The following is a 129,470-nucleotide window of genomic DNA, read 5'->3' as shown; positions in this document are numbered from 1 at the left end:
AGAAACTACAAATTTATTCCCCAAAGCAGGTAGACGGTGTTGTTGCAACCTAGAATTAATGTTGCAATATTTGTATGTTGAATAGCCTATTTGAAACGATGGACAATGTTGTGCATGCAAAGTTTGCAACTGATCCAGGGCCAGAAAGGACCAGAAGAGATTATTGAGGAAGAGATTCAATTATTATTTCGCAGAGATTTACCACAGTCGAGCTAAATATGTGTTATAAACGAGTCGATTGACTTTCAAAAAGATAAAGCTTATCTTTAAAACTGCCTAAACATTGTCTCAAGAATTGCAGTCAGTATTCTGTTCATCACCTGAAATCCTCTATCTTTGCAAATGCAAGCTCCCCTTAGTTAAGTGCAAGTTGAAGTAAGATTTGCACTATCAAGCCAATCGATAACATGCAAGCAAATTATGGATAATGTTTTCCTTTGTGAATCGTGAGTATCAGGCACGTAAACGTGGTTGATCTTATTACTTGGGTATAGTTTTTTTGTCTCTTCCGAAACCACATTCATCTGAGGTTTGCCAAGCTGTGTCCCAAGTTCTAAACAAACTACATCCAGTAGCGGCCTGGCAGGTGGGGGCCGAGGGGGCCAGGCCATTTTTATAGGGGCGCCAACGCTTGTATAGGGCGCCGAAAACTCAAAAAAAGTTTGATACGACCGACTTGTCTGGTTATTAGGTCTCTAGGAGGCCAGCAAAGATAAAGAAAAAGCCATAAAACTCAAAACTTTATTGGGGCATACGCCCCCATAACCCCCAGAACATTCTCACTTCAAGGGCACGTCTTTGTGCCCCTTCAGTACTGTATTGTCCAGACAAAACATTTGTACTGCTCCCAGGGGCGAAAAGATTAATCAATGTTTTAGAGGATTGTCGGGAAACTTACGTAGTTAAATTCTTTTGTGTGGAGAACACAGCACTCATAGTGCACACAAACTGTGTTTAGGGTTTCGGGGACAGTCTGTGTTTAGGGTGTTAGAAAATTTTCTTTCTGCAAGAAGCCTCTTTTATTCAGAGTTATACCAAGGGCCTCCGACAACCTCTAACCGGGCCTTCCCAATGTTGGTTTTTTAGTCAAATAAAGCTATTAACTCGAGCCACCCCTGTACTGCCAATATTCTCAGGAAAAAGACAATAGTGTTAGTTATGGAGGGCGCCATTTTGATGTTGGCGCCCCAGGCGAAAAGGTCCAGGCCGCCACTGACTACATCCCTTTAATGTTCTACACAACTTCCAGAATTTGTTTTACCCATAGCTGTAATAGAATGCAGTCTCATGTCCTTTGTTTGGCGTCCTCTTTCTTAAAACTGGAAAAGATATGCGATGAATGCTTAAGGCTTACTGGCTACCTTAGTCGGATACAATAAGGTCACACCAGTAGCACTACAGAGGGGGCTTTGGGGGCTCAGCCCCCTTGTTTAAATGGCAAAATACTTTTCTGGCCCAACCCCCTCCCTTAGAAAGCGAGCACATATTTGGCGTGACAAATTCTGTGTTGACAGCCCTTTATCATGCTAAAGATTATCTGTGAATAGGCAATTTCCGCGAGACAGTGAATAGTTTGAATGATTTCCCACACATAAGAGAGAATCTTTAAAACAAATGCAAGTGTATTGGATTTGGTCATGGGCGTGGTCTTGGGTATGGCTTTTGGATGTTATCTACAGCATAGTACCCATTTCCAACTTTTCAGGACGGCACAACTGAGTCACACTGCTTGTAAAAACTAGCAGTAAAAAACCTTAATGTATGCTATGATGCTACCAACTGCCCTTTTCAGGGACTCCGATGTGTTCTGGTGTCCAAACTTTTGATTTAGCAAGTTCCAAATGCTACTTGCGCTTGATATAAGTGAGAACCTAAATGTTTCTGTCCTGAACTAAGGTACACGGATTATCAAATTGTTACCGAAAGATTTCTATACATTGCTCCGTATGCATTGCAACATTCATCCGACAGAAAAACAAATTGGTAAATTGGAAACTAAAGCATGGAAAAATTTAATAAATCAAAAAATAATTAAAACCATTGAAAGTGACTTGTGTCAAAATATTAAAACCAAAATGAGATTCATCAAAAAATCTTCATTCGGACTAAAATCGCAACATAACATAATATTTAAACACAATAAAGGTGCAAAACTGCAAAAAACTAAAATTAAACATGACCGAATTAAAGACAAATTACAAGGGAAAGCATACCGAAGGTGTAGAGAACAGAGCACCTGCAGGAATGCCGCTGTTTCCAAAAATCGATTTGCCAAAAATTGGTAGCTTACAAGGAAATAATCCAAAGCTACTTAGTAACATAAACAGATGTGTGGAACAATTTTTTAATTTCTTAAATAAAAAACCAAAATAAACAAAGAGCCTCACTGCACTCGTGGTAAGTAGTAATTGCTCTCAAATGGAGAAGTAGTATAACTTTTATTACTTTTATTATTATTATTATTATCACCAACTTAATTTTGACTCAAATCAAACTAAATCCATCTTGATGAAACTCATGAACATTTCTATCCGCTGCACCTACTATATCTTCTGTCGTCGAAACAAACCATGGCTAAGCCCCGAACTAATTGACTTTTAAATATTGTAATGCAGATAAGCCAATTATATGATGCCTGTAAAAGCGAGTCGTATAATTGTAAATTTAAAATGTATTCAATGAAAATGAGATGTTTAAAAAATTTTTATTATAATTAATGTTATTATTATTATTATGATTATTTATATTTTTGCTATAATAATAATTATTATTATTATCATTTGGCTTAATAATAATCACCCTCAACTTAGGTATGCTTCTTGACAATTATTTTATTGAATACGGGACGGGAATGATGAAGGCCAGGTATCTCTTTCAAGTATAATTGACATACCGACAACGAGCAAAAATCCTTGTGACATTCGGTGTTTATTATGTTATATTTTGTAATGTTTTATGTTTAAGCAGGGCTTATTCTAATGTGCAGTGATAAACATTTGTGCTGTGATAAATCGTAATTGTGCAGTGAAAAACTCAAATAAGTGATAAATTAAAAAAAGAGATTTGATTTTGAAAATTAAAATTGCAGGCATTGCTTCTACCAGACACCTAAGCTTATAAAAGAGCATTACAATATTAAAAACGAGAACACAACAGGTACAATTATTATAATCTATGAAATCTCTGTAAAATGTTATCGAATCCAGTATCTAGAAGCTATCGAGTTTGTTTTGTTCTTCATCTTCTCCTTTGAGGTCTTTGTTCTCGAAAACTTGTTAAAACATAGACCACTTTTTCTCGTCGAGACCTTTTTTAAAGTTTTGAAGGTAGAGCTGGTGTTTCACATATTCACATACTTTCACATACAGTTAGTTCGATAAGTATGGTCATAAAAATTTTCAAAAGGCAGCACCAAAATTTTGAAAAATTTTGAAAATCTGCAGCGATAAAAATTCCTTCATATAAAGCCTGATTTTTAGCACTTGGTTTTTAAAGCGGGTGCAAAACCTACAGGAGGGCCTAGTATCGATTTTGTCCGAATATTATTGCTTCATGTTAAGAAATGTCTGAACTGAGCTTAAAATGCGATAGATGTTTCCTGATTAAGGGGGCTGCAGCCAAAGCCCCTATGTTTCCTACTGTTATGTGTTTAGGAAAGCTTAAACAAACACTTGATAACAAAATCAATAAAAAATCAATGAATTGGTTACTTATTCTAAGCTTAGTTCCATATAAAAATTCTGCGTTTTTTTCACTTACCTTAAAAATATGATATGTTTCAATAGCTTTCTAATAGATTTCATGTGCATAGGCCGAGGTTTCTCCCAACCAATTATTACAAGAGCTAGCATTTTCTATGCCAGCTGTTCTAGCTTTTTTCAAATTTTCGGAACTCGCATGTTATACGTTTGACCAACTGACTGAGCCGCCCGGGATCAATTTCAAGGAGAGTTAAAACTTGTTTCGTTCATAAGATTGGTGAGATAAACCTAATCAATGTTACAAATTGAATTTGCTATGGCAGTGAAGAATGTGCCCGCACCTTCAGCCGATTGTGTGAAGATGACTTAACTATAAAATTTATAGCTTTTAAAAAATATTCCATGGAGGCGAACAAATTTGCGTTTAAGTGGGGGTGGGAGGGTGTGAATACTAATGGGGAATAAATTGCTTAAATACATAAGTAAGAAAATTAAAATCATTTTTCGAATAGGACTGAAACTTCGTGTAGAAAGAGATAGGGACTGGAACTCGCTTAGAAGTATATAGAGACTAAAATTTCAAAAATTGCATTCAGTTCATATTTTGGGTTGGATTAACTATATCCAACGTGTGTCATTATTTTCATAAATGACTAAATTACCGTGAAATAGGTACCATTTTTGGCACTTACCAATGTTTCGGGAAAAAAATATTCGTGCCCTTTTTATTCGTTTTGACCCCCCCCCCCCTGTTCAAACCTGCGTCCGGCGGCCGTGTACAGGCATTGCTTCTAAAATCTAGCCTCCGCCCAAATTTGTAATACGTGTATCCTGTTGAAAGGGATAGGGACCGTCACAACAAAATCCAAGTTTACTAAAAGCCACTGGCGGTTTTAGCGACTGCGGGGCCCAGGGCCAAAAACAACTGCGGGGCCCTTGTTCTTTACAATTTCCATCTTTTTATATAATAATGATAATAACATTTATTTTTACACGATTCAACCCTTCAGCTACCTTAATACAATATCAATTAAGTATAAATACATTTGTCCAATTAAAAAAAAGATATAATTTCAATCTAAAATGCTGTTCTTCCAGGGGGTCGTGTTTAAATAGACGAATCTGTCAGCTCTTCAAGTACTCCTTTGATTGTTTTTTAAAGCGACAAATAATCGGGAGTTCTCTAATATCAATTGGAACGTCGTTCCAGGCTTTAAGAGCAGAGTAATTAAAACTTTTCTTCACATGCTCTGTATTTGTTCTAGGAATATTCAGATCCCTACAGTACCTTGTTGCATAGTTTGATTGCGAGGATCTTTGCTGAAACTTATCCCTAAGGCTTCTGGGCTTAATTTCTTCATAATCTTATACGTCATGACCGATCGATCGAGTCGAATGAGATTTTCAACGCTCAACCAGTCTTCCAACCAGTCTGTCCAGTTTTCCTTTAATTTGGCGCTTTCAATTATTGACCGAGCGCGGTCCTGCAGACGTTGGAGGGTATCAAGTTTAGTTTTGGGAGGCTGCCCCAAATAACGTTAGCATACCGTAGGTGACTTTCGACAGTGGCGTAGTAGACGCTGCAAAGTTCTTTTTGGGGAATTATACTTTCTAACATATTTAGTGACCTAAGTACACCACAAACTTTTCTTTTTATAACTTTGTATTTCTCGTCCCAATTTAGGTTTTCATCTACAATTACTCCTAGAGATTTAGTCTTCGTGACACGCTTAATATCAGCGCCGTTCAGTTTGAGCGCGCTCGAGGTGTTTGATGCATTTACTTTACGAGAATGACCTATTATCATATATTCAGTCTTTTCAGAGTTAGGACGTAACTTATTTATTCTCATCCACTCCGAGAGGTTTAGTAATTCCTGCTGTGCCTCGAAGACCAGCTCTTCGACATCATTCGATATGATCGTGACATTTGTATCATGAGCATAGATACTAGCTTGTGAATATTTCAAACATTGCTCAAGGTCATTCAGGTATACTATGAAAAGGAGAGGGTCTAAGCAGGAGCCCTGAGGTATACCACAAATTATCTCGCTTGTCATTGATCTCTGACCGCTAACTGAACAAAATTGTTTCCGCTGATCTAAGTAGGATTGAAACCAATTCCCAGCTGTGTTTCTTATACCGTATCTACCCAACTTTCTTAACATTATTGAGTGGTCAACAGTATCGAATGCTTTTCTTAGGTCAAGAAAGATAGTCAAGTTCAATTTTTAGGAATCGATATTTTCATACCAGTTATCGGTACTGCATATTAATTAAAGATGTTATTGTTGAGCACAGTTTACGAAAAGCCGATTGATTCTTGGTGATAACATTATTTTCAAGAAGAAAGTCAAATAACTGATCGTGAACTATCCTCTCCAGAATTCTAGGAAAAATTGAAATAACTGAAATTGGCCTAAAATTGTTTACATCTTTTTTGGAACCCGATTTAAATATACGACTTACTCTTGCAAGTTTCCAAATGTCTGAGAATTTACCGTTTGTTAGGGATGAATTGAATATCATCGACAAAGGCTTTGACAAAAGGTCTGCCACGTCTTTGACAACCGTTATGGGTACCTTGTCTGGACCGGCTGCTTTTCCATTTTTTAGCTGTTTGATTGCATTCAGTATAAAAGCATCATAGATTGTTTTCAATTCCATTTCTTTTTGTACTGGTTTGATATTCTAAAGACAATCGTCACCTGGCTTAGAAATAATTTTGTCAGCCAAATTTGGACCAACTGAAACAAAATGCTTGTTTAGTGCCTCTAGAATATCCTTCTCTCGAGTGAGACATTTACCATTCACTTCAACACTGAAAAGTTTTACTGAATGCTGATTTTTGTCTAATACTTTGTTTATGGTATTCCACATTTTCTTTGGATTTTCTACATTTTCATTGATTAGGTCGTGAGAATAATCTGTTATTGCACTGCGCATCTCTCTTGTTACTTGATTACGCAATCTTTTATAAGCAGACCACTTTTTAGGTGATTTCTCAGCTTCTTGTTTTAGTATATCCCTTTTTATCATTAGATTTTAGAGAGAAACAGAAAGCCAAGGAGCAAATTGGCTACGAACCCTCTTCTTTCTTACTGGTGCATGAAGATTTAGGATTGATTCGAAAATCTCCTGAAACGTGGCTGCCATACCAACAGGATCATTATCAAGTGGACTAAGGATATTTGCCCAGACAATCTTGTCTAGGTCCTTACGGAATAGCATTTTATCATATTTTCATTCCTGATTTAAATCGCACTTCCACGTCTCTGTAATCATTAGTGAGCTTCTCCCCTTTGACATTTCTTAAATTAGAGTCTCCGACTATTAATACCTTGAAATTAATACTTTTGGCCATCATAAGCTTGGGGTCTGGCGCCTGGGGCCATGTCCCCCCTAGACCCTCCTTGAAACCGCCACTGCTAAAGGCTGAAATAACCTATACTCACTTTTTTTATAAGAAAAAGGTTATAAGAAACGGCTCAATTTTTCGAAAGTTGAGAAACAACCCTACCCAAATTGAAAAAAGCTAAGCAACTTTTATAATTTGCCGTTCTAATTTTCCGAGTTGACACTTAAAACAGTCTTGACATTGAACATCGCTATATATTGCAACAATACACTTGACATGTAGTTGGATGTCATTCTCAGTGAATTGCACACTCAAGAAGTTTCCATTTAAAAATTTGTTTTGACTTCAACTTAACATTGATGAAGTTCAATGAGCTAAATGTTTACAGATCTCAACAGAGTTAGTCATTCTAGGAAAACAAAACTCCTTGATCACTTTGTTAGTTCATCTCTAAATGTGAGTGAACTATTTACTTTACCTTGGAAGCACGTTTAAAAAATTCATTACCTAAGAAATTCAAGAAACATGTAAGAAACCTTTGACAGCAAAATAGCAAGAAAATTTAAGAAACTGCCTACCAGCACTGGACCTTGGATTCTTATTAAAAAATGAAAATACGTGTATGCATTTAAATGGATTCAGTTAAATGAACGGTCCAGTTAAATAAAAAAATTATCTGTTTACACTCATCCGTTAAAATGAATCAGTTTTTTAAGCGTCCTCTTATTTCATCATGGACTCTGATGAGGAATGTGCTGTTGCTGCTGCTATAACTGCAATTGTTTATTAAAAACGAAAACGTGTGCGCAAAAAATTGTTGTAGACATTAAGAAGACATTATTAAAAGACCTCGTTTATTTTAGTAGGAATTTCTTTATGAGCATTTAGCAAATTACTACCAAACGAATGAATTTGTTGTGGTAATTCAATAAAACGCCATAGGCAACCTCAGATGGCAAAAATCATCAAATAGAGGGGTCTAATTCGAGAATTTACGGTAGCAGTGGAGACTTATTCGAGGGGGGGGGGGGCTTATTTACAATTTGCAGTTCTAGGGTGGGGGCTTATTCAAGGGGGCTTTTTCGAGGGGGGGGGGAAATTCGAGGATTTACTGTATTTGGACACCCAATTTTGCATTTATACTGGTGCTGCGCTATCCCGCGAGATCGATTCCAATATCCGCAACAACAGAATCACGAGGTGAGACACGCCCCGTGGAGAGACAGTTGCGGAAGTATTGACATTAGATACCGAGGTGTGAGGTTTGTATAATATTTTAAAATAAATTCACGAATTTAAAAATATCCTTAATTATGTTTTTACCAGTTAAAAAAACCTCAAAGGATGCTGTTTTCAGGTTGTTGCATAAATCATATTGGCCTAAGCATTTACTTAATAGGCTGCTTAGACTTGGCATTTTAGCCTAGGCGCAGTAATTGATATGCAAAACTGTTTAAAAGTGCTATTTCACGGCTCTTTATCCAGTAGTCCTCAAAATTCCTGATAAAGTTTTTACTCTGCCTGTAATGCTAAAAATATTTGTATTAAATGACCCCTATTCCCATGTTTTTTAGGGTCTCTGTCATTGAAACATTAAGATATACGAATTTAACTAGATTTTCTTATTATAGAGTTAACACTTGGCTTATTTGCTATAAATACTCCTTATATAAGCAGCCAGGACCACAAGAAACTTCAACTGTTGCTAGGCACATTTTAAAGAAAAATTCCATTTCAATATATCTGATACTTGAACGTTTTGTTGCCCCCACCAGCCTCAGACCTGCAAAAGCTAAAAATTTTTAAATATTTTTGAAAATTTTTAAAATAAATATTTTTAAACGAAAAGCAGGAAGATTTTGCCAGAAACATTGCCATAGGAAACATTTAAAAGGCAAAAATATATGCAGGAAGTTTTATCAAAATGATTGTTTTCTTGGTTAATAGGAAGCATCAATTTTACCTAGAAGTTCGAATAAATGTATACTGCCTTTGAGGGGTCAAGCCTTTAACTGCAAAGTAATTGGTGCAAACAGAATTTTCTCTGTGCCACAACTATATATTGGTTTAAATGCTGCCCTCATCATCACAAATTTTGTATCAGAAATTGATGTTTTGAAGTTCAATAGGTTGTGTCATGTGTCATGTTTTCTATATGATGAGTTTTCTGACATTTTTTGCCCTTTTCCCTCAATTTCCAAGTCTACTCAATTAGAGTATGTCACGCTTTGATTGTTGGGGTTGGAGACATGTCAATGCAAAGTTTGTATAATGGGGACTAGGCAACATAGAGGTTATATTTACTTTCCACTTCTTAAAGATCTTTTTCAGTCTTCAAAGCATCCAAAAATGTTTATTTTTTCATCTCTTTGCCTTTGTGCTTGCAAATATTAGGAGCATAATGTTTTAATAATCTCTTACTTCAGGTTGCATTGCAAAAAAAGCAATGGATCTCTCCAAGATTGCTCAGAACCTCATTTTCAGCGTTTCAGGAGCAAAGGTAGGCTATGAATGGCATTTCATGTATGCATTAGGTGAAAAAATATACATCACCATGTAACTGAGTGAATATCATTAAAAATGTGTTTGCAGTCAGATAAAGACAATGGAGATTTCTAAGGAGGTGCAAGAGGCAGACAGAGCCCCTCTTGTCAACATTTTTCTGGATCTTGAAGGTGGGGGGGGGGAGGATGTTGCTCAGCCCCCTAAACAATAGTTGCATATATCTTGCTTTCAAAAAATTTCCTCATCTTCTTCTTAAATCTCTAGATATGCTTTTTTGCAAGATCTTGACACAGGATTAATCAAATTGTTAACTGTGATGTGACACAACTTGTTAATTCTCTTATCTCTGGCACCTTTTTGAATAGTGTATGTTCCTTTGAAAAAATATTGCCATATTGATAAATCATGATTTTCATGGTCTCCCAAAGCTAAATTGCAAATAAATGTTTGTGTCACTATTTATGTCTTAAAAAACATTGGTTGTGAGAATCTTTCCTGAACAGCATTGGCTTGCTTAAGCACAAGAAAACTGCACCCTTTTATAAACTGTCCCTTGTTAAAGTTTTTAGAAATCACCTCGCAATAAAGATAAAATCTAGATGACTTAGACAGGCAACCTAATTTCTTTCCCTAGTGGGAGGCATCTTTTCTTCATCGTTGGTCATGTGAATTGAATTTTATTTGAAAATGAAATAATTTGTTTTTTCTTGAAACAGTAAAAGTAGGACAATTGGAACTGAAGTTGTGTGGATTAGAAATTGTGTACTTCACAAACAGCATGAGGACAATAGCCCTGTGTTACAAACCACACTTTATTCATGGGAGATAGCTGGTAAATTTGGCAGGGGTACCATAAAAAACTGGCATGGTGTGGGATTTCATGCTTAAAAGCGATCTTGAAATTGACTAGGGGCAAAGAATTTCAGCTTGTATAGGATGTGGGGGGGGGGTGGGAAAATGTCTGGATCGTTCAATTTGTTCAAAGGGGACCCCCATCTCAGGAATTCTTTCACTTGGGATGATTTTCACCCTTTCTTGTTACACAAGGGGGTGTAAGACAGGGGCCTAGGGGCTGTCAGAATCAACATAAAATCAGGGAAAGGTGCAACAATGACCAAGCACAAGTTTTGGAATCATAGTAGGCCTGTTTCCAGGATGTGTCTACATTTGTATGTACATGAAAAGTTCATCAGAAAAGCAAACCATCCAAATTATGAAGCTTACTCTTATGCTCGAATTGATATTTTTTTCAGTGCTATTTATTTTTGTTTTTCTTTGCTCATGTGTAATTTTTTCTAGTTCTGGCTATAAAACCTTTCTCTTCCGAACATATATACATGCTAGAGCTAGATTAAATAATTCTCTGACCAATCTTAAAGGACCATTCAATATTTATTTCAGAATGGATTTTTGTGGAGATATGTTTTTAAAAATGGCTTTGAAAAAGGCAAACATTTTACAATCATTCTAAAAGCTTTTCTGTTTGACACTCCTCAAAGTATAAAACGTCCGAAAAAGGTCCCAAAAGAATAAGATGGAAAATACATACCCAGTTATGGAGGGAAATAGGCCAATCAGAAAAACATGAACACATTACGCGGTTCACATTTTAAAAGATGTTTCTATAATTATAATACTCTGTCCTACACTAGGAGATTATATATAAAAATTAGCAGATTAGACGGGAAGGAGTTTTGTTTGCTGTATGAGTTGCTGATGCTGGTTATTTTCATATTTCTTTTGTTTATGTGGTAGACAAACGCATCGTGTCTTCAATAACTCCGCAGTTTGTGTATTTTGAAAAATCTAAAATGTAGATGAAATATAAATCCAACAGTAGATTAAGAAAACGATTAAAATTGATTCCATCTTTATTTTCTTGCAGAATGTTCCATTATCTTCATTGTGGGAGAATAATTCTGTTGTGATAGTCTTTTTAAGAAGATTTGGATGAAAATTATGCCGGCTATGGGCAACCGAGGTGAGCGAAATAAAGCCTCAACTCGACGCCCATGGCATAGGGCTTGCAGGTATTGGCCTGGAAAAGCTTGGTGTTGAAGAATTTGTCAGCGGAGGTTTCTTCAAAGGAGGTTTGATCTATAACAGAAATTGTTTCTATACACGTAACTATTTAGATTTAATGGAAACTATGTATCCAGGGTTTTATAAAAAAGTACAACAGGAAGACAGAACCGTGAAGTGATGGTTTATACCAACTTTGGTGGTTTAGCTCTCTAAGCTTAATAGGCAAGGGATGTCTTGGCCAATCACGGATCGCGTATGTTTAACGAACATAACTAGCTTAATCTCACGTTGAAAGCACTGAACAATTTTCTCTGATCCCTCCATTGTGGCAATGACAAAACAATGGTCACGAAATGAGCCGAGTACCACCCACATCTCCCAGATTATGGGATGTTACAGACAATTTTCCACAGGGCAATACCAGATTTCACACAATGTGGCATACGCACTTTTATAAGCTTAAGTATTTTAGATTTTCTTTTGAAGTTCTTTCAAAAAGTGGTTTTGCCTGTTGTTTAGTCATCAGAGCTTCTGAGTCGCGAAGCATCTCTGTTAGAGACTCTAGCTAAAAGCGTTTTTAAATCGATACCTGTGCTGCTAGGAGTGGAAACAAAAGCTGCAGATATGTACATACAACGTACTGTACATTTTGAACTTGTAATAAAGATGTATTGTAATAAGATATTACAAGATCAGAACAATAAATATAGGTACAAATTACTTTCTACGATGATTTTGTTTGTTTTAAGTACAATGTGAGACAATTTTTCCAACAAAAATCCTAGTCACATATAAGCAGTGGTGGATACTGGGGAAAATATGGGGGACAAGCCTATTGTTTTGATAAAATGACATCCCATTTACCCATTGTTTTAAAACAAGAACCATTGTCTCCGAAAATATTGGGGGGGGGGGGGGCGCCAAGGCATAATTGTGTTATCTGACTTTTCAGATTTGAAAGAAGGAGGAAAAGTGGTTTTTATCATTATATTACTGGTCACATACGAATGCTTGCATTTTTTATGTTGCTTTTTAAAAAAGCAGAGTAAAGTAATTTTATTGCATGCCGTATTTTGCCTGTGAGCGAGCACTTTGAAATTATCGAATCTGGCACTCAAATTTAAATGTGTGGCGAGTTTAAATTTTGTGCAAATCAGAATTCTTTTTGTGCAAGTCAGAATTATTTTTGTGCGAATCGCTTGAATTTTGTGCGAGTGGTTTTTCTTTACGCGTGAATCGGTTTATTTTAATGTCAATCAGTTTTGTTTGTATGCGAATCTGTTTAAGTTTAAGTGTGTGGCACTTATGGGCCACCATAGTTGACAGTTTTACCAAAAGTTTCGATTTGTTCCAGATCTATACGTGGACGAAGGCAAACAGCTTTTCAAGGCGCAACAGTTTAAACGGTAAATTAACAAAATTTTATTATTCATGATTAATTAACGTAAAGTACCGAACTCATGATTAAATAAAGTTGATTATATGTTTACTTATTAGCTTTATATTTGACATAAAAGGTTTTTTAACTCTCTGTTTTCTTGTACACCTGATACATATTGCTGATCCCGACTGATTGTACTTATTTTATTGTAGTTATAACATGCTGTCTGTTGCTGGGGCGCTGCTTGCGTCAGAGACACGGCGGGCAAATGCAAAGGTAGGTTTTGTTGTTTCCAACGTAAATTGTTGGTGACGCTAACCCCATTGACATTAACGCTAACCCCGTATTTAAGGGTCTTTCAGTTGGGGGCCTTTTCAGAAATGTGTCGGATTTAATAATTCTTAGTTAAGTCTCATTTCTTTCTTTTTTGCTTTTGATACTGTCCGTACTTTGTCTCTTTCTCTCTCGAATTGTAATACATGAAAGACGGGGTGCTTCTGTTTATATAACGTCGCGCAAATTTTCAGAGACTGGGGAATAAACACCCAAATGATCGTGCCGGAACTCATTTATTCTTATAAAATGTCAGCCATAACGTGCTTGCTTTTGTCTGGGACTAAGGGTGGTTGCTCGATAGGTTTCGAGGCAGGGCCTATTTTATGGAAGTTTTCCAAGACCACACTTTAAGAAAAGATGGCTGTGTATGAAGCATGGAATTTCAAAATATCGACTGTTGCCGTAGAAAGCGTTTTTCTTTATTCGTGTAAAACAAAAATATTCAACATAACACGATTACAAATATGTTTCTATTATAACCTATTCTTTATGGACTCCGATAGTAACAGTAGTTAAAGGTTAACATTGCTAGAAGCTCTATAATTCATACTTATTTTAATATTGAAGGACACGCCAAAAAATTTAAAACGCGGGGGGTTCTAATAAGAGCAGGTGGCTATAAGATTTTGAAAAATTAATAATTGGTGGCTGTTTGGCCGCCATTTTAGTTACTGTCGTTAGATTCAGGGGTCTTTTACAAGCTCTGATTGGCTTTTACACCATTTGAGAGCAAAAAGCTGATTGGCTGTAACATTTTTCGCTCTTGTTGGACCAGAGTAATCTGGACCAAGGAACTTGTGCTACGATTCATGGATGTTTTGTACTGTTCTGTTATGTTATAAAGACTCAAAACTCTATCAACAGAAAAACATAACAAAAATAAAGCTAAATTGAAAAAACCCATTCCACAATTTTGAATTTCCAAGACCACATTTTGGATTTCCAAGACCACAAAATGTGGGGAAAACCGCACTAAAATTGGCCCTGTTTCGAGGTACGGGGACGTCCCATTATTTAAGGGTACCTTTTTCTTGAAAAGTGCAGATTATTGGTATCAGTTTTTAAAATATGTGTGGAATTATGGCTACCATTTGAAGAAACATGCCGAATTATAGGTACCATTTGAAGAAACATGCAGAATTATGGGTACCATTTTGGAAAACGTTGCAAATTTGTTTGGTGATTTTTTATTATGTTTTGAAATGTTATTTGCCTAAATCATTGGTATAGTTTTCATCGTGTTTGCAGAATTATGGGAATTTTTTTCAGACATGTGCGGAATTATGGGTACTAAAAAGCTGCTTATAAATTTTACTTTGAGCAACGTACAGCATTATTTTATAAATATCTGTGCCTTCCTTAGAGCAACGCAATGGGAATAACAGGAAACATGAAAGGAGATGGAATGCAGCTTGGTGGGACCCTTGTTGTTGAAAAGGGTGGGGAAAAAGTTCTCTTGGTTCACAAGCAAAAGAATCCAGGTGATCACACAAATACTGCCGACGTCCTCAAGGCACTGGGGATAAGTTCAGCTGGAGAAGGTGCTGGTGATGGCGGAGCAGAAGGAGCAGTTGGTGGAGTGACCGATACCAAGCAAGAAGTTGGTGAAAGTGTCGAAAATAAAACTGAAGAAACAGCATCGGAGAAGGGTAGCGGTGAAGGGGAGGCGGCAGAAGAAAAAACTACTGGAGAATCAGAAGGGAAAACGGAAGCATCAGGGGAGTCTCAAAAAGCACAACCTGTAGAAGAAACGCCAACTGAAACCAAAGCGGAAGGGCCAGCAGAAACGCCAGCAGAAACGCCAGCAGAAACGCCAGCAGAAACGCCAGCAGAAACGCCAGCAGAAACGCCAGCAACAGTAGTGTCAGCTGAGGAATCTGGAGTTATAGAAGAACCACAAAAGCCCCAAGTGGTGGAGGCTGTTTCAGAACCAGAATCAAAAACAGACCAGGAACCAGAAAAGACAGAGGAGCCAGTTAACGATGCTCCAGCTGATGTGGAGGTAAACACTGCAGAAGATCCACCCAACGAGGATACGAAAGCACCAGGAGAGGGCTCACAAGCTGGGACGGATGACAAGGAAGAAGTTGGAGAGAAAGAAAGTGAAACAAAAGATAATGACGCACCTGGCAATAAAGTGGAAGAGGCAGAAAGCACCAAAGAAGACGGAGAAGATGCAAAGGAAAAGCCAGAATAATAATGCGTGACGAAGGTTTCGGTATTTTGTGATTACAGAATTGTAGGTGTCCCACAGCCGCGTGTCGTAGTTAAAATGTCAGTATCGTTTTGTAAGAGGTAGTTTGTAATGCACAGCTTGCAGGATAATCAGTAGAGTTTCAACCAGAGGGCTCGAGATTCTGGTTGAATTCAATCCCTTGACGTTCTGTTGAACAAAGTACATAGATTGGCGAACTCTCAAATTTTCTGCTTGCGAACAGCAAGTTGTTATTTTTGGTGAATTTTGCAGTTAATTGTGAATGGGGTTTCTATGTCTAAGAGAAAAGCCATGTATGGGATTCAGTCAGTGCAATGCAATGTCTCATGGATCGTCGTTCTTTGCAGTATGCGTCATTGATCCCATTTTAAAGTCCTTTGATCCCATTTGGAAGTTTTCTAATATAGAATATCAGGCTGTTGTTTACATTGTCAGTAGCTTTTTGCATGCCTGACATCAAGCCCGCGTACCTTTCAATAATCTCCCATCCCATCCTTGTATTATGTGTCCCATTTTATTTTTGACTCAAGACAGCAAGAATGAAACGTCAGCCTCAGGGAAAGCTTTAAACAGAATTCGCCTTGCGAAAATTGAAAATTCATTCATTTCAGATTAGCAATCTGCTCCATGATATATACCAAGGGCAAATCACTCTTGCAAATTGCAAACCAGATGTCTGCGAAAATAAAAGGATTTTAAGATAAAACAATAGAATTTCTACCAAAGGTATACGAGACACTCTTGGTGCGATTAGTCCCTCGGATAAAGTTATCTTTTGATTAGAAACTCCTGCAATTTCATATTAATAAATTGTACTTTAAGCCATCAAATTTAGATTTTGAAATGAATATGTATTTGACTATCTTGATAATGAATTTAAAATATACATTTATATTCTATGGCGTACTCAGAAATATGTAAAACAGTTGATAAAATCGCAAATACAATTTTGATTTGATCTAAACATTTCTTTAGTAACTATTATGAGTGTTTATCTTAAAGATTTAAGGCCGGGATGAAATCACAGTGCGATAACATGCAGCCATTTTTCTGATCGTATATTGTTTTGATTTTGAATACCGAATATAAAATGTACTATTTCTCCATAAAATATACTCATTTGCAACACCAAATCATCTTGGTTGTATCATAAAGTGTATTTTTGATGAACGAAGGCAATTTTAAGATAGTAATTCCCCCTTTTCTAATCAAACAGCAAAAAATTGCTTGATAACTCAAAGCTGTCACAATGATAAGTCAAAAGACAAGTCTTGGTAAATAAATTCATTCACCAAAGCTCAATTTTTCTTAGCAAAAAAAGTCTCCACTCAAGATAAACACTCCGAACCATTGAATGAATGCTGTAGACGTCTAAATACACTATTGGTTAATTGTAGATTGCCCTATACTGAGGTCCCTTTTTTCCAACCATGCTTACAATTGTTACAATTTTGTCCAAACTAATAATTATCTAGCTGAGAATTGCTCTTTTGTCAATGTATTGTTCAGATATGATGATCAATGTTAAACATAATTTTATTATTGCTTTATACTTCTATAATTTGCCTGAAATTTAATATGCTGTTTATGACTCGAAAGTTTATGACGTTTAAGCATAAATACGAAACATCGTTTTGCTTTAAACTGAATTAAATCTGCTTTCAAAGCGTTGCTTAGCAATTTGTATTTTGTAAAAATCATTTTCATTGTTTCTAAAGCTCTGTATATTACTGTTATGAAGCATTAGTTTAAAACATGGCTTTATGCGTAACTAATTGCCGAATTCCTTCAGTACATGAAGTCAGAGAACAATGAATTTTTTTTTACTCTACTGAATCTCAGCCTGTACAGGGCCTTTTCTAGCACACTAACTAGGAGGGGGGGGGGGGGGCAATTGCTCCTCCAGCCCTAGTGACTTTCCATTGTTTTTAACAATTGCTGTTGTCCTCCTCTTTTGTATAAACATAGGCTTGCCCCTGCAGCCAATTTTGCCCTTCGAATCACTGATCTATAAAAAAGACTGGATAGAGCTTCCTATTGACTTGAAATACCAAAGTTTCAAGCCCGTTCAATTTCAAAAGGAAGAGGGCCCCAAACAATAGCGGGAAGCCATTCCTCAAAACCAATACTTCAACGATATGAATAAGCAAGAGCTGCAATGCTCTGTGTATGATTGCTGAAAGAGAACAGGCTAGAGCAGCTGAAAACATTGCTAGGGGCGACAGAGAAGGTCGTCTCCTCGCATGGGCTGTTTTGGGGCCCTCTTCTCGGATGGCGACACTCTGGTCACATTAGAAGCTCGATCCATTTTTTTTATAGATCAGTGCTTCGAATGGGTTTTGAGCCTATAGCATACCCTGGTTACCAGGTCCTCAGTGAAAGAGATTGCCCTGATACCTGGGATACCTGAAGCATCTCCATCTATCCTATGTGCTTGAACGTTCAGAGGCAGTAGCATCGTTGGAAGAATAGAATGATGGTGGGGGACGGTAAATGAAAAAGATAAGTACAGGGCGTTACCATCTTCAAAAGATGCGATATCTGCCAATCCCAAGGGCGGGGTCAAAAACAATTTCCCGGGGGTTACACCCCCAGACCACCATTATTTGCTCCTGTCAGAATTTTTCTGGATCCTCGCCTGTAACCTTCGGATTGTAGCCAATAGACTTGAAAAGAATTCGATTCCTAGGGCTGATAGAAAATACCCTATCGCCATTATCTGAATATTGCTGCGCCATTTTTACTGGTTTCCCCTATCAGAATGTTAGAAATTCTATGTTATCTGTAAATTATTCCAAATTTTCTACAACTTCAGCTCCCGACTTTTTATTTGGTTGTCGAGTCAAGAGAATATGTATATTCTGATATATATAAATGGTTTTATATTGCTGACTTATGAATCACGGGAATCTTTTGGGAAAAACCTTTTTGTGCTTATCTGCGTAATGTTTATTGTGTAACTTGCGATAATTCTTATATTTTTATTCTTTTGTATCAGATGTTTCTTTTATTCTAAGGTAAATTGTTATTTTCTTTAGGTATGGTAATTCTTTAGGTATCGATTCGAAGACCATGACATTTGACTCACAGTACTAGTAATTTTGGTCCTCCAGCCAAGCTTCTTTATGAGTTGCTGGCCCGGTGCATCGAAACTGCTGCCAGAAAGCGACGTTCTAAATACTCAAAATCCGTTGAAAAAGGGGTTAGATTGATCAAATCGATTTGGATTTTCATTCTTGCAAAAAGGCACCCGTTACAAAAAATGCTGCTTGAGAAAGTTGTTTTTCCAAAAATTCATCACAAAATATCTGCTACTGTTGTGTTGTTTGCGACACCGAAATGTTTCCGCAGTTCGATTTTCTAATGTGTGACTCATTGGCGCGACTTATTTTCTAATTGTGTGACTTTCTCTGCTTTGCGTGCGATTTATTTTATTTCTTGTGACTGGAACTAAAAAATGTGTGTCGAGTTTGATTTTTGTGCTGGTCTCTTTTCTTTCTGGGTAACACACTTGAATTTTTTGCGAATCAGTTTTCTTTTCTGCGACTCGCTTGCGAATAAGATTTCTTTCTGTGTGACTCGCTTGAATTATGTGCGAGTTGTTTTTCTTTCCGGGTGAATCGATTTGTTTCAATGCGAATCTCTTTTGTTTGTATGCGAATCAGTTTGATTTTAGTGAGTGGCATTTATGGACCGCCGTAATGCTGGGCCGTTTCGCCCTACAAGCCTGCATTAAAAAATACTGTATGCTCTACAAGACTTTCATACTATTTGAAGCTCTTGAAATAAAGTTATTATTTTTCCATTTTAATCTAATTGACGTAGGCCTTTCCATCCTTCTTTGTTATGAAAATACCATCTCTATGGAAAATACCCAGTTGCCACGAAAGGTGCAACATTAAATGCCAAGGGACACCTGGGTACCCACAATGCATCTCGGTACTCAATAAATGCAATGTGCACGGATTAGTCCAGAGAGGAGTGGATTGGAGTCATCAAGGACAGGAACGGAGGGGAAAGACCTGGGGAGCGGCTATTTGACATCCTGACAAGAGCTGGAGACAGGCTTTTACCATCAATATGCCGTCTACCACTGAAGCTGCAGAAGAAGCCAAGGTTAATTCAAGTGAGCCAACTGGTGGTGAGGTTTTAGGTGAGAAGTTAAGCACGTTGCCTGGTCACTGATGTAGGCCGGTCAGTTTTGAATTGAATTATTTTGCCAGTTTTTTTATTTCTCCAGTATGTATCCAGAGATGCTGTTTGAGCTCTTTAACAATAGTAGCACATCCATCTCGGGTACAGTTGTTTCTATTACTTGCAAGCAAGCGAATAAATGTTTTTTCCTCTCAAGCCATTACATGCGGCCTACCGTTTAGCGGCGTGGTCATCCAAGTTGCACGTGCTTGCAAACTCTTGTTTCGAAAGTTTCGGTTTCTGTTTCACTTATTGGTTGAACGTAAGTATTTCCTAAAATACAAAAGAGTCAATGCACAAAGTCAGCTGGATTAAGAAGTTTATGTATACTCTGGTTAAAAAGGATACCTCTCCTTTTTAAACAATGGGTATGGGATAAAACAAAGAGCCTCTAAAAGGGCACTATGAGTGAGAAATAACTGTATGAAAAGTTATGCCTTCTGAACTGTTAAATATAAAGTTTAGCACTGCTGGACACCTTTCACATATTGCCAGTTGTGATATACGTTTATATGTAATTGGCAACAGGATTCTCTGCAAATATATTTATATGTTAAAATTTCTGTTTACCTGTCTTGTCACAAAGTGCTTGATTCCATATAGGCAGAGCTGTAAATGCTATCTGGTGTGTAAAACAGGAGGGTGATGATGACTATGATGATGATGACTACTAGAACAAGGAATAGTTTGATGTCATTAAATATGGAAATGAAATTATGAATTATAAAGTGCTTTTTTCTCTTGCCTCTGCTGCATATTTGTTAATTATGTGACATTTAATAATCTACAATAAAATCTAAGAGGCATTTTATTCAGCTTGTGCAGCATAATTACAAAAACCGTTTTTTAACAAGCTGCTTCTATAAGTAACGGACTGCTCTTAGTACATATTTACATTTTGAAACTTTTAGCAACAAAAGTGAGTGGAACTGTCAAGTGGTTCAATGTAAAAAATGGATATGGCTTCATAAACAGGTATTTTCATCTGCTAGTTCTTCTATTGATCTGCATCGCCATATATTTACATAAAGCCCACCTTACACATTACATATTGTATATAAATGTGTAAACAAGTAAAGTTTACTGGAAACTGAGACAATTGAATAGACAGTAAGATAAAAGAATATGATGAAACAGCTTGCTTTGACTGTCTCGCAAGAGCCTGAGATAACGGTAAAATATCAAAGAAAATAAGAATACAAGGAGTAAAAGAAAACCAAACTGTTATAAGGGAAATTATCTCAAAGATATATACAATTTAAAACAGAAGTTATATAAGGTGTTCACAAAATTATGTCTCTTTCTTCTCCAAGCTAAAAAGAAATGTTATGTCTTTCAAGCAACCAGTAATGTCTTTCAGAAGCTCCTGATGCCCTTCCTCAGAAAATTGTAAAGTCAGTCATCATCTGAGAGTACTGGGGTCCTAAGTTAAAATTGCTAACTATATGCCTTGTTTATCAAACGCCTAACCCTGAACCTAAAACTTTATCTGTCAAAAGAACCCCCTTCTCTTACATTTTATGGAACATCCAAGAAACTAGCAAATTTTGTATGATATTTACTGGAAAAAATAGGAAAATATCATAATTAGATCTCATCAAGATAAAGAGGTTACCCAGATACCTCCCCCGTTCTAAAGAGGTATCTATTTGCTCTTTCTCTGGTGTTGACTGTCCTACAAGAGCAACATAGAAAACCGTTAAATTAAAAGCAACTGAATAGGATATATGCTGAAAAGGAAAGACCAAGACAGTGGCTGGAAAGGAAGTAACAAGGATTTATATATATATATATATATATGTTATCAAAAAATAATTTATATATATACCTAAAATTCGTACTTAAAATTTTGATAATAATTATTTCTATTATGATTTTTTTTAGAAATGACACTAAGGAAGACATCTTCATTCATCAGGTAGTTTTCACTTTCACATGTGTATGCATATGATTTCATATGGTCTTTTGTTTCTTGCCAAGTAAAATGCAATTTGCTGACCAAATTTTACAGTCACATTGACAACAAATTCAAGAAGATCGTGATTACAATCTGTTTTTTTATAAGAAATTGTTTCTTGGAAACTTGTGTGCTGTTTATGTTGACCCACAAAGCTCTAATATTATAGGTCTTCAGATGACCAAGAGAGATTGTCTGAAGACAATACTAGATATTGGGCAGAATAATATATTGACCATATGGCAATGAAGATTTAACTTCTTCATTTCATATATTTTTATAGATTCAGAAGACAGCCCAGTGCTAATGTAATTTTATCCCCCTGCTCATGTGTATTGTTCATTGGCTACACCAGGATAACAGGCTTTGATTGTTGTCCTGAAACATTGCACTTCCTTTTTATAGGATCAAATTACAGTCTACCTCTATGACAGTTCAAAGTCTTTAGTTCACAGTTGATTGGGTGTTACTCAACACTTGGTTATTTTTGGTTTTTTCAAAAGGTTCTAGCAGTAAAGCTCCGTTTGCAATTGATCATTGTTAAGCTGTCATACGTACTGGGTGAAGCCCATCATTGCCTCCCCCTGTTCATGACAGCAATATGTACAATTTTATCTTGTCGTTTCGAGCCATCTCATGATGTTCTGTCATGCCTTATGTTGGTTTAAATCAAGATAAAATGACATTCACCCAGTTTTTGCATCAAAGATTGTTTGTAGAACAGTTTTGATTTTTTAGTAATTTTCTGTAAAAAAACCTTAATATTTAGATAAATTTTTGTTAATGAAAATTTTAAATCTTCATATTAAACAGACTTCTATTAAGAAGAATAATCCTAAGAAGTACTTGCGAAGTGTTGGTGATGGTGAAGTTGTTGAATTTGATGTTGTTCAAGGAGCCAAGGTAAGCAGAGACTCTTTGGCAGGCACAGACTCTTTAGCTAAGAGCAGATGCCATTTTCATGACTGTTTCAAGGCAGTTTTAGGCTAGTGTAGGAAACGGAAAGATTGTATCAGAGTTTTAAGAAACAGGCAAAATACCTCTAATTTTAACCAATTGAAATACAAAGATGTGCCAGAAGCAAAAATGCTGCATAGGCTGGACCATCTCTTAAGTAAGGTGATGGATTCCTGCTTTCAAAGTAATGATATCAATATATTACTTTGATATTGAGCAAGCAGTGGTAGTTGCCTGATAAGCCCACCAAGTGTAGAAAAGGTGGTACCAGCTAAGAACTGTCATGTTTTGTTATATACACCGAAGCTTAGAATTTTGTGTAGTTTTGTACACAAGGCAGAAATGTTTATTAAATACATCATTAAATATGCAGGTTTTTAATCATTCAGGGTTAAGTATAAGTATGGATATCCCTTGTGGTTTTTTTTGCCATGTAGTTGACTGTGATGATATATCTTTTATTGGTGAAACTTTAGGAGTTCATGATGCCCAATTATATACGCTAATCTGAGTCAACTATCAGAAATCAGAAAGCTGTCTTATAATATTTAAAAATATATAGAATGTAAATTTTTTTCTGGTCAGCTCTAAATGTTTTTCTTTTTCATTCAGGGGTTTGAAGCATCTAATGTCACTGGCCCAGATGGGGCCCCTGTCCAAGGAAGCAAGTATGCCCGTAAGTTGAATTGAAACAGTTTCTTTGTAAAAAAAATCCAGATGCACAACAATGTAAGAATTTGCTGAAGGGTTAATATCAAGATGCAAGCAAGTGATTTTCTTTGCTTGCCCTATCCAGTTTTGACAATTATTAATGTAAGTTAATTGCCAAGATGTTTAAGACTTTCTTACACAGGCCTTAATCTTATTTAAAATTATTCTAAAGTAAACCTGCATAAGTGAATTTTATTTTGGTCTAATTTCTGATGAACCTTACCATGAAGCATCAAACAAGCTGCTTTTTATTAAGCATTTATTTGATATTTTAAAAACCCTTATAATTAGCATTATGCTAGAAAATCTAGACAAAGTGGAATTTTCTTGTTCTTTTCACCAACCCCCTTATATGGGATCAAACACTGTATATATGACAAGCTAAAAAACAGTTATTTTTGTAAATTTAAATTACATCTGTATGATGCAGCTTCTGTTTTGTTGATAAACAGCAAATCGTAACCCGCGGTACCCTGGTTTCTTCCGTGGACGTGGATATGGCAGAGGTTATTACCGTGGAGGGAGAGGGGGCTACTACAGACGTGGACGTGGCCGTTTTGGGCGTGGGGGAGGGCGCTTCAGACGTAGTTCTGAGGATGACCATGAAGAAAGGTCTGAGAATGAGGTAGAAGTTGAAGAGGAAAAGGAAAGAGGAGAAATTGAAGAAACAGAAGATAGAGGAAGGGGCCGCAGATATAGGTAAGTTGACAATTGTGTCAATTGAAGGACAAAGGACATTCCTAACAAGAGTAACACTTGAAGAAGTATATATAATTTTTTTATAGTGGAAGCTTTTCATTTCTAATAATTACAGGTTACAACCAAAATGCCTAATGAACAAGCCTGATAATAGCTTGTCTGGTCTGGCAAACGATGGAGCAAATTTATAAGTCAAGTAGTGGAAGCAAAGTTCATGATGAGTATTCTTTTGATCTAACATTACTAAGAAATATTGGCGTTCATCTCGACCAGTTTGAATAAAATAGTTGTCATTATAAAACTGTCTGTTGTGATAATTTGACCTAGCCATGATAATCTGGACCTTAACTTGACCTTTGCTTATATTTTAGTTGTCTTCATAGTTCACTTTGAACAGTCATCTAATGAAAACTCATTTTGTGCAAGTTTGTAGCCATTCGAGTGGATGAAATAACCTGACTCTAGGCCCCCAATCAAAAATTCTTAGCTGCTTTCACGCTCTAGGCCAAACTTAGGGCAGGAAAAGGAAAAAGTGATCAACATATAGCAATTCCGATATTTAAATTGAATTAAAATCGACTTCAAAGCAAACATGACAATACAAAGAAGTATTTAGATAATTTCTTGAAGTTTTAATGAACAATAATGACCGATTCAATGTTTTGCTTTACTCTAGGGGTGGAAGAGGGAGAGGCAGACCAAGATACAACAACTACTACAACAGGCCCTACCGTGGACGCCGGCGACAGTCCCCTCGTGCGGAAGAATCTGCAAGTGAAGAGAGGGAGGAAAGCAAAGAACACGAAGGTGAAGAGAGGTCAAGGGCCAGAGGCCCCAGAAGGGGTAGAGGCCGTGGTAGAGGTTACAGAGGACATGAGCGAGTCTACAGAAGACAGGAAAGGTACAGGGGTTTGGCACTTTAGAACCGAGACAGAATCTGAGATGATTACTTGGAATGCTAAATGACTTTAACAGCCGAGTTTAACAGCTCATGATTGCTGATCAATTCTCTTTACTTAAATGATTCATTAATTAATTTTTGTTCCATTTGTGTTTGATAGAGGAAAAAGTCTAGTACAAGGTTTTTTCTTGCCTCATTTTAGCATAGCAGTGATTGGATTACTTTTTTTATTGCAGGAACCAAAATTCAGAGAATGAGGAGAAGACCTCAGAAGGAGAAAAAGAGCAGAGAAGTGAGGTTGGTTGAGTGTTTCTCGCTTGAACTAAAATATATTAATGCCTGGCCTACATCACTATAAATAAGCATCCTCTTTATTTGTTTTGTCACTAAGGGGTTCATTCTTTCCTATCAGTCTTTCTAAAAAATGTCGTCTGATTGTTTATATAATGTTGTTAGAATTAGTTTTATTGTATAAGTATAATCCTTATGATATACAAGTGGTTGTGATGTACTTTGATGGGGTTTTTTGTGTAAGGAATTTTAGAAATAAACGAATGGAGAATCTTTACGCTTTTTGGCGTGTAGTTTTAAAACGCATCTTTATAAATTTTATGACCAATGGAATTCGAAAAGCAAAGTTAGAAATATTTTTCGCTGTGACTTTTAAGTTATGTGCTCGTCTGCTTCAGGATGAAGGAAAGCCTCGTAACCAGAGACGTCGCAGAAACAGAAATATAAGGAAGAGGCAGCCAAAAGATGGCCAGAAAGGGGAGCAGGAGAAAGGAGAAGAAGTTGCAGCTCAAGAGCACGTCAACGGAGAGATCGAAGCTGGAGCAAACTGAACTTGAGATTTAGCCAAAAGTTCACAGAAACTATGCTTGCAAAAACGTTTACATCATCATTGATTATCATCAGTTAGTTTTGGACTTATCAATTTGTTTCTAGCATTGTATTTTGCCGAGGCAAGAAACAGCCGCCTTTATCATCACTTTCAACGGTTCATCATAGAATAATACGCTGCATGGAATACTTCCCTTTAAGGAACAAAGAGCGACTTAAATTCAGTTCTTTATTGCATGTAGAAACTGAAGCAATGTCGAATAGGACTTTGGCCAGTAGTGGCAAATCACCTGTAGGAAAGGCTGTTTCTTTCTTTTGCCAGCTTACAAGTATATTGAGAGCAATGTTGTAGTTGACGCAATTATGATTCGGTCTTGAGAAGCAGAGATTTTGTTGGGTAGTGAATTACATCACCGTATTGGGTTAAGTTTGTAGCTGTAAACCTCAGTTTGATTGCAATATTCCATCTTGTAAGGCAGCTGTTATCAGGAATTATCGTGTGCATGGTCATCTTAAACAAGTATTCCAAATGATATATTACACCATCAGACATACAGGCCGCCTTTTGGTGTTTTTCTTGTATTCTCTTCCTCCGGGTTGAAACGGACTGCAGAAAATTGAAGATGTTAAACAAAATCTATCCAGTCGCCCTCAGCATAGCGGAATTTCGTTTTCGTCCAATCAGATCCCGCCAATGTTGCATGGTTTGTCTACATTTGTCTCGAAAACATACTTAGCTATGGAGGGAAACCACTACTGGAATTTTGGGCTGTCGCCCTCACGATTTAAGAACGTTTATTTTCGTAGAATATTGTCTTCGTTGTTTTGTTTGTTTGGAAAGGGAGAGGAAGCCTATGTGATCGGACTGTGAAATGAAGAGAAAATACGGTAAGAAATAACCAGTCTTGGGTCCGAGCCTGATCTCAGGATAACCAGTCTTTAGATACCGTGTAAAATGTGTATCGTTTTTATGCAAGTCGATTAACTATGTGACGGGGGAATGTTTTAATTTTTCTAGTAGGTGTTCACATGCGAAATTAAGCAGCACGGCATTATGTTCCTTTTTAAATTCGATGTTTGTTGCGACCACTTACCAGGGGAAACGTAGGGGAATTTAATGTAATTGTAGAGTTACCCTACACTTATTTAATCAGAATGAAGTCTATAAGAATACTGAGATTCCGATTTGCTGAAAATTTAGAATAGTTAAAGAGTAATGAAGGCTCAAGCTTCATTAAGAATTCACTTTTTGCCTTATTTGGTGAGTTGATGAAATAGACGGAATTAAGATGATGCTTTATGTTTTTGTTCTTTATTTATTGTACTGTTCTTGTTTGGTTTTGTGATGACGTAATACATCAACAAAGATTTTAATTTTTCTTTGAACTCCAAACGAATTTACACTTTTTGTTGCTTACGAGTTAAGAACAATTTAAGAGGTTTATACTCTGAGGAGTGTCGGACGAAAAGTACTTTAGCTTGATATGTTTCCGCTCCTCCTTGATATGTTTCCGCTATTTTCAAACACATATTGGTGTAAAATCAGACTTTCTTTCTATCGAATTTGAAAATGGCTTTGAAAAAAGAAAATATTTTACAACATATTTGCTAAAAGCTTATTCATCTGACACTCCTCAGAGTATGAAACGTCAGAATAAGGGTCTGAAACAACACGATGAAAAATGTATACCCAGTTGTGGATCGAAATTGACCAATCAGTAAAACGCAAGCACAAGATCCGTATAGTTGACCAATCAGTTCCGCGTGCCTAAAGGAAAATTACCACTGGAGTCGAAGAGAGAAAACGGACTTCTTCTGTGTACAGTACACAATGGCGGCTTTTTCTATCGATTTTTTTACAGTGGTATGGATTATTTATATGCTATAGCAGAGAAGTTTCTCGTAAAACGTTCAGCGTGCAACAGGGACTATTTTGTATATCCTAATCGTGTAACACGGTAAAAGGATATCTCGAGATACCCTGGAAGCCAGAGCTACACAAGGAAGGTGCAATTAGAAGAGAGAAGCGGAGGAACGCCCAGAGCTACAAAGGGAAAAAGGAAAGGATAAGGAAAACTGTGGAAGAAAAGTGGAGAAGCTGCGAGGGAGAATAAGAAAAGCTGCTTCGTTTCCTTTTCTCTTCTCCCCCGCCTATTTTCCGCAGCTCCACCTTTTCAAACAACGCAATAGCCTCTGTGGAGGCGAGTGTGTATTGATAAACATTATCAAGGACTGCAAAATTTCATACAATGAAATAACGACTTTGTACAAGAATAAAACTTAAGTGCGATGTTTCGAGCACAACTCTTTATCAGGTAAAAAGAATAGGAGGAGTTAAGGTACATTTTGTCACATTTAAGCACATTATATGTTCTTAGATAAAGATAAACCCTTTTAAAGTTGCTCAATTTATTCAATAATAGATTGTTTCTGTTGGTCCATCAGGGTTCCCGTTAATTGCCAAAGAATATGGCATTTTCTTTTTTTGGCCTTCTTTCTATTAAATACAGAGCTTTCTATATGATATGCATGCAAATCGAATCCTAAAGGGGAGTCAAAGATTGCACGGAGAAATTCTGGTAAATAAATAAACCACCCCTCCCTCCACCATACTAGCCCACAGCAACTGCTAGATAGCTGCATCAAAGCTCAGGAAAGCAATTTCACTTAGCTTTTTTCGCTCACTGCTTAACAAGAGACGTAGAATAAATGCAATTTTTGCGTCCTATTTACCAATGATGATCGATTCAACACTCGTCAAAATAAAAGCAACACTCGTCAACATTCGACACTAGCTGACTTAATCAGTTCCTTGTCTGATTCATTAAGACAATGTAAAAAACGAGATATTCAGCGAGAAAAGACAACACTGGCAAAATTAAGATGTTATTCGATGATACGCATACAATGCCTTTGCATACATAGGCTGTCATGGTACATACTACAGTGCACTGGGTTATCGAATCTATATACAGTTAGCAAAAGGAATGCCTCCGGTCTGAAGGACATCCATTACAGAACAACGTGAAACGTGAAGAGCCAAGGTAATTGTATAGTTGTGTGCAAGATACAAAAAACCAATCAAGAAATTCAATTTTCGTCTGAAAAAATAATTAGGCAACTTGGTTGAAAGAATAACGATGGAAGTGATTCAAGGTTTTGGAAGGCCAGAGCAGACTTAAATCCAAGAAATATCTGTCTATGCAGATTTGAAACCATGCTTACAAGTTGTGCCACAGACATTGTCAAAATTAGTAACTAATAAACTAACATGAATCCTTATTCATTTGCTATAGTCAATGCATAACAATGTTTGAAGTTTTGCTTCTACTTGGAGTCGGTTATCCTTGCGTCTGCTTTTCACGTTTCTTCTCTGCCAACACAATACCCACGTGTTCAAGTTGCTTGTGCAGATTTTCTTTACGATTTTCAATGAAACTTTCGCGTTTTTTCTGAGCAAGTAGATCCCTCTCTTCCAACTCTTTGCGTTTTTGTTCCGCAATCTCTTTCTCCTGTTGGTCTCTGGTCATCTTCGCTTCTTGTATTTTTCTAAAGTTGTCTTGTTGTTTCTCGACAATTTTCTGTATTTGCTTCTCTCGAATTTCTTCGGAGACCTGAAACAAAAACATTAATACTTTGCTTCACTTTTACCTATAGGGGCATTCTTTGGATCTTTCTTTTATTTGAACCACGCGCGAAATTGCTTCAAGAATAGAAAAGAACATTTGAACTCCAACAAGACTTTTGGGTAAAATTCAAAGAATGGCAAAGAGGCCTCAGCCAACTACCAATCAACAACTGGCCAATCAGTGTGCTTGATTTCACTCGCACACCTATTGATTGGCTTATATTGATTAAAAAAATACCTAGGAGAGATTCAAAAAAGGCTTCTAGATGATTAGATCAGTTTTACAAGGCAAAGTGAAAGCGGGAAATAACTTACCATAGTCTTAGCAAGTTTTTGTTCAGCGTCCTTTACTTTTGCAGCAATATTTTCATCGTGTATTTTTCTTGCCTCTTCCAGTCTTTTGTTGTTGGCCGCCGCCTTCTTGGACTTCTCTTGATTCTGTGCTGCCAACAGCTCCTCGCTAGACTTAATCTTCTTTTCATACTGGTCTTTGATGGCCTTCTGTCTTTGCTCATCAGACTCTTGTTTTACTTTCTGTGCAATCTGTATCTTTTCATCGTGTTCCTTTCTCTTTTGTACAACTTCTAGCTCAAGACTCTATAAGAAAAATTAAAAGTTCGGCACATGTTGAAAACAACCAAACCAGTGGAGTGGAAATTTACAGCGCAGAGTAGAGAAAGAAGTTTTTGAACTTTCATTTTTGGTTCATTTGTTTGAAGCCAAGTTTTGATAAATTTTTAGCTATATCGTTGTCATATGACACGGAGAAATCTTATTTATCGATATACATTGACATGGTAAAAGGTTTCTTCAGGTACGTCAGAGGTCACGATACCAGGTGACCTCTGTAAAGTCGTGCTTGCTTTGCCATCGATTTTGTTGCTTTTAACTGGTGAATAAGGCGGTGAGTACTTACTCTCCTTCGTTCCTCTGCTAGCTTACATCGTATTGTTGCGGGTGCTGGTTTGACAGGGGACATTGGAATGTTTGGTGGGCTCTTCAAAGCTGGCTTGATGATTATGTCCAGTCGGACTGGGTAGTTGGAATCACCTACGAATAATGTAAATTATCTTACTTTTATTTGCTAAAGAGCGCTATTTTTCTCACAAATAGGACTGAGCGCAAAGTTTTCCACCGATCACTAAATGGTACACTTCTCCGGTGTAAGGACAGGTGTAGAACATATGTATACAATGCCAGGTGGCAACTAACCAATAAAATGATAAGTTTTGAAGAAAGGTACAAATCGAGAAATTTTCCAGTCATTGGAAGGTGCTTTTAACTAACATTTGAAAAGTTACTTTTCATTGTCACGTCATTCCGATAAAGAACTAAAAATTTGCTCATAAAGGACCAAGTGCCATTCATGATGTCGCTTTAAGGTTGGATTAGGATGCTATAAAAGAGCTGTAACATGTTTGATGATTCAGGTCTGACAAATAATTTGTTTTAATTTGGAATGAGGGCAAAACAAATGGAGAGTGAACTAAATTGGAGAGTAAAAATTTGTTTCCTTGAATTTTATAAAAAAGGAAGCAAATCAAATTTTCATATAACTGATTCAATCCAAAAAAGGAAATATCAAAGACAGATAGCGCAAAGGAGACTCAAGGTGCTTTTCCTGCACCTGTTGCAAGGAGGCTTCACCTTGGTTCACCCACACCGGTCACCACTGCCTTTTTACATGATTGACACCGATAAATGAAATGTTTGGAAATTAACAAAAAACAATGAACTTACGTCAAGTGACTTCTTAAAACATTATGAAAATATTATCACAGAGTCAATCGCAATGAGAAATTGCAATTACAATGCATGTTTCATACTAAAGCCCAATCTCCAGTGATAATCCGTATTGCTTTGTCAAACTTTACCTTCAAACGTCGGGAGGTCAACAAAAACATTTTTCGCGTGAAGCATTTCGCAGCGAAATTTTGCAAGACTTTCTCTCACTGGAGATTGGGCTAAAAGTATCAATTTCCAATACCAAGCTGTCAAAAAATAACAAAGAAGATTTTTCTGAAAGGAATAGCAGCATTTTGTCCGGTTATGTTGATGAGAAATCAAATGCTAAACTAGTAACCGAGAGGATCAGAGAAAGCATTCAAAAGAGTTAGAGGGGAGAGGCAGATATTAGAGTGACTATCAATGCTCACCAGGGTCGACATCGTTCTCGGATAGGCTTCTGTCAAGCCTCTTTTCGTTCGAGTCAACTAAGTATTCGTCAGCTGCACTGTAAGAGCAGTGTCTTGGTTTTCTTGGCATCTCCTCGTTATCAGCCATTGTTGTTACTCTAGCAAGGGACAAAATTTCTCATTTTTAAGGCAAAAACACATTGGCTATCCTGTAAAAAGCATATTAAATTCAAGACTGCCAGCAGTCAATTGGAGATAGGCTTTCATTATTCATGGTAAGATCGTGAATTATGTCTAAATCATCTTAAAATAACTGAAATTTATCAAAATTATATCGGCTCAGCCTGGCTTATGTTTGTTGAGTATCCATCACGGAGCTTCATCGTTGATGTATTTGATTGGTTGCAACGGCCTGACAGTAGCTGCACAGGCGCTTTGCCTAGGTCAATTCCACAATAAAATATTGTTCTGCAGGAAATCGTTTAAGATTCATTATTGTATAAAATCAATCGATTTCTGTCAAGTATTAATGAAATTCACACTCGAACAGGAGCTTTTACACCGTGCTTTTGTTAAACTATAGTTTCCCGGGACTTGTACCGCTTTGAACTGTATGATTATATTCAATTCTTTGAAAAGGCAAGTGCGAGCTTGAAATAGAAATGTAAAGAGAATCCAATTAGAATTTCTGTCTTGTTTTAATCACTCGTTTTTCGGAAATTTCTAATGAGACAAACAATTGCTTTCAAAGAAAATTCGATTCGCTATACCTAGATTTGTCAGGAGAATATTTTAGAACTATTAACGATTCTGATAGAATATTATGTAATTTTGAATAGAAAAATAATAGAATACATCCCCAAGGCATTTTATTTTACAATCAAAACACCCGAGTTTAACAACGGAACATTGATTTGAAGCTTCCAGCTATCTTGATGTCCACAATTTCATGCTATGTTTTGTTTCGTTGTAGGCTGATATGAGTAGCAAAGGCGCTGTAATTATTTGTGTAGTTGTTACTCCCGGTTTCCTCCTTGGTTAGTTGACTGCCTAAAAGTTCATCAAGAATGCTTGGAATTGTTCACTGTAGCTAAATAATTTCAGAGGGCGATACTTCAGTTTACAGTAATGACTCGAGGCTCTTCAACACACACTAAAAATGAAACGCACACTGCATGCTTAGCATTCGTTTGAAAAAGTAACATTCTAATATTCCCTGGACTTTGATTATCGTTGGGGATTCATCGCTAATTTCTAACCATGTATTTTTGAAGCAAAAGTATAAAAAATAGCAAGAAACATACCTTTTTCCTTCCTCACTCACGATTAGCGGCAGCAAAATGTTTTTCAACTGGTCTTCTGCTGACGTGATACTTTTCGCGCCTTCGAACAGTAACTATTGTTTTGATTCTTTACCACGTGACACACAAAGCCAAATATGGCTTGAAGACGTGAAAGATCACATTATCATCCATGCATATGAATTAGAATATTTCAAAAGGTGCAGGATTGAACACCACCAAAGCATGAATGCATGAATCGATTTTAATGCCTCTGCGTCAAAGGGCGCAAATTTGCGCAGGACACTGCGGGTCTGCTATTGTTAACTTATAAGGCTTATAACGCCCTTATCTTTTCTCGATGCATTATTTACATACAGAAGTCAATAAACACAGTTGTTTTTTATCTGTGTTAGCCTTTTCTCTTTTAAACGGAGCTTTACTTTGACGTGAGCCTAACGAAACGCTGACGAAATCAGTCAATGGCCTTGCTATTAATTGCATTAAAGTGGCAATGACCTTGAAATGTTTTACATTTTAAAGACCTCAACTGATAAAACACAACTTTTCAATAATTATTGCATTGAGGAGCATCTTTGACTTCCAGCTCAAGAACCAGTTCCTGTAGCTTCCCATTTCTCCCAATCTACCAATGACTGGTATCAGAATGTATGTACAATCACGACCAAAATTGGAACACCCAACGCTTTGCGCTGTGCTTTTCTATTTTTCATTTGTTTTCCCGAATACAACTACTTCCGTCCCCCTTTCTCTCTAAAACAATGTTGAAAGTATAGAAACATATCATACAAGACACACGAAAAAGCGTACTCCACAACTCCTTCCTTTTTTCTATAGTAAATCGATATTGTTTTCAGGGGGAGAGGGGGTGGCTGAACCTTTCTTTGAAAAGTGACGTCAGTGTTCCAAGACTTCTGGGAGTGATTGTGCCTTCGATATCCATTAATATATTCAGTACCAAGCCATTTCATACGACTTTGTAATTTTTATGAACTCTATGCCTCTCGAACATTATTTGGCAAAGTCTTCAACCTTTTTCTCCTGACAAACGGATCGTCTTGTACCGTAGTTTGCAGACAATACATTTTTTGAAGAAGAGAGTGTTCTTTGTTTCCCAAGGCAGTTAGTTGATCTCACCAAGCTGTTTAATAAAACCCCATTAAAATGACAAAAATTGAATTTAAGTATACATTAAGTGCCAAAAATTTCGATAGGATTTATTAAGGGTAAAGCAGGGCAATCGAAAATTAATCTCACCGAATTTTTTGGAACCTAAATTTTTTCTACCGAAATTTTAAAACGCTAGAAAAGTCTTGTTTTACACCGATATATTTGAAAAAAGGAATTTTTTTCCTTGATGTTGTTTGAGTATCACTATACATCCACAACATATCAATTTTCAGCACACCAACAAATAAGATGTCCAGCTTATCTTCTCCTTCTTCTCTTTCGCTTTCTACATTCAAGAAATCAGAGCTTTCTATGGGCTGAACTAATGCTTCTACTGGCTGTTCATATATTCTCCCAATTATTTCTTTTTAACGTTCCAGCGGTTTCAGTTAGGACGCCTAAATTTTTAACTCACTATTGGTCAGAATTTCTAATACCCTCATATTAATCTTCCTCCATTGGTTATAAAAATAAAATAAAAAAAATCTACTCTAAATATGAGTTTATAAACATTCTTGCTTGCTCTTCAGTTCCATTACTGGACAAATATCAAAGTAATCGATTTTTGTAACTTTTATGATTGCATTGAAAATTATTTTAGATTGAAAATAGAAATAACAGAAAGAATTTCATTTCTTTCACCAAAATTTTTTCTTCCCACCGAAATTTTTCAAGTTCATCGAAATTTACACCGAAATATAAAAAATATGATGGACTTTTCTCACCGCAAATAAATCCACCAACTTTTTTGGCACTGTTCTTTGTACTTAGTGAATGCTCTCCTGTAAAATTACTACACCCAACAGTAGTAAATTTCGTAAAGATATGCTGTACAGCCCAGGGGCCTAAGATCATTGCAAAGACGCACGCAGATGAAATCAATCATGCTTTCAAAAGGCGTGGTCCGAACTAATATCCTATGGATTCACCCCCAACCAACCCCACCTTTCGATTCTTATTTCGCCAATTTTTTTACTCTTTAATTCTGCCACCCTCACAAGCCTTTGGAAGTTTTAGATCTCACAGGTATTTCTTGTCATGATACACCAAGCCCGAATGACGTCGTTAACTTTGCACGCTTCATTTCTTTTGCGCGAGGAAGTTCTTTTCACGTACAATCATTTTTGTTTGCGTTGTTTAATGTTTGAAAGCATACTACGTTGTAAAAGCTTATCAAATTTTAGCTACAGGCATCGCTATATCACTGTTCATTGCGCTGCCCTGTTGAATCCAAATTATCTGATCAGGATTCTTCAACAAAGTTGCCTTTTTCCGCAAAGTTTATACTTATACTTACATACATATCTACTCTTACAAAAGTAATTGTAGTCCACACAGAATATCTTCAAAGGCCTCTGGGTAAAGACATTTGTGGGGCGTTTCAGGTTGATTTTTACGGTTGGTAGTAAAATCGCATTTTTACCTGAACAGTACACCTCTGCTCTCCAGCACAGTAGTTCACAGTTTACGTAATCTCATCGCAGGAACTTGCATTAGACACGAAATCCTCTTCCTGTAACCTGAGTACAAACAAAATATACTCGGAGTTAAAGTCATATGCTAATATGATAAAACCTGCTATTAACATGCCGTTGCTTGCCAAAGACGACGCACTGACTTGGAAGGACCTATGAATAATTCGAAATATGGAGGGACACAGACAGGCACCGCACACCAGCCTAAAAATGAAGGGGCTGAAAAGAGCGTGACTTAAGTTTTTAGGCCAGGCCCTTTAGCACTTCGGGAAACGCCCTTTTAGAAGATACTTGCTTCTGTCCAATGATAATTTTTACACAGTCCGATTCAGAGAAGAAATCAATTACCACAAATATATATATATATAAAGTTAGAAAATACAACATATCATTATACAAAATCAAACACAGAAAATGTACAGAAAAGGGTTCCCAGTCAAATAAACCTGCTACTCTGCGCTTCAGTAAACTTTCTAAATATTTTCTTACCCATAATATAAAAAAGTGGAGGGTTATAGCCCCTGCTAGCCTAATGGCTGCGCGGTGCCTGGACACAGAAATTTGTGAACACCGTAACGGGGCCTCCCAATATTTTTGCGTGATGCGTTATTGGCTATGTTATGACCGGGCAGAACGGACAACAGAAACAGACGTGTCTCTAGTGCATATTCCAATTCTCTAATCTTCGAACAATCACGGTCTTCCAATTTATTGATAAACGTGACATGTCATCACATGACGAGCACAAGCAATACGTCATTAACTAGCATTGCCTAATGACACCATTAGAAAACTCATGATTCTACAGATGTGTCTTCGAACATGACATCACAAGCACACATGCACACGCTACAAACCTTCCCCTCCCTCGATGAAGAGCAAGCCTAATGAGAAACATAATCACCATACCTTAAAGGGGGATTAACAACCTGACGTAATCTTGGGGGGCGTACATAAACTTGATTTCTTATTTCCCCAGGGTTTTCGTCCATGTCATCATCAGTATCCTGCTCTACGATTTCACAATCTGGTGTTTCAGAAACTGGACAAATGTCCTTACCCTCATCATTAAAAGACAAAGGACAAGGTTTCAACTGATTATGATGAACAACCATGGCTTTTCCGTGCTGCGACTCCACCTTATAATTAACACCCATTTTAACAAGAACCTTATATGGGCCTACCCACTTCCTCCCAAATTTCCACTTTTTTGGTCGCCGCAACCACACATATGACCCTAATTCAAAGGGCTTCCACTCTTTACTTCTCCGATCAGCATACAGAGCCTGCCTTTTCTTAGCTGCATATAAATTTTTCTGTGCTATCTCAGTAGAATTCCTTATGGCTTGTCTAACCTCACGAGCATACTCTGGATGACTCCGGGGATTTTGCAAAGGCACTCCTAAATCCACCTCTATGGGCATCCTTGGCTCTCGTCCGAAAACTAATTCATAGGGGGAATACCCGGTTGTTTCATGCCGGCTGGTATTATACGCATAAACAGCCTGATCAACATACAAGTCCCAATTTTCAGGATGTTCACTCACGAAAGAAGACAAAATTTCCTGCAATGTCCTATTTTGCCTTTCCACTTGCCCATCCCCTTGTGGATGATATGCAGTCGTACGGGATTTCTTTATTCCCATAATTTGACAAATTTCGTGCATTAAGTTGCTCTCGAAATTTTGTCCCTGATCAGAATGCAATATATCGGGGGGACCGAAACGAGAAAACAACTTTGAGACTAAAAGCCTAGCTACCGTTTGTGCTTTTTGATCTTTAGTTGCAAATGCTTCGTACCATTTAGTAAAATGATCTCCGACAACCAACAAATGTTTATTACCCCTTGATGTCTCTGGAAGTGGGCCCATATAATCAATAGCCCAAAATACGAAGGGTTCACCTACCAAAATGGGCGTAAGTGGAGCTTTCCCTTGGTTAGGTAACAGTTTACTTTGCATACATTCTGAACAAGATGTGATATAGTTTTTCACGCACTCTTGCATTTTTGGCCAAAAGAAGCGTTGCTTAACACGACATAAAGTACGTGTAATTCCCATATGACCCCCAGACGGCCCGGAATGAAGGCTATGTAAAATTTGGCCTACGACAGATTGTGGAACGACAAACACACGTCGGGGCACTTTTTGACCTGTCGAAATAGCTCTAACAAGCAAGCCGTCTGAAAGAAATAACTCATCCCACCCCTGTCACCAATTTGTTATGACCGGGCAGAACGGACAACAGAAACAGACGTGTCTCTAGTGCATATTCCAATTCTCTAATCTTCGAACAATCACGGTCTTCCAATTTATTGATAAACGTGACATGTCATCACATGACGAGCACAAGCAATACGTCATTAACTAGCATTGCCTAATGACACCATTAGAAAACTCATGATTCTACAGATGTGTCTTCGAACATGACATCACATGCACACATGCACACGCTACAGCTATATTTTCGTGCGTGAAATTGTAAAATCTCGTTTTTTATGCTGCGTTTGTGAATTAAGATTGCTACATGAAGTGTGAAACATGAGTTATCCTTAAGTTATGTCGTGAAAAGGCTTTAACTATTCGTGCATTCGTGAATGAAATTTTGAATGATAATTTAAAAAATTGCCGCAATTTGGTGCATAATAAACCAATAATAGTTGAATCTCAAATTACTATTCAACATTTGAAAGTTGTGTTGTAGTCCCTCAAACAGGGCTCTGATGAGCAATAGCTGATATTACATTTATTGTTTGCGTGAGCGTGAAAATCCAATTTAACCGTGCGTTAATGCGTGAAAAGTCAAAAAATTGTACGTGAATGCATGAATCACAACAAAATTAGGGGGAGCCCCCGTAACCACAGCCAATATGTTACGCAGGGCAGCGTGTTCTTTACCCCTTTTTCATTAGAGGCCCTTCCCTGTTCTCTGTGATAAAAATTTTACAATTTATACCTTGCATATCAACAATGGAATTTCGGTACTTTTGAAATTTGAGGAGCTGAAGTTCCTTCCAAGCTTTCGCCTAACATGTTTATATTTACCAGTTTTAATTATTTTTTTAAATGTTTAGAGAAAGCATTGAAAAAGTAAACTTTTCTATTTAAATGATATGCTAGCCATTTTTGAAATTGTGCAACCCTATCTCTCTGTTTCTCCTTTTTGCATTAACCTTTTCGTTGTTTTTATTCTTTTTCTTGCTATCTTCATTTTGCTTTCTTTGTTGTTTCTCTGTTACTTCATATCTCAACCTCTATTTCCTTTTCAGATTTGACTGTTTCTCTGACCTTGGTACATTTTCAGTCAGCCCATTATTAGCTTATTTTTTAATTTGCTACAAATTTCAAATATTTCCGGGCCTGGATTAAAAGCGCATTACTAGCCTTTCAGCCTTCAAGTGAACAATGAAAAATAGCTCGTCAGGTCTGAATTGTTCGAAGCAACCTTTATTTAAATGGGTAATTCTTTCAATCATTGGCTGATCCCTTTTACATTTCACGCCCTTTTTAGATAAAAATTCTTTGTTACGAAAGCTTCCACAAGCAATTTAAAATTGTAATGTCGAATCTCATGAAATAGTTGAGAAACCTTTTTGGCTTCCAAAGGGGATTGATTACCCAGAGTCCAAAAGATTAGCGGTAACATAGTCGATGGCCATGAACAAGGTCATTGAAAACAAAGGAATTAAAAATACCAAATCTAAAGGGGGCTTTAATTTATGGAACATCTCTAGGTACTGAGGGAGTTCAATATAATTCAAATCTATCAAGAAGATTGTAATCAGATGTTTTTGCATGGTCTCCTGCAGATACCTGAATATTTTGTAAACATGATTTTTGAATATGTTGTGAATATCTGACTCTGCTTCAAAAAGAAAGATTTTCTTCAAAGATGTTTCCCAAAAAATCTTTGTTGTTCAAAGAGCTCTTACTTTCAAAGTTTGTTGTAAATGTTAGTAAGTCTTGTGAAATTCATGATGCTTATCACGTTCGCAAGTGTGGGCTATTTGACGTTATAATTTAACTGATTAGTGTATAAATTTGGATTGTTTAAAAAAAGTGATATTTAATCTTTATTAAATTTGATGAAAAAAATAGCAAAGTTGATTGAAAATGAGGTCAAAGAAGACATTAGTGAAAGGGATGTAAGTGGATGTTGGAGGGGAAGTTGTCCAAAGGATTCAGATGAAGATTAGAGGCCATAATGAAGACGGTCGACAAAGATGAATGAAAAATGAAAATGGAGCTGTAGAAAGAAAAAGTGCAAAGATACAAAGAGGAGAATCAGAAAAAAAATTGAGAGGAAGAGGATAATGATCTCAAAGAAGGCGACAAAGATGATCGTCGACAAGGAAGTTTATGAAAGTTAAAGAAGAACTGAGAAATGGCATGTTTGGTGGTCAAGAGAAGAACCGTAAATAAAGGAGCAAAAGAGAATGTAGATATTTCAAAATGGAAAAAGCAAAAATAGTGATCGAAAAAGAATAAAAGAAAGAAACAGAGAGTATTAGAAAAGGACCTCATTTAAGGATGATTTTACCATAATTAAGATATGGAGGGTGAAGATGTGGAAAAAAGTTGAGGAGGCAAGAAAGAATACCGCCAGCAATGAAGAGCATGAAGAAAACGAAAACAGGAAAGAGAATGCGAAGAATGCGAAAAGAGAGTTGAGAGAGCCAAGAAGAGAATAAAAAAGAAGACTTCACAACAATGGAGAGGAAGTGGATGAAGATATAGAAGAATAAAAAAAGTTAGTTAAAAATTAAGAAAGGTGAAGCTAGATTGAGTTTAGCTAAAGAAAAGTTTGATGAAATTGATTCAGAAGAGCAGCTATTAATGCAAATGATGACGATGGGGAAGAAATCTTGTGTAGCGTGTGTAGAAGCCATGCCTAGAAACCACGCTTTGAAACCATGCTCAGGAACTGCTTTTCGAAGTCTTGTGTAAGGGCAGCTCCAAAGAATCGTTTTTAGTGATGGAAGGTTGGGCTTCCTCGCATCGCAGTCAAGTTACCGAACAAATTTCCGTTCCTCACATTTTCGAACAAAAATAGAAAACAATGACCAATACTTTAATTGCCAATATTAGTCGCTATTTATTGCTGATTTTTTTCGTATAGCATTTTTCGAGAAAAACCAGTTCAGGAAATTGCATCAATTATGCATAGTGTGACTTATCTTCGACCTTCCTGAAAAAGTATTTTGATACTGTTGGGACAGTTTTCGTTTTGTTTACTGCGGTTATATACGAGAATGACTGTATGTAAAAGAGCTTTAAAACGGGTCTGTCTTTTTGTTCAATTTTGTTAGCTGTGCTAACGATAGAGAGAACGATATAATACAATCGTTTATTCAATATGTTAATGTAATTTTGGTATATTTGAGCGATAGCTTAGCCTTCTCGTTTCGGTACTAGTTGGACGGTTTCGGAAGTTATTAATGAAGTTTCTAATGCGTATAAGGAACCATTAATATGTAGTTTTATATTCATGACATTATTCAATGGTTCAGCTCAGGGCCAAGGCCAGACCCAAGGAGGCTAAACCCCCAAGCTTGAGAGAAATGCTATTGTTTGGTCATATACTATGTTCCAGTTTATAGCTTTAGCCCCCAGCCCCCCAGAAAGTTTCTTCTGGCACAGTGGCAGGGTGGCTATGTTTTCCATGGGGTGGCCAAATCGATTTTGGTGCCCTATCTATGTATATATCACGGCTATAAAAAAGCACGTGTTTCTAGAAGGGTAATCATTTTTGCAACTCGATTTCCAAAATTCATGAATAAATTTGAACTATATGCCAGTATGAATGGAAAAAATTATGTTATCCAAACATTTGACCTTTACGATCGTGGTTCGGTAAAATATCCAGATATTTTGAATCGGCTTTTTTCGAGAGTCGGCCTATTTTCGAGAAAATATGGTGACAAAACATAAAATACTAATCAAAAGACGTTCTATCTCAATTACAGTGATGTGTGTCATACAGACTGGCGCCCCCTTGAACTCATTTATTACGTTATATGGGGGGGGGAAGGCTAAGAATAAAGTTTAGTGACATAGGAGGACCCACCATGGTTGGGTCCGAGGCGAAAGAAAATTTTTGAAATCAAGCCTTCTAGAATGGCTAAAAATGCATCTCCCGTTCTAAATACTATACCGCTCAGAATAGACTGTTTGACGATGCTAAGAAAAACATTGATTTTTGATTTTTTTTAAAAATTTGGGAGGGAAGGATTCATGTACTGGGGAAAGAAAGAAAGGGTGACCTTTGGTTCAGAGTGCACATCGATGTAAAAAACATATCTATTTTCTATTTTTTATGGTTATTGATATCTCCTCTGAACCGAATCTTTATAAAAATTCAATAGAAATAAGCAAGCATTTTCTAAAAGGGGCGTTTTCCCGCGTTCTAGAGGGCGTGGCCTCCAAAAATTTCGGTCACACCCATTTCAGCCCCTTCACTTTTAGAGTAGTGCACGGTCCCTGCGTAAATCTTCGTTAGTTGGCGTGCTAAACGTGAAGCCGCGTACATAGTTTACACAAAAACAAAAACATATGACACAAATGTTGATTGGGTCATGGCTACGAAACGTGCTTCGATTGTAGAATCGCACGTTTTATTATTTTGTTCATAGCAAGTTACAGCGAAGTGTTCTACCCGTGTACGATCAACTTTGATGTTCCTAGCCAAATATGACAAGCAAACAATTTTGGCGCCCCCTTATCTCCATTTGCGCCCATATTCAGGGGGCCATGGCCCCCCGGCCCCCCTACTACCACGCCACTGCTCTGGCATCGGGTTTGGTTCTGCTTGGAATGTGGTATTGTGGTACGTGGAAGATTAGTTTGATATGAAGAATAATCATCATCGAAGCAAGCTTTGGGCAGGACAATTAAGATAAACAAAGGAAAAGTGATTTTCTTTGTAGCAAAATATAGTTTCATGAAATAAGCCATATGAGAAAAATTAGTTTTAATCTTGCAATTCTTGAACATCATTAGCCTCGTGAACGTGTTGAGTATATCTCATGAGGTAAGATATCTTTATTTTTAGCTTTGTGTGGGAATCTCCAAAGACGTCTTTCCCCAAGTATTGGGCTAAACCAACCCATTCACTATGGTTTTCACCCAAGTTTCATGCCTTTGTTTTAATGAGTCACTTCGGTAGTCACCGTTTCGTTAGGGTCGTAAAGCTCCTTCGCAGATTTCCTAGCATCCCTGAGAAGCATGACAATTAAGATGTGCTTTTGGTTAATTTAGGCACTTGAAAACGGGAGGGTGATGTTTATTTAACGATTTAACAAAGAAATCATGTAAACTTGATGCCATTCCAGAATTTTGTGCGCAGGGAAACATATTAAGATAGAGGAAGTTTCATTTGACTGTGCGACGAACAAGGAGTTTCAATCACAAGGGATTGCAAAGAATTTAATCTGATTTACAACGAGGTCAGCCAGAAGAGGGCCTGAAGTGTCGTTTTAGAAGGAGACATATACATGTATTTGAATCAAGATAATTAGCCCCGTTTTAATTGTCAATTTGATGGGAAGCAGGCAATATGATCTTTTTAATGGATGATACTTGAAAAATGGAGCATTACATCGACCAAACGGAACGCCTAGTTAGTAAGTAGGCCTATCTCCAATATATGCTGACCGTCACTTTCAAACATTAACCATAGGCCCATGCATCACACTATAACAACGCATCTTTTGCAGGTTTTAAATGAATATAATGTGTATAAACTCAAAGGGAAATATGTTCTGGGGCAACGCGTTTTTGCTATGTGCTTTGAGCACGCTAATTACCAAATCATTGATCTATGATCCACGGTCTTAGGGTTGCAAGCGAAAAGCCTTATTAATCTTTGTACTTTAGAAGTAAGAGTGCCTGTTGATGAATCCAAATGCATTAGTGGGGATTTGCAGCTGTTTCTTGCGGAGAATGTTTGCAATTTCGGTTTTCAAAATTTTGGGAGTGGGTATTTGTTTAATTTGCATGAAATTTGGATTTTATATATGACTTTACATATTGTTAGCGTTCACTTCTTTTAAAAACAGCGATGCTGGTTATCAACAGCTTTTAATTACCATACTGGCAGGCAGATATTGCCGAAGTAACTCCTGAATGTCGATGTTTAATATTCAAACGTAATGGCAAAGGAGCCACACTTGGCGGCCATCCGTCTCACCAAAATCATTTGTGAATCCGGAAATTGTTTGTTAACAAGTCAGGCATGAAAGTAGTTATACGGGTTGACAATGGGCCATGTTTTTCATGGTACCAGACCTGAAACTTTTAAATGTTACAGAATTAATTTTCTGTGCGAAATTGTTGTTAAATTTTGAGGTCAGGAATGTATCGTGAGTGTCCAAAGAGGAAAGCCTCTCGCAGTGGTTTTGAAATTATGAGACCCATTGTTTATGAATCACCATATTTTCTGATATTCCTTTTACAATCTTCCTTTTCGAGAATAAAAAGTGTCTATGTAAACATTTTACACGCAGCTTAGTTCAAGATTTTAAAGTGATTAAAAGAAACAGCATACCACACTAATCTGCTGTTTCTGTACATTGCCTGTTGTCAGTCTCAATAATTATTTTAACAGTATTTTTCTTAGATATTGATCTTGATTAATGCCATTAGCATAATAGAATAAATAAATTTTTTCAAAGAACTTTTTTTTCAATTTGTTATCCATCAACAGCTTACTTACAATATGCATTGCTTATTAAAATAGTTGGAATAAAAAAAAAGACAAGAAGAAAAAAATACAACAAATTAGTAGAATAATATCTTAAATTTTGAATAACAAAAGAATAGCTTATGTTGAAAAATAAATTTTAACAAGAAATAACTCCCAGAATTGAATGGTAAAAATTTAATATAGAAATTTAAAATATAAACCACATCAAAATAGAAATTTACCAATGTCACCAGTTCATCAGCATCTTTATTTATCAAGAATGCAACTTTTACCTGTATGAACATACTGCCTCAAATAATAATGATTACAAAATGAGCAGCGGGTTTAATAGACTATCAAAAATGTCCTTAAAGATCAAGCTGTTGCAAATTTCTTTCATCATGTCATATATATATATATATAATAAGGTTTAAATGTTTGACCTTGTGTAAAGATAACACATAGTCATATCTTGTGGTGCTTATAATTTAATGGACAGTATTCCAATTCCTCAAGTTTTCTGTTTGTTTAAAGCAGTGAACTGTTAAGACTTTATATTTTTGCTAAATAATATTTTAAATTTTATGTTTGGAAAGCATTTTTGTATGAGATTCCTATTAGAAAGTACTGTGGTTAGTTGCCAATCTCAAAGCCAAAAAACAACTTTCTCCAGATCAAAGGCCCATGAAAAATTGAATTTCTATCATTTTGCCAACATTAAAACTATATTTGTCTGAAATTACTATGAGTTCTTTTAATGTGGGACAAAAAATAGCCAAAAAATGTCGAAATTTGTTCAAATGCTTAAAATTTTTCAAAAGTCAAACGAATTACATTATCATATTCAGACAAAAAATCATATCCAGACAAAACACTGACCCTTTCAGATGTTTTCTAAAAGCAAAACAGTCAGTGGCGTGTCTAAGGTATGGTAGATAGGGCAGGTGCCACAGGTGCCACTTGAATGTGGATCACCACTTGATATAAAGACCTGACAAATCTTTCTTTCAAAGAAGGATGCTTAGATTCAGTTAGTTTTCTTAGATGTCTCATCCTTTTCACTCATGAAGTTTTCAATTCCTCTCCATTCAGGTTTCCATTTCATAAAGACCTTTAGACTCTTGTTAGACTTTAGGTTCTTGTGAGTAGATCTTTCACTATCTTACACCAACACTCAGGCAAGACAACATTGCTTCAAAGAGTCCATTTCCAAAAAATTTGGTGCATCAAAATTTGAAATGTTTCAACCCTCCAGCGGGTACCATGGTGCTGACTTAGACAGGGCCCGTACCACAGGAGAGGGGGGCCCTGTCCAGGGGCGGCTGGGAGTAAATTTTTTTTGGTATTACTCTTTCAAACGTATGGAAAATGCATGAAAAAGGAAAATTAACAATTTCTTTATGAAGGAATTTTTAACCTCCTCAGCTGGAGGGGTATAGGGGTTTTGCAACACCCCCCCCCCCTCAATTTGGCCCAGCCATACGTTGGGGAAATATGCATATCTTCAATTGACTCTAAACAACAAACAAAAAGTCACTAAAAGACATAAATTGGTCGGGTATACACATTTTTGTAAGCAACTAAGAATCTGAGCGAATGCTGAAAGTTTTAAGTTAATTGACAATTTTAGTGCTGTATCTCCTAGAAAATAAATGCAGATACTTCCTTGCTAGCATATCAAAAAGAAATCTATGAAGAGCCTGATTTCCTGTTGGTCTTTTTAAACAAACTGGAGGGCTGTAACATTTGTCTGAAGGGCTTTCGAGTGGTGATTAGTCGTGAAAAATATTTGGCGGCCCCTTCCTCTGAGCCACCATGTGGGCCCGTTATTAGAATCGCGATTGTAATAACGGAAACCACTGCGTGAAAGCCCTCTGAATACATTCAAGGTTCAGTTCAGTTCATCATTCATTTCAAATGCCTTTACATAAGCAACTTGCAACATTTTGAATAGCTACAGTTTACAAATGTACAAAGAAAATTTGAAAGGATGCAGGCTAAAAATTTATTATAGAAAAATACATGACGGGATATATCTGGCACGGTCTTTCAGATCGAGACGTTGCTAGTGAGTTAATTCCACCTGTTTCAAAATAATTAGAGATACAAAATAATAACACTTTGAACACCCAGACGATGGTCATTCACTTGATCTTTCACAACACGATTCATTTTGAAACAGCTAACTTACAAGCAAAATCATAAAACAGCACTGGCAAAAGGTAAATGGCCGCGTTATTAGAATCCCAGAAGTAATAACGGGGCTGCTAGGCTCCTTTATTTCAAGGACCAAGAACAATTGAATTTAACGTCATCGGTGAATCCCGTGACAAAGACTTTGCTGTTTCCGTTATTAGAAACGCGAAAGTAATAATGAGACCGGGAGCCTCGAACTAGCTTTGAACCATTTGAAATACCATTGAAAAACATAATAGGCTTCCTGTGGTTAAGGATTAGCAGGTAATTATCATCCCCTTCAGATGAATAGAGGACAGATACCATATTATTTCTACGTCATTGGTTGTGTCTAGCAGATGAATGCACCAAACTGATAAAGATTTTGGAAAAAGTGTTATTACAGTAATAACGGTAATAACACTGCCCGCCGCCCCTGGCCCTGTCTAAGTCAGTAGCATGGTCATGGCCCTCCCACTTTTTTGCAAAGCAAGAAGTTTTAAAGCTGCAGCAGAAGCATTGGCCCCCTAATTTTCTGGCCTTTGCCCCCTCCCCCACTTTCAATTATGTGGAGCGGGCCCTGTCAGATGGTAAATTAATGGCTATCATTGTCCAGATATGCAGCTCTATAGAGTTGAGTGGGTTGGGAAGGTCTTATATTGAATTTAGTGTTGTACGTTTGGACAGAAGTGCAAATTCAGTAATCGCCCTATGAGCTGTTTCTTTAGATTTTCCATGTGAATGCTGATTTTTTAAAAGGACTGCTTATACCCAACTTATACCTAACATCAAAATAACGGCTTGTGATTGGTCAGTATTCTTGTGATCCAAAACTGCTCACATGAAAAGCTAGGGCAATGACATGAAAAATCACATGTTTCTGAAAACCAACACAGAGCTGCTTGCTTTAGCTGGACACATTGACTTAAAAGACAAGCATTGAATTATGAATTGTGTGCAATAGAAACTTGTTGTCAAAATAACATGAAAAATAGGTATTCTATTTTCAGCTGTGTTACCTCCTCCACAATTGATCATTTCTCATGTTTCCTGAAATACTCAAGTTACAAAGCATGTTTTTAGGCCATAGTTTTACTGCTCCTTACAATGGAAAAGAATTTAAAAAATTCAAAGTATTGCTCTAGGCATATTGATGTCATTCTTGAAATAGTAAAAACATAACAATGGTACACAAAGAGCATATTAGTTCAAAATGAACTGCTTTAGTTATATGTCTTTGTCTTTAAAAGTCATATTGTGGCATTTGAAATTAGCTTCCTTCCTTGATTCTGTTTTCTTTTAATCTTGTGAAGAAAGACCTTTGCTAGTGCGATTTCAATACATTGTTTCTTTTTATATTGTCCAATTCAGTTATTGTAATTTATCTTCCAAGTGATGTTAACATTTGAGCATTTTTCTGCCATTAAGCTTTTTTATTGTAAATTAGAAACATGGAGATCCACCCTCTTCCTCAGAGAAAAATCACAGCTGAGAAAAAAACAATGACAAATAATTTTTTTTGCAAGGGACAACAGGAACCACACAACGACGCAACAACTATTACAGCCTTTAAAATTATTTGCTTCGCAACAAGTGGGGCGTCATGCCCCCGGTCCCCCAAGATGGCGTGGGCCTTGATCAATTAGTGAAGTCTGAACCAGCCATTAATTTATATCGAATCCTGTTTAAATTTTCCATAGTTTGGATCAAAAGCGTCGGGTGTTTTCATTCAAGTGTGTATATGGAGTTCCTCCTCAAGCAACAATATAATGATCAGCGCATTGAACTATGACCCAGATATAGGATAGCGGCTCTGTAGGCTGATATGATGGGTGCAAAAGTTGGCACACAGCTTTTATCCGCCCCCATGTTTCTGAGGAATGATGAATGATAACGACCAAGTAAAGGGAAAGATAATATCTGCTGTGCGCTAGTTTCTTTGTATAGTTATCATGGGGAGTCTGAAGAGCCTGCAGTATTTCCTAGGCAAAATTTCTTGCATCGAATTGTTCTGAAGCATTGCGCTACGGAAGCAGTGTGGTATGAAGTAATTTTCTTGCCTCAGGATGAGTCACGAAATGTTACGTAATGCGGGGATTAGCAAAATACAGATAGACATGCTTTGTTTGCTGCTTAATCCGATTTATAAATGGAAATCATAGACATTGAATAAAAATAGACCTTACGTAACGGAGGAATTTTCTCGCTGAGCTACATGGCAAAATATTTCTGTTTGAAAGACAGTCGAACATTGCATTCAACCGAATTTCATCATGTATTCATCGCCGTGAACAGCATTGAAATACATCCCTGAATGACGTGAAAAAAATTCGTGCTGTTTCACACCCAAGAAGTTTCATTTGAATAAATTCCAACAAAACTATTGGCTCAAAAAGAAGTTCAAAGACGAGATGCCGACCGAAGGGCAATTCGCCCTTGTAAACAGCTTACGAGATAAAGATTTTCTGATAAAATAGTAGGATTTCACGAAAAGGCCCGAGGTTTTGATGGAGTGATTTCCTCCTCGGTGCCGACAATCATTTCCCTCAAAACCGTAAGAAACTTTAGCATTCCTTTTGTGAAACTAACCTTTCTTAGAGGTGCCTAGAAATAGACTTACCATTTGAAATATTCCCTGCATTTACAGACTAGCGCTAAGTGGAGAACTCATTTTAGCAGATTTTATAAGCCTTATTACCATTAAAATCACTAAAGCTTATTCTATTCCTATTTCGAAGCGTTTTCTTGTATTTTCTGGTGAGAACACGCAGGAAACTAACTGTATTATCAATAAGCAGTTAAGATTATTTTGGATTTACTTTCAGTCTCTGATTTTTAAGGTATAAATGATAGAGGAGGTATGGAATGGATGATTGGGGAACGATAAGGTTTACACTCTTTTTTATAAGCTCCAACAAATTGAACTTTCAAAATTTTAGTCTGGATTCTTCTTAATTTTTTTGAATTAATACAGTATAAGCAGTTTTTCTTCCTAGCACCCGAAGGTAGTTTTTAGGACATTGAGAAGCTTATTCTAATCGAGCAGTGTCCTGGTCCTTCCTCTCGATGTGACCACACCTCGTGATTCCTACGCCTGGAATCACAGAGAGCTGGCGACTCTCCTCACTCTGGGTGAAAGTTTGGTCATGCCAGGGACTCGAACCACGGAGCCTTGGGTATAACGTGCAATTCACTACATAGATGTCGAATATCGCAAGAAATGCGTTTCTTAAATCTCTTTATGAATTATTTATCTTTCAAAATAATGCACCTGCTAAACGAGTTCTAAGATAAAACTCTCAAGGCCAGTTTCGACGTAAACAAAAGCGTATTTAAACGCAGTCAATTGAGACGACTCATTCATTGCAAACGGGAAAAAATTAATTTGCATGTGATCAGTTTCCAGCATAGCTTACTGGTTCCGGGTAACAAGAATGATATATTAAACAGAGTAAAATTCCATTTTGGTAATCGATTACTATCGAACCTTGAAGTATGTACAACGATTTTGCAATCTCAGACCAAGTACCAATATTTGTACCGATGGTCGTGGAACAACTTTTGTCAGGCTAGTGTATATTTTGTTCGTCTCTCTTGATGTATTACGGTGTAAACGTGTATGGTAGCTATGACATTTTAATGATAAATGACTGCAGATCCTGATCCAGTTAAACCCTAGATTCAAGGATGCTTTCCTTGAATAATGCGATCACACTAATTTAAATCCCGAAAGCAACATTATATTGTGTTTGAAAGTTAAATAGTAACATTTAGTTATCGCTGTATTTAGAAAGGAGCATATGATAGTGTTGTAATTGCTCGCCTAAAATGTCCAAAGTCAGTTTATTTGCTTCACAGAGAATAATTCAATATGATTTTTACTCTTTCCTCCTTAAAGGAATGATGAATTTTGTCTTTGTTTAACCATAGTGATGATTCCTACTCGAAACGTGATGTCGTACACGAAATTTTACCAACATGGTTTTATCTAATTTGATCCACTATGTACAGAATTGAAAGACACGGCGCAGGTGTTGTTTTGTCCCTTGATCAAAGAATTCATTCCGTTTCGAGTAATGCTAGGATAAAAAGAATGCCTGCATGCAAGCAAATCACAATGTTATTTCCTTAGTGATTTCAAAGCACACTCATCGGCTGTTTTTTGGTATTCTGCAATAAATTGTTTGAGTTTTTCACATAGATTTGATTGTTGATAAAACAATCTCGCGTAGGCTGTCTTTTGATCATTGCGTCATCCTTGCAAAACTACTCCAACCATATTGCCTTTCATATCGCCTTTCAACACGGTATAGGAAATTAGTGTTGCGTAGACGAAATACCCATTTTCCAAAAAGCTTGATCTACGTATGCTGCCCTGAAATGCCAATCATTCGCTGCGTGCCCCTAGTAAACTATTATTTTCTTTAACTATGTTATGCAAAATGCCATTTTTCTTATTACTCACCAGAAATAATTTAGATTTTCTTTTCCCATTCATTCTTTTTTTATAAGAACCCGTTAATTTAAGTTCAGGCTGTTCTTGATTTTTTCGGAAATCTGAGGCTGCGTTGTTCTTAATTTGTTCTTAAATTGATTAGGTGTAAGCAGTGCGATTGCCAGCTATTGCGCTCTAGGGAAGTGTTCAAGCCTCATTTGCCAACAAAATGAATAAGACATCCTTTATTAGCCGACAAGTTTGAAAGTTCACCGAAGAAGCACCCCTAGAAGGCAAAAAACTCCTCGTTTTTGAGATGAAACATTGTTCAAAGTTACATTACATTTTACAGTAGCTTAGTTCTTAATTTGTTCTTATTTTTTGACCAGTTTAGAGGCTGGTATTGTTTTTATAAAAAGAAAAGAGTATTTCGACATCAGGGTGAAAAGTGAACTTGGTAATCTTTACCAAAGTTTGTCTATTATCAAGCTTGAATCCAGTCATATTGCGCAAGGCAGCGTAAGAGCTAATTGCCTGTGGCAGTTTCAGCTCTTTATTCTTAACCCAATCTGTAAATTGCTACATTCCTATTGGCAGTATTCTCATGTATTCTTAATACGGCCTTCTTTGTATGACCCCTGTCAATTAAACCCCCGGAAGCAAAAGTTATTAATAAGCCCGTACCTTAACATGCTGATTTATGCCCGTACCTTAACATGCTGGTTTTATAGTTTTTTAATGGATCATTTTGTACTTAAAATTTTATGTATTCAATCTCGTATGTATTTAGTTGATGTAGTAGTTTTAACAGTTGGCTTGGATTAGCTCATTTCTTTGTAAATAGCTATGTAGCGCCAACTTTAAATAAATTGATTATTATTATTATTATTATTATTATTATTATTATTATTATGCATCAGTCTATGATACTTCACATTCAGCCATAGGGAAAATAAAAACTAAAATAAGGCATTTTAAGATGATTTTGTTGTTTAATTCGAAGAATTCGATGTTTCATTTTGCAAAATAAACTTGAAAAAGTGAAAAAGGTTTGACTACAAACTATTTGTATGTTGACTTCCAGATGATTTTTGTAAGTCCCCCTCTTGGATGGGGGCTAGTTTGAGGTTTGGGGTCAACTCCCAACCCCATATTAGCCCCCACCAAGGAGGCTAATTTGAGAACTCACGTCGATAAGATATTTTTTATTATTAGCAAGTTTTCACAGTTTTTGCAAATTTTTTTTACAGCCATCAACAAACTGCTGCCAGAGCTGGAAAGGTTTCTTCGGATCACCTTGACTAATGAGCAACTTAGTGACAAAGCCAACACGCAGCGAGAAGAATTTCTGGCAAAATTAGAGGCTTTAAACAAACCTCCTAGGTTACCTCCTCGTCCCCCTGTAAACCATGCAGGATTCTCGGCTACCACGGACTACCTTTCTAAGCAAAGGGAAATTTCTTGGATGCAAAATGATCCTAAAAGGTCTGCCACTCCACCAGGAGCTCCATACCGTAGTCGAAGGAGGCAGCCTAGCGACGATATCGGAGCTATTGTAAGTAGCAACTTAATTTATGTACCGTAGAACTAATTCTCGTGGTAAAAGTAGGAGTAAGGGTTTGGTCCCCTTTCCCATTATCCAAGGCAAGTTGCCAAAGTTCTTCAGATTTGGGAATGAATATTCAGAGGAAGGATAAGGCTAATACATGAGGGAATTGTACCCTGGCATAGCTAGGTACTCTGTTCCAATTCACCCAAGAAATTTGGAACCGTTGGAATCAGCTGAATGGCACCTAATCTGCTGATCTTACTAGTAGGGTCTTTTCTGTAATAGTGATGGAAAATTCTTGTTGAAAGTGGAAAGATGGCATTTGTTTAATGCACTTTTGGTTCATTGTCTTTGGTTAATGTACTTTTGGTGCAGGTTTCGGTGCTATTCTGTTCAGGTTTTCTATGTTAAATATTTTTATATGCAGGATTCAGTTTTTTTACTAACTGTTACCATTCATGAATACAGTGGTCAGGATGTACCACAAGCATGTGCATACAAATGCAAACAAATACTCGATAGTACCGTATATTTGATTAGATGCCTTGCTTTTCAGGCCGCTAATTTTCATGATGGATCCAGTACTTCTGAAGACAGCAACCTCTTGTATGCCAAAATACCAAACGAGACTGGCAGTGACAAATACGTTGATATTGAGGGCCTAGCAAGCAACAATAAGCCACCTGTTCCCGACCGATCTCCTCGTGTATCGCTCTTGAAACCGGCGGCAGATGACCGTGAACCTAAGCGAAACTCTTGGTAAGATTTTGTAAAATTGGTTCTGGCATATCAATGTCATATGGCGTATCACGGAACATAAATTTATTTCCATTAAGGCCGATTTCTACTTGATTCGCCCTAGTCGCGCGACTTTGGCGAAAGCGAATAAAAAAACCACTGAATCGGCGAACTGTGTTGAACTACTCAGCGAATGGTCGCGCATTCGCAGCGAATGAGGCAGCTCGATTTGCGCATGCTCAAATGTGCATTCGCTCAGTGAAACCAGCCTTTACATGATGATGAATATTGTTTTGATCTGGAGTTGATATTTAGAGGTAAACAGAAAAGGGGTTAAGTTATGTTTGATAAAACAGAACAAGCGATCGCATTGCAATTCGAAGTGCTGGTGCACTCTTGTCTATAAATTTTAAGGCAAATATCCCATCTGTCACACGTACCGTACGTTGGTTTTTATGCTTGCAGCTACCAAATTTAATTGGGAGACACAATTTCAGTCCTTCTGCATTTCGACTCCCAAACACTTCTACCAAAACGTCACCATTGGTAAGCGAGACACGTAAACACAATAAGCCAGTGAAAGCACACTCGCTGATTATGTTCTAAAGGGCAAAGTCAACATGTTTATGACAACAACTTCTTATTTTTTTAGGAAAACCAATACAAATGAAATCTTTTTACACAACCTTGAAAATCCAACCCGTAGTGGACCTCTAACAAATATCCGAACAAAAACGCGACTTTGGTGTGTTCTAAAGAAGAAGAACCTGTACGTTTTCAGAGACATCCAACAGCCATGTGATCACATTATCGATGTTATGAATTATGATATCCACGTGGAATCGTCGACCTCTTCACAGTTTAGACTGAGCAAGCCTGGGTCGCCATCTTTTTCTTTAGCTGCTGAAGATAGCGAAGACCATAGGCGCTGGGTTGAAGCTTTGGAGAATTGTAAATATGTGGACATTGACAGTGAAATGCCCCCACGGAGCTCAGGGCATGGAAATAATCTTATAGAAGATCCGGCCTATGAAGAACCCCGTGACGTCATTGATAAGATGAAAAAGAATGAGATGGTGAGCTTTTTTCATATCCTCTCTGTCAGAAAGTTCATGACAGAGACATATTTTCTTGTATACATGTTCAGTTCTCAACATAGCTTCTTGATTATGAATTTAATACATTTATCTATACCATATTTTTTTAAGTGGATGACTTTTATATATAAATTATATTTTTATTTGTATTCCCTTTTGTTCAAAAGCTTATTTTTTTGATTAGGATGACAATGTTTTGCACAATGATCATTTCTGTGTCTGTCCTTCTCTTTCGCACCACCTGTCCCTTTGGCAAGTGGGCATTGTCACACAGGAAAGAGAGCCAGTAGACACGTGACAGATTCTTGATTGTTTTAGCGCCTGTAAGGATATTTTTGAACCCACAAATTTTTTTCACAAATTCCGCCTCTGTCAATACGTATTCGATGAATTTTATGTTCAAATTCGCTCCAAACGTTTCGGAGTAACATTGTATTGAAAATGATCACTTCTTGGCACGACCTAAAAGCAACCCGTGTTCTCTATGTTCCAAAAAGACACAGAAATCACTTTCCAACTGCCTTTTTGCAGGTATTTTCACCTTCCATCACTTGATTTTTCTTCTGTTCTGTTGCTGATAAAAAATAATTCCTTGCAGCTACATATCTTTCTGAATCTAATTTGAGACTTAAGTTCTCTTCAGTTTATTTACTTGTAGTCAACTTGCTTTGTTTTCTTTTTGTAACAGGATGCTCCAAAATCACCGAATGATTTATATGTTGACATGAATGGAAGTAAACGAAAGCCTTCAGATGATTATGTTGATCCAAGTCTTCATACTCCTCCTCTATACCATAAACTCGCTGATTTGGAATATGATGCAGAATTGCCACCGATGCCGCTCTCGTCGGATGAGGAGGTACGCGGAGATGACGATGCAATTGTGGAAGGTAAGATCCTTTTCAAGAATGAACGTGAAGTGGAAATTGAAAATCTTGATACGTTGTCGTAAATGCCCTGGACTCTGTTAACTACAATTAGCGAATCATTGGTCGCCTGGGGTCAGGAATCCCAGCAAATCGTGCTGTGTATTCCTATTTTCGATGCCTTCGGTAATCCGGCGCTTCTGGTTATAGGATAACTTGCAGTTAAAATTCTGTACGATCCAATGAAGCAAAATGTTGAAGCCAAGGTCGTTGTACTGTACAGTTTACTAATTTATTTGGGACTCTTGTAACTAAAAAGTAAAACAAATCCTTTGCAATGTAAAACAGAAATAATTTTCAGTGGGCTGAGTCAGTTCTAAAAGTCTCTTCAGACCAAGTTATTTAGTTGAATTTATTTTACCTGCTTTGTGAGTTTTTTTGTAATGTTGTCCTGTTTTCCCAGGGCAATTTTTCGCCCTAAATCTTGGACCGTAGTAAAACGAACTGGGTTGTCAACTGCAAGGGTTCTTTAAATAACCTTGAACACCAAATGCTTTGGGCCTTGTTACACGAACAAGCATACAACCATCACTCTACCGGAAATTGTCATTCTTTTCAAAGGGGGGGGGGGGGTTGGTTTATTTCAACATTGACATTTGATGCTAGTGTTCCAAGGCGATTGTGAATAGACTTTTTTGAATGTGAGTTGTTCTTTAAGCGTAGCAGCTTCTGTGTCATGTTCAGAATATCTCTATCATGTTTGCTAACTGGTATTATTTCAGAACCCCGCAAGTTCCCGCAGGAGCAAAGTTCTGACGGAAACATAAGTGGATCTTTCCAATCGTATTCTTCATCAGAAGATGAACCTCCTCCGTTGCCAAAAATAAAGCCCCGTAGCTCAAGTGTGCCTCCAAGCTACAGTGTAAATAACCAAAGCGTGAACAGCCTCGAACGGAAAAAATCTTCTTCACTCGGGCGGAAACTTGAAAAGGACGCATTTTTCAACGATGCAACGGCAGTGCATATCGGGGTATTACATCAGCGAAGATTTTTGGCTGTTGGGAAAAAGAGGTACTGCAAGGTCAAAAACGAGGTTATGTATGTATACAGGTATGTAGACGATAGTATTCATAGTTCCCTGTGTTGTTACTTAGTCACCACTATTATGTTAGCTAATATTTTCTCATCTGACGACACACATTTGGGGGTAGGCCTGTTTTACTCCTTACTTTTTTGTTCACTCTAGTCTCTTAATTCTTGACAGTTCTTGGCGCACCGAATATTGGATGTTTGCTAACTCATGAGATTCTGCATTTAAATTTGAATCTCGTTAGCTAATATATTAATGAAAAAACTTGTTAATTATTGTGGTTTTAATATATGGCACCACAAAATCGCCTACCCATCTGTTCTCCAGATCTAGGATATTTTTCTAAATCTAGCGATTAAGGTTTTCGTTGCTGATTTTGGAAATCCTTAAAAAGTGTTTGGGCATACATATATTCTTAAAACCATTTAACTTTCATTTTCGTTTGTTATTTTACTTTTTCATGGCACCTAGCACTCTTCTTTTTTGACTAGAATTTTTTTTATAAATTCACCCTAAGTCATTTTTTTGAATGCATTAATCATGTGGGAAGTGGCGTGTTTTAGGACATTCTCGCCTTGAATGAAACAATAAACAATGCATATACAGGCACAAGGCTACGTCATTCGAAGGCCTGGGTTATGGTCGTACTTGTTCAGCGTTCGACTGGAGTTTTAGATCACCGGGATTACAATTAGAATGTCTCTGATCTTACGTTGGTTCTGTTCGCTTTTCCAGATGAACAAGTTCTGGTTTTAGTTTCGTTCAGCGATATTGCTTTTTCTAAGATTATGTCCTGTTGAGCATAACTTGAAAGTAAAAACCTATTCAGACCCGAAATCGCGATCAAACTCCAAATCGAAATAGCGAACGCACAGACATGTAGAAAATTGCGAAGGATATTCTCATTTTTTACCCAAATTGTAAATGCGTAGTAGTAAAACTCTTAGTCCTAATTCCCATTCAATATCTAATAATTTCCTTTATTGATAAAATGATTACCTTTAATTGTTAACTTTCTACTTCTTTTAGAATTTTTTAATATTTCCAGCAATAATTCTTCTCTACAGAAATCCTGACAATGACGAAAAGCCAGTTTTAGAAGTTGCATTGCATGATGTGAAAGTCGATCCTTGCGAGAAAGAAACATGGAAGACCAATTCATTCAAGATTGTCCAGCCGACCGGAGAGACTGTTTACTTTGCAGCAGAAACGAGAGAGGAGCTCATCCATTGGCTTAAAGTTCTAGTTCAAGAAGCTGACAAAACGAAGTTCTCTGGCAAGGTCAGTTCATGTGTTGTGCATGTCTTTTTTATTGCTAGTGATCCTGATGACAACGATAACTTGTGTAAGAAAACACGAATATATCTGATGTATGAAATCCTTGATTCAAAAATTCAAAAATGAGGCTGGGCTCGTTTCATAACCTTTCACAATATTTTCTTTATACAAAGTGTCACCAAGTAAAGAGTTACGTATTTATAAACATTACGCTCGTTACGAATACTCATCATTATTCTCTTAGTTTTTGCTCATCGCTGATTTGCTTTCCAGGACCCACATATGCGATTCCCTAGCAAAAGCTTGTTATATCCCGGCGATACTATCGACAGTGCGAGCAACAGCTCTTTGGAAAGAAAAGATGGCGCTGAAGACTCAGAAGGTTCGTGAGATACTTTTCAACTGTCCCATTTTTTCAGTGCTTTTTTCCGACAATGTCATTGAAGCGCAAGTTAGTTGAGACATCTGGAATGAACGAGAATTTTTTCTGCAGCACGAGGAAACTCGTGTAACACGAACGGTGGACCATAACTAAGTCAAAATAGTTGTTACCAAAGATGATATTTGCTAAATTAATTTCTGTTTTAACAGATACTTCTTTGGATTCGGCTGCTACTGGCAGTGAAGCAAGTGATGAAGAGACATCGAATTCCACCCGCAGAAAGTCTCTTAAAAAGCGAAAGCCTTTTGAGAAGTCTCCTTCGCAGAAAAAACGCGCCGAGAGAGACGTCGACCTTGATGGTAAGTAAATTCAGATATAAATGCAATTTTACTATCAAAAAACGATGCTAAATTTGGTTGAATCAAATTGTATATTGATTGCGTCTGCAGATCAACACCAATGATTTTTCAAGTTCAATAAACTTGTTTTGATAGGATTTTAATATATTTAAAGGGTTGTGCTAGATAGTGCTTGGCTTGACTAAGTAAAATTACACGTAGAAAACGATGACCTCTTTTTTGCTTCTTTTGTTTCTTAACTGACGTTTTGCATTTTCATTTCGCTGACCTCTGATCTTTGTTTACATAAGTAATGTTTTGCATATTAAACTTTGGCCTTTTTACTTTCCTTAGGAAGAATTTCCACTTACAATCTGCTGAACTCTGACCTCTTTGCTTCCCTTTGGGAAAATCGGCATATTTAATTACCTGACCTCTGACCTCGTTTGTACCCTAGTAACATTTATTTGAATAATCCTGTACATGAAGAACGAAAAGATGCACCCATAACCGCTGATTCGGTTGATGTTTCTAAAGACCTCGTATGGACATCTTGTTGATTCGAATTCTTAAAGATTCTTGTTTTTCTTAGGATATTTGCACTTAGAACGAGCTGGAAAATGGATTCGCTTTTGGTGTAAGATCAAGGCAAAAATTCTGGAAATCCACAGTTCGAAATCATCTAAATCTGCTGAAAATACAATCGCCATGGCGGAGTTAAATATAGTTACTCTTCCGAAGAAAGTCATGGAAGAGACAAATTATTTCTTATTCAAGTTGATATGGGCCGAAGAATCTCTGCTATTCTTAGCCAGAGATATGTTTGAATGGAAAAAATGGAATGAGGCGCTGAAGGTAGGAGAAAGCCGTTTACGGATTATCTCTATTCGCAGCATATAAAGTTTTTATGTAGGCTACGAGAAGTGTAATAGTCCGTATATTAGGCTTTGTTATTTGTCATGACTTACCTTAAATGAGCCCTAGGTTGAAGAAAGCGGGGCTGTTATAATGTAAAGGCTTTTACTAAAAGCAACTTAGGATGCTTTCCTGGGTACAAAGAGCATATTGTGTTGACAAATCATTTGCTTGATGTAATGTTTCGATTTTTATCCTGCATTTATTATCATAATACTCTAGAGTTCACCAGTGCCCTGATGGTAACAATAGTCCTAATTCAGTTTAACTAAGAATTAACAAGCAAAATTACTGTCATCCACTACCTCAACCTTTCTTTTCAATACACAGCTTTTGAAAAGCTTTTTGTTTTTGCCTTAATTTATAAATTATTTTATTTCCAACATTTACAGAAATTCACCAAAGGCAAAACTGAAAATCTCGAACTGCATCTTGGTCTGCCAAATTTGCCAGCGCCACATCGAAAAGGTATGGTCTCATTGGTTTTAAGTAATTATGCTTCTACATGTAAGTTATTTTTTTTTCTATATATCCATTAAAAAGTTACAATACATAAATACAAGCTACGCTACTTACAAATTTACTTTACAATACTACTCGGACGATACCCCGAGGAGCAAAAGACTATGACTACCCCGGGGCCATTGACACAGAGGTTAAAATAAACTACTATAGTCTGTCTCAAATTACACGCCACGAGAATGTCTGCGATAAATTCAAATTTAAGAAGGGAGGTATAGGTATCATCGCAACTACTGCGCCGCATCCAATTTGAGGCAGACTTTAAAAATACACGACTAAAAAAAGAAAAAGAAAGGAAGAAAGGAACATGGGAAATGGGAGATGGTGGCTGTTGTTTTATGATTTATAACGGAGTTTGAAATTTTCTAATCAAATCAAATCAAATCAAATCGACCAGATTTGTGGATGAATTTAAGCGTCAACAGTAGTATATCTTTATTAACTTCATCTGGGAAATTTTTGTCACCATACAATAAAATCTGCATTAGAAGAATATTTTGGAGGTCGGTATGTCCATATGGTCGTATTAAAGCAGAAACTCCAGCGAGAAGGTCTCTACGTGGTACTGCAAGGGAAGGGCAAAGCAACAAAAAGTGTTCCGTATCCTCAATACCATCGTTCGTAGGGCACATCGGATTTATGGTATCCTTAAAGTTGTTCAATTTACTGAGACCAACCCTGAGTTGAGTGAGATATGATAAACCTATTGGGTCATGAATGCCAAATATAGATCTTGCCGGGGGTCTGATTATAGATAGGTGCTTCTTTTTGAAAACAGCAACAGACGGTGCAAGTCTGATCTCAGGATCAAGTTCATTCCATTCGGATAAGCAATGAGGATAGAAACTAGATTTAAATTTTTCTGTTCTGGCCCTTATTTGTCCAACGACATCTTGGTTGCGAAGAGAGTAGTGTGGCTGTTGAAGTGGTGGGATTGGGTCCTTAGTATAAACAGGAGTTAAATTATTAATGATCTTGTAAAGCAAAGTGAGGCGTCTGCTCCATCTTCGGCAACTCAGTGATTCCCAGCCAAGCTCCGAGTACAACTTTTCTCGCGATGTTCCTCTCCAAGTTCCTGTAATAGCTCGCGCAGCAGAATACTGAACAGACTCTTTAACTCTTTCTTCGTTTAATTCTGATATAAATTATCTTCTTTTAAATGAATTTCTGATATTGCTATACATAAGTTGGATCTTTTTTGTAGACGAAAGGGATGCCAGATCAAAGAAAAAGGTGAATGAAACTATTCATTATTAACTGTTAATATTATATGAAACTATTATATGCAACTAATATATGAAACTATTATATGAAACTATTTACTGTTTGCCACATGAGGGATATTGAGTGTCTGTCCTATGTAAATGTTTCATCTAATTAGTAGATATAATTCATCGTGATATATTGTAATTTTTCATACCTTGTTGTCCATTGCTATCTTTTTTATTTTCATTAATTCAATATTGTTCATTTTTCACTGATATTCTATAGTATTGATATATTTTTTGCTGATTACTAGAGGTTGAATGTAGGGAATGTTATTGTCATGTGCTGACTTTGTGTGCCGATCTAATCTGATTTTTTGTTTCTACAGAAACCGGTTAAGAACGGTCACTTGAAGCCCATTGATGTCGCAGATACGCCACAAGAAAGAAAACAGTTTCGTGGAACGCTGAAACGGCTGAAAGACGAAGCGGATAATGCTGGAGTTGACGTTTTCTGCGATGCACGCGATGGCTTTTTCGTCCTAGCTAGTGACGTGTTGCTGGAGAAAAAGTTGATGGAAGTACCAGTTCGCAAAATCAAATTGCACCAGAAGAAATTAGTTGTTAAAGACGATAGGTATATTTTTGAAATTCAGGCAACAAATGATAGTCAGGCTCTTTTGGCAGTGAAAGAGGAGCGAGAGTTCATTCAGTTGGTTGAAGTTTTGTGGCTGCTGAACGCCCAGGTCGATGGTGAAAGGGGAACAATCGCGAACACGCATGTTAACAAACTGAAAAAGCAATACAAGCGTAGATCAATAGCATTTGATTCTGAATTAATAGCCCTTGAGACTGGTGATCGATCTGCCTTTTCCAAACAGCGTGAAAATATTATAGGACGCCCGGAAAAATCGATATCCGATGATGAACATAAAAGAAAAACTTTAAAGACTCCCGTAAAAACGGACAGCAAGAGACCTATGAAGACCTCAAGCTCTGGAAAACAGTCAGGGGGGTCGCGTATGTCGTCCTTGTTTAAAAGTCTCCCAAGACTGCGTCAAAAGAAATATGAATTCAATGCAGGTGATAGTGTTGATGGAGTACCGAAAATTCAGTTCAGTGGAAACGTCCAAGAAGTGAAAGCAAACGAAGAAGGTGCAGAGCAATTACTGGACCGGCATTGTAAAGTGTCCGGGAAAATATTTTATGCGTATGAGCCGGGTAGTGACCTAAAGCCAATTTTTAAGGTGCCTTTGAGAAATGCGGTTGTAGAGGAGATAATTGAAAAAGAAGCAAATAAATTTGGCTTCATTCTAAGTTCGATGGAGGATAGAGCCTCTTTTAAATTTTTGGTATTTACAGAGGAAGAATTCGATAATTGTTCGAATGCTTTATATTTGAATGAATCAAAGTCAGTCCCAGGCAGAATGTCAAGCCGAGAAAGTCTGCTAGATGAATCGAAAAGTGACGCGGACACGGATGCTAAAGCAGAAGGAGCTTTTCCTGGATCTAATAGTAACTCGTCGATTTCATCAATGTTATCAAAACAGGCTAGATCCATGGCTGGAAATGGCGATGAAACTAATACAACAGTTCCGGCCAGGAAGATTTCAGAAGACGTGTTCACGGGCAGTGCTGATGACGTGCTGTACAGTGGGTTTTTGTATGAGGTCAAGATAAATGAATCAAATGGAATAAAAAGTCGAACAAAAATCCGTCGCTGGTGTTCATTGAAGCAGTCGTGGATCGAAATTTACAACAACAAGAATGACAAAGTCCCAATAAGAGGAGTCGCAGTTCAACACCATACATTCGACAACCTTAGCGCTGAAGACTCCGGGGAAAAATGGGCGCTGAGTTTGAAGGCAGATAACGAAGTATTAGTTCTCTGTGCAAATGGCGAAGAGGATTTCAATAAGTGGCAACAAATGTTCAGGAAAGTGGCAAAGAGGTCAAGTCGGAAAGCGAGTGATACAGCAAGACTGAAATTGAAATCGGCTGGCGAGGGCATTCGTCAGCTGCTGTCGTCCTCCTCGCTTCCAGGTTCATCGAAAAGAGACTCGAAAAGAAGCACAATTGTTTTAGATGATGATGACAAAAAGGTTGTAGACACGTTTACCAAAGACATGGAATCTGGAAGTAAAATATCTGGTGTTCTTATGATAATGGCAGTAAATGACAAACCATCAAAGCCTAAAAAACGGTTTTGCGTTATTCGCGATGGCAAATTTTGCATAGCCAAGCGATCAAAACCCCAGAAGGCTATCCAGACAATCGAGCTTTCTAGCATAGGTATTTTGGATGAATGTGACATTGACAAGGCTATATTTAGGTTTCGTTTAGACTTCGGACAGAATGAGTCCTTGGTTTTCCAAGCAGAAGACCAACCGACAGCTGACAACTGGATGGTTGCCATATCAATGGGGATACTTCTTGAAAGACTGACCTCACCAGAAAAATTCCCACAGCAAGGGGAGTCCGGTTCAGATAATGGTGCGGAGGCGCAGCATGGCGATCTAGAAACGAACGATTTAGGCCTAGTTGACGTTTCTCCAGTAATTGGGGGAGACACACCTGGCTCCAAAAACTCAAACTTGTCGAATGACATCAAAGTGGCGATTGATCGCAAAATAAGCGGTGGAAGCAACTATTTGCATCCGCTGAGTGACCTTCTTGAATCAGCTTTCACCCCAGGTCCTTACTCAGAGTCTTCCACTCCATCGTCACGTGAAGGCACTCTTGAGCGTAACCTGAGGGGTAAAACTGGACCACGAAGTAGTTCTGGGGAGGCAATAATGGAAGAGGAAAGAGAGGACTCAGATGATGTCGATTCACAAAAACAGGAAGTGCGTCGTGGTGAGAATGCTTACGATGGTAGCAAGGTAGCGTCAGGTGAAGAAAATAACGGTCTGCCAAAACCAGGAAGTGTTACCGAAGCAATTTCCGTATTCGAAAAGATGGCACCAAACACCAAAGAACATAATGATGATAATGTCTTCAGTCAGAATACAGAGCACTCCGAAGCTGAGAATGAATTGAAGGCTCTTTTAAAAACACAGGATGATTTACAAGAGGAAAAGGCTACAATTCTGAGCTGTGTCGCAGATTTAGAAAATAACGTCGAAACATCCAGGGCTCGCATGGAGACTGGAAGCGAGACTCAAGAGTTTCACCTATACGAGGAAGAGTATAATACGGCAAAAAATGATTTGGAGGCAATGCAAAACAGACTGAATGGCGTGAATAAGTCCTTGCTTGACGTAGTAGCAGAAATAAAGACCAAATATTCGAAAGCCACTAACCCCTTTCGTAAAAGGTCTGCAGTAATCAGCTCTCATGTTATAGTTTGAATGAAGGAAAGAGCTTAAAATGCAGTTCTCTCTGGAATGATACGAAGGTCCTTAAAGAAAATTAAGCTTTCTTGTAGTGCTAGCCAGGAGATAACAAGATTTTGATGCTTGCATCCTCAAAAAAGCCGCGAGAGAGAAAGCTGAAAATCGAAAATCTGCCAACTTGACTTTGGTATGGAATTATGGTCTACATTTCAAATAATGTTGGTAATTAGTGCGATCTTGTATCGTTGTTTGATAGTTTGGAATACACCTGATGTAGAAGCATATCACTCTTGAAGAGATTAGCTGCGAAAGTTGAATAAGAGTTTAATGACAGATAAATCAATTAAATTTGACAAAAAGTAAGTATTTTTGTAAATAGATGCTATTCCATTACCGGTCATTCTAGCCTGGTAAAATGGTTTTAATCGAATCGTGATAATGTGGCTTTAACGAAATCTTACTTTGTTTTTTATGGTCATTTTTGCAAGGTAGTTAGATTTCTTTGGATTTCGAGTCTCGCACACGTTTAAGATAAAATAAAACTTTCCTTTGCATTTACTCAGCACCGTAGAAAGATACGTATAAATTGTGACTTTAGAATCATCTGGTTTTATTTATCTTACGTTATGCCGTTGTTATGTTGTGATACATTTCTAGTAGCCCCAGGAACCACCTCCAGAAATAGGCTCCCGTCCTGCTAAGCACTGGTAACCTACGACCCCTCTCCTTTTTTCGAAAGAGAGCAACTGATGGGTCCCGATGATTCAAGGGGCATTTGTAACATTTTTCTCGATATACTATCTTCGATTGTCCAGGAGCCGACCTTAAGCTGTATGTATATGTTTTTAGTGAGTATCTATTACTTTCTTATTTAATAATTTTAAACTTTGTTTAACTTGTTTTAAAGTTCTTACAACGGTCTTTGCAATCTTACAGGTTGTTGAAAAGAACACTTTCAATATTGTTTGTCTTTGATAGTCGTTGCCAGTGACAAGATTTTACGTCAGGATTTCATTATATAGGCCACTCGTGCCCGTGTTGAGACCATCGGATGTTTTTAAGTTAAATTCAAGCGCCCTATAACGTGACCAAATATTTTTACAGCTATTTTCACCAATTGTAAAGAGAATAGTTGAAACATAGGAACGTTTCAATGAATTCAGTTTCCGTACAACATAAATATAGAAACTATTGAATTTTTCGTACCTGAGGTACACGTGGAGAATGACTTCATCTCGAATAAGATAATGAACAAATGCACACAATCGTAAGCTGTTTGAAAAGATTTGAGAAAGTGAATGTTTGCTGTTAATAAATTGGCCTTTCATAGAATTGTTTCCAGTGGTGCTTTTTGTCCCAAGCTTCATTCCCGAATGTTGGAAATTCAATTTTTCAGTCAATCGGTGGTTGAATTTCAACTGGGCATGCATGTTATTATATAAACGACCCTACGGTACTCCTACACATTCAGTTGCTCAAATAACACTATGTTTTTCGGTACATCAACTCCTTGTTTTCTCGATTTTAACAGATCATCCATTCCTCTTTTAATAGAATTTTTCAACCAATGCACACAGACTCAAGATGACAAGGTTTATTCCAATAATTGCTGGGTAACGATATAAAATTGGTTTTTGGACATAGAGAAGATATCCAAGCACCCAAGCACTGCATAAATATAAATGTAATAATCTCGAAAAGTCATAATTGTTTAGGCAGCTAGCCAATTTATGAAAAACATTATTAATGCGTTTTTTAGTTATTTATGCCAACAGACAACTGCTGAAAAGATTGTCAGTTGACAGTAGGCAGATTTTGCAAATTTCAGCTCTGAGATAATATTTTTTCGGTAATGACACGTGTAGCTTATATTTTCCTGGTTTCAGTTGATCAGCGTGTTTTATTATTCTATCTTGTGAATATGCTTAATGTATATGAAGGTAATTTGCGACAAATGTATGTAGTTTTGTCTATGTAGATAAGCCAAAAATACATCTGTAAAATGAAACTAGCTCTTGAGTGCATCAAGCTCATACTTAAACATAGGTATGTCTTTATTGGTTCAATGCTGTGGTTGTTAACATTATTTGAATTTACTCGTAAACGTTTTGCAAACTTTTCTGCACCCTAAAAAAGAACCCCGGGAGGGGGCATACATAGAGTATACAAACAAAGAGTGGTTAATTTTAATAGTCTGTTTTTCTCAAAAGTGAAAGATGTCATAACTTGGTAACTCCTTCACACCATAGTTAGCCTGCATAAAGAATAGGCATCATCATCATGGACGTTTTTGGCCAAATAGCCTTTCTATATTGAAAAGATGTTCTGTACTGCCCTTGGTAATTATAAAAACACATTTAGTTGGCAACATGATTTTTTGGTTTTTTCAGACCAATATATGTATCAAAAAAATGTACAAATGATTTCATATAAAATGCACAACCATGAAAAATAATAACTACATAAGGATATGAAATTACTGTATTATGTTACCCACTATAATATCATATAGTTAAACACATATCACTTACAAAAAGGAAATTTATGTATCTCAGAAACCCAAATTTTAAGACCAGTGATGATGCACAACTTATTTCACTCTTTTAAATAAAAGCTTATTATGAACTAATCAATTAAATATTCCAAGAAACTTGAAATGTGAATGTGACAAAGAAACTACAAAGTTCAACCATTGTAATTTGTCACAAAAAGCTAAAGCTCAAAATGGTTGCCACCAATTCTATTTTTTTTGTTCAGTAAGGATGTGTCAGTAGTTTCACCTGGCCTCTTTGAAGCTTGCTTCTTTCTATCATATTTGACAGCAGCCTCTGGTTCTGCCTTGTGAGATTCCGGTGGACCAGCAAGGGGCTGAAATCAGAGGGGAAAACCAAACCTTGTCAATTTTAACAAACATTCACAGCTAATTAGCTTGCCTTGTGACTTTAATCATCAACATAAACACGCAGGCATAAAACAATGCCGATGAATATTTTTCATTCTCTTTCAATATGCTTTCTTAAAAGATGAAATTAATTTACTCAAAAAAAACTCAAGGCTACATCAACTCTGAAGCCAAAGTATTCTCATAATGTTCCAAAAAGTGCCTTTTGGTAATAAGAAAGTAATGATAAATTCAATACATACAGTGTTTCCAAATAAACAGAAAATATTGTGAAGATAATTACCTTGCTTGCTTTCAGGTCATTTTCTGTTGCGTATTTCTGAGTCCACTGCTTGGCTTTTTGATCAAACAGTTGTCGATTGCATTTGAATTCTGATGACTAGGGACCAAAATCATAACAGTATAACAGTTTTTTAGATGTATCAGCAATAATTGGTTAAGTTATGATGCTTGAAAAAGAAGCAGAAAGTTGAAAGGGCACTCTTTTTGTTGGTTTACTTATTTAGAGAGCTATCCTAATCAATTTATCCTTCTTATAATCCTTTAATTTTCTTCCCCATGTCTTAGTCTATAGTTCAGTAACTTTTTAACTAGTTTTTTAATTAAAAAGTTTGCATTATGCCTTTTTGTGAAGAAATTTTCACAGGGCAGTTGCCCATGTGAAATGAAAAAGCCTATATCTTACTGTAATTGTGGTTATTTAAAAATTCTATGTAGGCTGGGCCTGATTAAGGTGGGTGCTATTGATGCTGCAGCATTAGGCTCATTTCTGAAATAGGCCAAGCTGAAAAAAGGCAATAATTTTTCTGAAACTGAACAGGCCTAATACTTTGCCCCTTTTTGCTTGAGCATCAGGCCCAATTTGAGTTGATTTCAGCATTGCATGCAGAATTGATTGGTAATAAAATAAATATGAAATATTTTGAAATTTAAAATCACATTCTTACAATTTCTATCATGAGTGGATCATCAGGATTTGGGTCAGCAATTAAAACCTGGATTGATTTCAGTAATGTTGAGATGTTATGTGCTGGCCTCCAGGCTCCCTGAAAATAAATCATTTGCATTAACAAAGAGAAGAAACTTGATGCATATGGGCATGCAACTAGGTGCATATAAGGCACCTTGAGAAGTTATAAACAATGACAATTGGATACTGATAATTTTTCATACCCCATTTTATGAATGAGCTGAATAAATAGGTTGCCATAAAGCTGAAAATTCAAAAAAGGACTAGGAACCTAGGTCTGAAGATCAGATGGGTTAATCATTTCCTGAAATTTGATACAAAAAGTGAAATAGAGGAGTTTTGGCAAATTTTAAAAAATAGTTTTAATCTTTTAGCAGAATAATGTTATGATTCTGAATCTGACTCTGTTATCTTTCTGAATCATTCAGCAGGAACACAACAAGGTTTCCAAAATCCTTTTTGCTACAAAGTATTTACTAAGCTTTATACAAAAGGTACTGTGCGCTTGTATGAAAACCAAGTAATTATTTATTCCTGTCAGTTTTCACCTTAAAGCTGATCATTATACAATTTCAACATTTAGTGATTGGTATACAAAATCAGCTTGTTGCTCAAAAAACATTAAAACTATTTTGTGGAAATTGGCAAAGCCATCTCACTTCAATGCCTCCACATGTTTTTCAGCTACTGTTGGGTAATGATACAAATATCAAGAATGTTTAGCATAAGTAACCAGTAAAAATCCTATCTCATAGTAATTTGTTTTCCAGAGGGTCTACAAATTCTGAAGACAAAATGATGTTGTAAATAGATGGTGCTACCTTTGGGGGCATATTCAGTTTATCAAGACAGATTCTGCCAGCTGTGTCAATATTTGGGTGGTAGCTTGGGGTTTTGAATCTGACTTGAGGAGGTTCAAAAGGATACCTAGAGATAAAATTATTCAGAAATATAAGAACAGCATATGAATGTCTATGACAAAATCAAGTCATCAAGATTGTTCTGTAAAAAAGTTATGCATTCCATTATAAATTGAGTTGCAGTATAGGTTTATTTGTTTTAAAATTATTATATACAATATTATTTATCCAATGAAGTTTGATAATTAATATACAATTCATTATTTAGATAAATATTTGTTTATTTACCTTTCAGGAATTATTATTGAAAGCTTGAAAACTCCTCCATTATAAGGGGTGCCTTCCTGTCCTATGATAGCTGAAAAACACAAAACAAATTTTTGCTGCGGAAATAATGAGGGGCACCAGTGCAGTTTCTATTTCTACCAACGTGTTTAGTGTTCTTGGTCCATAAAAAGCCTGGATGGGAGATGAATTTGGATTTGTTCATAACGATGAGCTTTCATGTCATTTCATTTTAATTATTGCCCTTCAGCTTAATGCTCATAATCAACAAACAAAACTTCTAATTTCACTATTCTAATATCCCAAACCAAAATTTATACGGTTTGTAGAGACTTAAAAATAACAATTAAACAATAAGTAGAGTTGCCAAACAGTTGTCTGTGTTGAAACTCAACTATCAATTACGATATCAAATAGGCGAAATATTTCTATTTGTTTAATTTAATTTATTTTGGAAAATTTATTTCACAACATCGGATTCTCGCCGCCGTTCTAAATTTTATCCTTGTATTTATTTTATATTCATTGCAAGATAACAATAACAATTAAACAATAAGTAGTGTTGGAAAACAGTTGTCTGTGTTGAAACTCGACCAACGATACGATATTAAATGGCACCATACCAGATAAAAAATGTCTGCATTTTGCGTTAGAACCCTTTTTAAAAGACGAGACTATTTTTTCAAACACTTACTTGCTTCTAATTGACCAACTTTTTCTCCAACTGTCCAACAAGAAATTCCATGGGATGGTGATTCGGATAATTGCTTTAATTCTCTTTTTAGTCGACTAGACTTCTGCATTTTGGAATCTTATCATCTCAATGTTGGAATGTTGTATTTTTGTTCGAAACCTCGGAATGGTATCACCCGCCAAAAGTTGAGAATGCACCTTCGCAGTATCAATGATTTCCCGCAACCCCGCACCCCCTCCTGCTAGCGACGGCCATAGCGAGACTCCTGATTTAGTTTATAATCTAATTGCACAGTCTCTACTACAATGGTGGTACCAGACATCCATTCTGCATCACGCAATCACGTGTAAAATAAATGAAAATCCGTACATCACTTTACTGTAAATTGAATTTCACTGCCACGCCCCCAAAGTCTCTCTGAATTTTAACAAATAAGCCTAAGCCAACCTGAACCCTCTCCACGACACCACTGCTCTGGCGTTAACTGTATTCACCAACTTGGTTTTGTTGAGCAGTTAAACTTGATCAACAGCTTCCATCACATCATCTTCTTGATCTTCAGCAATAAACATCTTCGTCTTGGTTCATTACATCAGGGTTGCCTTCTATTTTTATTAGAAGAGGAGGCTGCTTCGGTAACATGTTCCTTATCGTTCCATTGTCGTTTTTTGCCTGACAGTGCGATGCCTCACTGCCGAACCATTCGTTCCCCCTATTGTCTCATTTCATTTTCATTCCTTTTTCATTTCATTCCATAGATACATATTTTGAGCAAATAATTGCAAATTTTTATTGATATGAAGATGCTATATTTAAAAAAAATCATAAATGTTGCTGAAAGTATATCAATGGTAATCCAAATATGCTGATGGACATATGAAAATAACTCTAAAGAGTTTTCGAGCCATTGACGTATTTCTATTTTATCAAACAGATAATTCAAGTTTCAAATTGCATACATTTTCAAGCTTTTCTTTCCTTCACTGAATTCTGACTGTTTCCCGTTCCATCAATATGATTGTTTCCAAGAGCCAGGGGCGCAGTGGCTGGGGGGCAGGGGGGGCAGCCGCCCCCCTGGCAAAAAAATTGTCGGATTGTCGGAAAATCCAACGTTTGTCGGAAAATTTGAAATATTAGACAAAATGTAAGGTTTTCATCGATCCTGTCCAAAAGGTCGCAAATTTTTTTAAACCTGCCGGAAAAAAGGGCATGCTCAACCCTTCTTACTTATTTTCATTAGAGTATTTATCGGAATCATCGCATTGCTGAAATTTGTAAAGGAAATTAGCGCTCTGGTCTCAGTTATTTTATAAACTCCCATTTCCGACAGTTAAAATTCAACTCAGTTCATTTCGAAATGAATTCGCTGGTGTTGTAGAAGACGCAAACGATGGGACAAGACCGCCTTTCCTCTCTGATAACAATCAACGTCGAAAGTGATATTTTACAGTCGATAGACTATGGTGACATCATCGATTTGTATGCTGCCACGCCTCTTTTGAGAAAGATGCTGCTTGAGTAACAGTTTATATAAATTCAGTTAAAAGAAAACTATTCTTTTGGAGGCGTTATATCTATTTAAGGTTTAGCATAAATAAATGCAAAGTAATTATGATGCGATTTAAAACTTGCCAAAAAAACTTTTTGCTATAAACTGGTAAAACCATCGTTCTGCATAATGCTTAAGCCGCATCTAATGTCAGACTATCTTTATTTCTCTTATCATGTTCACTCTGCTTGCAGCTTTTTAGGAACTTTTTTAAAGGTTTCATGACGCAAATGTTAAAATAGGATCTAAATATTTATAATTCATCGTTGTGTTGATGAGATTTTTATCAACAAGAATTTCAAGCTGCTTGACACCAAACAAATTCAACTTCTTTTCAGCCCCAAACGATATTAGTTTTCTAGTCAAATCACTTTACTGGAAATTCTCAATCTTGCATTGAAGTTTTATACAATGATCAGCCAAATTTATTTCTTGAATCAGGTCTTCACCCGTCTTTAAAAAACCAGTCAGATTGTTTTTGGTAAACTAAGTGTAAAAAATATGTTTCCACCTCGATATAAACGCAGAATTTGGGCTATGATAGAACAAAGATCACTGCAATCAAAGATCACTGCAATTGTTAAAACATTTTCTCTGAAGTCAAAATCCCTAGATCTTCAAGTTAAAAACCTGAATGAAATTTTACTGAATATCCTTTCCAACTTTATACCAAACAAAATAATCAAATTCAGATCTGTCCAGGCACCTTCGATAACGCAGTCAATTAGAAACTTCATCATGAAAAAGAACAGGGCTTATAAGACTTTCATCAGAAATGAACAGCCAGAATGCAAGCGAGAGGTCATTGCCAATGTGATATCTCAGGGATCCAATTTAATTGAGGAGGCGAAGGAAAAGTGTTTGAAGAAAATAGGAAAAAGAATTTGAAGAAAGTTGCCTTCACAATAGAAAACAGCGTACTGTTTTGAATGGCAAAGCATCTACATGGCGTAATATTTCAGCCGGTGTTCCCCAAGGTTCTATCTTGAGTCCTCTTTTTTTCTTATCTATATCAATGACTTGACTGATGGCTTAAAGTGTAAGGAAAACTTATTTGCCGATGACACATCAATCTACGCAGTTTTTTTATATCATATAAAATTGTTTACAATACATGCTTACGTCTAGATGCTACTATACTTTATGCTGCATATGCTGCATTAGTTGATATGCTGCATTATTGAACTGTGGGCGCTTAGGTGGCAAATGTTCTTTAATCCTGACCCAACCAGCAGTAGAAAGTAGAAATTATTTTTTAAACACAGATAATTCCAATGGATCATCCTTCCATTTGTTTAATGGAGCTCCAGTAATGAGAGTTCAAGAGCAATAACAACTCGGCGCCATACTAGATCCCGAACTGTCATTCGCTAGCCATTTTCGATCAGTTATTTCTAAATATAGGCAAGGCATAGGCCTGTTAAGATCCCTTTTGACCAATTTAATGGCTCGGGTTCTTATAAAATTGTTCTTATCAAAATGAGAGAGCAATATAATTTTGTTTGGGTATAAATATTGCCATTTGTTTTATTTTACATGCAGTGGGGTAGTCTCCCCACAATGATTTTTGATGGCATCGAGGGAAGCTTTGATATTCTCATCTTGAGAAATTTTTGTGTATAGTGATTTTACATCTAGTTTAAAAGAAATGAGCGCATGCTCTATGACTCCAGGATAGAGGGTTGTTTTGTCTGCAGCTATTGGGTAGACAAAAGGAGTTCATTTCCACTTTTCCACTTAAGGACTCCATTGGTAACAATCCCTATAGGCAAGCGGCACTGATTGGGCAACCTCAACAGTCATGTGCTCGTGTTTCTGATTGGCCTATTTCGTTCCACAACTTGGTTTATATGATTCCTAGCGTAGAGTTTTCGATCTATGTTCTGACGTTTTCAACTCTGAAAAATATCAGACTAAAAGATTTAGTTTACTCAAATGTTTTCTTTTTTTTAAGCCATTTTCAAGTTTTGCACCACCAAAAAATTGTTTAAATAGATTTTGAGGATTTAACGAACGGATCGATTGTGAAGTTTGATTGCAATGCTGTAAGTCATCTGTCGTGACTTGGAGGAGCTGTTCGTTCTGCTAGAATATCATTGATCCCAGTCCCACCAAGTTCCTCTTTTTGCTTGTCATTGTTTTATTGTACTCTCTCAAGACTGGTTCACAAACACAACGACACAATGTCTTGTACTGCTCCTCCGTTCGCTACTGATGAATTTCAATCAGACGTCACCTACATGAAGGTTCGTTTAACTTTTCAATTACCTTTCGATTGGTTTTAATGCAAATAAATTCGTGCAGCACAAAGAAACTAACTCAAAATTGTCCACAGTGCTCTTAATAACAAAATTTATACAAAAGCTTGAGTGCTGATATTATAGCTGTAAACATGATTGTTTCATACAAGTTATTTTTTCTTTTGGTAACCTTGTAAAAGTTGTTTTCATCTATTATGAAAATACCCCATTACTTCAACCTCACAAAAATCCAAATGGTTGTCTACCTAGGTATCCCATCACTTCCTAGGTATAGGTAAACAGTTTATTCAAGGTATCCCATTACTTCAACCTCACAAAAATCCAAATTGCTGTCTACCTGCGACTCCACATAAAGATACTTTCCATTTTTCGGTTGGCCGAATTCTTTCGTATGGTTTGTTTGAGTCGATGAAAAAGTGGGCGTGGTCCAAATTCTTGTATTTGCATTCGGTGCATTTTTGTTGCCAAGCTTTACATGCAGACCACTGACTCGTTCAAAACAGCAATCTAACCTTGAGTATATCGTAACTGAATACACAACTGCATTTCCAGCAAAGTCTACAGACCACCAAGGTCTTTGCGCTTGTGTATGCATGCATCTGCTAAAACCACCTGAACTCCAAACGCCAGTTCTGCCTCCATCAACCGCATTGGCGCTTGAATACGGAGCGTACGTCGATGACTGTGAAGTACTTTTCCCAAATGCAATGTTACTGATTGCTGTTTGATTGAGGGTAAAACATGAATCAATGCCAGTTTTCCTTAAAAGATTTTCAAAAGTTGCATCAAGTAAGCATTAGTGTTCGCAGGGACGCCAGAGAAGAGGGAGCGCTGGGGGTCAACCGCCCCTGTTGCCTTTGAAAAGAAGGAACAAAGGAGGCTAGAGTACCCTTTTCATTAAACTGCCCTTAAAACCGGCCATTCTAATAATCAGGGAGAGTCATATGAAATTCTGATTTTAGTGCATATTCATGAAGACAGTTCTCAAAATTTGTAAAATAATGCCAAAAGTTAACAAATGTTCAAGATACCTGAAGAAGATCGAAAAAAAATGGCTGTTACGAAAGAATTGCTAGTAGCTGGAAAATATCTTTCAAATGCCATTTTACTCAAGCCTGCCCCCTTGCCCATTTGTCGTTCCGGCGTTCCTGAGTGTTTGCAATGGTTAAAAGAGGTTTTTTGTACACTGGTCTGCTTGGAATGAAATCTCACAATCCATTAGAGATATCGATTCCATCGTACGATTTGAAATAGAACCAAGATTTCGCCTTTTGAGATAGCAGAAATTAGCTCGGCATGAAACCATAAAAGATCAGACATTTTTTTTCATTTAATCTTATTTATACACGACATCCATTCAGTAAAGAGAAAAGTTAAGATATACAGAATTAAAAACTACATAACAGTAAAAATTTGATAAGTTTACTTAGAGATTAAAATATAAATTGTATGAAGATTCATTGATTCGGGTTAAGCTGATGTATGTTAACTCAAAAGGTGAAATCTTAGTTCTATTTTAAAACGAATTGAGATCTTTAATGAATTGTGGGATTTCATTCCAAGCAAATGGACTAGTGTACAAGAACATCTTTTGGTATAATCTAATGTTAGTTTTTGCGCATGGAGATTCTACCTATCTATTCCTTGTGTTGTATTTTGCTATGGCAGACCTTTTGACCAACTGATTTTTTAGCTCTCTAGGACAGAGCTGATTGACAATTTTATAAGTCATAACTGCTTAGTCAAACTTCATCAATTGACTAACCTTCATAGGCAGTGGTGTAGTGCAATAAAAAAACAATAGCAATGAGGCTTTTGCACAAAATGTTGCAAAAACAAAAGCAAAAGTAGAAATTTACCAATATTTGTAATCAACAGTGGGGGCCCATCCCCCTGAGCCCCCTATTTTTACCTCTCTGTTAATAAGTCTCTTATCATAAGTATCCTTTACCGTTGAAGATTTTATTAGATCGAACGCTTTGTCCTGATATTTTTGCAGATTGCTTGGTATAGAGAGGGCTCCCCATACCACGTAAGCTTATCCTAAGTGACTTTCATCCACTGTTTTATATACATTGAGCAAATTTGAAGACATAATAGAAATTGTGATTTGGGGGTACATTCTCGTTATCTGTTCTATGGCTTTTTGCCTTTACTGTCTGAGAGCAGTAGCGGTCGCAAAACATCCCTTTTTAACGGTTTGATTTTGTGGGATCTAGATTGACATCACGATCAAAAGCCATTTGACCGGATTCAACTGGGATTGATTGGAACTGTCAGGATTTTGATCACGATTGTATGATTCCTCGTCAATTTTCAGGATTGCAATCCTGATCCCTGTCATTCTAATGCAATCCCGATCCATGTTAATATGATGTATCATCTTATAAGAGATAAGGTATTGTTGTTTAATTATTGACTCACATCTAACACACGGCATGCCAAGTGGAAGCTCCTTGCAATGGGTGCACTTGTATCCAGGGGAATAGCAGACATCAAGACACAAATGCTCCGGTTCGCATGGATTGAGTTTCCTGCACATGTGCCCAATCTACGAAACGAAAAAGTCATCAAAAAAACTTCAAGCAATAAAGTACCGTCTGGCATCAGTTCAGCGAATCTGTGCAATGCAGAAGAAAATTTATTCATACACTGCCATCTTCTAAAAACAGCAATAGGATCCGTCTATATATCAAAAGAACTGCAGCTTGTCTACTCTTGAGCTCACGGTTGCGCAATTTGGACCACTTTGAAGTAACAGTGTAACAAAACAAATTATAAAGGTAAACAAAAAACGCTGCCATACAACGTTACTAAATTCTTCAGGAAAGTCAAAATATATTTCGTTTTGGCCGTAGTTTTTCTAATAAACATCTATCTCTAATTCGATTAATAGTCTGATGAACTAAATTTAGCTCATTCATTTTAGAAAGATTGACTTTCGAGGTACATAAAAGTTCCTTTAGGTTGATGAAGTGTATCATACACGTTGATGGTACAATGAAATTAATTGTATTTTGCTCGTTCCATACCAGATTTTCAGTAAAGCTCGTAGACTTGTACACCCAACCTTGCTTTGGCGTTAGCGCTACCCCGTCTGAAGCATCTGCAGTAGAGCGTTTGTTGAGCTCGCACTGTCTGGCATTCCTTCTCTTTTCTATGTTTATTGACTTGCATTGCAGCTCATCAACACAGGCAAATTCGCATTCTTCTTCGGATGGAACAATTACTGTTGTTATTTTCTCTCCCTGCAAAACTTTATCCTGCTCTACATAGGAGAAGTTTGCGTAGTCTCCACAAGATCTGCGCAGAATTCTACCGTCGACTGAATGCAGGAACATGTGTAAGAAGATGCAAATAACTCCAAACGTGCTATAGAAGACAATAATATCCAACAATTTTACATTGCTACGAATGGGGAACAAGGCTTCAGGTGTAATTCAATTTCAATATTAATTAACATCTTTCTACCAACTTTCAGCAAAGACTGTGATATTCCTTCTCGAAATCACGTTTTACGTAAATTCCTGAAATTTTAATTAATTAGGATTTCAACAAAAAAAAGTCTATCTCAATTGATTAAAAATAAAAAATATGAATAATTATCTATGCTTAAGTTATTCATATGTGATTTAAATTTGTATATCAAGAGATAAGAAACCCTTTCCAATGGCCGGACCTTTTATTCCCAAAAGTTTGCCCTAACTGTACCACTGTTTGGAAATATTGGAGGGGATGACACCCCCAGTAGCTACACCCATGGCCTAAGAATGTAAGGTGTGAGAAAAACTTTTATTTGCGCGTTACACGCCATTCTAGCCTACTTGTGCTCCAGAAAACACCCGTGTTTATATCAAAGTTAAAAGTTTGCTTACTCTTATCTTAATTGATATATTTTAATGGTAACTCCATAGATACAAACATAGATACTCTGACATAACGTGCTGCTAAGGGACGCCAACCGGCCGTTACTTTTATACAAATACAGCTTATACAAACCTGGCTAAATTCGGGTGCATCTTGAAAGTGCTGCTGAAAGCTTTCAAGTATTTTCTGGAAAGATGTTTTCGTGCATCAGAATGTAATTAATCATTCAGATTACAAGCCGATTGATCGATCATATTCAAACTTTCTGAATACTTATTTTACATGCAAAGAATGATGATTCATTCAGAATACATGGTATTTACGTTTGACGGGAATCTTGCATGGAGGGCGCGTGAATCGGGTCACAGGCATGCACCTGCTAAATTTTCGTCAAAGTATATTGACAGTATGGTCAGTATTATCACATTAAGACTAGATTCATATCTGATATTTCGCCGCAGCCTAGTATCTTTTTCTGCACTTGAAATTGTGTTAATGGAAAATTAATTTTTTTCAAAACATAAATAAACTAAAAGGGACAGACAGGCAAATCGGAAGACAAGGCTAGACGAGATATTTAATGCTGATGCAAAGTCCAAAGCCCGCCCCCCCCCCATCCGTTAGAGTCACCTGGGTTTAATTGTCTTATGTTGTGCCGTTGTTATCTTGTGATACATTTCTAGTAGCCCTAGGAACCACCTCCCTACGAACCTCCTTTTTTTTGAAAGAGAGCAACTGATGGGTCCCGATGATTCAAGGGGCATTTTTCTCTCTATACTATCTTTGATTGTCCAGGAGCCGACCTTAATCTGCATGTATATATTTTAGTGAGTATCTATTATTTTCTTATTGAATAATTTTAAACTTTGTTTAACTTGTTTTAAAGTTCCTAAAACGGTCTTTGCAATCTTACGAATTGTTGAAAAGAACACTTTCAAAATTCTTTGTCTTTCATAGTTGTTGCCAGTGACAAGATTTTACGTCAGGATTTCATTATATAGGCCACTCGTGCCCGTGTTGAGACCATCGGATGTTTTTTAAGTTAAATTCAAACGCCCCTTAACGTGACCAAATATTTTTACAGCTATTTTCACCAATTGTAAAGAGAATAGTTGAAACATAGGAACGTTTCAATAAATTCAGTTTCCGTACAATATAAATATAGAAAGTATTGAATTTTTTGTACCTGAAGTACACGTGGAGAATGACTTAATCTCGAATGAATGAACAAATGCATACAATCGTAAGCTGTTTGAAAAGATTTGAGAAAGTGAATGCTTGCTGTTAATAAATTGGCCCTTCATAGAATTGTTTCCAGTGGTGCTTTTTGTCCCAAGCTTCATTCCCGAATGTTGGAAACTCAATTTTTCAGTCAATCGGTGGTTGAATTTCAACTGGGCATGTATGTTATTATATGAACGACCCTACGGTACTCCTACACATTCAGTTGCTTAAATAACACCATGTTTTTCGGTACATCAACTCCTTGTTTTCTCGATTTTAACAGATCATCCAGTCCTCTTTTAATAGGATTTTTCAACCAATGCACACAGACTCAAAATGATAAGGTTTATTCCAATAATTGCTGGGTGACGATACAAAATTGGTTTTTGGACATAGAGAAGATATCCAAGCACCCAAGCACTGCATAAATATAAATGTAATAATCTCGAAAAGGCATAATTGTTTAGGCAGCTAGCCAATTTATGAATAACATTATTAATGCGTTTTTTAGTTATTTATGCCAACAGACAATTGCTGAAAAGATTGTCAGTTGACAGTAGGCAGATTTTTGCAAGTTTCAGCTCTGAGATAATATTTTTTCGGTAATGACACGTGTAGCTTATATTTTTCTGGTTTCAGTTGATCAGCGTGTTTTATTATTCTTGTGAATATGCTTAATGTATATGGAGGTAATTTGCGACAAATGTATGTAGTTTTGTCTATGTAGATAAGCCAAAAATACATCTGTAAAATGAAACTAGCTCTTGAGTGCATCAAGCTCATACTTCAACATAGGTATGTCTTCATTGGTTTAATGTCTGTAGTTGTTAACATCATTTGAATTTACTCGTAAACGTTTTGCAAACTTTTCTGCACCCTAAAAAAGAACCCGGGGAAGGGGCATACATAGAGTATACAAACAAAGAGTGGTTAATCTTAATAGTCTGTTTTTCTCAAGAGTGAAGGATGTCATAACTTGGTAACTCCTTCACACCATAGTTAGCCTGCATAAAGAACATGCATCATCATCATGGACGTTTTTGGCCAAATAGCCTTTCTATGTTGAAAAGATGTTCTGTTCTGATCTTGGTATTTATAAAAACACATTTAGTTGGCAACATGATTTTTTGGTTTTTTCAGACCAACATATGTATCAAAAATATGTACAATTGATTTCATATAATATGCACAACATTGGAAAATAATAACTACATAAGGATATGAAATTACTGTATTATGTAATAAACATAAACTTCATTGTTTACCATCTTATTCACAACAGTTTTTCAAAGTAAATTGAAAGTGATGAGAATTAGGTAATACAGATTCCAGTGTTTCAAAAGGCTCTTATCTGGGACCCTTTCTGTTTTTAATCATAGATATTTTGCACAAAGCTGCTTTTTGGGATTTTGAGCTGGATAAACAGGGTTATGTTACCCACTATAATATCATATAGTTAAACACATATCACTTACAAAAAGGAAATTTATGTATCTCAGAAACCCAAATTTTAAGACCAGTGATGATGCACAACTTATTTCACTCTTTTAAATAAAAGCTTATTATGAACTAATCAATTAAATATTCCAAGAAACTTGAAATGTGAATGTGACAAAGAAACTACAAAGTTCAACCATTGTAATTTGTCACAAAAAGCTAAAGCTCAAAATGGTTGCCACCAATTCTATTTTTTTTGTTCAGTAAGGATGTGTCAGTAGTTTCACCTGGCCTCTTTGAAGCTTGCTTCTTTCTATCATATTTGACAACAGCCTCTGGTTCTGCCTTGTGAGATTCCGGTGGACCAGCAAGGGGCTGAAATCAGAGGGGAAAACCAAACCTTGTCAATTTTAACAAACATTCACAGCTAATTAGCTTGCCTTGTGACTTTAATCATCAACATAAACACGCAGGCATAAAACAATGCCGATGAATATTTTTCATTCTCTTTCAATATGCTTTCTTAAAAGATGAAATTAATTTACTCGAAAAAAACTCAAGGCTACATCAACTCTGAAGCCAAAGTATTCTCATAATGTTCCAAAAAGTGCCTTTTGGTAATAAGAAAGTAATGATAAATTCAATACATACAGTGTTTCCAAATAAACAGAAAATATTGTGAAGATAATTACCTTGCTTGCTTTCAGGTCATTTTCTGTTGCGTATTTCTGAGTCCACTGCTTGGCTTTTTGATCAAACAGTTGTCGATTGCATTTGAATTCTGATGACTAGGGACCAAAATCATAACAGTATAACAGTTTTTTAGATGTATCAGTAATAATTGGTTAAGTTATGATGCTTGAAAAAGAAGCAGAAAGTTGAAAGGGCACTCTTTTTGTTGGTTTACTTATTTAGAGAGCTATCCTAATCAATTTATCCTTCTTATAATCCTTTAATTTTCTTCCCCATGTCTTAGTCTATAGTTCAGTAACTTTTTAACTAGTTTTTCAATTAAAAAGTTTGCATTATGCCTTTTTGTGAAGAAATTTTCACAGGGCAGTTGCCCATGTGAAATGAAAAAGCCTATATCTTACTGTAATTGTGGTTATTTAAAAATTCTATGTAGGCTGGGCCTGATTAAGGTGGGTGCTATTGATGCTGCAGCATTAGGCTCATTTCTGAAATAGGCCAAGCTGAAAAAAGGCAATAATTTTTCTGAAACTGAACAGGCCTAATACTTTGCCCCTTTTTGCTTGAGCATCAGGCCCAATTTGAGTTGATTTCAGCATTGCATGCAGAATTGATTGGTAATAAAATAAATATGAAATATTTTGAAATTTAAAATCACATTCTTACAATTTCTATCATGAGTGGATCATCAGGATTTGGGTCAGCAATTAAAACCTGGATTGATTTCAGTAATGTTGAGATGTTATGTGCTGGCCTCCAGGCTCCCTGAAAATAAATCATTTGCATTAACAAAGAGAAGAAACTTGATGCATATGGGCATGCAACTAGGTGCATATAAGGCACCTTGAGAAGTTATAAACAATGACAATTGGATACTGATAATTTTTCATACCCCATTTTATGAATGAGCTGAATAAATAGGTTGCCATAAAGCTGAAAATTCAAAAAAGGACTAGGAACCTAGGTCTGAAGATCAGATGGGTTAATCATTTCCTGAAATTTGATACAAAAAGTGAAATAGAGGAGTTTTGGCAAATTTTAAAAAATAGTTTTAATCTTTTAGCAGAATAATGTTATGATTCTGAATCTGACTCTGTTATCTTTCTGAATCATTCAGCAGGAACACAACAAGGTTTCCAAAATCCTTTTTGCTACAAAGTATTTACTAAGCTTTATACAAAAGGTACTGTGCGCTTGTATGAAAACCAAGTAATTATTTATTCCTGTCAGTTTTCACCTTAAAGCTGATCATTATACAATTTCAACATTTAGTGATTGGTATACAAAATCAGCTTGTTGCTCAAAAAACATTAAAACTATTTTGTGGAAATTGGCAAAGCCATCTCACTTCAATGCCTCCACATGTTTTTCAGCTACTGTTGGGTAATGATACAAATATCAAGAATGTTTAGCATAAGTAACCAGTAAAAATCCTATCTCATAGTAATTTGTTTTCCAGAGGGTCTACAAATTCTGAAGACAAAATGATGTTGTAAATAGATGGTGCTACCTTTGGGGGCATATTCAGTTTATCAAGACAGATTCTGCCAGCTGTGTCAATATTTGGGTGGTAGCTTGGGGTTTTGAATCTGACTTGAGGAGGTTCAAAAGGATACCTAGAGATAAAATTATTCAGAAATATAAGAACAGCATATGAATGTCTATGACAAAATCAAGTCATCAAGATTGTTCTGTAAAAAAGTTATGCATTCCATTATAAATTGAGTTGCAGTATAGGTTTATTTGTTTTAAAATTATTATATACAATATCATTTATCCAATGAAGTTTGATAATTAATATACAATTCATTATTTAGATAAATATTTGTTTATTTACCTTTCAGGAATTATTATTGAAAGCTTGAAAACTCCTCCACTATAAGGGGTGCCTTCCTGTCCTATGATAGCTGAAAAACACAAAACAAATTTTTGGTGCATAAATAATGAAGGGCACCAGTGCAGTTTCTATTTCTACCAACGTGTTTAGTGTTCTTGTTCCATAAAAAGCCTGGATGGGAGATGAATTTGGATTTGTTCATAACGATGAGCTTTCATTTCATTTCATTTTAATTATTGCCCTTCAGCTTAATGCTCATAATCAACAAACAAAACTTCTAATTTCACTATTCTAATATCCCAAACCAAAAATTATACGGTTTGTAGAGACTTAAAAATAACAATTAAACAATAAGTAGAGTTGCCAAACAGTTGTCTGTGTTGAAACTCAACTATCAATTACGATATCAAATAGGCGAAATATTTGTATTTGTTTAATTTAATTTATTTTGGAAAATTTATTTCACAACATCGGATTCTCGCCGCCGTTCTAAATTTTATCCTTGTATTTATTTTATATTCATTGCAAGATAACAATCAGTGGCGAAGCCAAAGGTCCTGCTGGTCCTGCTGAGCAGGACCAAGAATTTCCAAAGATAAGATTTACTGTAAACAATAAACAATTTCTTCTTTGCAAAAAGGAAGTTTCAAATTCTTTTTGATAAACAGTCCTCAGTTCCGCCAGCTGATACAGGCATCCCGTGCTAATCTCAAGGTCCTGTTCTCTTCTACGGCAGCCCTGTATTTTGGTCCTGCTCATAACTATGATACCCTATGTTTGGTCCTGCTTCACAATAGGCTTTTGTGAATTTAGTCCTGCTTCACAATAGTCTAGAACAAAGAGCAGTCCTGCTCAATCTCGGGAGCAGGACCTCGTCGAAATGACCATCATAACATTTCGTAAGCAGTTGTGATTTGATTGGTCGAGGGTTCACCTACGTAGGTCAAAGAGCATTGTTTTGAAAACCTTTGGTCCTGCTATTTCTGAGAGCAGGACTGCAAGAATTGCCCTGTGCATTCTCGTTCTGCTATGAGATACTAGCAAGGAGGCCAGTTCAAGTATTATGGCGAGGCGATGTGAATGCGGATTTTCTGCTTGCTTTGGCAATACCAATGATATTATTATTGACAGCAAAACTTGCCTCAGTTGAGCTGCATAAATTTTATTTGTAACAAGACAGAGTCCAAAGTTCGCAAGAAAGAAATGCAAACAACAAGAATTGGCTGTATGAGGCACTCTGATTTCGGCCTTTGCACGATCGTTTGAGGCACGGTATATCATGGTGGCCTAAATAAAATTTTCTTAGACTTGGACAAGGACGATGAAAGCATAATTGAATTTACTGTTGTGTGATTGAAAGTTTTGAGTTGGAGAATAAACCAATTTCAGCGGAATTTGCATTTTTCTACCTGAATTGTTTTCTCGTCTAATGGTTTATCTAATAAAGTTGTTTTCATTGATAATGCGACACATTATTCGATTGTACCTCTCTTTATCAGCTGCAGAATAATTGTTCTGCAGAATATGTGAACTTGCCCCTACAGACTTTAAACTCTGTTGTTTATTAAAATTATTTTAATAGAGTATCTAGATTGGTCAGGTTTATATTATGTGTGGAATAACACAAATGTATGATATGCAACTTTAAATGCCACCCCTACCCCCTTTTATCGTGAAATTTAGTTATCACCAATTTGAACTTTTACTTCAGCTGTAGAGGCTTACTACAATTTAACATATATTTGTTTGAAAAGTAAGCACCCTAAAGCACGTCTTTAAGTATGGGTTTATTTTTCAAAAGATAGACATCGATTTAAAATTTGCTTTTCACTGAATTTAAGAAAAAATTCATCTGCAAAATAGAATTTTTGTCCATAGGCTTTTCCAATTGAATAAGGGCGTGGCCCTGTCCATATAGCAGGACCAACAATTTTTGGCTAGCTTCGCCACTGATAACAATAACAATTAAACAATAAGTAGTGTTGGAAAACAGTTGTCTGTGTTGAAACTCGACCAACGATACGATATTAAATGGCACCATACCAGATAAAAAATGTCTGCATTTTGCGTTAGAACCCTTTTTAAAAGACGAGACGATTTTTTCAAACACTTACTTGCTTCTAATTGATCAAGTTTTTCTCCAACTGTCCAACAAGAAATTCCATGAGATGGTGATTTCGATAATTGCTTTAATTCTCTTTTTAGTCGACTAGACTTCTGCATTTTGGAATCTTATAATCTCAATGTTGGAATGTTGTATTTTTGTTCGAAACCTCGGAATGGTATCACCCGCCAAAAGTCGAGAATGCACCTTCGCAGTATCAATGATTTCCGCAACCCCGAACCCCCTCCTGCTAGCGACGGCCATGGCGAGACCTAGAGCTCTGATTTAGTTTATAATCTAATTGCACAGTCTCTACTACAATGGGGGTACCAGACATTCATTCTGCATCACGCAATCAGGTGTAAAATAAACGAGAATCCGTATATCACGGCACTGTAAATTGAATTTCACTGCCACGCCCCCAAAGTCTCTCTGAATTTTAACAAATAAGCCTAAGCCAACCTGAACCCTCTCCACGACACCACTGCTCTGGCGTTAACTGTATTCACCAACTTGGTTTTGTTGAGCAGTTAAACTTGATCAACAGCTTCCATCACATCATCTTCTTGATCTTCAGCAATAAACATCTTCGTCTTGGTTCATTACATCAGAGTTGCCTTCTATTTCTATTACAAGAGGAGGCTGCTGCGGTAACATGTTCCTTATCGTTCCATTGTCGTTTTTGCCTGACAGTGCGATGCCTCACTGCCGAACCATTCGTTCCCCCTATTCTCTCATTTCATTTTTATTCCTTTGTCAATTCATTTCATATATACATATTTTCAGCAATTAATTGCAAATATTTATTGATATTAAGATACTATATTTAAAAAAAATCATAAATGTTGCTGAAAGTATATCAATGGTAATCCAAAAGTGTTGATGGACATATGAAAATAACTCTAAAGAGTTTTCGAGCCATTGACGTATTTCTATTTTATCAAACAGATAATTCAAGTTTCAAATTGCATACATTTTCAAGCTTTTCTTTCCTTCACTGAATTCTGACTGTTTCCCGTTCCATCAATATGATTGTTTCCAAGAGCCAGGGGCGCAGTGGCTGGGGGGCAGGGGGGGCAGCCGATCCCTGGCAAAAATTTTTTCGGATTGTCGGAAAATCCAACGTTTGTCAGAAAATTTGAACTATTAGACAAAATGTAAGGTTTTCATCGATCCTGTCCAAAAGGTCGCATATTTTTTTAAACCTGTCGTAAAAAAGGGCATGCTCAACCCTTCTTACTTATTTTCATTAGAGTATTTATCGGAATCATCGCATTGCTGAAATTTGTAAAGGAAATTAACGCTCTGGTCTCAGTTATTTTATAAACTCCCATTTCCGACAGTTAAAATTCAACTCAGTTCATTTCGAAATGAATTCGCTGGTGTTGTAGAAGACGCAAACGATGGGACAAGACCGCCATTCCTCTCTGATAACAATCAACGTCGAAAGTGATATTTTACAGTCGATAGACTATGGTGACATCATCGATTTGTATGCTGCCACGCCTCTTTTGAGAAAGATGCTGCTTGAGTAACAGTTTATATAAATTCAGTTAAAAGAAAACTATTCTTTTGGAGGCGTTATATCTATTTAAGGTTTAGCATAAATAAATGCAAAGTAATTATGATGCGATTTAAAACTTCCCAAAAAAACTTTTTGCTATAAACTGGTAAAACCATCGTTCTGCATAAGGTTTCATGACGCAAATGTTAAAATAGGATCTAAATATTTATAATTCATCGTTGTGTTGATGAGATTTTTATCAACAAGAATTTCAAGCTGCTTGACACCAAACAAATTCAACTTCTTTTCAGCCCCAAACGATATTAGTTTTCTAGTCAACACACTTAACTGAAAATTCTCAATCTTGCATTGATGTTTTATACAATGATCAGCCAAATTTATTTCTTGAATCAGGTTTTCACCCGTCTTTAAAAAACCAATCAGATTATTTTTGGTAAACTAAGTGTAAAAAATATGTTTCCACCTCGATATAAACGCAGAATTTGGGCTATGATAGAACAAAGATCACTGCAATCAAAGATCACTGCAAGTGTTAAAACAATTTCTCTGAAGTCAAAATCCCTAGATCTTCAAGTTAAAAACCTGAATGAAGTTTTTTACTGAATATACTTTCCAACCTTATACCAAACAAAATAATCAAATTCAGATTTGTCCAGGCACCTTCGATAACGCAGTCAATTAGAAACTTCATCATGAAAAAGAACAGGGCTTATAAGACTTTCATCAGAAATGAACAGCCAGAATGCAAGCGAGAGGTCATTGCCAATGTGATATCTCAGGGATCCAATTTAATTGAGGAGGCGAAGGAAAAGTGTTTGAAGGAAATAGGAAAAAGAATTTGAAGAAAGTTGCCTTCACAATAGAAAACAGCGTACTGTTTTGAATGGCAAAGCATCTACATGGCGTAATATTTCAGCCGGTGTTCCCCAAGGTTCTATCTTGAGTCCTCTTTTTTTCTTATCTATATCAATGACTTGACTGATGGCTTAAAGTGTAAGGAAAATTTATTTGCCGATGACACATCAATCTACGCAGTTTTTTTATATCATATAAAATTGTTTACAATACATGCTTACGTCTAGATGCTACTATACTTTAAGCTGCATATGCTGCATTAGTTGATATGCTGCATTATTGAACTGTGGGCGCTTAGGTGGCAAATGTCCTTTAATCCTGACCCAACCAGCAGTAGAAAGTAGAAATTATCTTTTGAACACGGAGAATTCCAATGAATCATCCTTTTTAATGGAGCTCCATTAATGAGAGTTCAAGAGCAATAACAACTTGGCGCCATACTAGATCCCAAACTGTCATTCGCTAGCCATTTTCGATCAGTTATTTCTAAATTTAGGCAAGGCATAGGCATGTTAAGATCCCTTTTGACCAATTTAATGGCCCGGGTTCTTATAAAATTGTTCTTATCAAAATGAGAGAGCAATATAATTTTGTTTGGGTATAAATATTGCCATTTGTTTTATTTTACATGCAGTGGGGTAGTCTCCCCACAATGAGTTTTGATGGTATCGAGGGAAGCTTTGATATCCTCATCTTGAGAAATTCTTGTGTATAGTGATTTTACATCTAGTGTAAAAGAAATTAGCGCATGCTCTATGACTCCAGGATAGAGGGTTGTTTTGTCTGCAGCTATTGGGTAGACAAAAGGAGTTCATTTCCACTTTTCCACTTAAGGACTCCATTGGTAACAATCCCTATAGGCAAGCGGCACTGATTGGGCAACCTCAACAGTCATGTGCTCGTGTTTCTGATTGGCCTATTTCGTTCCAGAACTTGGTTTATATGTTTCCTAGCGTAGAGTTTTCGATCTATGTTCTGACGTTTTCAACTCTGAAAAATATCAGACGAAAAGATTTAGTTTACTCAAATGTTTTCTTTTTTTAAAGCCATTTTCAAGCATTGTCATTGATTTATTGTACTCTCTCAAGACTGGTTCACAAACACAACGACACAATGTCTTGTACTGCTCCTCCGTTCGCTACTGATGAATTTCAATCAGACGTCACCTACATGAAGGTTCGTTTAACTTTTCAATTACCTTTCGATTGGTTTTAATGCAAATAAATTCGTGCAGCACAAAGAAACTAACTCAAAATTTTCCACAGTGCTCTTAATAACAAAATTTATACAAAAGCTTGAGTGCTGATATTATAGCTGTATACATGATTGTTTCATACAAGTTATTTTTTCTTTTGGTAACCTTGTAAAAGGTTTTTTCATCTGTTATTTAAGATACCCCATTACTTCAACCTCACAAAAATCCAAATGGTTGTCTACCTAGGTATCCCATCACTTCCTAGGTATAGGTAAACAGTTTATTCAAGGTATCCCATTACTTCAACCTCACAAAAATCTAAATGGTTGTCTACCTGCGACTCCACATAAAGAAACTTTCCTTTTCTCGGTTGGCTGAATTCTTTCGTTCGCTTTGTTTGACTTAAAGAAAAAGTGGGTGTAGTCCAAATTATTGTATTTGTATTGGGCGCATTTTTGTTGCCAAGCTTTACATGCAGACCACTGACCCGTTCAAAACAGCAATCTAATCTTGAGTATATTGTAACTGAATACACAACTGCATTTCCAGCAAAGTCTACAGACCACCAAGGTCTTTGCGCTTGTGTGTGCATGCATCTGCTAAAACCACCTGAACTCCAAACGCCAGTTCTGCCTCCATCAACCGCATTGGCGCTTGAATACGGAGCGTACGTCGATGACTGTGAAGTACTTTTCCCAAATGCAATGTTACTGATTGCTGTTTGATTGAGGGTAAAACATAAATCAATGCTAGTTTTCCTTAAAAGATTTTCAAAAGTTGCATCACGTAAGCATTAGTGTTCGCAGGGACGCCAGGGAACAGGGAGGGCTAGGGGTCAACCGCCCCTGTTGCCTTTTAAAAGAAGGAACAAAGGAGGCCAGAGTGCCCTTTTCATTAAAGTGCCCTTAAAACCGGCCTTTCTAATAATCAGGGAGAGTCATATGAAATTCCGATTTTAGTGCATAATTCATGACGACATTTCTCAAAATTTGTAAAATAATGCCAAAAGTTAACAAATGTCCAAGATACCTGAAGAAGATCGAAGTAAAATGGCTGTTACGAAAGAATTGCTAGTAGCGGGGAATTATCTTTCAAATCCCCTTTTACTCAAGCCTGCCCCCCCTTGCCCCTTTGTCGTTCCAGCGTCCCTGAGTGTTCGCAAAGGTTAAAAGAGGTTTTTCGTACACTGGTCCATTTGCTTGGAATGAAATCTCACAATCCATTAGAGATATCGATTCCATCGGACGATTTGAAATAGAACCAAGATTTCGCCTTTTGAGATAGCAGAAATTAGCTCGGCATGAAACCATAAAAGATCAGACATTTTTTTTTCATTTAATCTTATTTATACACGATATCCATTCTTTAAAGAGAAAAGTTAAGATATACAGAATTAAAAACTACATAACATTAAACATTTGATAAGTTTACTTAGAGATTAAAACATAAATTGTATGAACTTCCATTGATTCGGACCAAGCTGATGTATGTTAGCTCAAAAGGTGAAATCTTAGTTCTATTTTAAAACGAATTGAGATCTTTAATGAATTGTGGGATTTCATTCCAAGCAAATGGACCAGTGTACAAGAACATCTTTTGGTATAATCTAATGTTAGTTTTTGCGCATGGAGATTTTATCTATCTATTCCTTGTGTTGTATTTTGCTATGGCAGACCTTTTGACGAACTGATTTTTTAGCTCTCTAGGACAGAGCTGATTGACAATTTTACAAGTCATAACTGCTTGGTCAAACTTCATCAATTGACTTACCTTCATAGGCAGTGGTGTAGTGCAATAAAAAACAATAGCAATGAGGCTTTTGCACAAAATGTTGCTAATGACAATAGCAAAAGTAGAAATTTACCAATATTCGGAATCAACAAGGGAGGCTCATCCCCCTGAGCCCCCTATCTTTACCTCTCTGTTCATAAGTCTCTTATCATAAGTATCCTTTACCGTTGAAGATTCTATTAGATCGAACGCTTTGTCCTGATATTTTTGCAGATTGCTTGGTATAGAGAGGACTCTCCATACCACGTAAGCTTACCCTAAGTGACTCTCATCCACTGTTTTATATACATTGAGCAGATTTGAAGACAAAAAAAAGATGGGATTTGGGAGGTTCATTCTCATCAACTGTTCTATGGCTTTTTGCCTTTACTGTCTGAGAGCAGTGGCGGTCGCAAAACATCCCTTTTTCAAGGTCTGATTCTTTGGGATCTACATGGACATCACAATCAAAAGCCATTTGACCGGATTCAACTGGGATTGATTGGAACTGTCAGGATTTTGATCACGATTGTATGATCACGACTCGTCAATTTTCAGGGTTGCAATCCTGATCCCTGTCATTCTAATCCAATCCCGATCCATGTTAATATGATGTATCATCTTTAAAGAGATAAGGTATTATTGTTTAATTATTGACTCACATCTAACACACGGCATGCCAAGTGGAAGCTCCTTGCAATGGGTGCACTTGTATCCAGGGGAATAGCAAACATCGAGACACAAATGCTCCGGTTCGCATGGATTGAGTTTCCTGCACATGTGCCCAATCTACGAAACAAAAAAGTCATCAAAAGAACTTCAAGCAATAAAGTACCTTCTGGCCTCAGTTCAGCGAATCTGTGCAATGCAGAAGAAGATTTTTTCATAAAGAATTAGTCATACACTGCCATCTTCCAAAAACAGCAATAGGATCCGTCTATATATCAAAAGAACTGCAGCTTGTCTACTCTTGAGCTCACGGTTGCACAATATAGACTACTTTGAAATAACAGTGTAACAAAACAAATTATAAAGGTAAACAAAAACGCTGCCGTACAACGTTACTAAATTCTTCAGGATAGTCAAAAATATATTTCGTTTTGGCCGTAGTTTTTCTAATAAACATCTATCTCTAATTCGATTAATAGTCTGATGAACTAAATTAAGCTCATCCATTTGAGAAAGATTGACTTTCGAGGTACATAAAAGTTCCTTTAGGTTGATGAAGTGTATCATACACGTTGATGGTACAATGAAATTAATTGTATTTTGTTCGTTCCATACCAGATTTTCAATAAAGCTCGTAGACTTGAACACCCAACCTTGCTTTGGCGTTAGTGCTACCCCGTCTGAAGCATCTGCAGTAGAGCGTTTGTTGAGCTCGCACCTTCTGGCTTTCTTACTCTTTTCTATGTTTATTGACTTGCATTGCAGCTCATCAACACAGGCAAGTTCGCATTCTTCTTCGGATGGAACAATTACTGTTGTTATTTTCTCTCCCTGCAAAACTTTATCCTGCTCTACATAGGAGAAGTTTGCGTAGTCTCCACAAGATCTGCGCAGGATTCTACCGTCGACTGAATGCAGGAACATGTGTAAGAAGATGCAAAAAACTCCAAACGTGCTATAGAAGACAATAATATCCAACAATTTTACATTGCTACGAATGGGGAACAAGGCTTCAGGTGTCATTCAATTTCAATATTAATTAACATCTTTCTACCAACTTTCAGCAAAGACTGTGATATTCCTTCTCGAAATCACGTTTTACGTAAATTCCTGAAATTTTAATTAATTAGGATTTCAACAAAAAAAAGTTAATTTGATATATTCTATCTCAATTGATTAAAAATAAAAAATATGAATAATTATCTATGCTTAAGTTATTCATATGTGATTTAAATTTGTATATCAAGAGATAAGAAACCCTTTCCAATGGCCGGACCTTTTATTCCCAAAAGTTTGCCCTAACTGTACCACTGTTTGGAAATATTGGAGGGGATGACACCCCCAGTAGCTACACCCATGGCCTAAGAATGTAAGGTGTAAGAAAAACTTTTATTTGCGCGTTATACGCCATTCTAGCCTAATTGCCCTCCAGAAAAAACCCGAGTTTATTTCGAAGTTAAAAGTTTGCTTACTCTTATCTTAATTGATATGTTTTAATGGTAGCTCCATAGATACAAACATAGATAATCTGACATACCGTGCTGCTAAGGGACGCCAACCGGTCGTTACATTTATACAAATACAGCTTATACAAACCTGGCTAAATTCGGGTGCATCTTGAAAGTGCTGCTGAAAGCTTTCAAGTATTTTCTGGAAAGATGTTTTCGTGCATGAGAATACAATTGATCATTCAGATCACAAGCCGATTGATCGATCATATTTAAACTTTCTGAATACTCATTTTACATGCAAAGAATTATGATTCATTTAGAATGCATGGTATTTACGTTTGACGGGGATTTTGCATGGAGGGCGCGTGAATCGGGTCACAGGCATGCACCTGCTAAACTTTCGTCAAAGTATATTGACAGTGTGGTCGGTACTATTATCAATGCCTAGATACAAACTAACAGACGTTTTTGTAGTTTTCCATCATTATCTTTGATGCAACACACCAACCAGTGGAGCTTAAATCATAGTAGTATTAAAATTTCATAGACTGAACACATCACATTATGCAAACTGTAGGCAACGTAAGCCTCCCTTACTATTTCAATCTGTAGTTTGTGCATTGCTGTCCTAAACCAGCAGAGAAATCATGAATAATAATATGGTAGTGTCTTTAAACAGTTTTCCATTGAGAAACAAGTAAAAGACAGAAGTGAAATATGAAGGAAGGCTTCTATTGTATATACCTATTATGCTTTTTCACAGTTACTAAGCAGCATGTGACCCAGCTTATATTATATCTTTCCACGTTTCCCGATTAAAACACCTCCATGCAACAAGACTTTTCTATTCAATGAAAGTAGCAGGTAAATATGGCACAGGATACCAAAATTTGCCTTGGACTGGTTAGTCTGAGCTGTTAGCACAGTATTTGACTTGAACTGTGCAAATTGTGATACCAGCATGAAAATGGGTACACTGGGGTAATTTCACACGCTGATGACGATGCCGAACAGACCCAAGCCGAAAAATGCCCCCAAGTGCTATTTTTAGACTGGGGTACTTGGCCCCGGTCCTCGAAATGGGCCAATCTCCATATGTCATTACTGATTTATGAAAAAAGTGGGAAAGGAAAGATTTAGGTGCATTATCATATATTAAAATATATTAAGAGAAAAGGAAATGAAAAATTGCCCCTTAATGCTATTTTTAGAATATGAAATTGGTACCCATGTCTCTATTTAAGCATTCTTCTCTAAATAATTACTCTCTTTTATATGAATATGAAATGTAGCTTTCTCCATTCTTTCATCAAACTGAAAAGTAATACGAAAAGATGTAATTGACAATTTTACCCCTTGATGCTATTTTTAGAATGGGGTACTGGAACCCAGTTATCGAAATTGTGTTTTACCTTCATAGTCTAGGCTCTAAGCACAGTATTTGAAATGAATTGTGCAAATTGTGGTACCAACATTACCACACAGCCTTGTGCCGGAATGAGAGATCTGGAAGCCAGTTTTTTGCTAAGTAGTGTGCCCAAATATATAACCAGCTGCAGAATAAAAACTTCATATAAGTGATAAACCAGTATTATCTAGAAGATCTTTAATTGACTTCACCCAAGATATATATTTCCAGTTATCAACTGACAAAAAAAAGCTTCTAAAAATAATCTTGTCTGCTGATCATCAACTTGCCCCAGAAATTCATACCGTTCTTGATTTGATTTCGGTAGATACAGAGAAGAGACCAAGTCCCCATATTCAAAGATCCGTCATTCCTTTGTAATTTCGTTATTCAAATTGGTCTATAGTTCTTAACTTTTCCAATCCCCATAAATGTGCTCCATAACCCGTTTCCTTATTCTATCAACGTTTGAAAATGTTTATATCTTTGTTTTATCAGACCTTTGGTTCAATTTGAAAAAAAATCATCATGTGATATTACTTAGTCTATGTTGGGGTGTCAACAGGTTTTAAGGCTACTGCAGGCTTTGAGAAATAATATACTTTAACAATATTGAAGTAAACAATACATTTTCCCTTTAAGGAGATACTTTATGAGAAGTGTGTTCATAGGAAATTTTTTTAGAGACGAAAAACATTAAGATATATTTTCGATCTTGAATGGAGTAAAATCCGATTTTCTTTTAATCATTTATCATAATCAGCAACTGTGGTGCTCTGCTTAAGGATTTGACTGCTATGTCAGTCACGTTAATATGTTCCAACAAAGTTGTTCCATATTAGTTCTATACTATAGGGATCTCCATATTGCGAAGTTAAACCTTAAATCCACCAAAATGGATTCCATTACTCGGGCATTAGGACTTAGAACAAAATGATATTAAGAGTTAATGTCAGAGAACTATGAACACTACGACTGTTTAAAACACTCTATTAAGGAATCCCGAACATTTGTCGAAATCCCTGTGTCCACTGCAAGATTAGGTTTGTTTGCCCCAGTCAGTCTTACATCCCCCCCGTTAAAAGTTTTGTTTTCCTGCCTTAAAATACAGATAGGCTCTCTTTGGCAGTCTTCTTTGACCAATTCCCCACCAGTCCAAGGCAAATTTTGGTATCCTGTGCCATATTTACCTGCTGCTTCCATTGAATAGAAAAGTCTTGTTACATAGAGCTGTTTTAATCGGGAAACGTGGAAAGATATAATATAAGCTGGGTCACATGCTGCTTAGTAACTATGAAAAAGCATAATAGGTATATGCAATAGAAACCTTCCTTGATAATTCACTTCTGTCTGTTATTTGTTTCTAAATGGAAAACTATTTAAAGACACTACCACTTTATCATTAATGATTTCTCTGCTGCTTTAGGACAGCAATGCACAAACTACAGATTGAAATAGTAAGGGAGGCTTACGTTGCCTACAGTTTGCATAATGCGATGTGTTCAGTCTATGAAATTTTAATCCTACTATGATTTAAGCTCCATTGGTTGGTGTGTTGCATCAAAGATAATGATGGAAAACTACAAAAACGTCTGTCAGTTTGTATCTAGGCATTGATAATACCGACCACACTGTCAATATACTTTGACGAAAGTTTAGCAGGTGCATGCCTGTGACCCGATTCGCACGCCCTCCATGCAAAATCCCCGTCATACGTAAACACCATGTATTCTAAATGAATCATAATTCTTGGCATGTAAAATGAGTATTCAGAAAATTTAAATATGATCGATCAATCGGCTTGTGATCTGAATGATTAATTGCATTATCATGCACGAAAACATCTTTCCAAAAAATACTTGAGAGCTTTCAGCAGTACTTTCAAGATGCACCCGAATTTAGCCAGGTTTGTATAAGCTGTATTTGTATAAAAATAAGGACAAGTTGGCGTCCCTTAGCAGCACGGTATGTCAGAGTATCTATGTTTGTATCTATGGAGCTACCATTAAAACATATCAATTAAGGTTACGGTAAACGTTTGCTGGATGAAAACATCATTTTTTCGATTTTTTCACATTCAAGTAGCCGAACTTTCAAGGCACACAATGACACCAAATTTGAAACAAACAGAAATTTTGAAAGTGGAAAAAATCCCATGTAAACGAAGGTTTCCATAATTTCTTTATCAAAACTTTTAGTTGAGGCCTGAAAATCTCTTGACCTTTTAAGCCGATTATCGTTGCTTTGCGGTTGTAGTCGCATGTCTCATTTACAATATCGCATGGCACATCCATATACCCAATGTACGGCCGTGTTTATTTAAACAGGCTTATTGATCTTAAATCTTCAAGTGACTTGACCCGGATTACACTGTGGTTTACTAGTGTATCTTGCAAGTGCGATCAGTAAAATCCCGTTTTCTCCGGACTCGAAATTCCTCTACATGCAGGTACGAAAAAGCTATTATGTACCCAAGGAACCAATCGAATGGCTCGAAAAATTGCACACGGCTAGGGCAGACGTTGGGCAAACAAAGTGTGTCTCAAATTTTTTTTATTTTCTCTGGTCCGTCTTTTATACCCAAATACAGCTGCGGGAGGGTGGAAAAATTATTTGCCAATTTTTGACAGGGTATAGTTTCAAGAAGAGGAGGAATTTAAAAAATCTGAGACACACTTTGGTAGCTTAGGACCTGCACTTCCTGCTGGTCTAAGTCAGATTTTGTTACCTCAAACGCAAGGGTACATAATAGCTTTTGTAGGTGGTACACTTTTTGACCAGTAAATTCGCATGGAAAATAACATTTAACATTATTTGCCAATACTTTTTATCTGGCTAGATACGCCATAATCTTGTGCATCGAATGATATATAGTTTATCTAGATTCCTTGAGCCGTTTGGCCTTTAGGAAGAAAAAACCAATTTTCGTGTTCAAAACGTTTACCGTAACCTTAAGATAAGAGTGAGCAAACTTTTAACTTTGATATAAACACGGGTGTTTTCTGGAGCACAAGTAGGCTAGAATGGCGTGTAACGCGCAAATAAAAGTTTTTCTCACACCTTACATTCTTAGGCCATGGGTGTAGCTACTGGGGGTGTGGGGTTGTCATCCCCTCTAATATTTCCAAACAGTGGTACAGTTAGGGCAAACTTTTGGGAATAAAAGGTCCGGCCATTGGAAAGGGTTTCTTATCTCTTGATATACAAATTTAAATCACATATGAATAACTTGTGGAGACTACGCAAACTTCTCATATGTAGAGCAGGATAAAGTTTTGCAGGGAGAGAAAATAACAACAGTAATTGTTCCATCCGAAGAAGAATGCGAACTTGCCTGTGTTGACGAGCTGCAATGCAAGTCAATAAACATAGAAAAGAGAAGGAATGCCAGACAGTGCGAGCTCAACAAACGCTCTACTGCAGATGCTTCAGACGGGGTAGCGCTAACGCCAAAGCAAGGTTGGGTGTACAAGTCTACGAGCTTTACTGAAAATCTGGTATGGAACGAGCAAAATACAATTAATTTCATTGTACCATCAACGTGTATGATACACTTCATAACCTAAAGGAACTTTTATGTACCTCGAAAGTTAATCTTTCTCAAATGGATGAGCTAAATTTAGTTCATCAGACTATTAATCGAATTAGAGATAGATGTTTATTAGAAAAACTACGGCCAAAACGAAATATATTTTTGACTATCGTGAAGAATTTTTGTTTACCTTTATAATTTGTTTTGTTACACTGTTACTTCAAAGTGGTCCAAATTGCGCAACCGTGAGCTCAAGAGTAGACAAGCTGCAGTTCTTTTGATATATAGACGGATCCTATTGCTGTTTTTAGAAGATTGCAGTGTATGACTAATTCTTTATGAAATAAATTTTCTTCTGCATTGCACAGATTCGCTGAACTGATGCCAGAAGGTACTTTATTGCTTGAAGTTTTTTTGATGACTTTTTCGTTTCGTAGATTGGGCACATATGCAGGAAACTCAATCCATGCGAACCGGAGCATTTGTGTCTCGATGTTTGCTATTCCACTGGATACAAGTGCACCCATTGCAAGGAGCTTCCACTTGGCATGCCGTGTGTCAGATGTGAGTCAATAATTAAACAATAATACCTTATCTCTTTAAAGATGATACATCATATTAACATGGATCGGGATTGCATTAGAATGACAGGGATCAGGATTGCAATCCTGAAAATTGACGAGGAATCATACAATCGTGATTAAAATCCTAACAGTTCCAATCAATCCCAGTTGAATCCGGTCAAATGGCTTTTGATCGTGATGTCAATCTACATCCCACAAAATCAAACCGTGAAAAAGGTTTGTTTTGCGACCGCCACTGCTCTCAGACAGTAAAGGCAAAAAGCCATAGAATAGATAACGAGAATGTACCCCCAAAATCACAATGTCTATTATGTCTTCAAATCTGCTCAATGTATATAAGACAGTGGATGAAAGTCACTTAGGGTAAGCTTACGTGGTATGGGGAGCCCTCTCTGATACCAAGCTGAGCAATCTGCAAAAATATCAGGACAAAGCGTTCGATCTAATAGAATCTTCAACGGTAAAGGATACTTATGATAAGAGATTTATGAACAGAGAGGTAAAAATAGGGGGAATTGGTAAATTTCTACTTTTGCTATTGTTTTTGCAACATTTTGTGCAAAAGCCTCATTGCTATTGTTTTTTGATTGCACTACACCACTGCCTATGAAGGTAAGTCAATTGATGAAATTTGAACAAGCAGTTATGACTTACAAAATTGTCAATCAGCTCTGTCCTAGAGAGCTAAAAAATCAGTTGGTCAAAAGGTCTGCCATAGCAAAATACAACACAAGGAATAGATAGGTAGAATCTCCATGCGCACAAACTAACATTAGAATATACCAAAAGATGTTCTTGTACACTAGTCCATTTGCTTGGAATGAAATCCCACAATTCATTAAAGATTTCAATTCGTTTTAAAATAGAACTAAGATTTCACCTTTTGAGCTAACATATATCAGCTTGGCCCAAATCAATGGAAGTTCATACAATTTATCTTTTAATCTCTAAGTAAACTTATCAAATTTTAAATGTTATGTAGTTTTTAATTCTGTATATCTTAACTTTTCTCTTTACTGAATGGATATCGTGTATAAATAAGATTAAATGAAAAAAAAATGTCTGATCTTTTATGGTTTCATGCCGAGCTAATTTCTGCTATCTCAAAAGGCGAAATCTTGGTTCTATTTAAAATCGTACGATGGAATCGATATCTCTAATGGATTGTGAGATTTCATTCCAAGCAAATGGACCAGTATAAAAAAAACCTCCTTTAACCTTTGCGATTACTCAGGGACGCCGGAACGACAAATGGGCAAGGGAGGGCAGGCTTGAGTGAAAGGGCATTTGAAAGATAATTCCCAGCTACTAGCAATTCTTTCGTAACTGCCATTTTATTTCGATCTTCTTCAGGTATCTTGAACATTATTTTACAAATTTTGAGAAATGTCGTCATGAATTATTCACTAAAATCGGAATTTCATATGACTCTCCCTGATTATTAGAATGGCCGGTTTTAAGGGCAGTTATATGAAAAGGGCACTCTAGCCTCCTTTGTTCCTTCTTTTAAAAGGCAACAGGGGCGGTTGACCCCTCGCGTCCCCTCTTCTCTGGCGTCCCTGCGAACACTAATGCTTACGTGATGCAACTTTTGAAAATCTTTTAAGGAAACCTGGCATTGATTCATGTTTTACCCTCAATCAAACAGCAATCAGTAACATTGCATTTGGGAAAAGTACTTCACAGTCATCGACGTACGCTCCGTATTCAAGCGCCAATGCGGTTGATGGAGGCAGAACTGGCGGTTGGAATAATGAACTTTCAGGTGATTTTAGCAGATGCATGCACACACTAGGGCAAAGACCTTGGTGGTCTGTAGACTTTGCTGGAAATGCAGTTGTGTATTCAGTTACAATATACTCAAGGTTAGATTGCTGTTTTGAACGAGTCAGTGGTCTGCATGTAAAGCTTGGCAACAAAAATGCGCCCAATAAAAATACAAGAATTTGGACTACACCCACTTTTTCATCGACTCAAACAAACATACGAAAGAATTCAGCCAACCGAGAAAAAGAAAGTTTCTTTATGTGGAGTCGCAGGTAGACAGCAATTTGGATTTTTGTGAGGTTGAAGTAATGGGATACCTTGAATAAACTGTTTACCTATACCTAGGAAGTGATGGGATACCTAGGTAGACAACCATTTGGATTTTTGTGAGGTTGAAGTAATGGGGTATCTTAAGTAACAGATGAAAAAACCTTTTATAAGGTTACCAAAAGAAAAAATAACTTGTATGAAACAATCATGTTTACAGCTATAATATCAGCACTCAAGCTTTTGTATAAATTTTGTTATTAAGAGCACTGTGGACAATTTTGAGTTAGTTTCTTTGTGCTGCACGAATTTATTTGCATTAAAACCAATCGAAAGGTAATTGAAAAGTTAAACGAACCTTCATGTAGGTGACGTCTGATTGAAATTCATCAGTAGCGAACGGAGGAGCAGTACAAGACATTGTGTCGTTGTGTTTGTGAACCAGTCTTGAGAGAGTACAATAAAACAATGACAAGCAAAAAGAGGAACTTGGTGGGATTGGGATCAATGATATTCTAGCAGAACGAACAGCTCCTCCAAGTCACGACAGATGACTTACAGCATTGCAATCAAACTTCACAATCGATCCGTTCGTTAAATCCTCAAAATCTATTTAAACAATTTTTTGGTGGTGCAAAACTTGAAAATGGCTTAAAAAAAAGAAAACATTTGAGTAAACTAAACCTTTTCGTCTGATATTTTTCAGGGTTGAAAACGTCAGAACATAGATCGAAAACTTTACGCTAGGAAACATATAAACCAAGTTGTGGAACGAAATAGGGCAATCAGAAACGCGAGCACATGACTGTTGAGGTTGCCCAACCAGTGCCGCTTGCCTATATGGATTGTTACCAATGGAATCTTTAAGTGGAAATGAACTCCTTTTGTCTACCCAATAGCTGCAGACAAAACAACCCTCTATCCTGGAGTCATAGAGCATGCGCTCATTTCTTTTAAACTAGATGTAAAATCACTATACACAAAAATTTCTCAAGATGAGAATATCAAAGCTTCCCTCGATGCCATCAAAAATCATTGTGGGGAGACTACCCCACTGCATGTAAAATAAAACAAATGGCAATATTTATACCCAAACAAAATTATATTGCTCTCTCATTTTGATAAGAACAATTTTATAAGAACCCGAGCCATTAAATTGGTCAAAAGGGATCTTAACAGGCCTATGCCTTGCCTATATTTAGAAATAACTGATCGAAAATGGCTAGCGAATGACAGTTTGGGATCTAGTATGGCGCCGAGTTGTTATTGCTCTTGAACTCTCATTACTGGAGCTCCATTAAACAAATGGAAGGATGATCCATTGGAATTATCTGTGTTTAAAAAATAATTTCTACTTTCTACTGCTGGTTGGGTCAGGATTAAAGAACATTTGCCACCTAAGCGCCCACAGTTCAATAATGCAGCATATCAACTAATGCAGCATATGCAGCATAAAGTATAGTAGCATCTAGACGTAAGCATGTATTGTAAACAATTTTATATGATATAAAAAAACTGCGTAGATTGATGTGTCATCGGCAAATAAATTTTCCTTACACTTTAAGCCATCAGTCAAGTCATTGATATAGATAAGAAAAAAAGAGGACTCAAGATAGAACCTTGGGGAACACCGGCTGAAATATTACGCCATGTAGATGCTTTGCCATTCAAAACAGTACGCTGTTTTCTATTGTGAAGGCAACTTTCTTCAAATTCTTTTTCCTATTTTCTTCAAACACTTTTCCTTCGCCTCCTCAACTAAATTTGATCCCTGAGATATCACATTGGCAATGACCTCTTGCTTGCATTCTGGCTGTTCATTTCTGATGAAAGTCTTATAAGCCCTGTTCTTTTTCATGATGAAGTTTCTAATTGACTGCGCTATCCAAGGTGCCTGGCGAGATCTGAATGTGATTATTTTGTTTGGTATAAAGTTGGAAAGGATATTCAGTAAAATTTCATTCAGGTGTTTTTAACTTGAAGATCTAGGGATTTGACTTCAGAGAAATTGTTTTAACACTTGCAGTGATCTTTGATTGCAGTGATCTTTGTTCTATCATAGTACCAAATTCTGCGTTTATATCGAGGTGGAAACATAATTTTTATACTTAGTTTACCAAAAACAATCTGACTGGTTTTTTAAAGACGGGTAAGACCTGATTCAAGAAATAAATTTGGCTGATCATTGTATAAAACATCAATGCAAGATTGAGAATTTCCAGTTAAGTGTGTTGACTAGAAAACTAATATCGTTTGGGGCTGAAAAGAAGTTGAATTTGTTTGGTGTCAAGCAGCTTGAAATTCTTGTTGATAAAAATCTCATCAACACAACGATGAATTATAAATATTTAGATCCTATTTTAACATTTGCGTCATGAAACCTTTAAAAAAGTACCTAAAAAGCTGCAAGCAGAGTGAACATGATAAGAGAAATAAAAATAGTCTGACATTAGATGCGGCTTAAGCATTATGCAGGACGATGGTTTTACCAGTTTTTACATATTGCAGTACTTTGTCACTGGGATTACCTGATTCTTGACTAAAAAGGATCAGAAGCATCGATAATAGAGGAAAGAATGTAAATTATCTACACTGGGAAAGAATTTGGAAACATGAACTGTAGTATTCGATTGTCTTAGCAATAACATTTGTGAGCTCTTGGCAGGGGTGCAGTGGGAGTTAACTTTTTGGGGGTGCAAAGCTGAAAATTTTCCGATAAAACTATGATTTTTCCGACAATTTTTTTCTCAATACATTCCTTGAAGATTACCCTTGCTGCATATACTGCAACACTTGATACTACAATATCACGAATGGATCTGGAAATCGTTAACGAATGGATCGTTCGTTATACACCTTCAAGTTCAACAATGGCCTTTATTCTAACAAAACTTATCAAATATAAATCGCTATGAACAAAACTATAACTATTTGTAAATTTACACCCTACAAGTCTTCTCGCTAAACTAGACAATAAACTGTCAAGTCAGTGTTTATAGCTGTTTATAGCAAAAAGTTTTTTTGGCAAGTTTTAAATCGCATCATAATTACTTTGCATTTATTTATGCTAAACCTTAAATAGATATAACGCCTCCAAAAGAATAGTTTTCTTTTAACTGAATTTATATAAACTGTTACTCAAGCCGCATCTTTCTCAAAAGAGGCGTGGCAGCATACAAATCGATGATGTCACCATAGTCTATCGACTGTAAAATATCACTTTCGACGTTGATTGTTATCAGAGAGGAAAGGCGGTCTTGTCCCATCGTTGACCGTAGCCGATTTTTTACAATCCTCAGCTTTGAAAAAGCTCTTTCATAGTTTTTGAACCTATTGGCAAAGGAAAGAGAACTTTGTAAAGAAGGACCAGCTGTGGAAAGGCACTTTGCAGGTTATACTTATCATCAACTGAAGAACTGAATGGAACTGAAAAATGTTCTCTTTCTTCTGCAGCCGGGAGAGGGTTGCTCTTTTCTCTAACTTTCCAAAATTTACAGTAATTATTGGCAAAAGAGCTGTACTCATCTCTTAATTTTTTGTCATCCAGGCCGTAATTCTTCGCAACCTTTTTGAATTACACTGTACACAAGGCAAAATCTGTCAAAATTGCCTTATGAGACGTAAATATTGTATTCATTGAGCTGATAGCTGTATCCACTATCACGATGATATACGGATTCCCTATTTCCCTCTAATTCATCTATGCAATTTTCCCCTGGCATCTTTTTCTTTCTGCGTATTCGTCGCTCGACAAAATTTTCCTCTTCTAAGTCATGGCGAAAATAATAACTTTTTGCGTCTTCTACAACACCAGCGAATTCATTTCGGAATGAACTGAGTTGAATTTAAACTGTCGGAAATGGGAGTTTATAAAATAACTGAGACCAGAGCGTTAATTTCCTTTACAAATTTCAGCAATGCGATGATTCCGATAAATACTCTAATGAAAATAAGTAGGAAGGGTTGAGCATGCCCTTTTTTACGACAGGTTAAAAAAAATGCGACCTTTTGGACAGGATCGATGAAAACCTTACATTTTGTCTAATATTTCAAATTTTCCGACAAACGTTGGATTTTCCGACAATCCGACAAATTTTTTGCCAGGGGGGGGGGGGGGGGGCTGTGCCCCCCCTGCCCCCCAGCCACTGCGCCCCTGGCTCTTGGAAACAACCATATTGATGCACCAGGAAACAGTCAGAATTCAGTTAAGGAAAGTCAAGCTTGAAAATGTATGCAATTTGAAACTTGAATTTTCGGTTTGATAAAGTAGAAAAACGTCAATGGCTCGAAAACTCTTTAGAGTTATTTTCATATGTCCATCAACACTTTTGGATTACCATTGATATACTTTCAGCAACATTTATGATTTTTTTTAAATATAGCATCTTCATATCAATAAATATTTGCAATTAATTGCTGAAAATATGTATATATGAAATGAATTGGCAAAGGAATAAAAATGAAATGAGATAATAGAAATAGAAGGCAACCCTGATGTAATGAACCAAGACGAAGATGTTTATTGCTGAAGATCAAGAAGATGATGTGATGGAAGCTGTTGATCAAGTTTCACTGCTCAAAAAAACCAAGTTGGTGAATACAGTTAACGCCAGAGCAGTGGTGTCGTGGAGGGGGCTCATGCTGGCTCAGGCTTATTTGTTAAAATTTAGAGAGACTATGGGGGCGTGGCCGTGAAATTCAATTTACAGTACCGTGATGTACGGATTTTCATTTATTTTACACGTGATTGCGTGATGCAGAATGGATGTCTGGTACCCCCATTGTAGTAGAGACTGTGCAATTAGATTATAAACTAAATCAGGAGTCTCGCTATGGCCGTCGGTAGCAGGAGGGGGTGCGGGGTTGCGGAAATCATTGATACTGCGAAGGTGCATTCTCGACTTTTGGCGGGTGATACCATTCCGAGGTTTCGAACAAAAATACAACATTCCAACATTGAGATTATAAGATTCCAAAATGCAGAAGTCTAGTCGACTAAAAAGAGAATTAAAGCAATTATCCGAATCACCATCCCATGGAATTTCTTGTTGGACAGTTGGCGAAAATATTGATCAATTAGAAGCAAGTGAGTGTTTGAAAAAATAGTCTCGTCTTTTAAAAAGGGTTCTAACGCAAAATGCAGACATTTTTTATCTGGTATGGTGCCATTTAATATCGTATCGTTGGTCGAGTTTCAACACAGACAACTGTTTTCCAACACTTCTTATTGTTTAATTGTTATTTTTAAGTCTCTACAAACCGTATAATTTTTGGTTTGGGATATTAGAATAGTGAAATTAGAAGTTTTGTTTGTTGATTATGAGCATTAAGCTGAAGGGCAACAATTAAAATGAAATGAAAGCTCATCGTTATGAACAAATCCAAATTCATCTCCCATCCAGACTATTTATGGACCAAGAACACTAAACACGCTGGTAGAAATAGAAACTGCACTGGTGCCCTTCATTATTTCTGCACCAAAAATTTGTTTTGTGTTTTTCAGCTATCATAGGACAGGAAGGCACCCCTTATAGTGGAGGAGTTTTCAAGCTTTCAATACTAATTCCTGAAAGGTAAATAAACAAATATTTGTCTAAAACATGAATTGTATATTAATTATCAAACTTCATTGGATAAATGATATTGTATATAATAATTTTAATACTTAAATAAACCTATACTGCAACTCAATTTATAATGGAATGCATAACTATTTTACAGAAGAATCTTGATGACTTGATTTTGTCATAGACATTCATATGCTGTTCTTATATTTCTGAATAATTTTATCTCTAGGTATCCTTTTGAGCCTCCTCAAGTCAGATTCAAAACTCCAATTTACCACCCAAATATTGACACAGCTGGCAGAATCTGTCTTGATATACTGAAAATGCCACCAAAGGTAGCACCATCTATTTACAATATCATTTTGTCTTCAGAATTTGTAGACCCTCTGGAAAACAAATTACTGTGAGATGGGATTTTTACTGGCTACTTGTGCTAAACATTCTTCGTATTTGTATAGTTACCTAACAGTAGCTGAAAAACATGTGGAGGCATTGAAGTGAGATGGCTTAACCAATTTCCACAAAAAAGTTTTAATGTTTTTTGAGCAACAAGCTGATTTTGTATACCAATCACTAAATGTTGAAATTGTATAATGATCAGCTTTAAGGTGAAAACTGACAGGAATAAATAATTACTTGATTTTCATACAAGCGCACAGTACCTTTTGTATTAAGCTTAGTAAATACTTTGTAGCAAAAATGATTTTGGAAACCTTGTTGAGTTCCTGCTGAATGATTCAGAAAGATAACAGAGTCAGATTCAGAATCATAACATTATTCTGCTAAAAGATTAAAACTATTTTTTAAAATTTGCCAGAACTCCTCTATTTCACTTTTTGTATCAAATTTCAGGAAATGATTAACCCATCTGATCTTCAGACCTAGGTTCCTGGTCTTTTCAGCTTTATGGCAACCTATTTATTAAGCTCATTCATATAATGGAGTATGAATAATTGTCAGTTTCCAATTGTCATTATTTATAACTTCTCAAGATGCCTTTTTGTATTCCCATTTGCATCAAAGTTCTTCTCTTTGTTAATGCAAATGATTTATTGTCAGGGAGCCTGGAGGCCAGCACATAATATCTCAACATTACTGAAATCAATCCAAGTTTTAATTGCTGACCCAAATCCTGATGATCCACTCATGATAGAAATTGTAAGAATGTGATTTTAAATTTCAAAACTTCAAATTCATATTTATTTTATTACCAATCAATTCTGCATGCAATGCTGAAATCAAAGTAGGGGCAAAGTATTAGGCCTGTTCAGTTTCAGAAAAATTATTGCCTTTTTTCAGCTTGGCCTATGTCAGAAATGAGCCCAATGCTGTAGCATCAATAGCACCCACCTTAATCAGGCCCAGCCTACATAGAATTTTTAAATAACCACAATTGGAATAAGATACAGGCTTTTTCATTTCACATGGGCAACTGCCCTGTGAACATTTCTTCACAAAAAGGCATAATGCAAACATTTTACTTAAAAACATTAGTTAAAAAGTTACTGAACTATAGACTAAGACACAAGGAAGAAAATTAAAGGATTATAAGAAGGATCAATTGATTAGAATAGCTCTCTTAATAAGTAAACCAACAAAGAGAGTGCTCTTTCAACTTTCTGCTTCTTTTTCAAGCATCATAACTTTACCAATCATTGCTGATACATCTAAAAAAGTATTATACTGTTATGATTTTGGTTCCTAGTCATCAGAATTAAAATGCAATCGACAATTGTTTGATCAAAAAGCCAAACAGTGGACTCAGAAATACGCAACAGAAAATGACCTGAAAGCAAGCAAGGTAATTATCTTCACAATATTTTTTGTTTATTTGGAAACACTGTATGTATTGAATTTATCATTACTTTCTTATTACAAAAGGGTACTTTTTGGAACATTATGAGAATACTTTGGCTTCAGAGTTGATGTAGCCTTGAGTTTTTTTCGAGTAAATTAATTTCATCTTTTAAGAAAGCTAATTGAAAGGAATGAAAAATATTTATCAGCATTGTTATATGCCTGTGTGTTTATATTGATGATTAAAGTCCCCTATTTGAGGGTACATTTTCATTTCTCTTAGCTACAAGGCAAGCTAATTAGCTGTGAATGTTTGTTAAAATTGACAAAGTTTGGTTTTCCCCTCTGATTGCAGCCCCTTGCTGGTCCACCGGAATCTCACAAGGCAGAACCAGAGGCTGCTGTCAAATATGATAGAAAGAAGCAAGCTTCAAAGAGGCCAGGTGAAACTACTGACACATCCTTACTGAACAAAAAAAATAGAATTGGTGGCAACCATTTTGAGCTTTAGCTTTTTGTGACAAATTACAATGGTTGAACTTTGTAGTTTCTTTGTCACATTCACATTTCAAGTTTCTTGGAATATTTAATTGATTAGTTCATAATAAGCTTTTATTTAAAAAAGTGAAATAAGTTGTGCATCATCACTGGTCTTAAAATTTGGGTTTCTGAGGTACATACATTTCCTTTTTGTAAGTGATGTGTGTTTAACTATATGATATTATAGTGGGTAACATAACCCTGTTTATCCAGCTTAAAATCCCAAAAACAGCTTTGTGCAAAATATCTATTAAGATTAAATACAGAAAGGGTCCCAGATGAAAGCTTTTTGAAACACAGGAATCTGCGTTACCTAATTCTCATCACTTTGCATCTATTTCAAAAAACTGTTGTGAATAAGAAGGTAAATAATAAAGTTTATGATTATTTCATAATACAGTAATTTCATATCCTTATGTAGTTATTATTTTTCAATGTTGTGCATTTCATATGAAATCATTTGTACATATTTTTGATATATATGTTGGTCTGAAAAAACCAAAAAATCATGTTGCCAACTAAATGTGTTTTTATAAATACCAAGGGCAGTACAGAACATCTTTTCAATATAGAAAGGCTATTTGGCCAAAAACGTCCATGATGATGATGCCTATTCTTTATGCAGGCTAACTATGGTGTGAAGGAGTTACCAAGTTATGACATCTTTCACTTTTGAGAAAAACAGACTATTAAAATTAACCACTCTTTGTTTGTATACTCTATGTATGCCCCCTCCCCGGGTTCTTTTTTAGGGTGCAGAAAAGTTTGCAAAACGTTTACGAGTAAATTCAAATAATGTTAACAACCACAGCATTGAACCAATAAAGACATACCTATGTTTAAGTATGAGCTTGATGCACTCAAGAGCTAGTTTCATTTTAAAGATGTATTTTGGGCTTATCTACATAGACAAAACTACATACATTTGTCGCAAATTACCTCCATATACATTAAGCATATTCACAAGGTAGAATAATAAAACACGCTGATCAACTGAAACCAAAAAAATATAAGCTACACGTGTCATTACCGAAAAAATATTATCTCAGAGCTGAAACTTGCAAAAATCTGCCTACTGTCAACTGACAATCTTTTCAGCAGTTGTCTGTTGGCATAAATAACTAAAAAACGCATTAATAATGTTTTTCATAAATTGGCTAGCTGCCTAAACAATTATGCCTTTTCGAGATTATTACATTTATATTTATGCAGTGCTTGGGTGCTTGGATATCTTCTCTATGTCCAAAAACCAATTTGATATCGTCACCCAGCAATTATTGGGATAAACCTTGTCATCTTGAGTCTGTGTGCATTGGTTGAAAAATCCTATTAAAAGAGGACTGGATGATCTGTTAAAATCGAGAAAACAAGGAGTTGATGTACCGAAAAACATGGTGCTATTTGAGCAACTGAATATGTAGGAGTACCGTAGGGTCGTTCATATAATAACATACATGCCCAGTTGAAATTCAACCACCGATTGACTGAAAAATCGAATTTCCAACATTCGGGAATGAAGCTTGGGACAAAAAGCACCACTGGAAACAATTCTATGAAAGGCCAATTTATTAACAGCAAGCATTCACTTTCTCAAATCTTTTCAAACAGCTTACGATTGTGTGCATTTGTTCATTATCTTATTCGAGATTAAGTCATTCTCCACGTGTTCCTCAGGTACGAAAAATTCAATAGTTTCTATATTTATGTTGTACGGAAACTGAATTTATTGAAACGTTCCTATGTTTCAACTATTCTCTTTACAATTGGTGAAAATAGCTGTAAAAATATTTGGTCACGTTATAGGGCGCTTGAATTTAACTTAAAAAACATCCGATGGTCTCAACACGGGCACGAGTGGCCTATATAATGAAATGCTGACGTAAAATCTTGTCACTGGCAACGACTATGAAAGACAAACAATATTAAAAGTGTTCTTTTCAACAATCCGTAAGATTGCAAAGACCGTTGTAAGAACTTTAAAACAAGTTAAACAAAGTTTAAAATTATTAAATAAGAAAGTAATAGATACTCACTAAAAACATATACATACAGCTTAAGGTAGGCTCCTGGACAATCGAAGATAGTATATCGAGAAAAATGTTACAAATGCCCCTTGAATCATCGGGACCCATCAGTTGCTCTCTTTCGAAAAAAGGAGAGGGGTCGTAGGTTACTAGTGCTTAGCAGGACGAGAGCTTATTTCTGGAGGTGGTTCCTGGGGCTACTAGAAATGTATGACAACATAACAACGGCATAACATAATATAGATAAAACCAGATGATTCTAAAGTCACAATTTATAAGTATTTTCGACAGTGCTGAGTAAATGCAAAGGAAAATATTATTTTATCTTAAACGTGTGCGAGACTCGAAATCCAAAGAAATCTTGCTACCTTGCAAAAATAACCATAAAAAAATTAAGATTTCGTTAAAGCCACATTATTACGATTCGATTAAAACCATTTTACCAGGCTAGAATGACCGGTAATGGAATAGCATCTATTTGCAAAAATACTTACTTTTTGAATTTGACATAGAATGTATTTGTTTTGAAATCAATTTAAGGGGGAATAAGTGGGCTCTTTTCAGTGTTTACCGACCACCGTCCCAATCACAAGATCACTTTTTCGAAAATCTTGGCAAAGCAGTTGATCATTACAGCGAAAAATATGACAAATTTTTATTACTTGGGGATTTTAATACAGTAGAGACAGATCAACAGATTCGTACGTTTATGAATAGCTATGACCTCAGAAATCTGGTAAAGGAGCCAACCTGTTTCAAAACTGACAATCCACGGTGTATTGACCTAATCTTAAGCCTGGTTCCCACTTGGTCGTTTGGGTCGTTTGGGTCGTTGGAAAATATCCAAACGACTGAAAAGACACAGTGGAAACGTACCTGCCAACGACCCAAAATACCCGAAAGACTCAAACGACAGTTGTCGCAGAGATAGAAAAAATTCTATCTCCGCGACCCAAAATACCCGGGCATGAATGATTTTTGCAAGTGGAAACCGACAAACGACTCAAACGACTCAAACGACCCACGCTTTAGTAACTTTTTCTTCAAGAATAGGATATTTTCTTGTAATCGCGTGTTTGACTAGAACAAGAACAAGATAGCTGAATATTTCACAGAAAGCTTTATGGAAGAAGTTCAAAAATACGAGTGCCACTATAACAATTACTGAAAATAGTTTAAAAATAAATACAAAAATATCAAATCATGGCAAGCTATTGCACTCAAATTTAGTGATCTAACATCGTCGTCTGTACAAAGTCACCAGAGGTAGAAATAGTTGACTTGGCAACACCAGTTTTTGTTTATCAAATGCTATCATCGTTCCTTCCACGCATGCCGCCAAAATTGAATGAGCGATGCATGGTGCAAGCAATGAACAGCATCAACAACAAACGACTCGAAAGACTCAAACGACTAAGTGGAAACCAATGTGCTCTTTGGGTCGTTCGTGTCTTTCAAGAACGACTCTGACGACTCAAACGACCCAAACGACCAAGTGGGAACCAGGCTTTAGCTTACAACATACCACCACTTCCGAGACAGGTCGCTCTGACTTTTACAAAATGTTAGTCACAGTTTGAAAACAACGTACCAAAAAGCTGGACCTATTGTTATTAAAGGGCCTCTTCAGCCAAAAAAAAATTTTTTTTATTGCCTAAAAAGTTAGCATCTGGTGCGTGTATTATGGCAAGGTTGTTGTTTTTGCAAAGTTTCAATTAGTTTAGAAGTTATAAGGCTTTAAAGTTGCACCTTTCCGAGAAAAAAACGACAAAAGCCGAATCAGTTTTGTGACATTCTAACGTCACAGTGTGCGGCTCTCGTTCGTCATGAATTTTTTATATATCTTCCACCGAATCGTGAAGGAGTCATGGTCACGCGTTGATAACTGCATCTAAATCTACAGCAGGTGCTTTTTTAGGATCGAAAAATATTAAATGTTTACAATTATTCTAAGTTTGCGGGTCGGAATGTGTCCATGCTGTGTCACGACTTTTTTTTGATCACCTGTGTAGGCCCACAAAGCTACGGCTTCCTGTTGCAGCTCTTCCCTCGCGTATAATTGATCGAAATTAACACTTCAGTTGTTTTCCAGAAACGATGAACAACTAAAGGCTTCAGAATTGATATCTGAAATGCTCAAACTAAAAGCCGGTGGAACAGAACTGAGAGTACCAAATATTGCATTGTGCAATTTGCGAATCACCGACGTTCGATTCGGTTTGAGGCGAGACTAACGAAATACACCCGAAAACTTTTTGTCGGTTAATTCAATACTAATATCGAAATGCAAGAGCCTATATCTCACAAACTGTAAAACTATCGAAAAACAAATAATGAATTCGTGATCAGCAGGCTCAATTCCTTTAGATTAGCCAATAAAATGCAATTGCAAATTTTGGCTGGAGAGGCCCTTTAAAAATAGAAAATATAAGAAATTTTCGGAGCAGACTTTCAAACGAGAACTTAAGGAAGGGTTGGCTAGCATTAAAACAACTGATTTAGACTACAGTTCTTTTCAAAATTGCTTTGAGAAAGTATTTGATAAGCATGCACCGATGAAGAAAAAATACGCAAGGGCCAATGATGGTAATACGTGCCGAGATACACGGCGGCATGTAGAGTTTTAATTATAATGTTGATTTTATATTTGATTTAAAGCAGTAGTAAATAACATGTCTTGAATCTCAATACCTAATAAGGACAAACGTATGGAAAATATCAATCGACAAGTCTCAGTGAACGTGATTATCTAAGTTGAAACTCGTAAGAAGTTAGTTAGTTGGTTGGAGTAGAGTTGAAGTAATGATGGTGATCGGCGAAAATGTGAACAGAATATTGATGGATTTGATACAAAATAGTTACACAAAATGGTGATATTTCTCTGAGTCTTCATCTTACACTTCGTTTATCATTAAATATTAAGATAGGGGCACCGCTAGAAATAGTGGTCCCAACAGATGGTCCCTTCATGAATCGAGTTCTTCGTAAAGCTACTATGCTGCGTTCTAGGTTGAAAAATAGATATAATAAAAGCCGCACATCTGAACATTGGGAAGCGTTTCTTCAACAGTGTAATTTGTGTGTCAAATTATTCAGAACGGAAAAAAAGAAATTTCTTTAAAAGTGTGAATACTTCTGACATTACTGACAACAAGAAATTTTGGAAAACTGTAAAACCTGTCCTCTCCGATAAAATTCGATCGAGTTCAAATATTACCCTTATCGATAATATTACGATGATTTCCAACGATAAGGAAGTTGCAGAAACCTTGAACGATTATTCTATATCGATTACTGACTCATTAGGTCTGACAGAGAGCAGGGAGGTTACCATAAGTACAAATGGTTTATCAGATCCTATAGAAAAGGTTATAATGAAATATTCAAGACACCCAAGCATTAGGGAAATTCGCAGTTTTGCTCAAATTAACGGCTACTTTAAATTTCAAGAGGTTACTTTGGAACAGATGCACTCTGAATTTGGGGGGCTTAATCCTGAAAAGGCAACAACCTTTGTTAATATACCCGCGAGAGTGCTGAAAAATGACAGCTTGGAGTATGCTATCTGTGCGCCAATATTGAAACCGGTGGCTATTGTTTTCTGAAAACCTGTGAAAACCGGCACCCATATGTTTCCCTCATGCGAGATTTGACAGAGTTCCCAGCTTGCTACTTCATCATTTATCTCAAAGTATCAGCAGCGTTGTATCTTTCTTTTCTTTCTCGATTAAAAACCTTTGGGGGATTGAAAAAAAATTTAATCCAGGGCGAGAGCTTTTTTGAAGAGAACCTCTGTTGTAAGATTTTATGAAATTATGCAAGGTACAGGCGCCAAAATAGCTTTCGCATGGGCTGCATGCAGAGCGGCCTCTGTTATGCAAATTAGATGATCCAGACGCAAAAAGAGATTTGGAGTGGGCCCACGCAGATTTGGTTGCCACGCAGATTTTAGTATCACACCGGCACCCATATGTTTCCCTCATGCGAGAAAAACCGGTGACCAAATAGCATACTCGATATCGATATCCATAGCTCGAAAGGATGGACGCTTTAAAACAAAATGATACAAAATGGAATACGGATGCAAATAAGAATCTGAGGTTTTAGATCAAGGGGACTAGACGTTTTTTCTCGGAAAAATTCGTAAAAATTAGAATCGAAGTTGCAAGAAGAGGATCAAAGGCCATGCTCAATGGAGTAAAATTCTGACATATTAGATGAAAATGTGGGCAAGAACACACAGGGCTGTAATGGGGTAAAGCACCCCAAAACCGGTCAAAATTTTGGCTAGATCTGCGCCTGGTTCTTGGTCCCCTCTTCTTTAACATCTTCATAAATGACTTACCGCATTTCTCAATGGATACGGTTATCTGCAATTACGCGGATGATACAACTCTATATGCGTGCGATAAAAATTTAATATTGTAATTGCAAGGCTAGAGAATGATTCAAGTATAACTATCCAATGGTTCGCTGATAACTTTATGAAGTTGAATACAAACAAATGTCATTTACTTATTCTTGGCAGAAGTTCTAATCAGCAGGTCAAAGTTGATGTAGGAGATTCTATCATAGAAAACTCGGAAGAGGAGAAGCTACTAGGTGTTGTGATAGACAAAAGACTCAGTTTTGAGACACATATCAGTAAGTTATGTAAGAAGGCTGGTAGCGAACTCACCGCTCTCGCTCGCATATCTGGATACATGGACGCTAATAAACTTAAAATCTTAATGAGAACATTTTTAATTAGCCAATTTGAATACTGTCCACTGGTCTGGATGTTCCACAGTAGGCACTTGAATAGTAAGATTAATAGAATACACGAAAGAGCTCTGAGAATTGCATACAAAGACTATGATTCTAGCTTCAACACTCTGCTAGAAAATGATGACTCGGTAAATATTCATGTAAAGCATCTGCGAAATCTTATGATTGAAATGTTTAAAACAAAGGGAAATATCAACCCTCCTTTTATGAGGAGCGTCATGCTGTTTATAATTTGAGAAATAATAATGAATTTATGGTACCAAGGGTAAGAACAATCATTTATGGAACCGAAACTATCAAATATCGAGGGCAGCGTCTTTGGCTCTTTTCACCTCAGCATATAAGGAATGCTCAAACTATTAATGAATTTAAGAAAGAAATTAAAAACTGGAATGGCACTGACTGTACATGCAAAATATGTAGGACGTTCGTGCCACAGCTTGGTTTTTTATAATTTCGTTTTAAATAGCTCAGATTTTTATAGTACTCTAAATTCTGTTTTTAATGGATTATTATGTAAATAAAATTTTATGTATTTAATCTCGTATGTATTTATTTGATGTAGAAGTTTTAATAGTTGGCTTGGATTAGTTCATTTCACTGTAAATAGCTATGTAGCGCCAACTTTAATTAAACTGATTATTATTATTATTGATGAGACTGGGCTGCGGCGAAATATCAGATATGAATCCAGGCTTTGATTTTACTGACCACACTGTCAAAACTTTATAGAAAGTTTAGCAGGTGCACGCCTGTAATTCACGCGCCCTCAATGCAAGCTTGTATTGTAAATGAATCATAATTCTTGGCATGTAAAATGAGTATTCAGAAAGTTTAAATATGATCGATCAATCGGCTTGTGATCTGAATGATCAATTGTATTCTCATGCACGAAAACATCTTTCCAGAAAATACTTGAAAGCTTTCAGCAGCACTTTCAAGATGCACCCGAATTTAGCCAGGTTTGTATAAGCTGTATTTGTATAAATGTAACGACCGGTTGGCGTCCCTTAGCAGCACGGTATGTCAGAGTATCTATGTTTGTATCTATGGAGCTACCATTAAAACATATCAATTAAGATAAGAGTAAGCAAACTTTTAACTTCGAAATAAACTCGGGTTTTTTCTGGAGGGCAATTAGGCTAGAATGGCGTATAACGCGCAAATAAAAGTTTTTCTTACACCTTACATTCTTAGGCCATGGGTGTAGCTACTGGGGGTGTGGGGTTGTCATCCCCTCTAATATTTCCAAACAGTGGTACAGTTAGGGCAAACTTTTGGGAATAAAAGGTCCGGCCATTGGAAAGGGTTTCTTATCTCTTGACATACAAATTTAAATCACATATGAAAAACTTAAGCAAAGATAATTATTCATATTTGTTATTTATAATCAATTGAGAATATATCAAATTAACTTATTTTGTTGAAATCCTAATTAATTAAAATTTCAGGAATTTACGTAAAACGGGATTTCGAGTAGGAATATTACAGTCTTTGCTGAAAATGGTAGAAAGATGTTGATTAATTTTAAAATTGAATGACACCTGAAGCCTTGTTCCCCACTCGTAGCAATGTAAAATTGTTGGATATTATTGTCTTCTATAGCACGTTTGAAGTTTTTTGTATCTTCTTACACATGTTCCTGCATTCAGTCAACGGTAGAATCCTGCGCAGATCTTGTGGAGACTACGCAAACTTCTCATATGTAGAGCAGGATAAAGTTTTGCAGGGAGAGAAAATAACAACAGTAATTGTTCCATCCGAAGAAGAATGCGAACTTGCCTGTGTTGATGAGCTGCAATGCAAGTCAATAAACATAGAAAAGAGAAGGAATGCCAGACAGTGCGAGCTCAACAAACGCTCTACTGCAGATGCTTCAGACGGGGTAGCGCTAACGCCAAAGCAAGGTTGGGTGTACAAGTCAACGAGCTTTACTGAAAATCTGGTATGGAACGAGCAAAATACAATTAATTTCATTGTACCATAAACGTGTATGATACACTTCATCAACCTAAAGGAACTTTTATGTACCTCGAAAGTTAATCTTTCTCAAATGGACGAGCTTAATTTAGTTCATCAGACTATTAATCGAATTAGAGATAGATGTTTATTAGAAAAACTACGGCCAAAACGAAATATATTTTTGACTATCCTGAAGAATTTAGTACCGTTGTACGGCAGCGTTTTTGTTTACCTTTACAATTTGTTATGTTACACTGTTACTTCAAAGTGGTCCAAATTGCGCAACCGTGAGCTCAAGAGTAGACAAGCTGCAGTTCTTTTGATATATAGACGGATCCTATTGCTGTTTTTAGAAGATGGCAGTGTATGACTAATTCTTTATGAAATAAATTTTCTTCTGCATTGCACAGATTCGCTCAACTGATGCCAGAAGGTACTTTATTGCTTGAAGTTTTTTTGATGACTTTTTCGTTTCCTAGATTGGGCACATGTGCAGGAAACTCAATCCATGCGAACCGGAGCATTTGTGTCTTGATGTTTGCTATTCCCCTGGATACAAGTGCACCCATTGCAAGGAGCTTCCACTTGGCATGCCGTGTGTTAGATGTGAGTCAATAATTAAACAATAATACCTTATTTCTTTAAAGATGATGTTAAGATGTGAAGGAGATAGAACAACGCATGGGTTGAACAGAAACAAAACGATAACTTTATATTAACTTCAAACGGCCTACACACATAACTGTAATACTGTCAACTGTAATCTGAAACTATATAAACATGGGTCACATAAAGTAATGCTCCTGCGCATAGTCAATTAGGTTACTACATCACTCCTCCTTTTAAAGAAGTTTTTTTTCGTATACTGTTTACAAAGTGTCCAATGGTATTGGTTCACCATATCGTACTGGTGCATAACGTTTTCTAACTAGTCTTTCAGCAGGTCTAGGAACCTCTTGTTCACAAGCGTATGTGGCTCGATTTGATTGATTGGCATCTTCGGAATCCGACATCTGAGCGCGTAATTTTTTAAAAAATGATACGTTGCGAGTTACACGACGATGATTACTGTCTTCTGCAGTTATCTGCGTACCTTTACGGTTTACGACTTTGTATTGCGTTTTGCTGAATCGTGTCGTTAGTTTGTCCCTTTTTTGTTGGCGGACAAGAACAGTATCTCCAACTTGAAGGTTGCTCTTCCTTGCTTTTCTGCGTTTGTTTGCATATGTTTCTTGGTATGATCGACTGCGTTCCTCGTTTATTCTAGCTTCTTTGTGTCGATTTGTTACGCGATGCTTCTCTAAAGTAGGGAATTTTCCTTGTACTTTCCTGTTGAATAACAACTCTGATGGCGCAATTTTCGTTGTGCTGTGAGGTGTATTACGATACTGGAACAAGAAACGGTTCAGTTCTTGTTGCCATACCTTACCATCTGCCACTGCGCTTTGTACGGCTTTGATGAGAGGCTGATTAAAGCGTTCGACTTCTCCATTTGCCTGCGGCCAGTAAGGTGTGACAGGTTTATGGTTTATACCGAGGATATTTACATATCGTGCAAACTCTTCACTCGAGAATGGTGGACCGTTATCTGTCTTTAATTCACGTGGTATGCCGTGTACCGAAAATATTTTGTCCAGCTTCGGAATGACAGTTGATGCTTTCGTGGATCGCACAATTTCGGTTTCCGGAAATCGCGAATAACGATCAATGACGACTAAAAGATGATCTCCTGAAGGAAGCGGTCCACAGAAATCGATATGAACAGTTTCCCATGGTCCTTTAGGAAAATCAGTTTGTTGCAGAGGTTCTGGTGGCGATGGTTTGCCGACAATTTGACAAGTCAGGCACGAATCTAGGGTATGCTGAACTAGGTTGTCCATACCTGGGAACCATACTTTTTCTCGTAATAGACTTTTTGTTTTGGAAAGACCTTGGTGAGCTTCATGGGCAATATCTATAGCTCGTTGCTGAAGTGACTCTGGTATAACTAAACGTGTTCCTCTCAAAACAATTCCCTTCGCACCAACAGTGAGCTCATCGTTGATTGCACAATAAGGCTTTAAACGATCAGATGCTTGCCATCTATTTGTTCGTATAGCGGCTCGCAATGCTTGCAATGTCTTGTCAGTGTTGGTAGCACTCGCTATTTCGTCTAGCGACATAGCTTTAGGCACAGAGTGACTCGTAATCATGTTTACGTACTCCTCCGCAATTCTTTCTTGTTTTCGCGATTGTTGACTGGAGGGGTGTCTGGATAGATAATCAGCAGAGTTCTCGCTTCCTGCCTTGTACTGCACTTTAAACGAATAAGGTTGTACTCGCAAAACCCATCGCTCAATCCTCGCGGACGGCTTAGAGGTTGAACTGCCGTAAATGGTTTCCAAAGGTTTGTGATCTGTAATCAAAGTAAATTCGTTGCCATATAGGAACAAATGAAAATGTTCTACGGCCCAAACGATGGCTAGAGCCTCTTTTTCCGTTTGCGAGTATCGTTTCTCAGTATCGGACAGTCCACGACTGGCGTAAGCAACAACCTTGTAATCATCACTGTTCTTGGTTGCTTGACTCAAAATTGCGGACACACCTACGGGACTTGCGTCCACCGTAACGAAAGTTTCTTTATTGGTATCGAAATACGACATAACGGGAGCTTCAGACAGAGCCAATTTTATGTTTTCAAATGCTTTCTGTTGAACTGCTTGCCATACGAATGGTGTATTCTTTTTTGTCAACTCTCGAAGTGGTGCAGTGAGCGTCGCAAAATCTTGGATGTACTTAGCACTATAGTTTGCCATTCCGAGCAGGCTTCGTACCTCTTTGATGCTGGTGGGTATTGGTGCATTCTGAAGATCGCTTATGCGTGCTGGATCTGGCTGCGTACCATGTTCTGTGAAAATTTGTCCATAAAACTGAATTGATTTCTGTAGAAAGTTACATTTCTTGAGATTTAGCGTAAGGCATTTTGAATGCAGACGTTGCAAACAATTTTGCAAAGCTAAATCGTGTTCCTTGCGAGTTTTGCCAAAAACTACGATGTCATCTGCGATGTTCAGCACTCCATTTATACCTTGTAAAGTTTCTTGTAAAACATGCTGGAAAATTTCCATAGCAGCATTTGTCCCATAATTGAGACAAGTGTATCGATAAAGTCCTACGTGTGTGCTGAAGGTAGTGATAAAACGACTGTCTATGTGTAATGGTAGCTGGTGGTAAGCTTGGTTTAGATCCAATTTACTGAAATATTTGGCACCATTGAGTTGAATGCTGATATCATTCAATGTAGGGATCGGATAACGTACACGTTTTATTGCAGTATTTGGCACACGCATATCTACGCAAAGACGAACAGATCCATCCTTTTTCGGTACTACGACGATTGGAGATACCCACTGCGAAGGCGCGTTTTCTGGTACAGCTTCAATGATCCCCTCTTTTTCCAGCTGGGTGACAGCTTCTTTAACTTTCTTTCTCAAATGAAAAGGAATTCTCCTTTGCGGTTGTGCACGTGGTATTGCCTTTTCGTCGATGTTTAGCTTCACCGAGTACCCCTTCAGTTTACCAGTTCCTTCAAAGACTTTGTTGAAACGTTGAATAATGGCATCAATTTGCGGATCAATATGTTTTGTAGGGGTTGCTGAAACTGAAAGTTTGTTCAATTTCAGCGTTATGACTCCAAGTTCTTGTGCTGTATTGGCTGAAAGTAAACAACCAGCATTACGATCTTTTAAGACATAAAATGTTGCAACTCCATAGCGAGATTTTGTTGTGATCATCGATTCAAATTTTCCTATTAAACAAACTGGTTTCGAAGAGTTGAATGGAAAAGCTTTTATTTTGGTTTGTTGTAACTTGACTCCGTGCATCTTTTCGAAAGTATTTCTATCGATAACGTTGATTGTGGATCCGGTATCCAATATCATGTTGAACTTGTGACCCTCGACCACAACATTAACCACAGGGCTGCGTTTTGATAATTTGTCGTTGCCATTTGAGACCGTATACAGGTATTCCTCGTCACTAGAATTATCCTCATGCTGCAAAGGTCTCACCGCTGCATGTGATTTGCGAGAATGTGCAGGACGTCTTTGTTTCTGCTTCGAGAATTTTGAGCTCCTACAAACTGATTGAAAGTGGTTCGGTTTGTTGCACTTGCGACATGTTTTCCCTTGTGCGGGGCATTGATTTTTGTGCGGCCATTCTCCTCCACAATTGTTGCAAGTCTTGTTATCAGACTTCGATTGCAAACGGTTCGTTGTTTCTGTGTGTGCGTGGGTTGTTTCTATATCTCGGGCTTGATACGAACTGGTTTCATCCCGTCTTCCATCGATTAGCATGTCTTTAAGGGTATACGTAGGGTCACGCAAAGCTCGGCGTCTTATACGGGAAGATCGACCCCCTATAATTATTTGTTCCTCGATTTCAAAGTCTACATCTTCGAATTCGCATGTACTGGATATCTGCCTGAGTCGTGTGTGAAAAGTATCGAGCGATTCTTGATCTCCCTGACGAGTTTCACGAAAACGATAAACTTCATACCGTCGATTTTTCTGAGGCTCGAAGTACTCAATGAGCTTGGCTTTTGTTGTCGCAAAGTTGTCTTCATCCCTTTCTCCGTTGACATCACTCAACTGGTTAAAAATTTCTCGAACTTTGGGTCCAGCTTGGTAAAGTAACAAAGCTTTCTGGCGCTTAGCGTCTCGAATTCCGCTAGCCACAAGAAAAGTATCAAAATCACGTAGCCAAAGTTTCCATCTGGCAGCAACACTCGCTCCAAGTTCTGCATTCGGGTCGAACGGTGGTAATGGATTGAGTTGTACAGACATTCTCGTCGCCAATGTTAAGATGTGAAGGAGATAGAACAACGCATGGGTTGAACAGAAACAAAACGATAACTTTATATTAACTTCAAACGGCCTACACACATAACTGTAATACTGTCAACTGTAATCTGAAACTATATAAACATGGGTCACATAAAGTAATGCTCCTGCGCATAGTCAATTAGGTTACTACAGATGATGCATCATATTAACATGGTTGCAGAATTAAAGGGATCGGGGATTGCAATCCTGAAAATTGACGAGTAATCATACAATCGTGATCAGAATCCTGAACATTTTCAGTGAGTCCTAGTTCAATTTAGCCAAGTGGGTTTTGATCGTGATGTCCATCCCGATCCTACGAAATTAGACCGTGAACAAGGCTTGTTTCGCGACCGCTACTGCTCTCAGGCAGGATGGGCAAAAAACCATAGAACAGTTGATGAGAATCTCACTCACCAAATCACCATGTCAACAGATAACATGTCTTCAAATCTGCGGTCTGAATGTGCGAAATTGGGAGGACCTCAGTGTTCACAAAAATCTGAGTGTTTATTCATTGAAGGCCCTTTACACAACATTGTAAACGTACAAAAGGATGAAATAAGGGAATGTATGAATTCGATTTTGGCGTATAAAGGTAATCCTCTATCGATTTTGCCGTAGAAACGAAAAGATAAGGACAATGATCACGATTTCGATCTTGAAATATCTTTTGGCTAAATTGCTAAATTGTCATGCCCCCCTAAAGACAAAGAAAGGAAAAAGAAAGAGTACTCTCCATGAATTACCTCAGAATCTAAAAGAAGCATTGAAGAGCGTAATAAAATGAAAAAACTAGCTTGGAAGAACCCAAAATTATGGCCTAATGCAAGATTCTCTGTAATAAGATAACAGATAACATAAGAAAGACTTTTAGTCACAAAGGACCATTAGGACCTTTTCTCTACAAATAAGAATAACCCAAAACAAATCTGGAAAACTATCGATAAATTATTACACAGAACCTCGGGTACCACAAAGATCACTAAAATAAAAGTCTTTCTGTGAAAAATGAAATAAAAGTGCCAAAACAAGATTTTAGAAAACTTAATCAACATTTTGTCAGTTTAAGCCCAAAAGTTGCTCGTAAACTAAAAAGGTTAAGCCTTTTGCACACTGTTGATGCCGGTTAGAAAATTTTCATCTAAAACAATGGTTTTCGCTTCGAATTGCCTACCGCTTCGGTTTGCACTTCGGTTTGCACCAAGTGATTACACGACTTCGGATTGACTTTTGCTCCGCTTTGCTTCGCTGTTACACGATCGGATTGTTTTTACAGGGCAGACAAAAAGCCGCTGCAGCGACCGGGCTTAAGCAAGAAGCAACACTGGGCCTTGATTTTTCTCATTTTTCTGATGCGATAGCTACAAGCAGCTATTTGTTTCATTAACAATTTCCCTCGTGCCAGATAGTTAAGAGTAATGAACTCAAATAACATGCTGTTCTGTGGCAATAAAGTGGTAAAACCCGCAAGCATGCCTAAACAAATTTTGATTAACAATTTGATGTCAGCCATGTTTATACTGGGTATTTCCTTCTTCAAAAAGCGCGCACATTTTGCACAGTCAGCCTCAAAGTGAGGCAACGTGATCTGGAACGAGGTTTCGGAGTGAAAATCACTTTGGATTCAGTGATTACACGAGAAGAAATGCGAAGCGTAGTACTTCGGATTGATTTCACTTCACCTCCAGAGCGGAGTGCCTTTCACTCCGGTTACGCTCACCGAAGTACTTCGGATTGCCTCAGCGTCGTAACTGAAACCCCTATCTGAAGTGAAAAGCAATCCGAAGTGAACCCAATCCGGCGTCGTGTAACTCGGGCCTTAACTGCTAAATATGCTGAAAAATGGAAAAGGCACTTGGTCCAGTTGGAGTTCCAACAAACCATGCAAAAGATGCTGTAAAGTTTATTGCCAAGCCATTGAGGATGATATTCAATGCTTCTTTAAAATAGTGAATCTTTCCAAATGTCTGGAACCTCATAAAAATCACATCAATTTACAAATCCGGAGCTCGAAATTAATAGTATAACTACAGACCTATTTCAGTTCTCTCCTTTTTTTACAATTATTTGAAAAATTGTGCATGATCAGTTATCGGACTTCTTTCTCTCCACCAGAATATTGACTATGAACCAATTAGCATATCGCAAACTGCATTACTATCACCTTTCTGATAAGTCTCAGACATGAACGATAAAATGTGAACTTTGCGCAATTTCTTGATATAAAGAAAGCGCTCGACACAGTAGAACATGAAATATCTATCAGAAAGTATTGGAATAGAGAGTACTGAGGAAGAATGGTCTAGATCGTACATCTTTAATCGTCAAAAATACTGCTCATTAAAAGTTCTCAAGTCGAGCCACCAGGCCTGTTACATTTGGAATACCACAGGGGTCCTGTCTAGGCTCATTGCGCTTGATATTGTTCCTTAATGACTTTGAATCTTGCCTAAAATTTAACGGGTAACCTCTATTCAGATGACACAGAAGTTTCATTATCATCAAATGAGCCTGAAAAAGTGACACGAAACTTTCCGGGTGAATTAGTAAAACGTTTCCGAGTTGGTGAGAATAAATAAACTGGATGAGAATAAGTATATACCTCGAGAAAACCGAATTCATAATTATTGACCATCTTCGGAAGCAGAGCAAATCGCCACAGCTACCACCATTTTATTTGGATACAGCTTTCTTACTGCAACCCCAGTTGCTCAATGTAGATAAAGCACTGGTTAAAAGTCACTTAAGGTATGCTAACGTGGTATGGAGAGTCCTCTCTGATGCCAACTACACACTCTGGAAAAATATCAGAACAGAGCATTCGAACTAATAGAACCTTCTTAGGTAAAGAATGTTGGGATAAAAGATTTATGTTAATTGACGGCGTTTGCCAGATCAGTTATGACTTATAAAATTGTCCATCACCTCTGTCCCGATAAGCTAAGAAAAAAGTTCGTCAAAAGTTTTTCATTTTGTTTATCTTAACTTTTCTTTTTATTGAAAGGTTGTCATGTATAAATAAGATTAATAGACAGGGAATTTTTAACAACAATCGAGCAAAGTGCCTAACCTTAGTTTTTGCTCTTGATTTGGGTACTTTAAGCCTTGCTGAATATTTTAAGCCTTGGATACATTTTTGTAACACAATAGAAATCACATGATCGATGACGTCATTTTCCCCGGTCATCAAAATTTTTAATTCTTTTTTTTGAAAAATCGCTCCAACCATCTTGTTTGGCATTGTAATAGGAGCAAAAAGTTCTAAAGAATAAACTCTATCAGACTTGCAGATAACGAGTTATTGCTATTTAAAGTTTGCATGACGTCATCAAAATGGCGGTTTTGCAGTTTTCAAGCACGTGGAATTCAAAGGCTCATGGTCATAATTTAGGTTGCTTTACCTCGATTTTGAAGTTTTTTGACCTTTGTGTTATTCGGCAACTCAATAATGTCATTTGAGCTTATATATTTGCACGCCTGGGAAACTAAGTATTGAACAAAATGCAAGCAAAAGGAAAATGTTCTAATAAAAATTTTTCTTCAAAAAAGCTATACTGAAGAGGAGCTTTCGTCAGCAATGAAAGACCGTCGATTCGTCAGCATTGTCGCTCGGCAATGAACTCCAACTTTTACAGCAGCTAGAGAGTGCAATATTAAATAGCACTTACATGCCAAGCATGACTTGATACCTCTTGCACTCAATCATCACAATTACAGGCGATGTTGCAGTTATCAGAATGTCTGTCGAAGTCTTTTGAAGGAAACGATGCATCTAGCTTTCTCAGATCGGAAAGTTACGGGAAAGAGTGCAAGTATTGCTCGCAAGCCATATTCCAAAATTTCAAAACGAATTGTTCAATAGAGAGACAAAAATTACATCAGGACCTCTTCGATACAGCTTCATACATGGAAGTTTATACATGTGTTAACACGATTCATACGCATTGCATGGTCAGAGTAGCTCTTGGAAAGCAATTACATATCAAGGCAGCTTTGAAGTTAAACAAGTCAACGACGAACGACATGAAATTGTACCCAAGGCACGTATCTCCCTCAAATCTAAGTTTCGCCCCGTTGGCAGCGATTCCTTTTCCACCAGACAACTAAAATGCATCACAACTGGTAAGCAGAGGCCTGTCACAGAATTTAATATCGGCTTCCATCAAGGCAACAACCTATTCCTATGTTTCTTCAACAAAGGCTAATTAAAGGTCCACATAGTTTCTTTCCGCCAATTGATAAAGCGAGTTTGAGTAGAGAAAGACATGTCTTCTCTTTCATCTGTTGATAGAATTTTATTGTTGTAGAATTCACTTTTTTGTCACTATATACAACCGTTCGAATGAACTCCCGTGCGCCATCCAAAGCTTTCTTACCTAATTTCCAGGAAATAGCCAAGTTCTCAATATGCTGGTATTTTAAATCGTCGTTAATAAGTTTCCCAGCCCTGTAGAAGTAGGATGTGTTATCACACCCTGTGATAGCATGGAATGCTGGCAGGGAAGAACACAGTTATTTGTCGAGGCTTCTGCAAATACTTCCAACTTTGACGAATCTCTCATGGTCATAATTGTTAAACCTGTGTGTTTATACGCCCAAATTAAAAGCACAAGAACATCAGTGTTTTTTTGAGATAAGGACTACATCTGATTCTTGCATTAATGCATGAAGTACAAGCCGAATGTCTACGTCTTTAAGAACACACGAATGCAAGAACAAAGATCTATTTCTTTAGACTCTGTATGTTTGTTCCTCTATGACAATGAAGAATACTTAAGGCATAATATCCTTTCCTTGCTTTGCACAACCCTTGCAATCCTCTTTACGGGCTACTTTAATTTTGCATAGTTATGACGAATGTAACTCCATCTTACATTTTGTGGCATTTATGCAAGCCTTGCAGCATCAACTTTTTACTCGATGATGCACGGAACAGTCCGAACGTGTTGCAATAGAAAGCGGCACCGGCTTCTATATTCAAGCTCACTTCTTTATTAGAGTGAAAAAGCTTTTTGTACTTTTAATGAGCTAGACGATCGAAACTTTTTTTCATTGTTGACTTGTTATCTTTCGAAGCTGTCTTGATATGTAATTTCTTTCCAAGAGCTACTCTGACCATGCAATGCGTATGAATCGTGTTAACACATGTATAAACTTCCATGTATGAAGCTGTATCGAAGAGGTCCTGATGTAATTTTTGTCTCTCTATTGAACAATTCGTTTTGAAATTTTGGAATATGGCTTGCGAGCAATACTTGCACTCTTTCCCGTAACTTTCCGATCTGAGAAAGCTAGATGCATCGTTTCCTTCAAAAGACTTCGACAGACATTCTGATAACTGCAACATCGCCTGTAATTGTGATGATTGAGTGCAAGAGGTATCAAGTCATGCTTGGCATGTAAGTGCTATTTAATATTGCACTCTCTAGCTGCTGTAAAAGTTGGAGTTCATTGCCGAGCGACAATGCTGACGAATCGACGGTCTTTCATTGCTGACGAAAGCTCCTCTTCAGTATAGCTTTTTTGAAGAAAAATTTTTATTAGAACATTTTCCTTTTGCATGCATTTTGTTCAATACTTAGTTTCCCAGGCGTGCAAATATATAAGCTCAAATGACATTATTGAGTTGCCGAAAAACACAAAGGTCAAAAAACTTCAAAATCGAGGTAAAGCAACCTAAATTATGACCATGAGCCTTTGAATTCCACGTGCTTGAAAACTGCAAAACCGCCATTTTGATGACGTCATGCAAACTTTAAATAGCAATAACTCGTTATCTGCAAGTCTGATAGAGTTTATTCTTTAGAACTTTTTGCTCCTATTACAATGCCAAACAAGATGGTTGGAACGATTTTTCAAAAAAAAGAATTAAAAATTTTGATGACCGGGGAAAATGACGTCATCGATCATGTGATTTCTATTGTGTTACAAAAATGTATCCAAGGCTTAAAATGTTCAGCAAGGCTTAAAGTACCCAAATCAAGAGCAAAAACTAAGGTTAGGCACTTTGCTCGATTGTTGTTAAAAATTCCCTGTCTATAAATGAAAAATGAAATGTCTGATTTTCCATGGATTCATGCCAAGCTGATTTCTGTTAGCTCAAAAGGTTAGGTCTTAGTTCTTTTTACAGCGTACCACGGAATCAATATCTCTAATGGAATTTAGGATTTCTTTCCAAACAATGGAGCCAATGTACAAAAAATCTTTTATTACCTTTGCGAACTCTCATGCTTACGCGATTTAACATTTGAAAATGTTTAAAGAGAAAGTGAAACTGAATCGTTTTTCATCCTCAATCAAACAGCAATCAGTAACATTGCATTTGGGAAAAGTACTTCACAGTCATCGGTGCACGGTCCGTATACAAGTGCCAATGCGGTCGATGGAGGCAGAACTGGCGATTGGAATAATTTACGTGATTTTAGCAGATGCATGCACACACTAGCGCAAAGACCTTGGTGGTCTGTAGACTTTGCTGGAGATGCAGTTGTGTATTCAGTTACAATATACTCAAGGTTAGATTGCTGTTTTGAACGAGTCAGTGGTCTGCATGTAAAGCTTGGCAACAAAAATGCGCCCAATGCAAATACAAGAATTTGGACTACACCCACCTTTACATCGACTCAAACAAACCATATGAAAGAATTCGGCCAACCGAAAAAAGGAAAGTATCTTTATGTGGAGTCGCAGGTAGACAACTATTTGGATTTTTGTGAGGTTGAAGTAATGGGGTATCTTCAATAACAGATGAAAAACCTTTTATTAGCATAGCAAAAGAAAAAATAACTTTCGCTGGAAGAAGTCAATTTTTAGGCCTTATATGACTTGTGTATAGCTAGGCATTATTCTAAGGATTTTCATCCCTGCACAAATGCATAAATTTTGCAATTCAAACCAGTATCGCGATTAGGAGTGTAACTAGCCCAATAAGTTTGCGGGGGGGGGGGGGGATGAACAATGTTTCTGCCCTGTAAAATTGAGAGGTGCCCTGCAGACAAATTCTTGGATTCAGGGGGGGCATTGTAGCGATATAAAATTGAGGGGGACAAGAATTGCACTTTTCCAGAAGTACCATCCGCCCCAGCCCTCACCATTAATAATGACTGGTCCCTTAATTGATTTTCAATAAAGTTTACATATTACGGCATATGTTTTCAGCTACGTGACAGGGAAAGGGCCACGAATTTGAGCCCGGGGGGCTCAGAACCAAGTTTAATGATGTAGGAGGACCCACCATAGCTGGGTCTGACGTTAAGGAAATTTTTTGAATTATACCTTGTAGAAGATCTAAAAAGCATATCCCAGAGTAAAATTAAACAAAATACTATATCGCTTAGGAAAGACATTTCGGCCGTTCTCAGAAAAACACTGATTATTGTTCTTTGAGAAAAATTAGGGAGAGGAGGAGTCATAAACTCTAGTGACAGACGTTGGGGGAAGAAAAAAGGGTGACTTTCCGTTTCAGATTGCACATCGATGTGAATAACAAGAAGCTCTTGGCTTGGTTGAGAGAATTTTATTTTCGGTACATCTTTTTTGCCTCGAAAAGGTCATGCTTACACATCTAAAATTAAGACATTGCAATAATACAGAAGATGATTTACTGATTTAATGTAAATAATCGATAAATAATAGAAATATACGTAAATAGGTAATTAAATAGATCAAACAAAATCAATCGGTATAAAAACAGTTTGTTTTCTTTTTATTTGATACTCTGTTTTTAAAGTAATAGAAAAAACGGTGAAAAGCTCTTATCTTGAAAAAATTGGAGGGGGGGGGGGGCTTCAGCCTCCTAGCCCCCCTAGTGGTGCCGTGCCTGCGCGAAAAATTTTTAAAACTTGCGTCGACTTATATTATGGACAGGTGACGTTTTATTAGGACAGCTACGCTCTTTCTTTGTAAAATTGTTTATTCCCCTTCAATTCGTTATTCATAACAGATATAAACTCTTTTTATACCAATATTGTTTATAAGAATAATAAGAATATTGTTTATAACAATATAATTTTTAAGAATAGTTTAAGGATATTGCTGGGCTACAGCTCGCATATTTGTGTCTTATTTTCCAGCAGTTGCCTTTTTTGCGTATCTCATAATTTTAGAAAGCTAGGTTTTCTATTCTAGGACAGACTATGTTCTCCCAAATC

General features: G+C 36.8%; 10 protein-coding genes and 1 pseudogene across 13 annotated transcripts; 6 read left to right on the top strand and 5 right to left on the bottom strand.

The window, feature by feature from the left end:
- Positions 1-8,179: 8,179 nt before the first annotated feature.
- LOC135688048 (uncharacterized) lies at positions 8,180-17,332 on the top strand (annotated as a pseudogene). Of its 2 annotated transcripts, none has more exons than XR_016145262.1 (6): positions 8,180-8,320; positions 9,485-9,558; positions 11,449-11,653; positions 12,943-12,994; positions 13,182-13,245; positions 14,669-17,332. The product of XR_016145262.1 is annotated as an uncharacterized LOC135688048, transcript variant X1 (transcript). The 2 variants fall into 2 exon arrangements; XR_016145263.1 differs by having other exon boundaries at positions 8,194-8,313.
- A 2,152-nt stretch (positions 17,333-19,484) lies between these two features.
- LOC135688049 (uncharacterized) lies at positions 19,485-26,342 on the top strand. The gene is made up of 9 exons (XM_065204742.2): positions 19,485-19,673; positions 20,626-20,689; positions 21,599-21,632; positions 22,485-22,574; positions 23,241-23,304; positions 23,792-24,038; positions 24,715-24,939; positions 25,176-25,236; positions 25,629-26,342. The coding sequence occupies exons 1-9, from the start codon at positions 19,601-19,603 to the stop codon at positions 25,779-25,781; spliced, it is 1,011 nt and encodes a 336-aa protein (XP_065060814.1). The 5' UTR covers positions 19,485-19,600; the 3' UTR covers positions 25,782-26,342.
- A 2,290-nt stretch (positions 26,343-28,632) lies between these two features.
- On the bottom strand, positions 28,633-33,098 carry LOC135688050 (uncharacterized). Its single transcript, XM_065204743.2, has 5 exons — positions 32,847-33,098; positions 31,564-31,700; positions 30,324-30,457; positions 29,723-30,004; positions 28,633-29,393 (listed from the first exon to the last, which is right to left on the bottom strand). Exons 2-5 carry the CDS (start codon positions 31,688-31,690, stop codon positions 29,121-29,123), a joined length of 816 nt encoding a protein of 271 aa, XP_065060815.1. The 5' UTR covers positions 31,691-31,700; positions 32,847-33,098; the 3' UTR covers positions 28,633-29,120.
- A 9,625-nt stretch (positions 33,099-42,723) lies between these two features.
- LOC135688079 (uncharacterized) lies at positions 42,724-64,110 on the top strand. 2 transcript variants are annotated; one of them, XM_065204786.2, is made up of 13 exons: positions 42,724-43,109; positions 52,031-52,335; positions 52,886-53,088; positions 53,720-54,143; positions 54,853-55,054; positions 55,813-56,140; positions 57,188-57,401; positions 57,672-57,780; positions 57,990-58,139; positions 58,711-58,973; positions 59,426-59,501; positions 60,760-60,788; positions 61,150-64,110. In XM_065204786.2, the coding sequence occupies exons 1-13, from the start codon at positions 43,073-43,075 to the stop codon at positions 64,108-64,110; spliced, it is 5,301 nt and encodes a 1,766-aa protein (XP_065060858.2). In that variant the 5' UTR covers positions 42,724-43,072. The 2 variants fall into 2 exon arrangements, with proteins under 2 accessions (XP_065060858.2, XP_065060857.2); XM_065204785.2 differs by lacking the exon at positions 42,724-43,109 and adding an exon at positions 45,492-49,913.
- A 360-nt stretch (positions 64,111-64,470) lies between these two features.
- Positions 64,471-71,424, bottom strand: LOC148957212 (ubiquitin-conjugating enzyme E2 T-like). The gene is made up of 6 exons (XM_089115638.1): positions 69,807-71,424; positions 69,116-69,185; positions 68,789-68,894; positions 67,945-68,043; positions 67,281-67,376; positions 64,471-66,963 (listed from the first exon to the last, which is right to left on the bottom strand). The coding sequence occupies exons 1-6, from the start codon at positions 69,913-69,915 to the stop codon at positions 66,808-66,810; spliced, it is 636 nt and encodes a 211-aa protein (XP_088971764.1). The 5' UTR covers positions 69,916-71,424; the 3' UTR covers positions 64,471-66,807.
- A 136-nt stretch (positions 71,425-71,560) lies between these two features.
- Positions 71,561-77,774, bottom strand: LOC135688311 (uncharacterized). Its single transcript, XM_065205117.2, has 4 exons — positions 77,616-77,774; positions 76,649-76,988; positions 76,041-76,167; positions 71,561-74,336 (listed from the first exon to the last, which is right to left on the bottom strand). The coding sequence occupies exons 1-4, from the start codon at positions 77,633-77,635 to the stop codon at positions 73,900-73,902; spliced, it is 924 nt and encodes a 307-aa protein (XP_065061189.2). The 5' UTR covers positions 77,636-77,774; the 3' UTR covers positions 71,561-73,899.
- Positions 77,775-80,101: 2,327 nt separating this feature from the next.
- On the bottom strand, positions 80,102-87,055 carry LOC135688218 (ubiquitin-conjugating enzyme E2 T-like). The gene is made up of 6 exons (XM_089115639.1): positions 84,786-87,055; positions 82,672-82,741; positions 82,345-82,450; positions 81,501-81,599; positions 80,837-80,932; positions 80,102-80,519 (listed from the first exon to the last, which is right to left on the bottom strand). Exons 1-6 carry the CDS (start codon positions 84,892-84,894, stop codon positions 80,364-80,366), a joined length of 636 nt encoding a protein of 211 aa, XP_088971765.1. The 5' UTR covers positions 84,895-87,055; the 3' UTR covers positions 80,102-80,363.
- Positions 87,056-87,652: 597 nt separating this feature from the next.
- LOC135687970 (uncharacterized) lies at positions 87,653-92,540 on the bottom strand. Its single transcript, XM_089115637.1, has 4 exons — positions 92,386-92,540; positions 91,405-91,744; positions 90,783-90,909; positions 87,653-89,067 (listed from the first exon to the last, which is right to left on the bottom strand). Exons 1-4 carry the CDS (start codon positions 92,505-92,507, stop codon positions 88,631-88,633), a joined length of 1,026 nt encoding a protein of 341 aa, XP_088971763.1. The 5' UTR covers positions 92,508-92,540; the 3' UTR covers positions 87,653-88,630.
- A 4,341-nt stretch (positions 92,541-96,881) lies between these two features.
- LOC148957211 (pentraxin fusion protein-like) lies at positions 96,882-102,460 on the top strand. The gene is made up of 3 exons (XM_089115640.1): positions 96,882-97,145; positions 97,618-97,744; positions 99,413-102,460. Exons 2-3 carry the CDS (start codon positions 97,729-97,731, stop codon positions 99,805-99,807), a joined length of 411 nt encoding a protein of 136 aa, XP_088971766.1. The 5' UTR covers positions 96,882-97,145; positions 97,618-97,728; the 3' UTR covers positions 99,808-102,460.
- Positions 102,461-104,298: 1,838 nt separating this feature from the next.
- Positions 104,299-115,194, top strand: LOC135687971 (ubiquitin-conjugating enzyme E2 T). Its single transcript, XM_065204616.2, has 6 exons — positions 104,299-104,884; positions 105,302-105,371; positions 105,595-105,700; positions 106,425-106,523; positions 107,071-107,166; positions 107,518-115,194. Exons 1-6 carry the CDS (start codon positions 104,776-104,778, stop codon positions 107,671-107,673), a joined length of 636 nt encoding a protein of 211 aa, XP_065060688.2. The 5' UTR covers positions 104,299-104,775; the 3' UTR covers positions 107,674-115,194.
- A 219-nt stretch (positions 115,195-115,413) lies between these two features.
- LOC135687968 (uncharacterized) lies at positions 115,414-128,244 on the top strand. Its single transcript, XM_065204613.2, has 4 exons — positions 115,414-115,455; positions 116,099-116,438; positions 116,935-117,061; positions 127,625-128,244. Exons 1-4 carry the CDS (start codon positions 115,436-115,438, stop codon positions 128,062-128,064), a joined length of 927 nt encoding a protein of 308 aa, XP_065060685.2. The 5' UTR covers positions 115,414-115,435; the 3' UTR covers positions 128,065-128,244.
- The last annotated feature ends 1,226 nt before the right edge of the window (positions 128,245-129,470 follow it).

The sequence above is a fragment of the Rhopilema esculentum genome, unplaced genomic scaffold, assembly GCF_057945365.1.
Source record: "Rhopilema esculentum isolate cy_ngs unplaced genomic scaffold, ASM5794536v1 HiC_scaffold_36, whole genome shotgun sequence".
Classification (NCBI taxonomy): domain Eukaryota; kingdom Metazoa; phylum Cnidaria; class Scyphozoa; order Rhizostomeae; family Rhizostomatidae; genus Rhopilema; species Rhopilema esculentum.
This window is presented reverse-complemented; position numbering and strand designations above follow the sequence as displayed.

Excerpts from the sequence above, each read along its gene's own strand:
- LOC135688049 (XM_065204742.2), top strand. The coding sequence starts at position 19,601 with ATGCCGTCTACCACTGAAGCTGCAGAAGAAGCCAAGGTTAATTCAAGT. Across the intron at positions 24,940-25,175 it reads GTCTACAGAAGACAGGAAAG|GAACCAAAATTCAGAGAATG; the intron begins GTACAGGGGTTT and ends TTTTTATTGCAG. Across the intron at positions 25,237-25,628 it reads AAAAAGAGCAGAGAAGTGAG|GATGAAGGAAAGCCTCGTAA; the intron begins GTTGGTTGAGTG and ends CGTCTGCTTCAG.
- LOC135688050 (XM_065204743.2), bottom strand. The coding sequence starts at position 31,690 with ATGGCTGATAACGAGGAGATGCCAAGAAAACCAAGACACTGCTCTTAC. Across the intron at positions 30,458-31,563 it reads CGAGAACGATGTCGACCCTG|GTGATTCCAACTACCCAGTC; the intron begins GTGAGCATTGAT and ends CATTATTCGTAG. Across the intron at positions 29,394-29,722 it reads AAAAACTTGCTAAGACTATG|GTCTCCGAAGAAATTCGAGA; the intron begins GTAAGTTATTTC and ends TTTTTGTTTCAG.
- LOC135688079 (XM_065204785.2), top strand. The coding sequence starts at position 49,841 with ATGTACAACGATTTTGCAATCTCAGACCAAGTACCAATATTTGTACCG. Across the intron at positions 57,781-57,989 it reads TGGCGCTGAAGACTCAGAAG|ATACTTCTTTGGATTCGGCT; the intron begins GTTCGTGAGATA and ends CTGTTTTAACAG. Across the intron at positions 58,974-59,425 it reads AATGGAATGAGGCGCTGAAG|AAATTCACCAAAGGCAAAAC; the intron begins GTAGGAGAAAGC and ends CAACATTTACAG.
- LOC148957212 (XM_089115638.1), bottom strand. The coding sequence starts at position 69,915 with ATGCAGAAGTCTAGTCGACTAAAAAGAGAATTAAAGCAATTATCCGAA. Across the intron at positions 68,895-69,115 it reads TCAATAATAATTCCTGAAAG|GTATCCTTTTGAACCTCCTC; the intron begins GTAAATAAACAA and ends TTTTATCTCTAG. Across the intron at positions 68,044-68,788 it reads AACTGAATATGCCCCCAAAG|GGAGCCTGGAGGCCAGCACA; the intron begins GTAGCACCATCT and ends ATTTATTTTCAG.
- LOC135688311 (XM_065205117.2), bottom strand. The coding sequence starts at position 77,635 with ATGCACCCGAATTTAGCCAG. Across the intron at positions 76,989-77,615 it reads ATGCACCCGAATTTAGCCAG|CACGTTTGGAGTTATTTGCA; the intron begins GTTTGTATAAGC and ends TGTCTTCTATAG. Across the intron at positions 74,337-76,040 it reads TGGCATGCCGTGTGTTAGAT|CAATCAGTAACATTGCATTT; the intron begins GTGAGTCAATAA and ends TCAATCAAACAG.
- LOC135688218 (XM_089115639.1), bottom strand. The coding sequence starts at position 84,894 with ATGCAGAAGTCTAGTCGACTAAAAAGAGAATTAAAGCAATTATCGAAA. Across the intron at positions 81,600-82,344 it reads AACTGAATATGCCCCCAAAG|GGAGCCTGGAGGCCAGCACA; the intron begins GTAGCACCATCT and ends ATTTATTTTCAG. Across the intron at positions 80,520-80,836 it reads ATGACCTGAAAGCAAGCAAG|CCCCTTGCTGGTCCACCGGA; the intron begins GTAATTATCTTC and ends CTCTGATTTCAG.
- LOC135687970 (XM_089115637.1), bottom strand. The coding sequence starts at position 92,507 with ATGATCGATCAATCGGCTTGTGATCTGAATGATCAATTGTATTCTCAT. Across the intron at positions 90,910-91,404 it reads CGAGCTTTATTGAAAATCTG|ATTGGGCACATGTGCAGGAA; the intron begins GTATGGAACGAA and ends TTTGTTTCGTAG. Across the intron at positions 89,068-90,782 it reads TGGCATGCCGTGTGTTAGAT|CAATCAGTAACATTGCATTT; the intron begins GTGAGTCAATAA and ends TCAATCAAACAG.
- LOC135687971 (XM_065204616.2), top strand. The coding sequence starts at position 104,776 with ATGCAGAAGTCTAGTCGACTAAAAAGAGAATTAAAGCAATTATCCGAA. Across the intron at positions 105,701-106,424 it reads TACTGAAAATGCCACCAAAG|GGAGCCTGGAGGCCAGCACA; the intron begins GTAGCACCATCT and ends ATTTATTGTCAG. Across the intron at positions 106,524-107,070 it reads ATCCACTCATGATAGAAATT|TCATCAGAATTAAAATGCAA; the intron begins GTAAGAATGTGA and ends TTTGGTTCCTAG.
- LOC135687968 (XM_065204613.2), top strand. The coding sequence starts at position 115,436 with ATGCACCCGAATTTAGCCAG. Across the intron at positions 115,456-116,098 it reads ATGCACCCGAATTTAGCCAG|CACGTTTGAAGTTTTTTGTA; the intron begins GTTTGTATAAGC and ends TGTCTTCTATAG. Across the intron at positions 117,062-127,624 it reads TGGCATGCCGTGTGTTAGAT|CAATCAGTAACATTGCATTT; the intron begins GTGAGTCAATAA and ends TCAATCAAACAG.